Genomic DNA, 138,140 nt, shown 5'->3' with positions numbered 1-138,140 from the left:
GGGATACAGTTTCTTCTAACAGATCAAAATATACCCTGAATCTAGTGTATGCCATTGTTCTAGTCTCCAGCCTGATCACATTCTTTCCTCTTTTTTCAACCAACCCCTTATCTTATCGATTTCTTTTTTAGACTCTTTTTTAAGTTTCATCTTTACAGTCATATTCTATCCCTTCATCGTGTTTACCCTTATTTTTGTATATAAGTTTTTATTTCTTTAAAATTTTGGGAGACAGTTTCTTCTAACAGACCAAAACACATCCAAAATCAAGTGTGTGGTCCTGTTCTATTCACCAGTTGAGAAAAATATATATATAGATACATACATACATACATATCTATCTATCTATCTATCTATCTATCTATATATCAAATCTGAAGAGACCCAAAAGTGGCGGGGGGGGGGGGGAGAGGAGAGAAAAAGCATATATATTTTCTTTCTTTCTTTCTTTCTTTCTTTCTTTCTTTCTTCTCTCCTCAATTACAGGTTTCTTCAGATTTGGTTAGTGTATATTTTTCTGGGGTCGTTGCTACCCTTTTAGTATTTTGTTCTCTCATTCATCTCTTCTTATCTGGATAAAATGACAAGGTGGAAAAACTCACCTGAAAAAAACAAAACAGACAAACAAAAAGAACAAAACGCAGTACCGAAGGTGAGGGACCTAATCAATACGGACATTAGTAAGATACCAGAACTACAGTTCAGAATGATGATTATCAGGGTGCTACTGGGACTCAAAAAAAGCATGGGAGATGCTAGAGAATCCCTTTCTGGATAAATAAAATCCCTTTCTGGAAAAATAAGAGAACTAAAATCTAACCAAGTAGAAATCAAAAAAGCTATTAATGAGGTGCAATTAAAAAATGGAGGCTCTTACTGCTAGGACAAATGAGGCAGAAGAGACAATTAGTGATATAGAAGACCAACTGATGGAGAATAAAGCTGAGAAAATCGAGAAAAAGAGAGACAAACAACCACTGGACCACAAGGGGAGAATTTGAGAGATAAGTGATACCACAAGGTGAAACAATATGAGAATAATTTGGATCCCAGAAGAAGAAGAAAGAGAAAGGGGGCAGAAAGTGTATCTTTCTGGGAATTTCCCTAATTTGGTGAAGGGAACAAGCATCAAAATCCAGGAGGTGGGGCACCTGGGTAGCTCAGTCAGTTAAGCGGCTGCCTTTGGCTCAGATTGTGATCCCAGGGTCCTGTGATTGAGCCCCATATCAGGCTCCCTGCTTGGCAGAGAGCCTGCTTCTCCGTCTCCCTCTGCCTGCTGCTCTGCCTACTTGTGCTCTCTCTCTCCATCAAATAAATAAATAAAATCTTTTTTTTAAATCCAGAAGGCATAAAGAACACCCCTCAAAATAAAATTTTAAAAAATAGGCCAATATCCCATCATCTAATAGTGAAACTTATGAGTCTCAGTGACAAAGAGAAAATCCTGAAAGCAACTCGGGACAAGAAGTCTGTAACATACTATGGTAGAAATACTAGATTGGCAACAGACCTAACCACAGAGACCTCGCAGGCCAGAAAGGACTGGCATGATATATTCAGAGCACGAAAATAGAAAAACATGCAGCCAAGAATACTATATCCAGCTAGGCTGTCACCAAAAATAGAAAGAGAGATAAAAAGCTTCCAGGACAAATAAAAACTGAAAGAATCTGCAAACACCAAACCAGCCCTACAGGAAATATTGAAAAGTGTCCTCAGAGCAAAGAGAGAGCCTAAAAGTAATAGACCAGAAAGGAACAGAGAAATAAATAAGAACAGTCACCTTACAGACAATACAATGGCACTAAATTCATATCTCTCAATAGTTACCCTGAATGTAAATGGGCTAAATGCCCCAATCAAAAGACACAGGGCATGAGAGTGGATGAAAAAAACAAGACCCGTTGATATACTGTCTGCAAGAAACATATTTAAGACCCAAAGACACCTCCAGATTTAAAATGAGGGGATGGAAAACAATTTACCATGCTAATGGACATCACAAGAAAGCTGAGGTAGCAATCCTTACATCAGATAAATTAGATTTTAAGCCAAAGACTATAATACCATACTTGAAGGGTCTCTCCAACAAGAAGATCTAACAATTTTACAAACTGAGGGTTTGGGGGAGGGGAGTTAGGTGAGCCTGGTGGTGGGTATGAAGGAAGGCACATATTTCATGGAGCAATGGGTGTGGTGCATAAACAATGAATCTTGGAACACTGAAAAAATTAAATTAAATTAAAAAGAAAAAAAAAGAAATATCTATGCCCCTAACATGGGAGCAGCCAACTATATAAACCAATTAATAACAAAATCAAAGAAACACATCAAAACAATAATAGAGTAATAGTAGGGGACTTTAACAACCCCCTCACTGAAATGGACAGATCACCCAAGCAAAAGATCAACAAGGAAATAAAGACTTCAAATGACACACTGGACCATATGGACATCACAGAAATATTCAGAACATTCCATCTCAAAACAACAGAATAGACTTTCTTCTCTAGTGCTCTGGAACATTCTCCAGAATAGATCACATCCTGGGTCACAAATCAGGTCTCAACTGGTACCAAATGATTGGACTCATTCCCTACATATTTTCAGACCACACTGCTTTGAAACTAGAACTCAAATACAAGAGGAAAGCTGGAAAGAACTCAAATACATGGAGGCTAAAAAGCATCCTACTATGGGGAGGGCACGTTTTGCATGGAGCACTGGGTGTTGTGCAAAAAGAATGAATACTGTTATGCTGAAAAAATAAATAAAATGGGGAAAAAAAAAGCATCCTACTAAAGAATGAATGGGTCAACCAGGAAATTAAAGAAGAATTTTTAAAATTTATGGAAACAAATAAAAATGAGAACATAACTGTTCAAAATCCTTGGGATACAGCAAAAGCAGTCCTGCAAGGAATGTATATAGCAATAGAAGCCTTTCTCAAGAAACAAGGTCTCAAATACACAACCTAAGCCTACACCTAAAGGAGCTGGAGAAAGAACAGCAAAGAAAGCCTAAACCCAGCAGGAGAAGAGAAATAATAAAGCAGAGCAGAAATCAATGAAATAAAAACCAAGAGAAGAGTAGAACAAATCAATGAAACTAGGAGCTGGTTCTTTGAAAGAATTAATAAGAGTGATAAACCCCTGGTCAGACTTACCAAAAAGAAAAGAGAAAGGACCCAAATTAATAAAATCATGAATGAAAGAGGAGAGGCCACAACCAACACCAAAGAAATACAAACAAGTATAAGAACATACTATGAGCAACTCTACACCAGCAAATTTAACAGTCTGGAAGAAATGGATACATTCCTAGAGACATATAAACTACCACAACTGAACCAGGAAGAAATAGAAAACTTGAACAGACCCATGACCAGTAAGAAGAGTGAAGCAGTCATCAAAAATCTCTCAGCAAACAAGAATCCAGGACCAGACAGTTTCCCAGGGGAATTCTAGCAAACATTTAAAGAAGAATTGATACCTGTTCTCCTGAAACTGTTCCAAAATATAGAAATGAAGGGAAAACTTCCAAACTCATTTTGTGAGGCCAGCATTACCTTGGTCCCAAAACTGGACAAAGACCCCATCAAAAAGGAGAATTACAGACCAATATCCTTGATGAGCACAGATGCGAAAATTCTCACCAAAATACTAGCCAATGGATCCAACAGTACATTAAAAGGATATTCACCACGACCAAGTGGGATTTATTCCAGGGCTGCAAGGTTGGTTCAACATCTACAAATCAATCAATGTGATACAATACATTAATAACAGAAAGAACAAGATCCATATGATACTCTCAATAGATGCTGAAAAAGCATTTGACAAAGTACAGCATCCTTTCCTGATCAAAACTCCTCACAGTGTAGGGATATAGGGTACATACCTCAATATCATCAAAGCCATCTATGAAAAACCCACAGCGAATACCATTCTCAATGGGGAAAAACTGGAAGCTTTTCCCCTAAGGTCAGGAACATGGCAGGACTGTCCACTATCATTATCACTGCTATTCAGTACAAGAAGTCCTAGCCATTGCAATCAGACAACAAAAAGAAATAAAATGCATCTGAATCAGCAAAGAAGTCAAATTCTCACTCTTTAGAGATGATATGACACTTTATATGGAAAAGCCAAAAGACTCCACCCCAAAACTGCTAGAACTCATACAAGAATTCAGTAAAGTGTCAGGATAGAAAATCAATGCACAAAAATCAGTTGCATTTCTATACACCAACAGCAAGACAGAAGAAAGAGAAATTAAGAAGTCAATCCCATTTACAATTGCACCCAAAACCATAAGATACCTAGGAATAAACCTAACCAAAGAGGTAAAGAATCTGTACTCAGAAAACTATAAAGTACTCATGAAAGAAATTGAGGAAGGCACAAGGAAATGGAAAAACATTTCATGCTCATGAATTGGAATAACAAATATTGTGAAAATGTCTATGCTACCCAAAGCAATCTACACATCTAATGCAATCCCTATCAAAATACCATCGATTTCTCTCAAAGAAATGGAACTAATAATCCTAAAATTTATGTGGAACCAGAAAAGACCCCGAAAAGCAGAGGAATGTTGAAAAAGAAAACCAAAGTTGGAAGCAGCACAATTCCAGACTTAAGCTCTATTACAAAGCTGTGACCATCAAGACAGCATGGTACTGGCACAAAAACAGACACGTAGATCAATGGAACAGAAGAGAGAGCCCAGGAATGGACTCTCAACTCTATGGTCAACTAATATTTGACAAAGCAGGAAAGAATGTCCAGTGGAAAAAAGACAGTCTCTTCAACAAATGGTGTTGGGAAAATTGGACCGCCACATGCAGAAAAATGAAACTGGACCACTTCCTTACACCACACACGAAAATAGACTCAAAATGGATGAAGGACCTCAATGTGAGACAGGAATCCATCAACATCCTTGAGGAGAACACAGGCAGCAACCTCTTCGACCTCAGCCGCAGCAACTTCTTCCTAGGAACATCGCCAAAGTCAAGGGATGCAAGGGCAAAAATGAACTATTGGGACTTCATCGAGATCAAAAGCTTTTGCACAGCAAAGGAAACAGTTAACAAAACCAAAAGACAACTGACAGAATGGGAGAAGATATTTGCAAACGACATATCAGATAAAGGGCTAGTGTCCAAAATCTATAAGGAACTTAGCAAACTCAACACCCAAAGAACAAATAATCCAATCAAGAAATGGGCAGAGGACATGAACAGACATTTCTGCAAAGAAGACATCCAGATGGCCAACAGACACATGAAAAAGTGCTCCACATCACTCGGCATCAGGGAAATACAAATCAAAACCACAATGAGATACCACCTCACACCGGTCAGAATGGCTAAAATTAACAAGTCTGGAAATGACAGACATTGATAAGGATGCAGAGAAAGGGGAACCCTCCTACACTGTTGGTGGGAATGCAAACTGTTGCAGCCACTCTGGAAAACAGCATGGAGGTTCCTCAAAAGGTTGAAAATAGAGCTACCCTATGACCCAGCAATTGCACTACTGGGCATTTACCCTAAAGATACAAATTTAGTGATCCGAAGGGGCACGTGCACCCGAATGCTTATAGCAGCAATGTCCACAATAGCCAAACTCTGGAAAGAGCCTAGATGTCCATCAACAGATGAATGGATAAAGAAGATGTGGTGTATATATATATATATATATATATTATATATAATATATATACACATAATATATATATAATGGAATACAATGCAGTCATCAGAAAATGAAATCTCGCCATTTGCAATGAGGTGGATGGAACTAGAGGGTATTATGCTGAGCGAAGTAAGTCAATCAGAGAAAGACAATTATCATATTATCTCTCTGATATGAGGAATTTGAGAGGCAGGATGGGGATCATGGAGATAGGGGGGAAAAATTGAAACAAGATGGGATCAGGAGGGAGACAAACCATAAAAGACTCTTAATCTCAGGAAACAAACTGAGCGTTGCTGGGGCGGAGTGGAGGGATGGGGTGGCTGGGTTATGAACATCGGGGAGGGCATGTGCAATGGGGAGTGCTGTGAAATGTGTAAGCCTGATGATTCGTAGACCTGTACCTTGAAACAAATAATACATTATATGTTAACTTAAAAAATTAAAATATATAAATAATTTCTTTAAAAGGAGAACAAAGTTAGGGTCCACATTTCCTGATTTCAAAACCTGCCAGAAAGCCACGGTGGTGAAGACCGTGTGGTACTGGCTTAAGGACACACACAGACCAGTGGAATAAAATGGAGAGCCTCACGCACATGGCCAGGTTTTGAGGAGGGAGTCAAGATCCCTGGGAAGAGAAGCGTCTCTGCAGCGAGTGGTGCTGGGCTGAGTGCACAGCCACACACGAGGGGACGAGTCAGAGCCATACCTGATACCATATACAGCAGGTAATTCAAAATGGATCAACAAGCCCAAATTTAAGAGTCAAACTGTAACACTCATGGAAAGGGACATGGGTTAAATCTTCATGAACTTGGGTCGGCAGTGGTATCTTAGATTTGATGGACAAGACAGGAACAAAAGAAAAAAATAGATAAATTGGACATCATCAAAATTTTAAGAGTTTGTGCCTCAAAGGACATGGTCAAGACAGTGAAGATGGAGCCTAAGGTGGGAGAAAATATCTACAGATCCCAGGACTGATAAGGCGCTAGTGTCCAAAATATATAAAGAACTCTTGCAACTGAAAAATACAAAGATGGGGCGCCTGGGTGGCTCAGTGGGTTAAAGCCTCTGCCTTCAGCTCAGGTCATGATCCCAGGGGTCCTGGGGTCGAGCCCCACATTGGACTCTCTGCTCAGTGGGGAGCCTGCTTCCCCCCTCCCCCGCCTGCCTCTCTGCCTACCTGTGATCTCTGTCTGTCAAATAGTTGAATAAAACCTTAAAAAACAAAGCAAAACAAAGCAACACAACTAAAAAGTGGGCGAAGGATCTTAATAGATATTTCCCTGAAGAAGACACACAGATGGCCAACAAGCACACGAAAATATTCTCAACACCATTAGCATCAGGCAAGTACAAATCCACACCAGAGAGAGTACCACTTCATGCCCACCAGCACGGCTCAATAGAAAATGTGAGACACTAGCAAGCGTTGGAGAGGACGCAGGAAACATGGAGCCCTTGTAACTGCTGCTGGGAGCGTGAGTTGGTGCAACCACTGTGGAAAGAAGCCCGGCAGCTCCTCCAAGTTAAATGCAGAGTCACACCGTATGACCCAGAACTGCAGCCAAGAGAAATGAAAACAAATGTCCACAGGAAGCCTGCACTCAAAAGCTCATGGCAGCATCTTCACAACAGTCAAATGTCCATCAGGTGACGGATGGAGAAAAGGTGTAGCTGACCCTAAAATGGAATATTAACAAAGACTATCTGATAAAAAGGACTGAAGTGTGGCATAGGCTACAGCAAGGATAAAACTCCACATGTTATGCTAAGTGGAAGAAGCCAGTCGCAGAAGACTGCCTATTGTAGCATTTTATTCTTACATAATTTCCAAAATAGGCAAGTACATAGAGACAGAAGGCAAATGAGTAGTTGTGTAAACCTGGCGCCGGGGAGGATGAATTGGGTGTTTTCTCAGGAGGTGATGAACATTCTGTATGCTTCATGGTGGTGTAGTTGTGAAAACACCGACCACCACCCAGTTGTGCACCTTCAGTGGGTCAGTTCTATACTATGTCAGTTTAATCCCAACCCACCGTTACAAGAGAAGTCATTAGAGAGGTTGAAGGTCAGTGGAGAGGGTCCAGCGCCCCTGGATGGAGGGTCCTGGTGAGGTCAGGGCACAGAAGAGTGTAAGCTAGAAAGGGGGTAGAGTGGTTGGGGGAGGGGTGCACTAGCTGAGCACAATACGGGGTTGGGCTCATTAAGAGCAAAGTCAAGGAGACCACCAACCGAGGGGAGAGGAGGTCAAGAAACTGAGAAGACCCAGAAACTATTGGAGAGCATGGTCTTGAGCCAGTAGCAAAATCACTGAGTGGTGGGGGCCTGGCATCCTATTAGCATGACCAACCAACCACAGCAAAGCTGCAGGGTTCTGGAGGGCATGAGGAGCACCCTAGGTCCAGAGCCAGTTCCCAAAGCTGGCACTGGGGATTGTCATTTTCCCTATTCAGTTCCTCTATAACCTTTTATGTTTTTTTGTCCAAAGATAAGTTCAATTCCAAAAGTGAGATATTGAAATCTCCTTCCATAATTTCATTTTTATTCATCTCCCCTGTACACTTGTAATCATTTTTGCTTAACAATGTAGCCGCTCTGCTGTTTGGGACACACAGTTCCATGGTTGTTTCAGCTTTTCTGTAGAGCTCACCTTCTAGCCTCAGCCTCTTTACCCTGTTTGGTGCTTTTAACCTTCAGTGTCACCGTATACACTTGCTGCCATGGGCTTGTCCATTCTTCTCCTCTGTATCACTCACCTGATTTTCAGCGTTTCTCCATCGCTCTGTTACATGTTTCTTGGAAACTTCATGTCACCGAGTTTTGTCTTTTTCCACAAGTCCTTCTCTCCATCAGAAGAAGGCAGCCCCCTCCTGAGGAGGCTGTCCTGATGCACGGTTTCTGGACAGAGCATCCCTCAAGGATTTCTGCAGATGGGTGGGTTCCTGGGTGACAGAACTGCTGTATCCTCATTCTTTCTGTGTGGGAGTTTTCCACAATATTCCTCAGGGCTGTTTCTCCCAGCAATCCTCCCTGAGACTCGATGAGTCTTTTCAGCTGCTGACTCAGCTTCTAACTAGCTCTGGGGATTGTCTTTTATTGGGCACTTCATTCCTGCCTCTGCCCTGGCTGTCTGCCTGCCCCCTGACAACATTCCTATGTTCTTGCATGCCATGTCCTGGGTGGGTTCTCACCCCTTCCTCTTGTAGCTTTGCTTTGTGCTCCTGTTCCATGATGTGACATTTTCCTTTCACTTGTCTTTCAGAGCAATAATCTCAGCCCATGACTGTCCTTCAAGTCATCTACAGCAGTTTTTTTGCTAAATTGTACTTCTTTTAGGCAGTTTTAAGTTCACAACAAAACTGAGATGCAGAGGTCTCCCACAGACCCCTTGCCTCCCCGCATGCACAGTCTCAGCCACCGTCAATGTCTCCACCAGACACAGCTTTGTTGAAGCTGATGAATCTGCACTGACATCACTGGGTGCAAAGTCCTTCATCTACACCCTCACTCATGATGAGTGAGTCCTTCATCTACAGTTCACTTATGATGTCATATGTTCTATGGGTTTTAACACACATATAATGGCATGTATCTACCACCACAGTGTCATGCGGAGGGGGGTCCCTGCCATAAAGCCCTCCCCACCCCATCTGTTCATCCCTACCCCCACTCCAAACCATGAAACCTCCGATCCCTGTACCATCTCCCTAGTTCTGCCTTTTCCAGAATGTCATAGAGCTGGGATCACACAGTCTGTGGTTGTCTCCTTTCACTTAGTAAGAGAGATTTAAGCTGTCTCCATGACTTTTCATGGCTTGATAGCTCATTTTTCAGCTCTAAAGAATATTCTAGTGTCTGGATGGACCACAGTTTATTTATCCATCACCTGCTGAAGGGCATCTTGGTTGCTTCCAAGTTTTGCCAATTATAAGTGAAGCTTCTATAAACATCTTCATGAGTGCATGAGCTTTTAGCAATAAAAGCTTTTAGCTCCTTTGAGTTAATGTTAAGGAGCACAATTGCTAGATCGCATGGGAAGTGTTTAGTTTTGCAAGAAACTACCAAACTGTCCTCCAGAGGGGCTGCACCATTCTGAATGTCCACAGTGGTTAGAGAGCGCTGCTGCTGCTCCTTGTCCTTGCCAACACTTGGTGTTGCTTGTTTAGTTTTTTCAAATCATGATTTTTTTAGTTTAGTGACATGACATGATTGCTTATGTAGAAAATCTCACATAATCAGCAAAAAATATAGAACTACTAAGTGATGGTAGCAAAGTTGCAGGACACAAGGTTAATATAAAACATCAATTGCTTTTTCATATCCCAGCAAGGAGCAATTAGAGTTTGACATTAAAAACTCAATATCATTTACATTAGCACCAAAAAATGAATTATTTAGGTAAAAACCTAATAACATATATAAGATATATCCAAGGAATCTAAAGAACTCTAATGAAAGAGATCATCCCAACTTGATCTGCAGATTCAGTGTGATCCCAATAAAGATCCCAGCTTGTTGTCGACAAACTGGTGCTGGAGACTCCAGCAAAAAACAAAAGGCCCAGAACAGCCAACACTAATAGAGGAAAACAGAGCCCGAAGACTAACACTCCTCAACTCGAGACCCACCACAGGCCACAGTAATCAGGAGGACGTGGCAGTTTTGACAAAGCAGACAGATACGTGGAGCCATCAACACAGAACCCAGAAACAGACGCACACAAAGGCAGTCAGTTGATGTGACAAGGGAGAAAAGGAAATTCAGGGGAGAAAGGACAATCTTTCCAGAAAATGGTGCTGGACCTCTTGGACATCTACATGCAAGAAAAGAAAAAAAAGGGGCTCCTGGGTAGCTTAGTTGGCTAAGCATCTGCCTTTGACCCAGGTCACATCCCAGGATCGGCTCCCAGCTCAGTGGGGGGCCTGCTTCTCCCTGTGTCCCTCCCCCTGCTTTTACTGTCTCTCAAGTTAGTAAATAAAATCTTTAAAAAAGAAAAGAAAAAAGAAAGAATCTATATCCAGACCTTACACCCTTCACAAAAATAAACTCAAAATGGACCACAGACCTCAGCATAAGACACAAAACTATTAAAGTCCTAGAAGATAACAGAAAAGAAAATCTAGGTGCTCTTGGGTTTGGTGACAACTTAGACACAACGCCAGAAGGACATCCTTCAAAAAAAATTTGTTAAGTTGTACTTCACGAACATTAAAGACATCTGCTCTATGAAAGAACCTGAGAAATTGAAAACACAAGACACAGCCTGGCAGGGGGGAACACAAAACACATGTCAGGTACAGGACTTGCATCCAAAATACACAAAGAAATTTTGAAACTCAGCAATAAGAAAACAAACAACTCAATTTAAAACTGGGCAAAAGAGCTGAACATACACTTCACCAAAGAAGACACAGAGACAGCACATAATCATAGGAAAAGATGCTCTATATTCTGGGTCATTCAGGAAATGCAAATTAAAACAACATCGAGATATCGTCACACACCCCTGGTGGCATGCAATAATGACGCACCCACTTTGGGCAATTTCTTACCTTATGATTCGGCAGTCACATTCCTTGGTGAATTCCTTGGAGGTGAGAATTTACATCCATACAAAAACCTGCACGTAGATATTTCTAGCAGCTTTATTTATAATTGTCAAAACTTGGAAACAGCCAAGATGGCCTTCAGTAGGTGAATGGATAAATAAACTGTGGAAAGTCCAGACAACGAAATATTATTCAGTAGTAAAAAGAAATGAACTATCAAGCCATGAAAAGTCATGGAGTCACCTTAAATGCATCTTACTAAGTGGGGAAAAAAGTCTGAAATGGCCACATACTACCTGATCCAAACGCTATGACGTTCTGGAAAAGGCAAAACAAAGGAACTGATAACAAGACCGGTGGTTGCCAAGGGTTGGTGGAGGGAGGGAAAGAGATGAACAGGCAGAGCAGAGGATTTTAAGGCGGTGAAACCATTACTCTGTATGGTACCATCATGATGAATACATGTCATTATGATTTTTCAGATCCATGGAATATGCAACAAGAGTGACCGTAAACTATGGACTTCAATTAACACTAGTGAATCCATATTGGTTCATCAGTTGCAACGAATGCACCACATGAGATGTAAGAAATATGGAAAATTCCGGGGGTGGTGGGTAAAGCGGGTATATGGGAATCCTCTGTACTTTTCACTCATTTTTTCCTGTAAACCTGAAACTGCTAAAACTAAATTGTCTATTTTTTTAAATCTTCATGTGCATACACTTGACTGGTCTGAACTAGTCTTCCTCTCTTGTTCACCTGCCGTTCATCCCACCAGAAACTCCATTTTATTGAGATCTAGTGCCCAGGCTTCTTGTCCCTCCAACTTGCTCACCCCCTTGTGTGATGCATGCGTCCTGCTGCCCTGTGGGGCCCACTTCACCTGCTAGAGCATCTGTAATGGCTGCATTCCCACAAGATGTGGAAGGTGATTGCCCAGTGAGGCAATGGGTGGGATCCATTCTGTTCCCCAATGCTCCCATGTCCTTCAGAAGTAACTCATTTCCTCTTTTTCTTAACTGTGCAGGAACAGAGGCAGAGAACCCTCAGGAGACGGACAGACACTGACTTGCACTGTGCTCCATGGCTTAATGTGGTCAGTCCTTGCCTAGACCAGTGTCTCTGACTGTTCCCAACTTCTCATCAGGCTCAGAGGTTCAAGGAAAGCTGAGCCTCCTCTACCACCTCGCCTATGACCTCCCTGTCTGCTGCCCTTGAAAGACACATGGCTGAGAATCAAAGTTGGCAACAGGGAAAAGATGCTACATAGTCAAGCTGCCATCACCCAAGAATGCCCTCTAAATTTTACTTCTGGATGTAGATGCAAAAGTTATCAACAGAATACAACAATGTATCAAAACAAAAATACACTATGACCAAGCTGGGTTGCATCCCCAAGCATACAAGGATAGTTCAATACCAGGAACTCCAGTCAAAGCAGCAGATAGACAAAGAGCCACCTTCCCATTGTCTACGAAGACCTGACATGAGAGCACAGGCCAGGCACGGGTACTGCACACTGATTCATTAAATTCACTATTTAATCAAGTAAAAGGCTAACTTCATGAGGAATAAGGTGCATCACTTCAGAAATTATCACATAACTTGCTGATTTGGAGGATCCCTTGTTAGTATCAGAATCAGAGGTAAAGACTATAAAGAAAAGTAAAAGAAAGCGTGGGAAATTTTTATACCAAGGGGAGCAGTCCAGCCATGGGTGGATGGTTGGAGACCAGAGGAAGAAGGCAGTCAGCAGGAGTCTGATGTCCAAAGGCATGGCCAAAAGAGATTAAGAGCAGGGACATCTGATATGCAGACTTAAGTTTTCCTTCTCAGTAGAGTAATCCTCTTATGCTCACCTCAAGCTTTATAATCATCTCTTCAACAAAGAAACCTTGCATTGGCAATGGCTTGCTGTTTAGAAAGAAATCACTCCTTCTCCTTTGGGGCAACGCTGAGAAGGGCAGCAGACTCAGAAGCGGGACAAAGTAGCTCAAGATGGACGGATGGTCTGAACGGGAACAGGACAAACAGTAACCAGAGATATTTCTATGGTTTTCAGAAATAATCAAGTAGAAGAAGGATTCCTTTCCAAATACCAGGATGGGGGCTAGATTATTCTTATTTTGGTAATAAAGGAAAGGGCGTTCCTAGAAGGGACAAGGCATGAATAAACTGATGGAATGTAAACATATTCGTATACTTATGTATACTTATGTATACTAATGTATACATACAATACAATATACAATTATGTATACTAATGTAAACTTATTCGTACTTACAGAAATCAACCAAAATGTCATCTCTAGATGGCAGGATTATGAGAATTATTTTCTTCTTTAGATTTTTATTGTTTCCAGTAAAGAGCATAGATTATTTTTATAATCTGAACATACAAGAGGACTGTTGGAAGAGGTCAGCACAGCACAGGTAACGGCACCTGGGCAGAAGGAGCCATAGGTCACTTGAGGCCAACAGAGAGGGCAGGTGACCAGTGCCTGGGCTCCGGGGGAAACAAAGACATCCTGGAGCTGAGGTTCTAATTATAGGGCTCAAAACAAAAGTGGAAGAAGACAAATTTAGAAAACAGAAAGTGGATGCTCACCTGAGCCAGCAGGAAGGCACTGGTGAAGAGGGAAAATAGGGCTTGAAAACAGTATAAACAGTCACAAGGAAGTGACCTCGTGGCCTGTGAAGTCACTAGACAGGTATATAAAGGGCCCCGGCTCAGAAGGCTCCACACCTGAGCACCTGTCCTCTGCACCTGCTCCTCTGACCTGCTCCAACCTCAACCCACCAGAACCATGAGCTGCTGTGGCTGTTCCGGGGGCTGTGGCTCCGGCTGTGGGGGCTGTGGCTCCGGCTGTGGGGGCTGTGGCTCCAGCTGTGGGGGCTGCGGATCTGGCTGCTGTGTGCCCGTCTGCTGCTGCAAGCCCGTGTGCTGCTGTGTGCCAGCCTGTTCCTGCTGTAGCTGTGGCTCCTGTGGGGGGTCCAAGGGGGGCTGTGGCTCCTGTGGGGGCTCCAAGGGGGGCTGTGGCTCCTGTGGGGGCTCCAAGGGGGGCTGTGGCTCCTGTGGGGGCTCCAAGGGGGGCTGTGGCTCCTGTGGCTGCTCTCAGTCCAGCTGCTGCAAACCCTGCTGCCCCCAGTCTTGCTGCTGCAAACCCTGCTGCTCCCAGTCCTGCTGCTGTGTCCCCTGCTGCTCGCAGTCCAGCTGCTGCAAACCCTGCTGCTGCTCTTCAGGCTGTGGGTCATCCTGCTGCCAGTCCTGCTGCTGTGTCCCGGTTTGCTGCTCCCAGTCCTGCTGCTGCAAACCCTGCTGCTCCCAGTCCAGCTGCTGCAAACCCTGCTGCTCCCAGTCCAGCTGCTGCAAACCCTGCTGCTCCCAGTCCTGCTGCTGTGTCCCCATTTGCTGTCAGTGCAAGATCTAAAGCTCTGAACCCAAACCTTGGGTTTCTTTCTCAATTTTTGGTGAAACCTATATTCTTGTGGTTTCCCTAAATCAGCTCCTTTCACATGTCCTCTCCTGATGTATCCAAACCTTCTCCTACTTTTCATTCATACCCCACATACCTCCTTTCTTGGCTCATCTCTACCTCTGAGATCTGTCTTTAACCTCATTCCTCAGAAATATTTTCTGTAGATGCCTCAGCTTAGAAGCAGGTGCTGGCTGATGCTACAATCAGCCCTTCCGACTTGGGTGGGAGCTGGCTGAGGTGCAAGGTCCGGTCCAGGTTTCGGAGTGAAAATTGAGGCGGCTTTAATCTGACTTCTTAGCCGTCAGGATGCTGGATCCTACTGGGCCACTTTCTGCTCGCCCGTAACTCTCCTCTCCCTACAGGAATTTCCTTCCGTCCTGTTGCCTCTAACTCCACCTGTTTAAAACAGTAACAATTGTATTTCCCTTTAATAAAATTTGTCTGGTCTCTCTAAGCCAACCGTATACTTGGTGAGATTTTTTTTCTTTTCAACCTTTTCCCTATATGATGACAAATTAGCAACGTCCTTGTAAATGGGCTTTTGGACCCACCAACTCTGTTGGCACATTCACAAAGAACCGTCCGTGAACTCCTAGGGTCCCAATGGACACCAAACATCTTCACCCTCTCCGCTCCCAGGATAAGAGGGCTCAGCCCCAGCAAAGTGGGCGATGGAGTCGGCCATGGGAGGTGGAGATGGGCAGCCATCTGAGCAGGGACTACGCATGTGCATCCATGTGAGTAAGAGATGGATGACCTTCCCTCTCCCCTCACCGCCCAGGTCCTATATAGAACGCTGGTCCTTGGGAAGACCCCAGAACAGGCCACGTTCAGGGAGAGGAAACCTAAGCATCAGGATGTACCTTCCATGTGAGTTACAGTCCACCTTTGATTCAGATACAAAACTGGGATTTTAGACTTCAAACTGGAGTTAGCAGAAAGCTACGGCCCTGCTCACAGTGCCGTGAGACAGCAGTCTCCCCCAAGAGAGGCAAGATCAGCTTGGCATACTTGGGGGAACGCAAGGTTGTTTCACACTGACATGTGTGTTGAGACTATCCTCAGAACAGGGAACACAGGCACGGTTTTAGAAACTATACCATTTCTAGGGAGGAGGGGACAAAAGTTACACGACGATGTTCCTCAGCCAAATAAACACTGCATGAAAACACAGATGCCAGAGACACTGTGAGCAGTGAATCCCAATACAATGTACAGGAAAACCTAAATGGCTGCAGGTGATGGGGTGAAGAAATCCAGCATGCCCCTGAAGAAAGGATCCTTGAGATAAAAGAGATAAGATGTAAGAGGGAAAAAGACAAATTAATCCAGAAATAAAATATCATACTTTTTCCAAGCATATTTGGGAGGCAAGGAGAGGACAGAAAGCTGTGCCAGACATCTCATCTCACCAGGGAATGGGGTTATTGTTTGTTTTGTGATGTCAAAAGAAAATATGGCTTAAGGAATTTGGGTCAAAATCTCAGTAGGGGAATTTTAGAAAGGTGGACGCCCCGGGGGCTCATCTGTATATTCCTACATCCCCACATAAAGAGAGAACAGGCAACTAGACAGGAAAACCAAAACTCTGTGGCTGAAATTCATAACAAGATCAGGTGAACTCCAAGGTACAAATTCTCAAGAGCCACAAGTTCTCTGTGGTATCAGCATCTCTGCAGGAGAAGGCAAAAGGAAGCAAAGGGACATGTGACTGAGCTAAAGGCAGGACAGCTTCAGAAGAACCACAGGTATATGTCAGAAAGCATGGTGTGTGCCTTGAGTTTAGCATCTGAACTTGGAGGGCTTTCCCCACTGTGGAGGGGAGTGGCTTTAGGGGCCTTTGGTGAGTCCTTAGGGCAAGAGATGGGCAACAGAAAGAAACACTACCTGACAGACCAACAAGTAGCCTGCCATTTCAAAACAAGCTAATAAACAACCAGAGGAACATAAATAAGACAAAGGAACAACGTAAGACAGAACACAAAGTTTGGATGAGGGGGAACCCCTCATGGGAAAATGAGAGATAGAAGGAAAATCACTCCAGAAATCAAGACTAAAATGAAGGAAACACAGCAAACGAGAAAAACTATTATAAGGTCAAAATGAATGAGATAAAAAGGATTTGAGAGAAAGTGATGAATATTGAACACAGGCAAAGAAGATCCCAAGTGTTAAGTGTTAAGTCCTTGGGGAGAAGGCTGGACTAGATTTGTTTTTTTTTGTTTTTTTTTTTAATTAATTTATTTATTTTTATTTGCTTATTTACAGCATAACAGTGTTCATTGTTTTGGCATCACACCCAGTGCTCCATGCAGTACGTGCCCTCCCTATTACCCACCACCTGGTTCCTCAACCTCCCACCCCACCCCCTCCTGCCGCCCCTTCATAACCCTCTGGTTGTTTTTCAGAGTCCATAGTCTCTCATGGTTCATCTCCCCTTCCAGTTTCCCTCAACTCCCTCTCCTCTCCATCTCCCCATGTCCTCCATGTTATTTGTTATGCTCCACAAATAAGTGAGACCATATGATACTTGACTCTCTCTGCTTGACTTATTTCGCTCAGCATAATCTCTTCCAGTCCCGTCCATGTTGCTACAAAAGTTGGGTATTCGTCCTTTCTGATGGAGGCATAATACTCCATTGTGTATATGGACCACATCTTCCTTATCCATTCATCCGTTGAAGGGCATCTTGGTTCTTTCCACAGTTTGGCGACCGTAGCCATTGCTGCAATAAACATTGGGGTACAGATGGCCCTTCTTTTCACTACTAGATTTGTTTTTAATCTAATTTCATACCAATTCAAAAGCCACATTTAATCAAAGTATAGAGAAAGGTTAAAAATAAAAGAATGGGGAAAGATATGCATGCAAACAAAGCTCTGTCAATAGCAGGCCAAACAGAAACAAAAGCCCCAAAGATTTACTGGAGAAAATGAGTATCACTTCCATAAACTAAGAGTTCTCACCACTTAAAATTTGTGTGTACAGAATGTAACAGCCTAAAAAAAAGAAAGCAAAGCAGAATGGGACAAACTACGGCATGAAGTGGACCAAACCATAATGAGAGTGGAAGACTATAAAGTTCCTTCTCCATATTTTATACACAAGTGTCAAGAAACATGGGGCAGATGTAGGGGATCTGAGCCCCCAAGTTAACAAACTGACCCAATAGGACTCATGGCAAGTGTTGTGCCACCAACTATGCAATTCCACTCTTCTCAGTGCACGTAGAGCAGTCACAAAAATTAACGAAGCCTTGCCATGAAGCTCCAGCATGCACAGGGAATTTTATAAGTCACAGTCACCAGCTAATGGGTCCTCTCTCTTTATTACTTACATTTTCTCCTCCGTCCCCAGCCCAACCCCACCACCCTCCACACCCACAGACACCTGTCCCCACATCCTTCTCTATCACCTTCTAGAAATGTGTTTCCACACGTGGGCAAAAAAGTCATGACAAGTATGTAGTATTTTCCCAGAATGTGTGTTTATTTTTATTCATGGGGGTTTTAAAGCTTGCTCTATTTCTCAGTACTTTTTTAAGCAAATCTGAGATTGATTTGTTTTGCTACATAAAAATACAGTAAATTATTTCTGGCCACTAAAGGGTATTCCACTGTATACACACACCATGTTGTGGGAGTTCAGTGCCCTTTTGGGAGCTTTTTGCTGAGACAATACACTGGGATTAATATCCTTTCTCCTTAGCATCTGTATGAGTGTTTCTCTGGGTAGCATCTGCATGTGAAAGGTACGCAAATACTCCACTCACTAAATCCCACCAGGCTGTATGAGCATTCTTCTGGGGTACATATAGGGGGACAATCTACTTGTCATAAGGAAGAGATAATACCCCATATCAAAAATGCTGACAGAGTTTTCCCTCTCTTTAACAATACAGTGGTGTTTTGTTTTAATTTGGTTTCCTCTGGGGGCACCTGGGTGGCTCCATCAGTTAAGTGTCTGTTTTCAGCTCAGGTCATGAGCCCATAGTCCTAGGATGGAGTTTGTGCTGGTCTCCCTGCTCAACAGGGCATCTGCTTCTCCCTCTCCCTCTGCCATTCCCCCCACTTCTGCTCTCTGGCTCTCTCTCTCTCTCTGTGTCAAATAAATAAGTAAAACCCAAAACAACACCACCACCACCAACAACAACAATAACAACAACTTGCTTTCCTCTGATGACAATCAGGGTGACCATCTCTTTGTGTTCTCACTGGCCACGTGTGAACACTCACTTCCCAGTCTCTGTCCATTCCCTGGTGGTTTGCAGTTCCTAGTACAGTCTAGACATTAACCTCTTAGTGGTTATAAACAGCAAGTGTCTTCCTCTGAAAGTCCAACCATCTTTTTATGTTGTTCCACAGTGACCACCACTGAACACAAATGTACGTAATTCTGATGCACCTAAATCCATAATTTTCCTAACTATTATTTATGCTCTGGGATCATATTTAAGAATTCCTTTCCTACCCTGAGCATAATAACCATAACCTCCAACAGATACTATCTCCTACACTTTGTCTTTTCCCCTTTGCTTTTACATGTACTTTAAGACCTTAAATCCATCTGTATTTTGGGGGGTGTGGCATTACCATCTAATTTTAATTTTCTTTTTTTTACGATTTTACTTATTTATTTGACAGACAGAGATCACAAGTAGGCAGAGAGGCAGGCAGAGAGAGAGAGTGGAGGAAACAGGCTTCCCGCTGAGCAGGGAGCCTGACACGGGGCTTGATCCCAGGACTCTGGGATCATGGCCTGAGCTGAAGGCAAAGGCTTAACCCACTGAGCCACCCAGGCACCCCTAATTTTAACTTTCTGTATAGAGTGAGCCACCTTCCCCATTCAATTTTCCCATTCAAAAGTAAAGTTCCCAAATACATGGGCCTTTTATGGGTTCCTGTTCTGTACCTTCATCTATTTATCTGTTCCTGTGCTAGCAGCAAACTTTTAATAGATAAGAATTTATTCTATGTTTATTTTATATTTAAATGATATCTGGCAGATATTTTGCTTATTATTCACAATTGTCCCAGTTATTCATGGACTTTGCACATAAATTTTAGATCTGTGGGAGAAATTCCAAAATTAAATCCTGTGGGATTCCAACTAAAATTGTGTGGAACACATGGACTAACACGGGGGAAACTAATGTTGTATAATGCTGTCTGTCCATCCATGAACATGGTATACTTCTCCATTTATCCAATCCTTTTTTGGCTCAGAAGGAAGAAAGAAGGAAAGAAAGAAAGAAGAAAGAGAGAAAGAAAGAGACGGAAAGAGGGGTGGGAAGGAAGGAAGAAAGAAAAAGATTTTTACATTTTCCCCATAGAAGTCTCAAGCATTCTTTATCAATTAGTTCTTAGATATGTAACATTTTGTTCACATTTTAAGTAACTTATTTCCCACTAGAGTTTCTCATTATTTGTGGTGAATAAGAATACGAGATTAATTCACAATAACACACTGTTTCCTCTGGCACGCACTGAAGTGGACAATGGCGAGTGTGGGTGGGGAACTAGGACTCCCACCCATGCTCAGGGTGAGGAGCAGCCCAGCCCAAGGCCCTCCACTCCGGAGTGCAGGAGGAGTTTTAGGCAAGAAAGTTGCATATGCTATCAAATTGCAAAAGAAAGGAAACAAAATGTCCAACAATGGGTAAAGGGATGAATCAATGGTTGTAGCTTCAGGAAGAAAATGGGTTAACTAGAGCCATACAAACCACCTACAGAAATCTCTTTAATACAACCATTGCATTTTGCAAAAGCAGTTTTCGGGAGAAAAAGTAGTGCATTACCAGTTACTATGCTAAGTTTAAAGCATGCAAAATAATGTTTAAAGAACACACATAATATGTTTATTAAGAATGTAAAGACCACATGGGACTAATACATTCAAATTCAGGAATTTGTCTAGGGTGGGAGGGAAACAATATGGGAAGATGCATGGAGAGGGATTCACCTGTTTTCCTAATATTTTCATAACTTGGGCATTTTTACATGTTTTTTGATGTATTATTGTGTATACCCTTTGTACAGCTAAAATAAACCATTGTTAATCAAGTGAGACTCTGTAGTTAAAGGGAATGCGCTGAACCCTTGCAAGGGATGGGGAACTCCCTCAAGTCTAGACATGGATTCTGTGAGGGGCTAGGTCCCGATGAGAAGCCAATAGCAGCTAATGGCACATAGACTTTACACGAGCGGCTGATGTCTAGAGGAAAACAGGAAGATCCTAAACATAGCACAAACAAGAACCAGGAAGTAACCATGTGGCCAGCATCACACCTCACACCGGGGCACCTCACACCGGGGCAGGTATATAAAGGTCTCCTGGCCCAGGAGGCCCCACACCTGAGCACCTGTCCTCTGCACCTGCTCCTCTGACCTGCTCCACCCTCAACCCACCAGAATCATGAGCTGCTGTGGCTGTTCCGGGGGCTGCGGTTCCGGCTGTGGGGGCTGTGGCTCCAGCTGTGGGGGCTGTGGCTCTGGCTGCTGTGTGCCCGTCTGCTGCTGCAAGCCCGCGTGCTGCTGTGTGCCAGCCTGTTCCTGCTCCAGCTGTGGCTCCTGTGGGGGCTCCAAGGGGGGCTGTGGCTCCTGTGGGGGCTCCAAGGGGGGCTGTGGTTCCAGCTGTGGGGGTTGTGGCTCCGGCTGTGGGGGCTGTGGCTCTGGCTGCTGTGTGCCCGTCTGCTGCTGCAAGCCCGCGTGCTGCTGTGTGCCAGCCTGTTCCTGCTCCAGCTGTGGCTCGTGTGGGGGCTCCAAGGGGGGTTGTGGCTCCTGTGGCTGCTCCCAGTCCAGCTGCTGCAAACCCTGCTGCTGCTCTTCAGGCTGTGGGTCATCCTGCTGCTCTGTCCCCTGCTGCTCTGTCCCCTGCTGCTCCCAGTCCAGCTGCTGCAAACCCTGCTGCTCCCAGTCCAGCTGCTGCAAACCCTGCTGCTCCCAGTCCAGCTGCTGTAAGCCCTGCTGCTGCTCTTCAGGCTGTGGGTCATCCTGCTGCTCCCAGTCCAGCTGCTGTGTCCCTGTTTGCTGCCAGTGCAAGATCTGATTTTCCATTTTCACAGGGACTCTTACCAAAGCCAGGGCCATCCCTGATCAGAGTCATGGATTCCAGCACAGCCATATCTGCCTTTTCCCTGAACCCCTGATTCAGACTCTCCTCCATCCCAGCACCCTGTCATCCACCCTCCTCCCTTGCCCACTGTGAGCATTTCTCTTTGATTTCCTCCAAGGAAATATAGTGGACACTTGTATCCAAGAATGACTTCCAAGACTCCCCCTTTCCCAGCACCTGGAGCTCTTCCCCAGGCACCTGCAGACATGGCCCACCCCAAGCCCTGCCTGCCCGGCACCTTCTGCAGCAAGAACATCCAAGTGGGGGCAGCACGAGGGTTCCTCAGCTCTGCTCAGTCTGCAGGCACCAATTTCTCAGCTATCTGTCTTTGAAGCATCTAATAAAGCCATGTCCCCAAACCCCATCGCTGTGTCGATGTGTGTATGTTTCCATCTCTCTGGTGGGAGGGGGACGTGAACTAGAATAACATGTGTGCCCATGCTCGGTTCCTGGACCTGCTCACAGGCCCCCTGTCCTAGGCTCCCAGAGGGCCCTTGGCAAATGCTGATCTGCTCCCCGTCTGCAAACACTTGGGGTGTTTCCTACAGCCGACTAGCTGAGGAGCCTTGAGTCAATCATTCTTCTTCCCAGAACCTATGTCCACACCTGTAAAATAGGTTACTGACTAGCGCCTTCCTCATAGTTAAGGCGTGGTAAAGCAGCCATCTGAGACGGACTCATCCTGATGGACAGCCGGCCTCCTCCAGACTCCATGCTGAGGACATAGGCATGGCCCTGTTGTCTTTCCTAAAGCAATCTTGCCAGAATGAAATAGCCTCCAACTGTCTCCTGTGTGGATCTGGCACTGTGCTATGCACCACATGCTCACAGCAGCCCCGTCCTACAGACGTCAAATGAAGCACAAAGAGGCTACGTGCAATAAGGAGCCCAACGCCATCTTTGACGTTGGACCACTGACAGTTTTCAGGGGCTCCCCACAGCCAGGCAGCCCATGAGAAAGCCCATTGCCACTGGCAGGAATGTTCAAACCATTCAAACTCTAGCCTGTACAGGAACCCTAAGCCTAGACCCACCCCTAACCATGAGAAAAACAAAAGCACATTCCTCTCTTCACTCGAGTCATTCCAAACTAGCGTGGGTGTCTGCCCTGCTCACCCAGAGTCTCCATAAGTAATAAACCCTTTCCTACCCTCTTGGCATATGCGTAGTGTCATCGGTCTCACATCTGCACCACTTTGGGGCAGAGAATGGATCCTTCTCCCCATGGTGCAACCACAAGATAGTAACACCTTGTCCATAGTCCAAATGTATAGAGGTACAGAGCCAGGACTGAAAAGCATGCAGTCCGTTTCCAAGCCCATCCTCCTAACCCCTCAACTATGAAGGTTTATGATGATGCATAAAAGGTTTCCACTTCCAAAAGGAATGTAGTATTTATGGAAGGTTGACAATCCCATTGTAGCAACTAGGAAAGGCCAAACTAGTTTCAAAACCCATAGAGTAAAAGACACTAGCAAATTGTATGTTGTGTGTATTTTATCACAATTTGTAAAAAGTGGAATACATATATAATATCAGGGCACTGTAGAATCAGGGAGGACCAGGAAAAAAAAATAAGTCTCACAAGGGAAAGCTCTCTGAGATGAACTGAGGATCAACCACCATGTGTTCTTCCATTGGGGAATTAGCCACTTCCGGGCATGGGCTGATCATCAGATGTGATCCAGAAGGAGGGGCTCTACAGGGAGAAAGAAACCCCACAGAACTTGCCATCGCCACCAGGGCTGGTGTAGAAAATTGGAACAATTGCTAACTTCCAGGGCTATGAGAGCCACAAAACTTGACCTGAGGCTTCTACAGGTGAAGTGAAATGTCCTGTAACCTCATTGTACTTAGCACACAATGTCCTTCTAGAGAAAAACATTTCTGCCTCAGACACAAGACACATGTCCTGTAAGACATTTTCCAAATATTGAAGCTGACTAAGCAGAAAATTAAAGAACTAAGTTGAAAATATTTGAGGAAAAGAAAAGAGGTCACCACAGCCTTGCAGCCCTGAGGAGATAGAGAGGACCCAGGCTCTTAACCAGACACCAGAAGAGCCACACCTAGAAGGCTCACAAGCACAGTGAGCCCAAACCCAGCCCAGTCTCTACTGGATTGGAGTGTTCAGCTTCTTGCCTTACCAGGATAAGAGAGGAAAGGCCAAGTGCCTCATTAGAAGGTATCAACTAGATCCTCCCCAGCTCTTTTATACAAATATCTGCCACACACTCAAAAAGTCCTGGATAGAGGAAGTGGCAGGGAAATGTGACCGATAATGGAGAGGAAAATGAACAACAGATGCGGGCCCACAGATAAACCATGTATTGGAGTAAGCAAACATAAATTTAAAATAGCTATGATAAATATGTCAAACGAAATAAAGGAAAAGGTAAGCAAAATAGATGAAAAGATGATCTCTTCCAGCAAAGAATTAGAATACATTTTAAAATGTTAAATGGAAGAACATCCTCATACTGAAAAAATGCAGTATCTGAACTACCTAAAACTAATGACTCATTGGATGGGTTGGACAACAGAAAACATGTTTAGAGAACACAAAGATATACCAGTGGGAAATATCCTAATTGAAGCACAGAAAGAATAAACACAGAAAATAAAAAGAGTACAAATCATGAGACATAGGAAACAGCTTAAAACCTTCTTTGGACTCCCAGAAAGAGAGCAAGAAATAATAGAGTGAAGGCCGTACAAAGAGAACTTGATCCAATATTTTTCCAGAATTGTTGAAAACCATGAATCTACAGATCTATGAAGTTCGGCAAACTCACGGCAGAATGAATAAATAGAAAACCACACAGAGGCACACCATGGGAAATCTCCCAAGCACCAAAGATCAAGAGAAAACTGTTAGAGCAACAGGAGAAAAAGAACAGGTTATCTTTGGAGGAACAACCGTAAGTGTGATGGCTGATTTTTAAATAGAAGTGATAGAAGCCAGAAGACATGGAATGGCAGAAAGAAAAAAACACCCGCCAACCTAGAATTTTACGTCTAATGAAAATAATCTTCAAAATGCAATTGAAATAGAGTTGTTTTCAGATGAGAGACATTAACACCAAAAGATCTATACCACAAGAAATAAGAGAAATTTCTTCAGGCTGGAGGAAAAGAACCCCATAGTGAAGCATGGGACTTCAGGAATGAGCAGAGAGCATTGGAAACTGCAAATATGTGGGTAAGTACAAAAGAAAATTAACTGCTTAAAACACTATATTAATGTCCTGTAAGATATTTAACATTTTTGGAAGTAAAATATAGGGGATAAATGGAATTAAACAGATACACAGTTCTTGCCTTGTTCAGAAATCATAAGACTACGAATTGGTAGTTTATTATAATAAGTCAAGGGCACGGAGCCACCTGGGTGGCTCAGTGGGTTAAAGCTTCTGCCTTCGGCTCAGGGCATGATCCCAGGGTCCTGGGATCGAGCCCCGCATCGGGCTCTCTGCTCAGCATGAAGCCTGCTTCTCCCACCCCTCCGCCTGCCTCTCTGCCTACTTGTGACCTCCGTCTGTCAAATAAATAAATAAAATCTTTAAAAAAAAATAAGTCAAGGACACAAGATGTCATCTCTAGGATAACCACTAAAGACTAGTACAGGAATATAGAACTCAAAGGACGGCTAATAGAGAAAATGAATTAAAAAATAGTTGAGTCCAAAAGAAAGCAAGAAAGAAGGAAGAAAGGAACAAAGAAGAAGTGGAAGAGATGGAAACTTAACCAGCTGCTAACAAACACGAGCAGAGTCCATGGTCAGAGGCTGAGGGACACCCAAGCGGGGCCATGAGTGTCGCTGGCGCTCCTACAGCACGGGGTCCGGGAGAGGGCCCAGTCTCCACGGAGAGAGCATAGCGCACCCTTTCCTGTCAGCCACAACCATCCCTGAGGGCAATGACTCCCCACGAAGTCCTGAGACACAGACCTACAGAGAGCAGGAGAGGAGAGGAGCCAGCCAGCCCTCCGGGTCACAGGCCAGGGAACAGAGATGGTCTGGATGCCCAGGGGCTGGCAAAGGTCATGCTCTCCCAGGTGTTGCCACAAGCAGGCATCACCCACAATCCACTCTGCAGACTTGCGATTTGCATTTCTGTTTAATGATCACAGTAGGGCCAACCCAGAGAGATAGCCCCAAGACTGATAAAATCCCACAGATGCCACGGGGGGGGGGGGGGGGGGGGGAGCCGTCCCAAGCCTGAGGGCTGAGGCCGCTCCCGACGGGCCATGTCAGCCACAGATGGGCATCCTGAGGGCGAGCTGAACCATTAAGGAGCATTCCACCTTGTCAGCCCCAGAGGACCTGAGCTCCTGGGAGGCTGTGAAGATTTAGAGCCTAAAATGTCCTGGATAAAGATAGGTGTCCCCTGCCCCAAACCAGGCAGTCTCCTTAGTGTTATGCAAACTGTGGACAGGAGTATGAATGCTCCCCCAAGGGACCTAGCCACGGCCGTACCACACGATAGAGGCGGTGATTCAAAGAGCAGGTCCCCAGAGAGCAAATGCATGAGGCACCCAGAACTGTGGGCCACATGCGGAGCCATGGGAGGCCCCAAGGGGGCATCAGGCACCTTTCAAACCAAAAGGGCTGCCTCAAAGCAAGATCCTCACGGAGGTCAGGTGCCCTCTGCCCGAGGAACCGGGAACCAGTGTTTGCCTGAGAACAGATCCCTTTGTGGGCACCCCTACTCCCAGACTCATAGCCCTGTGTCCTCGTTCGACGGCCTGCAGGGGAAGAGGAGGGGCATGGGGCTGAGGTCTCTCTGCCACAGGGAGGATGAAGGCCTCGTGGCCCGGCAAGTGTACGGTGGGCCAGACGCTGCAGATCTTCGTGTCTGTGTCAAATATGATGGCCAGCTGAGTCACCCAGTGGTGGTGGAAGGACACTCCCGGAGGATAGCTTTGCGGCCAGGCACGGAGAACAGCTCATTCAGATTGGAAAACTACAGAATATTCTCCTTAAAGTTGGTTAACAGAATGGTTACAGGACTCAGCTTGTTAACACCCCCCCCATGTCCACTGGCCCCTCGCCAGCCCTGGTCCCTGGCCTCGCTTCCAGACAGGGCCAGCCCAAGTTCTGACCGTCAGCAACAGGAACCCCAGGAGACTCTACACGCTGCTCCAAGTTTCCTGGACCCACAAAGCCCTGGGCCCTCCAGTGGCCTCCTAAACGAGCTGATTTAACACACAGTGCAAGTTCAGGGAAGTCAGTTCCCCATGAAGTGAGCTCTGATCCATGAGAACAGAAAAGAGGAGGATAAAGTGTTCTCCCTTCTTCCTCCATGAAGGCTGTCCTGAGATGCGGTGTCTCCACGAGGCCTCCCTGGAGATGGCCTGCGTAGACAAGCAACCCGCCGTAGACAAACGCTCACCGCACTCTGGCCTCCTGCGACAGCACACCGGCACTAAGCTTTGCCTCTGGCTGCTTTGCAGGCAACTCCGGCTGAGACTCTCACCGTCACCAGGCACATTGGACATTATGACGGAGGGACACTAGCCAATGCAACATGACAAGGAAAAGAAATGGGTGACGTCAGCCTCGGAAAGAAACAAGTGTGGTGACCCACAGATGTGTGACGGTCTCCTTGGAAAGTCCACGTGAGTTGACAGGGAACCTGGTGGAACTAAGGGAGGGAATTCAGAAAGGCTGAACCAGAGCAGGCCCTCAAGCGAGTGACAAGGCATCAGAAACTGGGATTTTTACCGAGAGCCCTTACCGACAGCAACAGAAATCGCAAGGCAAGTAGGGGTACATCTCACAGGCATGGGAAAGACCCCGGAGGAAATTATGAAGCAAGGTAGAAGGACATTTAAAAGCCAAACCTGTGCGCGGATGAGAGCAGCCATAGTGTTCTCCGAGTTAAGCTCAAGGCAGCTGCGGTCACGACACCAAAGGTTGACGAGGTCATAAAAACGGAGCTTTCCCAGCCCGCTGGTGGGCCATTCTTGTATTCCCGCTTTGAGAGCGATTCAGCAACGTCCGGAAAGCTAAAGGCAGGCGTAGCCCGTAACCCAATGACCACACTTCCGGGCACACACCTCAGAGAGATCCGGCCCAAGAGCCGTGGGACAGAATCTCTCAGAGACGGATCTACGAACGGCAGTTTCTTGGGAGTCAAAGCTGCACCCTCCGGGTGACCCAGCGGCCACACGCCTGCGTACTTACTCTGGAGAGTAAGTTTCTAACAGCTTATTCATAACCTCCAAACACTGAAAACAACCCCAATGCCCTTCAGCAAGTCCTGGGTATGCTCTGTTTCTAAATTCACCACCATTTACTTCCCCGCAGTAAAAAGGACCAAGCTACGGACACACCCAACAACCTGGATGAGACTGAAGCCTCGGGGTCCCCGAAGTCTAGATGCAGCGTGGCTCCATCCCTCTGACGCGTCTCAGAAGGACGGGACTATATCGATGGGGACAGACCAGGGGATGCCGAGGGGCAGGACGGGGAGGAGGGTGTCCCCATAAAGGAACAGCATGAGGGATAGTCTTCGGGTGACAGAGAGGTCCTGTACCCTGATCATGAGAATGGGCTTGAATCTACGTAGGTGTCAAAACCCAAAAGAGTCAAGTCGGCTGAGATGGTGAGAAACTGGAACCCTTGGGCCTTGTTGGTGGAAATTTAAAACAGAGCAGCTGCTGTGGGAGACGGTTGGATGGTTTCTGAGATGTTGTACGTGTACGTCACAGGATCTGGTCATTGGACATCTGGGTATATCCCCCCAAAGACTGGAAAGCAGAGCCTCATACAGATATTGGTACACTGGGGCGCCTGGGGGGCTCAATTGTTAAGCCTCTGCCTTCGGCTCAGGTCACGATCTCAGGGTTCTAGGACCGAGCCCCGCATCAGGCTCCCTGCTCAGCCAAGAGTCTGCTTCTCCCTCTGCCTCTGCCCCTCTGCCCCGCCCCCGCTCCTGCTCTCCCTCTCTCTCAAGTAAATAAACAAAATCTCTAAAAAAAAAAATACCAGTACACAGATTTTCACGGCGGCAGTATTCACAGTAGATAAAGGCGGACACAACCCAAGAAGCGTCCGTGGGCAGAGGAATGGATACGCAAAATCTGGGGTGCTATTCCGCTTTAAAGAGGAAGGAGATTTCTTTTTTTCCTGACACCTGCTACAGCACGGACAAACCTGGAGGACATGACGCTCAGTGAACGAAACCAGACACGAAGGACAAACCCTGCAGGCGTCCACGCGCAAATCCTGGAGGAGTCGAATTCATAGACATAGAAAGTAGAATGCGGGGGCAGGGGCTAGGGCAGGGACAACGGGGTTTAGCATTTAACGGGGACAGAGCTTCAGTTCAGCAAGAGGAAGAAGTTCTGGAAAGGGCCACTGGGGATGGTTCCACAACGTGTAAGTGAGCTCGCCACCGAACCGCACACTTAAAAATGGCCAAAATGCAAGTTTCCTGTTACGCATATCTTATCACAATAAAAAAGTCAGTGAGTCAAGGTTACTACACGATCATTTAGAGGCAAAAAAGGAAAAACCAGAAGCTGAATGTGCGTACAAATGCTCTGAACGTGTTAAAACGCGGAGCCTGGCTTGGCAGGCTTGGGTGGGGGCTGGGCGTCTGGGCTCCTAAGGCAGTCGCCGGTGCTGCGGACACAAGCTGCTGGGGAGGACCGTGACTTACACAGCGCTGGGGGCCACTGACCAGAATGTCCGCTGCAACACTGCTGTGTGTAGAAAAACTTGCGGGCAAGCTACGTGTCCATCGGTAGAGGAATGGCTAAGTGAGGGTCTGTGCACTCAGCGCACACCGGGCCGGCCGCTCGCACGGATGGGGTGGCCTCGCCCGCACCGACCAGGATAAACAGGCTGGAACGTGGGCGGAATTGAAGGACTGATGTTGTGCCCTGATACTTATCCATAAATATTGAAAAGCACACAAGACCCGATCGCGTGCTGTGTGCAAGACCGTTCCCTGACAAAGACAGGCCAGAACACAGCCAGCACTCTGAACGCGGGCTGCCTCTGGACCAGGGCCAGGAGAGCCCTGGGGAGCGCCCAGGATGCGGACTGCTGTTTTTCTAACCTGAATCAAAACCAGAAAGCTGCGGACATGGTCGGGTGTAGGAGATAGATGTTTGTTACAGCATTCTCCGTGTTTCTCAGGGTGTTTAGGGTTTTTGTAGATCATGATTAAAACCCAGGAAAGAAAATCATCTTTAAGGTGTTATGAGAAACATAGAAGGGCGTTGCTCGTTGCGCTGGTCATTTAATGGCCACAGTATGGAGATAATCTGCCATCTGACTCCAGAAAATTCCTTCAACTATCAATGGACGTGCCTAAAATGCAACAGCACACGGACACTGTCACCTGGTGGTGGGAAAGCAGGTCCCTGGATCAACCGGAAAAGCATATTCTGCGGCTGCAGGAGCGGGCGGCCCTGTCTGCGGAGTTCGAAGTTCGGGGACAGGCAGCGCCGACTGCTCGGTCAGAAGGTGAGGGGACAGCTGGCTGGGAGGGGGTTAGGGAACTTCCCGGGTTGACCGGAATGTTGTAGCCCTCATGAGGGGGGTGGTAACACGGGTGCACACAGTTGTCCAAGCCCACCTCCTTGGACAAGGGCGATGGGCATTTTACTGCTAACAATGACGACTTTAAAAAAAAAAAAAAGTCGGGTCGTGGGAAAAGCAAGGCCATGGATACGCTTAGTGGGAGTCTTCGGTGGAAACGCTGAGTTGCAAATCAGCATGAAAAAGCGGACCCCACTCGTCTTTTTGCGCGGAGAGAATGTGGTAAGGAAAGCCCGCCCTGCGCACCCTCCCCGAGGCTAGTCCGGCGCGGCCGGGCGGCAGAGGGCGCGCACGGACCGTCCGGCTGCGCCCGCACCTGCCGGACTCCCGCAGCCGCCTCTGGGGCAGACGCGACCCGCCCATCTCCGAGTCCTGCTCCACAGCTGGGGGCGCGGACCCCCGGAGCCGCGATCACCCAGCGAGCAGCCGTACTTGGACCTGGCCCCGCATGACACGGGGGCCACTGGCTTGAGGGGTTCCCTTCCATGCACCACCGGGGGCTCCGACAGCAGCCCTCCCCAAGCCGCCCCCGCCCCTCCACGTTGCGCCCCTTGGAGCAGGAGTCTCGGCGCCCTGGAGGCGAGCTAGGGGATGGAATTTAGCCCCGGGGTTGGGAAGAACCTGGGACCGAGCTAGTGGCCTTGGAAAATCACAGTACCTCCCTAACCCTGGCCTCACCGCTGCAAAACTCCAGGTTTTCAGTGCTGGTTTGCAGGAGAAGTGACAGGATCATAAAATAATTATGGCCCAAACATGGTTCCCGGGCCAGGCAGAGCCCCAGAGAGCTGCAGGCCACCCCCACCCATTCACCTACTGTGGCTTCCGGAAGGAAAAGAGGACACCATCGCCTGCCCCTCCATTTACTGCCATCTGCTCAGGCTCAGAGAGGAGCTGCCCAGGGCCCCGCCAGCGTTCTTTGTGGCGACGGGCACTCCCAGGCCACCTGTGGGTCCTGGCCATCTCTGAGCTGGGCAGAACAGGAACCCACTTGGACACCGTCCACCTTCCCCCTTTCCTGGGCTCATCCTGGGCCTGGCCAGGGAGCAAGAGCAGCTCCTTCATCTAAAGACAGACAAGGTCCCAACTCCTGTCAGTCCCAGGCCCTCTGGCTCTGTCTCAGCTCCCCGAAGGCCGTGTGCGTTCCCTGCAGCCACCTGGTCCCATCTGAGGCGCAGCCTGAATCCTCCTGCCCCTTCCGAGGGCGCACAACTTTTCAGAGTTGGAGTGGGCCAAAGGCAGCGAGGCCCCACTGCACCCCTCCCCCACCCAGCACCAACCTGGACACGCATCTCTCCAGCTCAGGGTCTGCCCGGGCCAGGATCTCTCCCCCGCAAGGCCCTCTTCCTCCAGGTTCCAGCTAGGGACAGAGACAGCGGAAGGACCTGAACCCAGCCCCAGCCCCAACCTCCAAAGAGCCCCTGGGTTCCCAGTGCTTCCTTCCAGGACAGGCCTGTTTGTCCGTGGTGTTGGCTCTGTGCCAGGAACACCCCCCCACACGCACCCCATATACAAAGATCCTGACATTCTTCCTGCCAGCAAGGAAGGAGGCCCCAGGCACTTCCTACACACCTGCTCTGCGAAGCTTGGAGGCCACAGGTGACAGTGCCTGCTCTCCAGAACTGAGGACCACAAAGGGGCCCCCAGAGCCCCGGCCAGTGCCCACCTGCAGCCCAGTGCCCTCCCGCAGGCCCACACAGAGCTCTGGGGTTTTCTGCGACTCCTCATTCAACCAGGGATAGCTAAGAGTTGCCTCCCAGCTCCCTCCTTCCAAGGGAAGGGACTGCACTCCCTGGGGGCCCGAAGCCCTTCTCAGCCAAGGAGGCCCTGGGAGACCTGTCAAGGGGGTCTCTGCCCTGGGGGCTCCAGGCTGGAGGAGAGATCGCCCTCGCTCACCATCAGGGAGCCTTGGAGGAGGGGGGTGAGAAACATCAGAGTGGTCTCGTCACACCTCCCCCCCCCCCGCCCCGTAATTACCTTCAAAGGCTCCCATCAGCTCATGGGCCGGGGTCTTTGTTCTCTCTCTCAGAGCTAACCCCCAGCGCCCGGCACAGGGCTGGCCCAGAAGGTGCTCGGAGTAAGTACCTGGTGGATCAGTAGTGCGGGAGGGCATCTCCTTTCCTGGCTCTGCTGGCTCCTGCTCCCGGGCCTCCTCCAAGTCTTTCCTGCCTGGGGGTGGGAGGAAGGGGGGGGTCCCTTCTGCACCTCGGGTGCCTCCACAGCCTCCTCTCACTGCCCGCATGTCACCTTCTGGGGTGGCCTCCAGACCGCCCACCCCCTTGCGTCTGGCCCCTGTTTGTTTCCGGCCCAGCCCTGCTCAAGGTCTAATTACCTATGTTGTGCCCGCTCCGGACTCCCAGCGCGCGGTCCCCAGCGCACCGAGGTCGCCTGGGGGCAGCCCCTCACTGGGGCTGGGGAGAGCACACACGGTCAGAGTGGACCCCATGAGCGCTGGCTAGGGGCGGCTTTTCCCTGCAAGCGCCAGGGGCTGGAGGGGCTCCGGTGGGGCTCGGGGACAGCGCCGCACTGGGGACTCCGTCACCGGAGGACAGATGTGTGACCGGACGCAAACCACCTCGCCTCTGGGCTTCCAGTTTCCTGCCTAGCGACGCGGAAACCCAGCTTCCCACCCCCGGGGTCGTGGAAAGGGTCGGCGTGGGTGCTGCAGGGGAAGTGCCGGCCGGGCCTGGCGCCCCGCGGGCCCCCGAGGCTGGCGGGCGCTCCCCGGCCTGCAGGCCCCGCGCGAACAAAGGTGGGGGCGCGGGAGGCGGCGCCAGCTCGGACCCGGCCGCCGCGGAGGGAAAGCCCTCGCGCCGGGACCCGTGCCGCCCGCCCCTCCTCGGGCGTCAGCGCAGCGAGGCCCGGCGTCCCCGGGCGGCGGGGCCGGGCGCGGGCCCGGGAAGGCTTCCCGGAGGCGGGGGCCCCCGGCGGCACGGGACGGACGCCGTGCGGTCCCTTTAAGAGCCGGTGCAGGGCGAGGGGCGGAGGGCAGAGGGCGGAGGGCGGCGGCCCGCCCGGCCCCCCGCGCCCCCGCCCCCCCGCGGCCGCCGCCTCTGATCTGCACCCGCGGCCCCGCTCCGGCTGACGTCACCTGCCCTCGAGCCGCGCGCGCTGATTGGCTGCAGGTGACGTCAGGGCCTTTTTCGCTCGGCATGACCTCATCCCCGCCGGCCGCCCCGCCCTCCGCCCCGGGCCTGTCACTCGCGGCCGAGCGCGGCGGCCGAGCCGGCTCCGCGCCCCCCGCCCGGACGCCGGAGCCCGAGCCGCGCCGGAGCCGCACCGGCCGCGCCCGCCGAGCCCGGGGTGGGATGCGCGCCGCGAGTGCGCGTGCCCGCCCGCAGTGCGCGCGCCCCGGCCCGAGCGAGCGCTCCCCGCGGCGGCGGCGGCGACGGCGGCGACGGCGACGCGGCCCGCGCGCTCCCCCGGCCCCTGCCCCGGCTGCGCGGGCCCCCGCCGGGCCCATGGGCGGCGCGGCCGAGCGGGCGCGCTGAGCGGGCGCGGGTCCCCGTGCGCCCCGGACGCGAGCGACGGCGAGGTGAGCGGGGCGCCGAGCGGGGACGCGCGGGGCGCGGGCGGGGGCTCGGCCCGGGGGGCGCTGCGTCGGGAGCGCTGGGGCGGCTGCACCCGGCGGGCGCCCGGGAGGAGGAGGCGGGCGCCCGGGAGGAGGAGGCGGGCGCCCGGGAGGAGGAGGCGGGCGCCCGGGAGGAGGAGGCGGGCGCCCGGGAGGAGGAGGCGGCCGCGAGGTGAGCGACCCGGCTGCGGGGGGCGCCGCGGACCGGCCGGGGAAGCCCTTCGCGCGCCTCCCGCAGAGCCCGGTGGACCCCGGCCCGGGCCGCGCGCCCCGCACCGCGCCTCGTCGCCTTTCTCCTCGAAATTCCTTATTTCGCGGGGGAGGGGCATGCAGTGAAGACCCACGGCCTCGGCCCTTTGCGATCCAGCGTGGATCTCCATGGAGCCCTGCGAGAGCCCCAGACCCAAGGATGCCCCCACCCCGCCATGTTGGCCCCAGACTGGAGAAGGTGGTCCCTGCCCCCGGGTTGGGGATGCAGGCCTTGAGCAAAGGAGCGGAGGGTTTTAGCCTGCGGGCGGCTCAGGAAAGGGCCCGTTCCGCGTTCGGTGGGGAGGGACTGCAGATCCATGTCCCCTGTGTGGCCGGGCCTCAGGGTGCTCCGCGGGCCTCTGCAGAATAAAGACCATACGGCCGCCCGCTGCAGAGGCAGCGGCGGGGGCTGGGGGAGGGGCTGGCACTGCCAGGCTGAGCGCAAGCGGGCTCCCTCAGCCTGTCCGCCCACCTTGGCGGGGAGGGGTACCTTACAGTCCGGCCTGGATGGGGCTGCCGTGGGCCCAGCCCCCCTCAGGTCACCCTTCCTGACTTCCTGCTGCAGAAATGTACCGGCTTCTGCAGGGTGGGGGTTGGGGGCCTGGGTGCTGCGGGGATTGCGGGGTGCCGGGGGAGCCCGTGCTGTGGAGGAGGGAGGTGGTAGGGTCTAGTGTTGTTGTGCAGCGTGGAGCGGATGTGGGGGTGTGCAGGCTGGGGGGGGCAGTGATGTCCTGCTGAGCCCCCTGCCCCTGGGGGTCTGAGTGGGGTCCCAGGGTCCGTGCACTCCGCACTGCCTCCCTCAGACCTTGCTCCAAGGGCAGCTCGGGAATGAGCCTAGCATCCCGCGCCCCCACCCCGCTCAGGGAGGACAGATGTCCCAGGAATTCACCGCTCAGATGTTTAATGAGCCCTTGCCTGGTAGAGCAGCTCGTGTGGCCCGGAGCTGGGGGTTCATCCTGAAGTCTGACTGAATCCCGCGGCAGTAGGCCAAGGGCTCTAGGACAGTTGCTGGGCAGTGCTAGTCCCCTGCTGCCCTCGGTCCTCCCTCCGGAAGGCTCCTGTGCCCCAGAGGCTGCCTCCAGGAACGCTGGCCTCCATGCACACGGGGGCAGAAAGATGCCGGAAGTCACCCACCGCTCCAGAACCCTACCCGGCATCCTCTCCTCTCCAGCTGAGGCTGACCTTGGGGCCCGGATGTTTCAAGTGGACAGAGGGCCCACAGGGGTGTGGAAGCCAGAGGGCATCCTGGCTGCATCTCCAGAGGGTGCAGCTTAGAGGGAGGGGAGAGGAAGGAGGCAAAGCCACAGACAGAGGGACATGGGTCAGACTCTGACCACCCGGCCTGCATGGGCTGTGTCCACCTCTGCCTGGCCCGCTCCAGGCTGTGACTGCTCGATGTCCCAGGATGGCCCAGGTCATAGGCGGACCACGACCAGAAGTCCTGCAGATTGCTAGGGCTAGAAACACCCAGTCAGGAGCAGGGGAGACCTAGAAGTGTAGGGTCCTGAGCGTGCCCTCTGAAGGGATCACATGTGGACACCTCCTCCCGCAGGCTCTGCCCAGACCCCGTGAACCGAGGGGGCAGAGCGCCCACCCTACTGTCTCCCAGGCCCGTGGCCTCCCCAGACCAAGTTGGCTCTGCTTGGCCTTGCCACATCACAAAGGGGATGGAGTAAAGGTCAGCTTGGACCCACTTCCATTCAGCCCGGAGAGATGAGGGGGCCAGAAGGGAGAGCATTTGGGGGTCCCTGATGAGAGCTGATGAGGGGAAATGAGCTGACTTGGCGTGAGCCACCGATCAGTCTCTCTCCTGGCCTCTCATGCAGCAGTTTCTGCACCCAGCAGTGCCCCGGGTCACAGCGAGTGGACACCTCAGCATTCCGGGAGCCCCCACAGCCAGGTCCTCCCAGGAGCCTGCCTGTGTATCCACCATTCGGGCTGGAGCCACGTCTGTGAGGGAGAGCCACTGTCCCCCATGGCCGGCAGTCCTGACGGTCGTGTCCAGAGGTAGTGAGTTCCCCGCCACGGTGCGGAGCAAGAGGCATTGGTGAAGGCGCCGTCAGCAGGGACTTTTCTGGCCACGCACGTCCCTTGTTCAGGGACAAGAACATGCCCCGTGGAGGCCCGGGGAGCCCTCGGTGTGATGAGATCTTGGAGCTGCCCCTGGGGTTCGGGTGTCCCGGGGCTTGGGGGAGTTCAGCATGCGGAGGGTGGGAGTGACTGCGCCCAGTGACCTCGCGTGAGCACACACGTCTGCGTGCGGGTGGTCGCACGAGGGGCCGGCGTGGAGAATGGGGAAGAGGTGAGCCAGCAGCGCGTGGACAGTGTGCGGAGGGTCACAGCCTGGCTTCTGTGCCGTGAATGTGGCCTTCCCGGACAAGGGGTGGCTGCCTGCTGCCTTCCGGGCAGGGCCCAGGCAGGTGCGGAGGGGCCTCTGGCCTTGCAACCAGGAACTGCCCAGTCTCCTCAGCGACGAGCCCTGTGATGGGGGGTCCCTGGGCTTGGGCCTCCATCCCACCTCCGTCCCACCGGCGCCCAGGCTCTGGAATCGCAGGACGTAGGTGCTGTGTCCCCTCAGTTCCCAAGAATGGGGTCTGGGCTGAGCCTGGAGTGGGTCCTTGAAATCAGAGAGGCCCAAGACCCTGCAGGGTCAGTGTCCTCTGCCCCCACGCTTCGGCCTGAGACTGTGCTAAGCTCCCCCCAGCCCCGCTGGAGCTCTGGGCCCCGGATCCGGGCACAGCAAGTGAGGGTCCGCCCCCAGGAGCTTTGGATCCACTCCCAGGAGGCCAGGTCCGTGACGGCCCCTGCAGGAGGTGCACTGGGGCCAGACCTTGGCCACTTGGAGAAGGCGTCCCCAAAGGCGGGAGGCCGGGAGCCTGTGTTCCTGGGTGCTCTCGGCAGGTCAGGAGGGCAGAGTGGGGCGGGGGGGTGCCGGAGGAGTGTCACGCCTGGGCTTTGGGTCTCCTGGTGACGCCAGGCCCCAGCTACTGGGCACCTGCAGGCAGCCAGGAGTGGGCCGCGGTCTGCATCGCCCGCCGCCCCGAGCTGGTGCCGCAGGAGCAGCGGTTGCCGGGCGCCTCTGCGGTCGCCATGGCAACGACGGAGGCGCTAACTTGCTAATGAGTCCCCCTCGGCTGCAAATAACAATACTACAGCGGTTAATGGGGCCCCGCTGGAGAGCTCCTTGGGGGAGGTGGGGCTGAGACCAGGTAAGGGGCGGGCGGAGCCTGTCGGCCCACCCCGCAGCCCGCTCCCTGCCCCCTACCACCGCCCCACCCCTCCCCCCACCGTCCTGCAACCCCACAGCCCTGCTGGGCTCTTCCCCACACTCCTCCTGAGCCGGCCTCTCTCCTGTCCTGCAGAGGGAGCGGGCGCCCCTCCGCACCCCAGCCCCTGCCCCAGCCAGTTAGGGATCCGAGGGCAGTGTTTGTGCCCCGTGACTGCAGGGAGGGCAAAGGACCTCCCTCCAGCCCCTTCCCTTGTCCCTGCCCCGCAGCGCTGTTCGGCCTCTCACTTTAGGTGGGAGCCAGTCTGCGCTCACCTGGCTGATGGGAAACCTGCGTGCCCTCTGCCCCCACGCATCTGCCTCAGGGACCGGGCCTCCGCACTGGGCTCCTGGTCAGGCATCCGGGGCAGAGGCTCATGCAGGGGGCCTGGAAGGTGCGGCTGGTCTTGAGGAGCTGCAGACAGCAACTCAGTAGCTTCTCAAAACACCTCGTACAGGAATAGAATCGGGGACCCTCGCCACACAGGCCGCGACCCCCCACAGCAGGCAGGGCCCCCTCAGCAGGGGAGGTCCCGCAGGCAGGTGCAGACTCCACAGACAGGAACCCCCAGCCGGTGAAGAGCCCCTCGGCGTGTGGGGTACCCCTTTTGCTTGTTCGCCTTGCTTGGTTTGGCCCTTGGGAGGGACAGCGGCCCCAGCTGCGCCCCGGGCCTCACCCCCACTGTAGAGGAGCCCGGGCACCTGCCCAAAGAACCGGGCGTCTGTGAACGGGATCCTGGAGCCCTGCCTTCTGGCCAGGGCCATCCCGGACACTTCCCTTTGGGCCAGCTCCGGTGGCCCAGCCTAAGGCTGTTCATGGCCAGCAGGCACAGTCTATACCTGCCTGACACCTAGTTCTCTGTGAAGTCCGCCGTCCCCACCCAGGGGGCTCACCTGAAGAGGGACAAGTGTCTTTGGGGGCCTCACCCGCCGCAGCTGGAGGCTGGGGGCTTACTGAGAGGGCCGTCCTCTGACATCTGCCCCCCAGCCTCTGCAGTGCCAGAGCTGGGCAGGGGTGCGGCGGAGGGAAGACCCCGCATGAACGGCAGTGGTAGAGGCTGTGGGTCCTGACCAGTCCCGGTGGGGTGAGCTGAGGCTAACCCCTCCCCTTCCCCAAGTCTCCACCTGCCCATCTTTACAGTCAAGTCAGCACCCTCGCGCTGTGCGTCCTGGTGGGCTGGGGGGCGAGCTGGGCCTGGGAAGGCCGGTCCTGGCAGGCAGCAGGGCAGTGGGGCGTGGGGTGGGGGTGGGAGGTGTGCGCAGAGGCCAGAGTACCAAACCCACAAGAGGGGTCTCAGCCCCAGGATCGGGGGTCCCTCCTTCCTCCACACAGCCCAGCCCGAGAGCCATTGCAGGCCATGCCAAGAGTCCCCGCACCCCAAGGGTCCTACATCTGGGTCACCTACTCTGCCTTTCATCCATACCACCCCATCCTGGGACCTACCAGCCCCTAGAAGGGTCCCCCTAAACCTCAGGCCTTCAGTGTGCCTGACACAGCCGGCCATGCTGCCCGCTCCATTCTGTGGGCGTGTGACACGCTCCTGCAGGGAGACACACTGGCCCCAGACCCTTTTTGCGGCAGGCGCTAGGGCTCAGGCTGAGGGACTTGGACAGCGGCAGGCCTGGAGGAGCCCCGCTGCCCAAGACCTCCCAGGCCTGTCCGGGCACCCGCCCCAGGAGCCCAGCAGCGTGTGCGGAAGCAGCCTGGACCCCCCTTCCTTGGGGTCCAGGTGGTCGGCTCAGGGAGTGAGGCGCTGCACGCAGCTGGAGGGGGCCGGTGTGCTGGGACAGGGAGCGGGTTTTGGAACCTGCCCGGCCCAGACCTCTGGAGAAGACAAGTGGGCGGGGGTGGGGGGTGTGGGCATCCCAGCAGTGGGATGACAGAAGACTTGAGGGCAGAATGAACGGTTCCGCATCAAGTGAGTGTCCGTGAACCCAAGGGCCCGGGGAGGGGTCCTCAGGCCGCTCCTCCCTGTCCAGACCGGTGCTTCCCTCTGGGGTCCCCATCTGCCTTGCTGCGCCCCACTGGGAAGCTGTCGCCGTGGCCGGCACAGTGCAGTGTGGGATGGGACCCTTGGGGCCCGATCTCCGGTCCCATGGCCCACCTCCCGCGTCTGGGGCCTCGCCTTTCATGGGGCCAGAGGGGCTGCTGACTCACCCCAGGCGAGGAAGGGCCCCCGGGTGCCTGCCGGCTCGGCTGTTCCGGTGCCCTTGGGTGCCAGCACAGGCCCTCCTGAGGTCAGCCCTGCCTGGGGTGCTGGCCGGGTGCCCACCGTGGGGGCCCGCAGCCCCGCTCACCATCTGCCTCTCCCTGCAGGTCTGGCACCATGCCAGGGCCCTCTGCACTCTAGGCCACAACCCCGGCCTGCGGAGCAGCCCCTGGGCACTTCAGGGCTCACCCCTTCCCCACCGCCCCCTGCCCCACCATGGCAGGGGACCGACTCCCTCGGAAGGTGATGGACGCCAAGAAGCTGGCCAGCCTCCTGCGGGGCGGACCTGGGGGACCGCTGGTCATCGACAGCCGCTCGTTCGTGGAGTACAACAGCTGTCACGTGCTCAGCTCGGTGAACATCTGCTGCTCCAAGCTGGTGAAGCGGCGGCTGCAGCAGGGCAAGGTGACCATCGCCGAGCTCATCCAGCCGGCCGCGCGCGGCCAGGTACCAGCCCTCGCGCCCCACGCCCTGCCCCACCCCACGCCGCCCCCACCCAGGCTCCCATCACCTCCAGGGTGGGGCGGAGCTCCTCAGCTGGGCACACAGGGGCCCTCCGCTGGCCGCACCCCCGCCCTCAAACCCACGTTGGGCTCCCAGGGTCAGAATGCCGGGCTTGGGCCTGGCAGGCAGCCCCCCCCAACTTCCTCTTGAGGCACAAATGCCCCTCCCCGGGGAGCCCATCTCCCCAGAGACGAGTCCCTACCACCAGAGCCTGCTGACCCTATCTAGGTCCTCACTCAGCCCCGGAGCAGAGGTCTCCCCATGTAAGACTGGACGGTGTCCCTGGGGCCCAGGCCAGGGCTCAGAGGGGCAGTGGACCCAGATGGCAGCTGGTCAGGCGCAGCGCTGAGAACCCAGAGGAAGATGGGGGGGGGGCAAGAGGCTTATGCTGAGCAGTTGTGTGCCCAGCCCCCCAGTTCTTTCCCCTGGAGATCTGAGTGACCCAAAATGCTCTCTCCGTGCCCCTCCCCCATGAATGTCCCAGGTCACGTGCAGGGGACAGTCGTGTCTCCATTAGCCAGGAGCATTGGGTCCAGCACCGGGAAGGACCGCTGGCCCCCGACCTGGGAAGGCGGGGGCACCTCCAGTGGGGGAGCGACGTGGCTAGCAGCCGGGAGCTGGGGAAGGGTCTCGGTCACAGGCCCTGCGCCAGCAGAGCTGGATGTGAGGGGACCCAGGTGGCACAGCCGCTTACGGGGAGTTCCCCCCACCCCCCCCACCCCACCCCCGCCAAGGCCAGAGCGAGCTCCCTGCAGCCTCAATGAGGGGAATCCGGTGACTACTCCCCCCACCCAGTGAGGACTCCCAGGCAGAGCGCAATCCCATTGGCTGCTGGTGACATCATCGACCCAGGGTTGGCGGCTCAGCTGGCTTAGGGGCTGAGTGTGCTTGGGGGGCAGGGCAGTAGCCTCTCGGAGTAAAGGCGACTCAGTAGCTGGTCCCCAGGCTGGGCATTCAGGATGGGAAGAGGGCAGGGGAGCCCCAACGCCTAGCTGCCTCCTGGGTGAAGGGGGGCTCTTACAGCAGCCCCCACGTTTCCCATCGCCGGCTGGGGAATTGCCCACATCCAAAGGCACGCCACCCTCGGAAGCGCTGAAATGGCCCCAGTGACCCTGGGGATGGTTTTCACTTGGCCTCAGCCACCCGAACGGCGTGTGTACCTTCCTGTCACCGTGGCCACCCACGTGTGCCGAGGACCCGGTTACACTCACTGCATCTTATCCTAGGCGGCTGGCCCACTCCGTCCTTAGCGGAGGTGCCTGTGTGAGAGGGCGGGCAGGGGGAGGAGCGTGCCCCTGTTCCTGCTGGCTCTGAGGGCCTGCCTGTGTGGCTGTGGGCACTCGCACCTGTCCAGGTGTGAGCTGTGAGATGGGTGGGTGGCTGAGAGCCCGCCCTCCCCTCCAGGCGGCAAGGAGGCAGAAGCCCCTCCCTGCCACAGCCTGACCGGTAGCAGCAGGTGGCAGCGGGGGGTGGGGGCATCAGGCAGGTGCCCAGCAGTGCCCTGACCTCTGCCCTTCCGGCCTCCAGGTGGAGGCCACGGAGCCCCAGGACGTGGTCGTCTATGACCAGAGCACGCGGGACGCCAGCGTGCTGGCCGCGGACAGCTTCCTCTCCATCCTGCTCAGCAAGCTGGATGGCTGCTTCGACAGCGTGGCCATCCTCACGGGTGAGCTCCAGATAGCCCCCAGCCGGGGGGCTCTGGGCGCCTTCTCCTCACGGCCTCTCCTCACTGGGAGCTTAGCTTTGGCGGGGGGCATCGGGGAGTCAGTCTCTGCATCCACCTCTGCTCTCTTCTCCGAGCCCAGAAACCAGCAGGTACTGGGGGCCGTGTCGGCGGGGGGTGGAGGGCTGTCTCAGTAACTAGAGTTCTCCCAGGCTCCATGGCCACCCCCCCGCCCCCGGACCCACACACTTTAGCTTCCCCTCCAGCATGAGCCTACCCGGCCACTAGCAGGTGAAGAGGTAGGCGGGAGGAAACCCGAGATGCCATCGAGAGGAGGGAAGGGATCTAGGCCGAGATGAGTCTCTGCCCCTCCAGCTGTCCCAGAGGGGGGCATAGGCCCCGTCCTCTGCAAACCCCAGTCTGACCAGAACTGGTCCCAGACAGGGAGTGCCTCTGAAGGCTGCAGCCAGCCCAGGATGCCTGGCCCCTGCTGGGGACCAGTAGAGGTCCCTGTGGGTCTTCCTGGTCCCCAGAAGCAGCCCAGGCACCCCAGAGGCTGGGAAGGCCCCCGTGTACACACACACACACACACACACACACACACACACACAGGCCCCACCCTGGTTCTTGATGATTCCTTCCTCCTGTTGGCAGGGCCCAGGGCACTTCTGTAGAACCCACCTCCCAGACACGACCCAGTTTCCAGGCATGGGCTGAGCTGGCCTGTCTTGGGTGGTGCACCCTCCCTGCCGGGGTCTGGGGCCTTCGGGGGCGCTCCTGCCCCTGGCCTCTGCAGCCAGGGGCCGTGACCGGTGGGTGGAGGATGGAGAGGGCTGAAGAGGGGGTCAGCAACCTCCCTGCCGCCGGACACCTCTGTACAGTCACCACGTCTGCCCTGAGCAGCCCCTTATGTGTGGGCATGTTGTGGGGTGGTCCGTGGGCATAGGGCTGGCCCTTTGGCAGGGTGCCCGGCGGGAGCATGGACCTTCACCACAGCCCATGGGAGGCTTACGGGTGGGCCCGTGTCGTGCGCAGGTGTCTGGGTCTATGCAGTCAGAGGGCGTCTGCAGCTATGCGTGGCTCTGGGAGGCTGGTGATCTGTGCCTGCTTGTGCGATGGGACATGTGCGATGGGACATGGGGTTTGTGTGCGTGCGTGGGAACTCTCGGACCAGAGGCCACAGAATTGCAGACTCTCTGATTCTACCACTGAACCCTGGGCTCCATGTGAGGGCTGAGCAGGTAGGGAGAAGAGGGAGGGAAGACAGAGGCTCTGGGCTTTCTCACCGGGTGTCCTGAGCAGAACAGGAGCCCAGCCGGGACCCCCAGTTTGTGTGTGTGTGTGTGTGTGTGCGCCAGTGCCCTCTGGTCAGGAGTGGGAGCCACCAGGCCTCTGAGAGTCTGAGAAACAGGACCCAGAGTAGCGCCCTCCCTGACCCCCAGGCTGCCCAGGAAAACCCGGAACCTCTAGTGCTGTCTCCTCTGGAGGCTGTGGCTCGTCACCCGGCGGCCATAGGGCAGGTCTCCCATGTGCCAGGAGGGCTCACCTGACACTTGGTTCGCTCAACTCTCCGGGCTGCCGCCTGCCCTTTGTTCCCTGCCGGCCCCTCCCTGCGAGGGTAGAGTGTTTGACCCCATTTCCCTGAGGGCCAAGCCAGACAGAATTCCCGACCCACCGCGGCATGAGAAGGGCTCACGGCGGCACCGAGTCAGGACGCGGACTCGGGGACAGCCTGGGAGCCTGGCCCGCAGCTCCCACCCCCGAGGCCAGCGCAGGGCCGCCGCCGGTGAGAACGGGAAGACAAGGCTGAGTGGGACCCGGGGATGCTGCCCCGCCAGAAAGGGCGAGTGACGGTCCCGGGTCCGTAGCGCAGGGGGACGGGGCTCCGCGGAGGCCAGACGGGGCGCACCCCACCCGCGGTGGGCCGGGCCGGGGCGCGCCGGGAGGACGTCGCGGCCGGGGGCAGAGGGAGGCCCCTCGGGGACCGGGGAGGCTGGCGGCCGCGGAGGAGGGAGGTGGGGCAGGGCGCGGGGTCCGGAACCGGCCGGGACCGCCGCCCCCTCCCCCCGCCCGGCCGCGCGGCGGTGACGTCCGGCGGGGCGGGGGCGGAAGGCGAGCCTGGCCCTTTAAGCGGCGGGCGGCGGGGTGCGCGCTGCGGCGGAATGCGGGCTGCTGCGGCCGCGGCGCCGGCTCGGTGCGCCCCCGCGGCCCGACCCCGCGCGCGCCGCCCTCGGACCCTGGCCGGAGACCGCGGCGGGAGCGGCCCCTGCGCGGAGGGTGCGCGGAGGGTGCGCGGGGCGGGCAGATGCGGGCCCTCCCGGGGCGCGGGGACCGCGGCGGCGGGGCGGGGGCTGCGGGGCGCGCCGCCGGCGTGTGGGCAGGAGAGCGCCTGGAGGGAGCGCGGCCGGGGGCAGGGCCGGCCCGGGGCCGAGCAGTCGGCGCGGTCCGTGCGTCCTGGGCGCGAGCTCCCGTGCGGGTCCGGGGCTCCATTGTGCGGCGGCGCGAGCTGGGAAGCTGCGAGGCAGAGGGGGTGGGTGTCCCTCCTGAAGCAAGGTGCCCTTGGGGATGCCTGGGGGATGGGGGCGACTCCCCCCGGGCGAGGAGTGCCAGCACCGGAGGGTCCCGGCCTGCTGCCACCGATACAGGGTGGACCTCTGCAGCGACCCGGAGCCCGGCGGGGGTGTCCTGACATCCCTGGAGGGGCGGGCCACAGGCTCTGCTGCCCTTGGCCCGGGTGGGGGCTTGTTGGGGTCACCACAAGCTGCTTGGCTCTCCCGGAAGGGGAGGCAGACCTGTGGGGCTTTACCTGAGGGGTTGCAGTCAAAACTGGCGGGTGTGCACCTGTCTAGAGATGCCCCTTTGTAGGGGAAGTTGCTGGTGACATAAGCCCAGCCCTCGGCTTGGGCGATGCCCCCCAGAGAGCGCAGGAGGCATATGGTAGAGACCCTGCAGACCTCCCATCTTCTAGGGTGGGGGGCGTTGTCCTCCAGCAGGAACACCCAGGGGAGCCCAGCCCCCGCACCAGGGCAGCTTTCAGCTGTGTGCCGCGTGCCAGCGGTGCTCACGGTCAGCCACTTCTCCCTGTCCAGCCAGCAGGTTGCCAAGGTAGGGAGAGCTTCTCCTCCAAGGCAGCTGCCTCCACAACCTCAGCCTGCAGGCCCCCCCTCACCCTGCCCCCCACCAAAGGCAAGCCGTCATTGGGGACACAAGGAACGCTCGTGGCATGCACTCTGGTTGGGGGTTTGCACAAACGGGCCGTGGAGCTGGGCCAGGGGTGAAGGCTGAGGGCCTGCATCTCTGTCCTGGGAAATCAGCCAGGTGTCAGGCACCTGCTGTGTCTGCGGACCGGGAGAGAGCACTGGGGCTCACGTGGCCTGGGCCCCCGCCTCACTCCCCTGCCTCGTCCCAGTGCACTAGGGTGGGCATCTGTCCACTTGAACTCTGTAGTGGATCAGTCCACGGAGGGCAGGGAATGTCCACAGGCCTCGTGTCCCCCAAAGTGTGGTTTGCCCCCGAGTGGCCGCCAGGGAGTGTCATCTCACCGGACAGGAGCTGGCGGCCACCCAGCTGCCTGGGTGCGGGCCGCTTAGTTCTCCGCGTGTCTTCACGGCAACCACCTCTGTCGAGACTCACAACTGTGCTATGTGGCAGGCTGGCTGTGGAAACTGGCCAGAGGTGTAGTGAGTCCCGCCCACGGTCACTCACGGAGTCAGATACACTAGGGATTCCCACTGGAGTCTCTGAGGCTGGCAGATGGGCTCCTTCCTCTGACCTGTGGCCCAGGACGTGGAGGTGCAGGGAAGGCAGTGGGCACCTACCAGCCGCGTGTAGCCTGCGTGCCCACTGCTGGGCCTGCTTGCTCCCCGTCCTCTGGTGCCGTGCTCTGGGCAGAAGGGAGCCCCACCCGAGCCCAGGTGCCCTGCAGGCTGTGCAACTTCCAGGAGGTGACGTCATGCCCAGGGGCAGGAGGGCCCCCTCCAAAGCCCTTGCCTCCTGGTCCCGGCACCTAGGCTTGGCCAGGGGCTCCCAGCCAACTAGCGTCAGGGAGGGATTGCGTCAGCCCCAGGGGAGAGGCAGGAAGGCCCAGGCTGGCCCCTGGCCACCACAGGCACAGAGAGCCACGCCCTCCACCGGGCTTCCAAGGCGTCGGCGCCGCCCCCTCCCCAGTCCTGCATGTGCTGGGCCAGCCCGCAGCCTCGAGCCGCGTTTATGGGCATCACAGCGGCGTCCTGGTGGGCGCAGCTCCTAATTAGTCCTGGGAGGAATGCGGGCGGCGTACGGATGGGCTGTATATGCGCCCAGCACGCGCCCCGACTCTGTGAGCGCAGCCCTCCGGCACCCAGCGCTGACTCCAGGTGCTCCGGCCAGAGTCTCACCACCTGGCACCGCGTGGGGCAGGGGGTCCAGGCTGCGGCCAAGACGGAGGGATGGTCGGGTGCCCAGGGCTCCCTCTCATGCCCCAGCCAGCCGGCCGCCTGACTCACATCTCCCCTCCTCCTGCAGGGGGCTTCGCCACCTTCTCCTCCTGCTTCCCTGGCCTCTGTGAGGGCAAACCAGCCGCCCTGCTGCCCATGAGCCTCTCCCAGCCCTGCCTGCCTGTGCCCAGCGTGGGCCTCACCCGCATCCTACCCCACCTCTACCTGGGCTCGCAGAAAGATGTCCTGAACAAGGTGCGCACACAGCCGGGCTCTGGCTGTCTGGAAGGGGGGAGAGGCCAGAGCTCAGATGCGGTTCCAGGGCGCTGTTTGGGGAGGGGGGCGAGAAGGGAGCTGAAAGCCAGCGAGGGGTGGATGAGCTTGGGGTGGGGGAAGCCTGGGATGGGACGCAAGGGGCCTGGGGCCGGACCAGAGCCTTGCGGGTGGATAAGCAGCTCCCGGCCCCTTAGGCGGTGGAGCCCACATGCCAAACAGCTGATGTCACTGGCCCCCCGGCAGCCCTGAAAGAATCCCGTGTTGTAAAGCTGCGATGAGGGAAGAGGGAAAGGCACCGCCCAGGCAGCCGTAACATTCCTGGGAGCCTACCTCAGGCGGCGGGTGGCGCTTGCGGGGACCAGCCTCCCGGCTCCCCAACCCCCCCCACCGCCGGAGGCTCAAACTCCAGGTGGAAGGGGGGAGGGGCTCCCACCTCCAGGCCACCCCCCCCTCCAGCCCGTCCTCCCGCCCCTCCAGGACCTGATGACCCAGAACGGAATAAGCTACGTCCTCAATGCCAGCAACTCCTGCCCCAAGCCGGACTTCATCTGCGAGAGCCGGTTCATGCGCGTCCCGGTCAACGACAGCTACTGCGAGAAGCTGCTGCCCTGGCTGGACAAGTCCATCGAGTTCATCGGTGAGTGGGCGAGGGAGGGGCGGTGGGGGGTGGTTGGGGATGTGGGGGCTCCGGGGAAGGGGGCAGCACCAGGTGTCTCCCGGAGGGGTGGGGGCAGGAGGCAGGGGAGAGGCTCAGTGACTGTGGGGGGCCTGGGCCAGAGATGTGGGGCTGGGGTTGTGGGCGGTGGGGCCGGTAAGGTCCCCTGCTGGGGTTAGAGAAGGGCCCTGAACCCTGACCCGCCACCTGCCCCCCCACCGGCCCTGCCGCCAGATAAAGCTAAGCTGTCCAGCTGCCAGGTCATCGTGCACTGTCTGGCCGGCATCTCCCGTTCCGCCACCATCGCCATCGCTTACATCATGAAGACCATGGGCATGTCCTCGGACGATGCCTACAGGTAGCCTCTCCTTTCTTCCTGGGCCCAGAAGTTTAAGGCTGGAGATGGCCCTTCCCATGCCCCTCTCCACCCACTAGCAGCCGCATGAGGCGGGAGCCCGGCCCCAGCCCCCCATGGGTCTGCACATCAGCTGCGTGCCCAAGCGTGGGCCGGGGGAGATGGGCAGGGAGCCTCGCTTCAAAGCAGCCCCCTTCTCCCCAGGTTCGTGAAGAACCGGGGCTCCAGCGCTCCTGGGTGGATCTGCACATCCGCTGTGTGCCCAAGTGTGGGCAGGGGGTGTGGGGAGGGGGGGCGGGGGAGCAGGAGAGGCAGAAGGAGGGGAGGAGAGGAAGTAGGAGGAGGGGCTGGGGGCAGGGAGAGCAGGGGGAGAGCTGGAGGAGGGGGGGAGCAGGGGTGGGGGAGGGACAGGGGACGGGGCCCCAGGGAGAGCAGGGGGAGCAGAAGGGGTGGGGGCGGGGGGAGGGACGGGGAGGGGACATGGGGGGCAGGGGAGGGGCAGGGAGCCGCGTCTCAAAGCAGCCCCCTCCGCCCAGGTTCGTGAAGGACCGGCGCCCCTCCATCTCGCCCAACTTCAACTTCCTGGGCCAGCTGCTGGAGTACGAGCGCAGCCTGAAGCTGCTGGCCGCCCTGCAGGGAGACGGGGCGCCCCACCCCGGGACGCCCGCGCCCCTCCCGGGCCCCGCGGCCCCCCTGCGGCCGCTGCCACCACCTACCTCAGAGAGCGCCGCCGCCGGGAGCGCCGCGGCCGGTGCGGCCAGGGAGGGCGCGCCGGGCGCCGGTGGGGAGCTGCCCGCGCCCGCCGCCGCCGCCCCGGCCACCAGCGCGCTGCAGCAGGGCCTGCGCGGCCTGCACCTCTCCTCCGACCGCCTGCAGGACACCAACCGCCTGAAGCGCTCCTTCTCGCTGGACATCAAGTCGGCCTACGCCCCCAGCCGGCGGCCCGACGACCCCGGGCCCCCCAACCCTGGGGAGGCCCCCAAGGTGTGCAAGCTGGACAGCCCATCGGGGGGCGCGGTGGGCCTGCCCTCCCCGGGCCCCGACAGCCCAGACGCGGCGTCCGAGTCGCGCCCGCGCCTCCGCCGGCGGCCCCGGCCTCCCGCCGGCTCCCCGGCCCGCTCCCCGGCGCACGGCCTGGGCCTGAACTTCGGCGACGCCTCGCGGCAGACTCCGCGGCTCGGCCTCTCGGCGCTGTCGGCCCCGGGGCTGCCGGGCCCCGGCCAGCCGGTGAGCCCCGGGAGCTGGGCGCCGCCGCTCGACTCCCCCGGCACGCCGTCGCCCGACGGGCCCTGGTGCTTCAGCCCCGAGGGCGCGCAGGGCGCGGGCGGCCCGCGGTTCGGTCCCTTCGGCCTGGCGGGCGCGCAGGGCTCAGGGGGCGGCGACCTGCGGCGGCGGGAGGCGGCCAGGGCCGAGGCCCGGGACGCGCGGACCGGCTGGCCGGAGGAGCCGGCCCCGGAGACGCAGTTCAAGCGCCGAAGCTGTCAGATGGAGTTCGAGGAGGGCATGGTGGAGGGGCGCGCGCGCGGCGAGGAGCTGGCCGCCCTGGGCAAGCAGGCCAGCTTCTCGGGCAGCGTGGAGGTCATCGAGGTGTCCTGACGGTGGCTGGGGACCCAGCGCCCGGCGCTCCGCTGCCCTCGGCTCCCTGGCCCGGGCCGCCGGCAGCCGGGCCCACTATAAATATATATTATATATAATGCAAAGAAAGGTAAATGGTTTTACTGCGATTTTTATCGAGAAGTAAATATTTCAATTTTTTATTTATTTAAGCTGTTCATTCTGGCAACGATTTGGCAACAGTGCGGGCGGCCCTCGGCCCTCTATTTTTACTGTCTGGTATTTAAACTGAAACACACGTTTCTAAGCAATATGAGGCCACCTTCAGTCCCAAGCTGGGGTGCCAGGCCTGGGGTCCCCTCCCCGCCCCCCTCCCCCAGGAAACACTGCTGACCTTGCAAAGAGGCTGCCGAGCTTTCGTGCACTTTTTACATAAGAAAAAGGGGAAAAAGGAGAAAAAAAAACTTTACCACAAACTGAGCCGCAAAACCTCCCTGTCTCTCCCTGCCCCCCCCACTCCTCCTCCTCTGCTCCTTTCTCGGGCTCTGCACCAAAGTCTAGGGGGGGAAGTGTCCCAGGAGCTGGGGTGTGGCCGAGGCGGCTCTGCCCCCTGGAGGCCCCCCACCACCTGCCCGCCCCACTACCCACCCTGCCCCTCGCCTGGCCGGGGGTGGCTGGCATGCGGCCTAGAGAGGTGAGGGTGTTCGGAGGGGCTGGGGCTAGAACAGGTTAGGGGCTCGGTGGGTGTCAGATTGCGTGGGTGCCGGGCAGGGATGGGATGGAATGGCCCCCACTCCTGCCTGAGCCCACGTCCTTCCACGGGTGCGGCAAGACTGTCCCGCGCAGGCTGCTCTCCTGTCCTCCACTTGGTGGGGCTGCAAGACACCACCCGCCAGGTGGGGGACAACAGGAGAAGCTCGGCCCCCGGGGCGTCAGGCCGGGAGAGCTGGGCTAGCCAGCGCTGGCTCCCCTGGTCACAGGGCGGATGGGTTTAGAGTTCTGGGCTCTTCCCCACCCAGGCCCCAGGCCCCAAGCCAGACCCAAATTCGGGTATGTTCCCGCAGGTGGGGGGCGTCCGTGAGGAGCTGGCTGCCTTGCGGGGGGGGGGGGGTGGTCAATCACCTGGCAGGCCCTTACGCTTCCCGGGGTGGGGTCCTTAGCTCTGGGAGAGCTGTCTCCAGGCAGATCAAGACCCCTGATGTGGCCCGATGGCAGGTGTCCCCCATGCCTGCCCCCGGCCCCATAGAGTCCTTGGAGAAGACCCTCCCACACTCCCCTTTCCTGGGGAGCTCTCGCCTCTGCAGCCTCCCTGGTATCTTCACGGTGAAGGCCAGATGGCTTTTTGACCCCGGGGGGGCCCTCCTGGTCCTTTACCTCCTGGTTGTAAAGGCAGGGAAAATGCCCCCGCTGCCCCCTACCCCACACCCTCTTGGGTCTTTGGGACCCGTGGCTTTTGGAGCAGGAGTAGATATGCTAGGACATCCTTCAGATGTCCTAAAGTCCCGGGTCGGGGGGGGGGGGCGGTCGCCTTGGGAAGAGGCCAGGGGCTTGGCAGGAGGGCAGCTGGGTGGGACCGAGTCCTGGGGGCAGCTGCCCGTGCAGTTGTTTCTTCTGTTTGTTCTGTTGACCTGCGGCCCTGTGCCCATCACCCTCCTTTAAGCAAAAGTCCTCTTCCTGTTCCCCTTGTCCCCACCCCGTTCCCCACGAAAATAAGCTATCATCGTTGTGTTTGCAATCTATGGATTAGAGGTTTAAGTATTTATTATTGGTTAATTATTATTATTATGATTGATTATGTAAACTTGCCTTCTGTCTGTCTATCGCGTTGGGTTTCTGAGGTGACCCTGGGTGTGGAGGATGCACTGGTCCCCACCTCCGCGCCCCACCCCTGTGCTGTCCAGGAGACAGTGGTCTGGGGCCACTGGTTGGGCCCCAAACTCTGGAGGCAGGTCCCACAGCCCCTGTCCTTTCCTCTCTCTGCCCTCTGCCCTTTCTCTCGGGCCGCCAGCATCTCTTGTGACTTCGGTCGTGGAGTGTGGGGGGCTCTTGCTCTTGAGACACTGGTCACCCCAAAGTGAGCAGCTGCAATGTGGGGGGAGGTCCTGTCCTGGCCACCCCCTCTCCTGTCCTGGGGGGGGGACAGGGCCCTGGCACGAGCCACTCCCCAGTCACTTCCACACACTGCCTGAGGCAGGGCGGGGCCGGGCCCCAGCCCTACCACCCTCTCGCCCTGCCCCTGGCCCTGGCATTGGGGGTCACCCCAGAATGGACCCCGCCCCCTCCTACCACTTGCTGGAAGGTCCAGCGGAGGGGAGGTGGCAGGGTCCCCCCACCCCGGCACAGCTCCCGGTCTCTCCGGACTGGGCGGCCGCTCCGGCCCCAGAACCCCTCCCCAGTGCGGCCACACTCTGCTCCCTGTCCTGTCCCCTTCTTTTGTATTTGGAAACAACGTGTTGTAATAAATCCTGACATGGACGTTTTCTCCGTGCCTCTGGCTGCCTCTTTCTTCAGGCTGGTGGGTGGGTGGGGTGGAGAGCGTGGGGCAGCGGCCCTGCAGGCTTCCTGAGGCCAGGAGGCTGGGCCGGCGGGCCCACACGACCGAGCCAACTTCCGCAGGACTCAGGGCCCGGGACCGAGGGCAGGTGAGGCAGGGTGGGGGAGGCCTGCGTGGGGAAGGGGCCCCGGCCGCATCCTCCAACGTGGAACACCCTTGTTCGTTGTCACATGCTGGTGAAAATTTACGAAGTTACAACTCTGTCCAATAAAAACGCGCCTTTGCCCCAGCCACCTCCCCAGCGTAAGCACGGACAGGCGCATCCCCGCACACCTCCACGTGCGCCGAACACGCCGGCCGACTTCTGCTCTCGTGTTTGCGACCGGCTTTCTCATTTCTTCCAGCCATCTGCTGCAAGAACACGGGGGCTACACGTGGCTACAAGGATCTAGGCTCAGAAGGGCATCTGGTGAAATACCGGGGGCTCGGCCACTGTTGTCCCCGCCCCTGGGTTCCTCGCCCTGGAGTCACCCTGCCCTGCCCGCCGACCTTCCCGTGGGGGCCGCGCACCGGCACCGGCACCGGCACGGACTCCTGCCAGAGCGGGCAGCCTGCAGGGCGCAGCACCCTGAGGGCGGGGCCGGGTTTAGTGTCCCCCCCACTGGTGTGGTGACAGCCACAGCTCGGAGCAGTCAGCGCTGCTCTCCTGGGACAGACTTTCAGACCGGACTCCTCCGGGTCACTCCGACGCTGGCTGTTACTATAGCGATGGCTCCTGCCCGCTGAGCTCATGGCGTACCAGGCCCGACCCCGGCACCCGGGCATTCCCCGGGACGGCTCTCTCCGGCTCCAGGGGGGCTGCCGGATGCGGCTCAGCCCCATGGCCCTCTAGCCAATGCCTCGGACCCTCCTTGGGGCCCTGGCCTGCTTCTTCCTGGGGACACTTCCCTAGGTCCACGTGGCAGGTGGGCCAAACGGGGGACAGGGCCAGACCTCTGCATGCGCGTGTGCGGGAGCTCGCATGCACGGGAGTGCCCACACACGCGTGCAGGCTGTGCACGTTCCAGGAGCCTGAGAGAGGAGCGGAAGCAGGAGACAGGCTCAGCGGGCCCCTCTCCGGGGCTGCGGCAGGAGGCAGGGTCCTCGAATCCAGCATCCCTGGGAGCCCTCAAGAGGCCGAACACTAGAAGCACTGGGCTGTCGCTAAAGCGGGTCTAATTTTAGCTCAAGAACATCTATTTATAGCTCTGGCAGCCCGGTGGAGTCCCTAAAGCCGGTGGGGAGGGGGGGGTGGGGGGGCGGAAGAAAGCCGATGGCTGTCTCCAGCCCCGCCGTGGTGCCTCCTGGTCCCCCAGGCCCGGGAGCCCCTGCCCCTGTAGGAGGCAGGCTGGTGGTCACTCTCCCAGGACGACCGCAGGGGGCAGAAGGCCAAAGGACCCTGGGAGAGGTGGAAGGATGCACGTGAGGTGGGGGGAAGCCTTTTCCCAAGTTGCCCAGGCTCCGGAAGGTCACCTGGCCCAAGGGCGGAAGGAAGAAGGTGGTGAGGCCAGGCCCGCACACCCTCCGGCTGACCTCCACCTGCTCTCGACCACGTAGCCAGGCACCGTCCCAGGGGCTCTTCCATGAGCACTGGGCATCCTGCCTGCTTCTGCCTCTCGCTCTCCGGAACCCCTTGGTCAAGAGCTTTAGGCTCTCCGTGGGTCTCGAATGGGCGAGTATGTGGTCAGTAAAGGGTTGTTCTGGTCGGTCTGTCTGTGGGTAGTGATGTTGGGGATGCCTGGGCCGTCCCCTGCGCCCGCACTACGGGTGGAGGCCACCGGGCGCCTTTCCCCACGGGGCAGTGTCGTGGCTGGATGGGCCCCGGTGGTCCTTCTCACGATGACAGGACACAGGACACTCCTAAGCAAGAGCCGTCAGGGGGCTCTGCGGACGCTTCCTGACTCACAGGCCCTGGAGGGCGTACGCACATCGGGGGCCACAGGTCAAGGTCGCAGGGAGAGAGGAGAGGGAGGCAGCACGGACCTCGGTCTCTAACTCTTTGGGTTTGGGGGTGGGGGCTGAGGTTTCCAGAGTGGTTGCCAGGACCTTCTGGGGCGGAAGTGCTCGGTGGGGCAGCGGGGCTCTCTCCGTCTAGCTGGGTAGCAGGCAGTGTGTTTGGAGACGGCTGTCTTTGAAGGGCTGCCTCAGCAATCAGAAGCTTAATGCCAGGCATTTCCATTAGCAATCAGAAACGCTAATCTGCCAAGCACTTAGGCTTCAGGGCTGGCGGGGGTGGGGGGAGGGGGGCTGGGTTTCGTGGTTGAGCCCATGGGTGATTAGGGAGCGGATAGGCGGATCGCGGTGCATGGATGGGGGACGAGATGGCTGGCTGGGTGGACAGATTGTTGAGAGCGTAGACGTGTGGATAGACGAGTAACTGGGAGGCCGCTGGGCGGATGGGTTAGTGGTCGGTGGGTAGGTGGGTGGGCAGAGGGACGCTCCTGGATGGGTAAATGGGGAGAAGGCACGGAGGGAGGGGAGGAAGGTGGGTAAGTACTCGCATGGTCTGTAGTGCGCTTCTGCTCCTCGACCTGACATGACAGGCTTGGCTTACCTCCGTCCCAGCACCGGACCGTGTGGGGCACCCAGTCCTGCTGAGAGAAAGTGGTCAGCACGTGTTCACTCCATAAACCGCAGGCTCAGAGCTGGCGCCACTGCAGAGACCCAGTTAACCCTCTCCGAGGCCCAGGGAGACAACGGGCCCAGGATGGAGTCACCTGGGCTAAGCCCCCGCCCCCCCACCCCAGCAAAGCAAGACTTCACACCTCCCCTAACCACAGATTCAGCCACTCCCAGGAGTGGACTCCGTTCGGAATTTCCTGGTCAGCACCCGTGAGGTCACCTGCAGGATAAGATCCCAGCTTTCCCCAAGGGAAGGTGACCTTCCTGAAACAGTCCTGTCTTCCGGCTTGCTTGTCCTCTCCACCGCTCTGCCTGTAAACCCTTCCACTCTGCACGACTCCCCGGAGCCCCCTCCTACCTGCTAGGTGAGGTGCTGCCCAACTGATGAGTCTTGGAGTAAAGCCAATGGGTCTTCAAATGGATTCAGGTTTTGTTGTTTTTTTTTTTTTAAACAAGGGGAACTGACTTTGCAAGCTCCCTCAAAGCGGGGCAGAGTTGGGGCAGGCTCAGTTTCTGATCTCTGGGCTCTGCCCACCCTAGCTGAGCAGTCCCTGGAGGCGTCCTGGAAAGGACCAGCCTCAGGGGCCCCCCAGGCCCCTTCCAGCTCAGACGGAGACTCGAGGCTCAGACATGAGGGGGCATAGAGCCGGGGAAGCGCGAAGCCTCTGGCTCCCGGGAAGGCTCGGGCTGGCTTCTGAAGGCCAGGTTGGATCTGGGGGTCTGGGACGTGGGTAGCAAGGGGACACAGCAGCCCGAGTACAGAGAAATGTGGAGGTGGGCCGCACACGATGGGGTTCAGGCGGAAGCTGACCACCTCTGGCCAAGGTGAGGTCCAGTGGGAGGGGGGTGCCTGGCTCTGGATGACAGGGGGCTGAAAGGGGCCCTCTGTCCTGCTGAAAACCAGTCCTTCCTGCAAAGTCATGGAGCCTCCAAGTGTCTGACTGGCAGTTGAGTGTCCCGTTCTACAAAAAGGGGCGGAGCGGCTGGTGGGTGCAGCACAAACAGGAGCACGGCCGGCAGCGCCTCCCAGGGCGGCGGGTGGGAGCCAAGGTCCCCCTCCCCGGGGACAGGGCTCCTCCAGCTAACCCCCCAGAGTGATCCCATCCTTTTGTTGGGGGGCTGTGGTCTAGGCTAGCGAGGCAGTCCCAGGATCTATTCCCGGCCCTGGGGCTGGGGGTCTCCAGACACAAGGTCATCTCTGAAGGAGAGACCAGGCCCTGGCGATCGTGCTGGCAGCTTCGGGGAGGTGGGGGAAGGACAGAGGACACCAACCCAAGGACAGAACCAGAGCTGGGCTTGGTCAGGGAGAGGGCACCAGGCTGAGATGGGGTCGCTGTGCCCAGAGCCCTAAGAAGGTCTTGGTGGGCTGGGGGAAAGACAAACCTGCTCCCTCACCCAAACACACCCGGGCCACAGGGCAAACTGAGCTCAGGGGTGGGGCTTCGCTGGGAAGCCGCTCCGGCACCTCAAAGCAGATCTTCCAACGACCCCCGCCCTGTTCCCGGGGAATGCCAGGATGGGGGCCGGGAATGGGGTGATCTCAGGAAGGAAAGGGGTGGACGGAGAGGGGCTCCCTGAAGCCGGATAGGACCAGAGCAGATTGGGTTCCACAAGGGACCTTCATTCCAGAGGCAAGAGGTGGAGACCACGGTGGGCAGCCCTGGGCAGCCCTGTGGAAGCCTTCTCCCTGGCTCTCTGCAAATACCAAAGATGAGACCAGAGTGGCAAAGGCCCTTCTTCAGGGCAAGCCAGCGGGTTGTTCTGGGAACAGAAAGGAAAGATGCTTCCCCTCCCTGACCCCGGTCTTGAATTAGGGGGCTACCTCCCCTAACCCAGCTCCCGGGCTCCCTGGGCTCCTCTCCGGCTTCTGAGCCCCAGCCAGTGAGCGATCTGCCTGACCCAGTATGCGTGCATATGCGCGTGTGTGCGTGCGTGTGTGCATGCACACACACACACACACCTGGCACCAGGGACCCAAGAGGCCAGCTAGATGCCGGCTCAGAGCGGTGGTGGCACCCTTGGCATGGGGCCGGTCTAAGCCAGACTCAGCCTGACGCAATTGGCGGACGTTGCTATAAATAGCCAAGGAGAGCTTGAAATAGAAGTGGGTGAAGAGGAGGGGAAGAGGGCTGGACTCCTGGAGCCCGTGGAGAGGAGGGGAGGCCAGAGCACGGAAAACAAAGCCCTTGCGGGAGTGCCCAACCCCAACGAAGCCTGTCCAATATAGTGTTTGCTCACAGAAGCAGCTGCGGGAAGGGTGTAGTCAAGAACCCCGCTGGCCCAGTGCAGGGGCAGTGACTGAGGGCTGGAGGGCTGGCCCTTGACTAAGAGGGGTGGTGACACGTGCCCCCCCACAGTGCCCCCCCCCCCAGTCTCAGGTAGTGGGATGGCCCCTCCTTGGATGCCCAGCAGGGATGGGATTCTTGGTCCTCCAGCAGACCCCACACACCTCCCAGGGACTGAAACTAGCGGCCCAGGCTGCGCAGGAAGGGGTCTCGCTAGGCAGCCCAGCAGCTGCAAGGTGCGGCCGGAGCATCCGCTCCGCTCACTGGCACCATCCCACGGGTGCAAGGACACGCTGCAGCTGATGGGCAGGCCCTGGGGCGCGGGGAGGGATATCCCTTCTCTCCTCCACCTGTTTATCTGGGAGTTGGGAGACTTAGTTCGAGGGCCCCACAGTGCGGCCCAGAGGTGGAAGGAGAAACCCAGGGCCTCCTCCCTGCACCCCCACGGTCCCCAGGATTTCTGCCCGGGTTCCTACCCGGGGACACTCCCCCCAGGGGCGCGCCCCTCTCTGTTGTTGCTCCCTGTTGGGGGGTCAGGCCTTGGGGGCAGAGTGGGCAGGCGTTAGGGCAGGGTGAGGGAGGGGACGTTGGGCTCTCGCCTCCCCCTGCAGGTGGCAGGCCCCGCCCTCCCCGAAGCCCGGGACCGGCTGGACAGGGAGGCAGCCGCTCGGCAGAGGCAGGGGAACCGGCGCGGCGCGCGGGGGCGGGCGGGGCCGCGGGCCGGGCGGTGACGTCAGCCCAGGTGCGCGCGCCCCGAGCCCCGCCCCCCGCCGCGCTCTGACCCCCGCGCGTCCTCCCCGCAGGCCGGATCGCGCCCCCGCGCCCGCAGCGCCGGGCCAGCCCGGGCTCCGAGGGTCGGGACGTTGGGTGCGCGGGGTGCGCCGCTCGCCAGGAGCCCGCCCGGCCCGCCGCGGCGCCCCTCACCCTCCCAGCGCCGCGCCCGCGCGCTCCCCGGGCTCCCTCGGGCGCCCTCGCGGGCCGGCCCGGAGCGGAGGGCGCGCGGCGAGCACCTGCCCCGCCTGGAGCCCGAGGCCATCGCGCCCCCCCCCAGGCCCCGGCCTGGCCCCAGGCGGCCGGACGTCTGCTGGGCAGGGCGGGCCGAGCGTCCCCCCGACCCCCGAACTGCCGTCCAGACCAGCCCGGGGCGCGGTGAGCGTCCTCCGCCGCGCGCGCGGGGCTGGCCCGGCCGACCCGCCGCGCCCCGAGCCTGGAGCGCAGACGCGGCCCGGCAGCGCCCCCTGCTGCCCGCGCCCGCGATCGTGGGGGGGCCGGGTCGCGGGCCGAGCCCCCAGCCCCGCACGGCCCGCCTGCCGCGGGTTCAGGTCTCCCGCGGTCTTGGGCGCCCGCGGCCCCCGCCTGCCCCTCCTCGGCCCACCCGCGGCCTCAGTTGCCCGAGACGTGCTGTGGTCTTCACGCCCCGCCGGCGGGTGAGCCCCTCCCGGGCTTCAGGGGGCCCCTGCGCCCTCGGCCGGCTGTGCGCGCCCTCGGGTTTCCTCCCCGACCTTCAGGCCGGAAACGCCGAGCTGCTGTCGCCGTCCGCAGTCGGGCTCCGGCACCGCGGGCTGCGCTCTCTGCCGCACACCTTCGCCCCCGCCCCGCAGCGCTTCTCCGAGCTCCCTCCTGCCCCCCACCTGCACCTGTCACCGCATGGCTCTGTCTGCCCCTACCCTCACGCACCCGTCCTCCCAGGACTTGTCTCCAAAGCACCTTCTCTCCTCCTGCAAGTGCCCCTCCCCTGGTCTGCCGGCGCGCCCCATTCCCTCACTGGCCTCCCCAGCGCTAGGTGCAGGGCTCGCCTGAGTCCCCTCATCGCTGAGGCGACGTGCACGCTTGTCCCCCTCTGTTGGGGGTCTGCCTCTGTCCCCTGCTGTGGGGCAGGGCCTAAAACGGGGAGTCCCCTTCTCTGCCTCCATCCCCACAGGGATTCTCCGGCATGTGGCTGGGTCCAGATGTCGCCTCTTTAATTCCAGGTGAGCTCACATGCTGAGGTTCTAGGGCTCAGACTCACACATAGCGTTTGTGGGACGGACACCCTTCAGCTTGTGACAAGGGTCAGTGGAGGAAGGGAGGAAGGGACCCATGCACACTTCACGACTGTCAGGGAGGCCCCTCAGCCCTCTGTCACGGGCCTGCTCAGCCGCCTGCCTTGGGCACAGGCTTTGTGGCTCTGGGTCTGCAGAGCCCCTCCAGGGCTGACTGGGGACTTTGCAGATCAGAGGTCGGTCAGGGAAAGCCGTTAGGGGCCATCTGGCCCAGGGCTTCTCACCTGGTCCCCTTTCCAGATCACCTGGGAGCATCTTTATGAGGGGATCCTGAGCCCCCCACCCCCAGGCCTACAAAGTCCAACTCTAAGGAGGGACACGGCCCAGGAATCCCTCCAGAGAGTCTGCCGTGCCAGCGGATGGGGAGATCTGGAATGTGGGACCCCAATCTCGTGGCTCCCACCCATGGGATGGAGGGGACAAGGGCCCGAGTTGGCTTGGGGTATCTGACTCCCTCCAGGGCCTGCTCCTTCCATGACCACTTGCCCAGGGCCCTGCTTCAGACAACCCTTGGACTGGAGCTGGGAGGGCTGTATGGAATGGGGGATGGGGGGAGTGTTGGCGACGCAGTGGCCGCTATCCCTGAGCCCAGACACCTTCAGGCTCTGCTGGCTGGTTGGAACCCAAAGTCACCCAGGAAGGGAGGTTTTGGGGAGGGGTCCCATGAGAACCCCTGGAAGGGGTAGGCAGAAGGGTGTGAGACTTCTGTGGTCCCTAACACCGTGCCTACCCTCTGCTGCCCCCTCGGACATTTCTGAGGACTCTACCCAGGGGAGAGGGGCCAAGGGTGCCTTTCAAGGCCCCACTGAGGTGTCTGCACAGGAGGCTGTCTCCCCCCATGGCCAAACCGGGGCTGGACTTGGGGATGGAGCCCGGCCCTGCTGTTCCAAACCCTCCAGGCCCCCCACACCCCCAGGTCACCCTCAGCCCATCTCTACACCACCCTTCCCGGGGCCCAAGGCTCCCACCAAGGTAGCCCCTGCCACACATCATCTGGCCAGTCTGGCTCCCAGCTCTGGGCTCAGCATCAGCTCCCCCAGGCCTCCTGAAGAGCACAGCAGGCCTGCCAGCTCTGCACCAGCCCCCGGGCATGCGCCCCCCTCCCAGGGCCTCGGCATGGGTCTGTGGGAGGCGGCAGGGAGAGAACATCACTGCCTTACTTTCCTGCTCCCGCCTTTTGTGATTTTTTTTCAACTTACGAACACGTATTACGGCCCATCCTGGTGCCGAGCATCTGCACAAGATAGACCCTTCACCCCAAAGTGCCCGCAGCCCCCAGCACAAAGGAAGATGAGCGGCCGGGGCCGTTTGGCATGCCGCCACGGTGACAGCAGCGGTTCCTGTGACCGGGCAAGGAATGCCACTAGGTGAAGGAAGTAGTGCCTGGAGGAAGGGGCATTTAACAGAGGCTTTGAGGGATGAGCAGGAGCTCTCTGGAAGGAAGGGCATTGCAGGAGGGAGGAACAGCACGTGCAAATTCCTGTGATGTGAGGGAGCCGACCAGTTCAGGCAACACAAGCCATTTATTGAGCAGACGTCTGCCCTGGGCCGGGTGCGCTCCAGGGCGCACAGTGGGGCTGGTGTGGGGAGAAGGCTGGCTGCGGCCGGGTCAGCCGCTGAGGCTTGGGCTCCATCCCAAAGGTGAAGAGCAGCCTGGGCCAGCACCTCAGAAAGGGCTGCGAGGGGCTGGCGGCACCGAGCCGGGGAGGAGTGGGGGTTCCCCCGAAGGGCGGAGGCAGCGGGACGGGCGGTGAGCCCGGACAGAGGGCCAATTCCTAACGCAGGAGGAAAGTGACTTCCCTTCCCCGAGTTGTGGCCGGCAGGTGACCCCGTGCGGTTGGGTCCTTAAGACACAAGCTAAGTAAGTGGTCTCCACCTGCTGCCTTCCAGGTACTCTCTCCGCCTGCGGTGGGGGCGGGGGCTGGGGGGGGTCTCATCGGCATCAAGAAGGACCGTTCTGAGGGTCCTCGGGAGAGGCAAGACAGACACAGTGGAGAAGGCCGCTGGCACTTCCTACTAGGCCTGGGGACAGTGGGAAATCCCACCGCTCTTGCTTTTTCCTCTTGCCAGGGCTCCCCTGGGCCCTGTCCTAGAACCCCACTGCCTCCCAAGCCATCTCTGGCTGTTGGGGGAGGATCCTGCTGGGGTCAGGGCACCCCCATCCCCTGGACAACGCCGCCCCTTGCTGGGAAGTGGAGAACATGGGGCTTCCTCCCAGCAGTATCCGGCATCCGGGCCCTGGACAGAGGTCAGAACACTCCGGGGTGGGTGAGACCCCCGGGGAGGCAAAATTCCCCCAGGAAACGAGGTGGGGCAGGCCCCCTGGGAGGCAGGATTCCCCTGGAGGACAGAGTGGGACCCCCCAGGAGGTGGGGTGGGGGCAGGAGGGATCCCTGGGGGAGGAGAGGTGGGGTGGGACTCCCCCCCAACCCCGGGAAGGCAAGGCCAGCCAGGACCCCCCCCCACCACGGAAGCAGGACAGAGGTGGGATTCCAGGGAGGTGGGAGGCTGGCCCGCTGGTGTCGTCTGCAGGCCAGCGCCTTCCCACCTTCCCCCTTTCCATCTCTGAACTCGGGAGTGCGGGTCCCAGGGCCAGGGCTGAGGCTGGGGTGAGGCAAGACAGGCACCCGGGCAGCCCCACGACCCGAGACGAGGACCTCCTTGTCTTTGTACCTGCCTGAGACTCCTCTGTGGATGCCCCGGGTTCCAGCCCCACGCAGGGGGTCAGGGTGTCCTTTAACTCCCAGTGGTCATTGACGCGGGGTCGCCAATGCTGGCAGAAGGCAGAAGACCAGCGCGCGGCAAGCTGGACACCTTCCCAACGCTCGTATGTTCATCTTTGGAAATGTTTGGAGACCTGGCGGCACCGGGCCTGGGGTCCCCAACAGCACTAACCGGAGGGAGCATCTTGGTCTCGGGGGCCCTTTGCTAACAGGACACGTGGAAACTTAGATGCAGACACTTACGTTCATGAAGTCACTTCTTGCCGACCTGGACTGGAGGGCGAGCAGTTAAAATGGAACCGTCCCTTCTTGTGGGAGAGAAGCCAGCCGGACAGTCAGGGCGTGGAGCTTGGACAGGCTCCCCATGGTGCGATCTCTTCTGCTGCGGAGGCTTGGGAAGAGGGAGCTCCTCTCCCGCAGCAAAGGCCGAGAGAGAACGGAGGCGATGCCCAGTGCCATTGGAGATCCCACCTGGAGTTTCAAGAGAGGGCAAAGCCAAGAGGCTGGGAACCGCGTAGGACAGCTCCAAGTTCTGCCTCAGCCATTCATTCCTAAGGAAGAAGCTTGAAGACCACCCAGAACCCGGTGTGTTGTTCGTGACAGGTCCCACGTAGATCCATGACACTTGGCAGACCTGTGGATCTCTGGGGACTTACTAAGTCCCGTCTGAACCCCAGGGAAAGCGTGTCGTATGTGCTGTGGGTCGTGGAACTAAGGAACCACCCCTGTTATGGGTCGAATCGTGTGCCCCAAAAAGACACGTGGAAGTCCTAATCCCTGGTACCTGTGAATGTGACCTTCTCTGGAAATGAGGTCTCTGCAGAGGTCATCGAGGTGAGCTGAGGTCATCAGGACGGGCCCCCATCCAGCGACTGGCGTCCGAATAGAACGAGGGCAGTTTGGAGGCGGACCCAGACCCCCGTGGGAGAAGGCGGTGTGAAGAGGGGGCAGAGACCGGAGCGCGTGAGGCCCCTACAAGCCAGTGAGTAAGGTCCTCCCCGAGACCTGCCGACACCCCGCCTGGGACTTGGGGCCTCCGGGACCTGCAGGGATACACGGCTGTTGTTTTAAGCCACGTGCTTTGTGCTCAGATCCCGCGCTGGTGTTCAGAAGGGTTAAGTCTGCACACACACGGGTCCCCGGAGCCCCAGTTTACGTCCGGGAGACGGGGCAGGGCAGACGCTGGCTCAGCCTCTGAACGGAGGCACAAGGATGAGCCTGGGGACACGGAGGGAACAGCAGGCGTCGTGAGCGGAGGAGGTCCTCCTCTTACGCAGGTGGCAGCTGCCCCCGGCTTCAGCAAGGAGGAGTTCTGCAGCACGGTCCCCAGTCCTCGGGGGGTCCTGGCTGGCCCGAGCTCTGACCTTGGCTGTTTTCAGTCATCTGCGAGCTCTGGGGAGGGAGGCTTGGAGGAGGAGGAGGAGGAGGAGGAGGGAGCACCTGGAACATCAGGTGTGCGGTGGGAAGGTGAGAAACCCAGGAGCAGGAGCAGCTGGCCTCCGCGGCCCCTGGGGTGCAAGGTGGACGGACCCTCCGTTCCCCTAAGACGGGGAGCTGAGGGCCCCCACCTGGAGGAGCCTGGTGCCCGGAGCTGGTCGGTGCCTGGAAGTGACCCCAGGGGATATGGGTTAGGGGTGGCCCTCCGGAAGTCTTGGCCCTGAGCCCCAGTTGCCCCATGGGCACGGGTCCCCCCCCGGCACCCCCAAAGTGCACTGCTGCCCTCACTGGGGGAAGGAGCTGGAGCCTGGGGCCTCTGGAGGCAGTCGCGGTGACGCTGCCCCCAAGGGGACCCCTGGGCCAGCTATTCCCCTGAGGGGTCAACTTCTGCTGTTTCACAGGCCCTGGGACGGAGAGCGCCCCTGGGAAGCAGGACTTAGCGTGAAGCTGGTGGGCTTGAGAGCGGGTGATTCTGGAATCCCACCCCCAACCCCCAGCTTGCGGAAGGACTTCGGGCAGTCCCCGCCTCTCTGAGAGCCTCAAATCACTGCCCAAGTGGGGTGCCACGTAGTTAGCGCGGACACGGCAGCAGGGCCACTGCGGGGCTACGGGGAAGGACATCCCGGGTCTGCCGGGGGACTGTACAGATCTGCGGGGGGACGCCACGGGGTCTGGGTGTTTGCTGATGCCTCAGGAGAGACAAGGGGGCCATCAACCACCAAAGCTCTCAGGGGATTGGTGTCCCTCACTGCCCTTCCCAGAGCAGACCCCCACGCTTCTCAGACAATCAGCTGCTCACCCTCAGCTGGCCGTCCCTGCTGCCCCGGTGCGGCCGGCCCACAGCCTCAGCCTTACTCGGGATCGTACCAAGGGGCCAGCACAGGAGGCGAGAGGGAGCCATTGTTCTCCAGCTCCAACGTGTAGGACAGCGTGTGTCACAAGGCCTCCTGGCAGGGCAGCCAGCCCAGGGAGCGGATGCTCTGGCCGGACCCACACTGTGGGGGGCGGGCCCCGCTGGAGGGCGGGGAGCCAGTGGGGAGCGGCGGGGAGACAGGGTCAGTCCAGACAGAGCTGGCAGTGAGGGAGGGCGGAGGACCCAGCGGGGCGGTCAGGCCTGGCACAGACACTCAGCTTTCCCCTGCGTCCCGGCCACGCAGTCACCCTTGTGCCCAAGTGTCATCCTCCCCCCCACAACAGAGGACAGTTTCCTTGGGGGATTCCTGCAGGTCCCCCGGAAAGCAAGCCCCATTTCCCAGGGTGGGGACTCCCGGCTGGTGAGCCCCTCGGAGTCTGGGCAGGAGGCAGGTGCCCGGTGGAGGAGGTGGGTGAGGAGGAGGCCACCGTTGGTGACAAAGTACCACAAACCTGGTGACGGGAAACGACAGAAATGTGTTGTCTCACAGTTCCGGAAATCAGAACCCCGAATCTTGGCAGGACCCGTTCCTCCTGAGGCTGTGGGTGAGGAAGGGCCCAGGCCTCCCCCTGGCCCCGAGGTGGCTGTCTTCTCCCCGTGTCTCCTCTCCCTGCCTTGCCGCCGGGCTCTCGATTCCCCCCCTGTCGTAAGGATGCCAGTCGTCCTGGGTGAGGTGCCCACCCTAATCTCGGGGTCCTCAACCTGCCTGATTTAATCTGCAGTTCCCCTCCTCACAGGTCAGGTCCCCTTCTGAGGTCGTGGGGAGAGGAGGCAGCCAGCAGTCCCTGTCCCTGTCATCCGTGTTCCTGTGTCTGACGTGTTTCGTGTCTTTCTTCCTGTTTCTCCCTCGCTGGTCTGTGAGCGATGTAAGGTTACAGCAGCCTGTAAGCTCCGTGGGGTAGAGTCTTGTCTCCCTCTCCTCACCGTACGCTCTGCACCGGACGGGTGTCTGGCTCGTAGTCGGCGCTGGGTCCTTCCTGCCGAGTGAGCGAGCGATGGTACAGCAAGAAGGAAGGGTTGACCGCGCCCCTTTCCACCTCCCCGCCCCCTCCGAGCAGCATCTCATCTCCGGAGAAGTCACCGAGGGGAGCACCACCGCCCCAGACCTGAGCGCACCAAGGACGGGGCTCCTGTCACTCCGGGACCAGCCTGTGCCGGGGATGGAGGCACGTCGCTGGCGGACCATCTGTGACCTCGAGCTTAAAGACAGGACGACTCCGCGAGCCACTGTTCCTCCGGGCGTGATGCCCTTCCCGGAGCGAATCACGCACCGACTGCTCAGCCTTAGGTACTGCAGACCCGGCCCCGCCCCGTGCCAGAAACCCCGACACTGGGAGCAGCACGCGGTCCGGTCCTTTGGCGAGGCCGGGGCACGCCTGCCCCCATGTGCCACGGGTCAGGTCACCGCTGATGGTTTCCACCACGCTTCAGTCCACACAGGCTTCGATCGTCCGGCACGCCTCGGGGTTTCGCTCCACCCCATCGTGTGGAAGACGTCCTGCCCGTGGGCCATGGAGCCCCGGACTTACCGATGCTCTAGACATTAATAATACACACCTGCTTGCCGGAGGGATGTCTCCCCTGCCAGTTCGGGGACTTGGACCCACCCAAGAGAAGCTTCCAGAGTTCAGTGGTCTGGGGATGTCACGACATTCCCCGCAAAGTGCAGGACAAGTCTTCGACCGTCACCACCTTCACAGCGGGAAGAAGACGTACGTTTTCGTGAGCGTAGCGATGGGGCCATTGCCTTTCGTTTCAGGTAACAGAAACGGGGAAGAACCGTGACTTAATCGAGATTTCTTCCTTTTTCTTTTTCAAAGATTTTATTTATTTATTCGACAGAGACAGAGACAGAGAGAGGGAACACAAGCAGCAGAGCGGCGGACGGAGGGGGAAGCAGGCTCCCCGCCGAGCAGGAGCCCGACGTGGGGCTGGATCCTGGGACCCTGAGACCGTGACCTGAGCCGAAGGCAGACGCTCAACAGATTGAGCCCCCCAGGAATCCTGAGATTTTCTTTCAATTAAAAGTCCAGAGGCAAGAAGTTCAGGACGGCCGAGGGGCTTCCAGAGCAGTGGCAGGAACGTGAGTCCCGGCTTTCGGCTGGGCAGCAGGCCTCACAGCCCAACGTGGCTGCGAGATCTTCGGCCATTGCCAGCTTGTTCTCAGCAGGAACCAGGAGACTGGACGGGGGCTGGAGGTGGAGGGGAAGGACTTCCCGGAAGCCACCATACAACTTCTACTCTGCCTGCCCGCCCCCGGAGGAAGAGGAAGTGCAGAGGGTGAGGAAGAGAGAAGAAAACGGCGACGGCGGAGGGGAAGGGTCTGGACGCCAGGCGGTTCCTTCCTGTCTCTGACGGACGCTCCCTGTGTGCTCTTCTCATCCGACGAGCCCAGAGCAGACGGGCTCTTCCGGGGAGCCCGCGGACGGCGGCGAGCTGTCACGCAGGGACAGATGGGAGGGCCCCGGGGCTTGGGAGGAAAGCCGTATCCTCTGTGAACATCAGTCACGATTCTCTGAGATGCACCTTTCGGCTGCCACCGGGCGCCAGGGCAGAGATGTCACAGGCCATAGGACCCCAACCGCCCACTAGGGATGGGGCGACACGGAGCCATCAGATGGGGTGTGCCTAGCCATTCACCGTTGTCAGGGGAAAGGGCACCGACCTTGAGCCCAGGTCAGCGGCCGTGAGCAGGGAGGTCACCCTCCCTGTCCCCTCACCCTCAGCTCACACCTGTGACCTCACCAAGGTCCTCATGACCACACGTTCCGCAATATTGTTCTTCCCACCTCCACAGACACTGAGTCATAGGGTCACTAAACGACGTGTCCCAAGTCACCCCGCCAGTGGCCAGAAGAGCCGAGATCCAAGCCGCACACCCTGGAGAGGACGTGGGTCGCTGGTCCGCCATGGGGGCAGGAGGGAGGCCCCGAGCCGGTCGCACTTCCTAGCATCGCAAGGCCCACCGGCAGTCTCAGCACACGGATGTGGGTGGGACCCGACCCGCCCCCGCCCCCGCCAGAGCTCTGTCCTCCAGGGTCCCTGTCCCAGGTGGAGGAGGGGCTGGGCAAGCGAGGGCACTGGCCGCCTGGGGACACAGGCCCAGCCACACATGCGCTGCAGCTCCCGGAGTGGCCACAGGTGCCCGAGTTCTCCTCTTCGGCTGGTCCTGGGCCTGGGCCGGGGTGCAGGTGGCTGCCGGTGGTGAAGGTCATGGCCCCCCAGCTTCACGACCCCGCGGGCACTAAAGGGGGACGAGGGAGGTCGGAGGCGCGAGCCCAGCTGCGAGGACACAGGGCAGGGGTCTGAGCGCGTGGGACTCCCCCACTTTCCGAGGCGTCGGGGGACAGTGGTGCTGGGGTCATGGCAAGCAGGGTGCCCCCCTGCCATCTGCAGCCCCCGAGCCCCTTCCTGGGGGGGCGCCCAGCCTCTCCAGGGCCCGCGCCGGGCTGGGGGTCCCGGCACCTGGCAGCGGATCCCACGCAGCCCCCGCGGCCCGCGGCCCAGAGGACCCCCGAGGACACGGCCCGCGCTGGGCCAGCAGCTCCCTCTTCGCCGCCGGACCGCCACCCCGGGGCTCGCTCCCCGCCGCGGGCACGACGCCCCCCCCCCACGCCCAGGCTCCCAGGGCAGCGGCCCGGCAGGTGCGCCAGCTGCTCTCTGCTGCGGGGCGGCGGGGCCGGGGGCGGGGCAGGGGGGTGCCTAGAGGCCTGGGGGGCTGCTGCCCTCGAGAGCCCTCCCCGCCTTAGCCTCCCGCCCCACCCCTGCCCCAGGTCTGCAGAGAAGGCGAGGCGGGGGCGGGAAGGGGGGGGCCGCGGACACAGGGGCGCGAGGGGGCAGGCCAGGAAACCAGCCCAGGGCCAGGGGCCAGCCGGGCGTGAGGGGACATCCGGGGTGTGAGGGGACATCTGGGCACGAGGGGACGTTTGGGGCACGAGGGGACATTTGGGGCACGAGGGGACATCCGGACATGAGGGGACATCCGGGGCGTGAGGGGACATCCCGAGTGTGGGGCGTCGGCCGGGGTGTGAGAGAACGTCCGGGCGCGGGCCGGGGGCAGGGGCGCGGGTGGCGGTGGAAGCGGGAATGGAGGAGGGGAGGAGGCTCCAGCTCAAGATCCAGGCAGGGCGGGGAGGGGGGAGAAGGGGAAGGGGAAGGGGGAGGGGGCGCAGGGGCCGCCGGGACTACGTTTCCCGGCAGGCGGCGCGCGGCGCGTCACTTCCGGCGGCGCTCGCGGCGCGCGTGTGGGAGTGTGCGAGCGAGTGTTTACTTCCGGCCGCCGCCGCCGCCGCGGGCTGAGGGCCGAGCGTGTCGGGCGGCGGGCCCCGGGCAGCCATGGACTGGCTCATGGGGTGAGTGGGGCGGCCGGGCGGGTGGGCGGCCGGGCGGGCGGGCCGGGGCCGCGGTGGGGGCCGCGGGGCGCGCTGCGGGCGGCGCCGGTCGAGGGCGTGGGGCCGGGGCGGAGCGGGCTGGACGGGCGAGGGGCGTCTCCTCGGGGACGGGGTCGCGGACGGGAGCCGCTCGGAGCGGGGCGGACGCCGGCCTGGGCAGGACGGGGCCGGGGCCGGGGCCGCCGCTGTGGCCGGGCGCCGCGGGGAGCTGGCTCCGGAAGGAGGAACTTTCGCGCCGGTCGGCACCGTCCTGAGCCGCGAGCCGAGGAGCCGGCGGCCCCGGTTCGCCCGCCCGGCCGCGGGGCTCGGGGCGCGGCTGCGGGGCAGGCGGGGCGCGGCAGGCGGGGCGCGGCGGGCCGGAGCGCGGGCGGCCGGCGCGGCGGGGTCCCCCGGAGCGCGGTGCGGCTCGTGGGACCGGCAGCCACGGCGGGACGCTCGCCGCCCTCGGGAAGTTGCTCCGGGACCCGCTGTCAGAACTTTGCGGCGTCTGCGCCGCGGCGAGGGCGGGCGCGGCGGCGGGTCCTCCTCCGTCCCCGCTCGGCGCCCGCGTTCCTCCCCCACCGCCGGGGCAGGGCGGGGCGGGGCGGGGCGGCCGTCGGGGGCCGGGGCCGCGAGTGCGGGGCTGCTGCGGTTGGCCTGGGACGTGCTCGTCGGACGCCCCGGTCCCCGCGGGGCGGCGCCAGGTCGGGTGGACGTCTGGTTTCCGGGTGCGGGGCGGGGGCCTCGGCGTGACCGCGGAGGCGGGTCGGACCCATCCCGGCCTGCGCGTCGGCTGGAGGCCAGCGGAAGGGAAGCCTGGGGCGCGGAGCCCGCGGGGGTGGGTGCGTCGAGAGCCCACAGAGACGTGCCCAGCGTGGCCGGGGCCGCCGGGGGCCGCCGCTCTGCCGGCTTCGGGAGAGGCGCGCTGCTGTCCCAGCCCCGCCGCGGGTAGCCCCGGGCCCTGCGGTGACCGCCGCACCTCTCCAGACCCGCGCGGTCAGAGCGGTCCGGGGTGGACGGTGTGGGAGGGCTCGGAAGGGGAAACCGAGGTGGTGGAGGAAAGCACTTCGCACGCTGCCCGGCTCTGGTGAGTCCTGGCCTGGGTTAGCAGGGAGCTGGGCTTCCTGGAGGCCTTTGTAACCGCAGGCACGGAGCGTCGAGGCCCAGCGCCAAGTCCCGGCGGGCGCTGCCTTTCCCCGGAGGGGCTGCGTCGGAGGGGTGTGTTGCGGGGGTGGACTCGGGTGGGTGGGTTGAACTCGCCGCGCTTTGCGTCCCAAGCCGGCGGGCGTGGGGAGACGCTGGTGGTTATCCCCACCGCGAGCTTCTCGAGGTCCCTGCCCAAGGAGCAGGTGTTCGGCGCTGGAAACTGACCAGCACTCGGTCTTCTAAACTGGCTGGGTTCTGGGCTTTGTGGGCTCCGTGTCATCACTGTGAGTGTCCGAAGTTCCCCCCACGGTTGGGCTTCCAGGCACTGGCTCCCGAGGCCCTCGTCAAGACTTGGAAAGCAGGCGGTCATGTGGGTGAGGTCAGCGGAGGACTCCCCTCGCGTCCGGAGCTGAGGAGGCGGTCCAGGTGCTGGAGGAAGACCGCTGGGAAGGGACACGGGCCTGGGGCTGCTGCTCATGGGCGCTGCAGGGGGGAGCGTCTCCTGCTGCCGTTGGGCTCTGGAATCATTCCAGAGGACACCGGAGGTCCCGGAGGAGGGGTCAGGATGGAGTGCGGTTCTCTGTGTTTCCACTGTCGTGGGCGGCACAGGGCACATTGTGGACTATGAATTCTTTCCCAGTTCCTTACTTGTGAGTCCCCCACCCTCTTTAAACAAAAGTGACAGGATTTCCCTGGTCAAGTAGTGATGGTCCTCCAGAGCCTGTTTTCAGGGTGTTAGCACAGGACGGGGGCTGGGAGCCCTGAGCCCTCTGTCTCGCCTGCCCTCACGGGTGCCAGGGAGGCCCAGCTTTGTCCGGCAGGTGCGGGAGCTCACCCCCCCCCCCCAGGCACCTTTTGTGTGACCAGCGGGGGCTTCAGTCGGCCATCAACCCTTTAACTGGTTTTCAGCCGGAAGAATGAGGAAGTGTGTTCTTTCTATTTCTTGATTATTTCTGTTAATTCACAGCTCGTTATCAGCCAGGTAGTGTGGAATACGGTTCTCGTCTTATGCTTTAAACCGTTTTGTTCTTTTTTCTTTTTTTTTTTTGGCGGGAGAGTTTCCCTGCGTTGGTTCCTCAGGTGACGGCCGGACTCCGCGGTCGTAGCGGACACCGCTCCGCCCTCTCTGCCGACCACTGCGGCAGCAGAGCCGCGAACAGACGCTCTTCCCCGTCACGGAGAGCGCTTTGCTGAGTAACACGGGGCGGCCTTGTCTGAGGAAAGGGAGTCCTGCAGGAAAGCTGCCCGGGGAGGCCGAGAGGAGCGCGGCGTGTTGCGACTTGCTGTTGGAGTTTGCCGGGACCGACTTGGAGGAAGCGTCATGACGCGTGGCTTGCACGTGCTTCCTGACGTCCCTCTGCTCGGCTTGGACCTGGCCTGCAGTAATTTTTCTTTCTTTTTACAAAGAGTAGTTTCTCACTTGAAAAGGGGTCACCCCTTGTGGTGTGGCCGTGTCTTTGGTCCTTGGCTGTCTCCCTTCTGGACAGCTGAGGACAGGATGCTGCCCTAGCCGCGGGAAGGAAGTGAGCCCCAGAAGGGACGCTGCGTGAGCCGCACCAGATTCCACATGGCCGGAGGCCGTGCGCGCCGCAGGGTACAGGGTGTGGTGGCGTGCGGGGACTTGCGTCCGGTTCTTACCAGCAGGGACAGGCGTTCGTGAGTGGACGGTAGCAGTGCAGCTTAACTTTGACCCAGCAGAAAGCACAGTCCAGAAGCTTCTAAGCATCTGGGAATGTAGAAGAGGAAATGCACGTCCTCCCACTGCAGAGTCAGGGGGAGCAGAGCGGCCCGCCTGCGGGTCCCGGGCGGGACCGGCGGGGTGCAGTTTGCTGGGACATGCCCACCCTGGGCCCGCAGTCGGGGCGGGGGCAGGCACACAGGGCCCCCTTCTTGGGGCTGCTGCTGCCTTGCTGCCCTGGAGCCGTGAGGAGGTGGGTGCGCTGCGTGGCCGAGAGCCCCCGGCTCTGCTGGGCCTGCCTCGGGCTCGGCCGTTGACCGCGGAGCACGAGGCAGGTTGTCTTGGTGCACAGGCAGGCATGTTGGGACGGCCGCAGGGCTTTCTGACCGGCCTGGCTTTGCCGTCAGGAGTCTCGTGCTGGGCGGAAGGAGGTAGACCCCGCGTGCGCTTGTGTGGCGCGCCGCGGGGTGCCGGCCTTTTCTTTGCACTTTGCCTTCGGGCGATGTTGCCCGGGACTGACTGACCCCACCGTAAGGACATCCCGACTGAACCTGCTTGAGTCTCTGGACTTTTCTTCAGCTGTCTCGTCGAGGGATAATTTCCATACCATAAAGGTTACTGTTTTCAGTCTAACAATCAGGTGACTTTTAGTGAACCCTTAGGGTTGGGGAGCTGTGAGCACAGTGTACTTCAGACGCTGCCATCGGCCCAAAGGAGCCTTGCGTCCGTCAGCAGTCACTCCCTGTCCCACCTCTGGGTAGTCACTGATGGACCTTCTCTCTCTCTCTCTCTCTCTCTCTGTGTTTCTCGATTTGCCAATTCTGGGCATTTCCCACAGATGGGGTCACATGCGTCTTCTGTAGCCGCTTCACTTAGTGACCGTTTTAACAGTTGGTTCGTGTTGCGCACGTATCCGCCGTCAGTCCTTTTCATTGCCACGTGACGGTCCGGGGTCTGGAGCTCTGCACGCTGCTCTGTCGATAGCGCCATTGTTCCCACTTTCTGCCCATCGTGAGTGTCCCACAGTGAGCTGGACCACTTCTCCGGCTGGGGAGACCTCGGGTCCTGACTGCAAACCCCCTCTGTGGTGGGCCCACCCCGCACCTCCAAGATCAAGGACGCATAGCGTCTGCTTTCCGAGCTGGCACGGGAGGGCCACGGACACGGGGACGGAGTGTGGAGGAGTGAATGAGGTGGAGCTGGAGGGGGGGGAGGCCGGGCTGGCAGGGTGGCTCCGAGCGGGGGTGCTCAGTTGGCTCCTGTGGGAAGATGTGTAGGAATTTTCCAGGTAGGAAGTAGGAAAGGTTCTGGCCCAACTGCGCAAAGGCGTGGAGGCCGAGTGGCAAAAGCGTCCTCCAGCTGTCGACCCCCTTGGAAGCTGTGATGGTGGAACACGTCCGGGGCCGCAGCTGTGCCGGTGGCCCCACTCAGGCAGGCCTTAGGACCTGGGCCTGATTTGCATCCAGATTCCGTTTGAAGAGAGCGGCGGTCACATGAACCCCTTCGTGGGCCGAGCTCTGTGCCCCAGGAGCCCCTCGCCTCTCATTTGTCCCTGTGCTTGGAGTGTCCCCTGGGAGCCTTGTGCAGAGTGTCCTCAAAGTCGTGCCTCCGGATGGGAAGTCACTGGAGGTGCTGCAGAAATGCTTGCCGGGAAGCAGGGCTTGGGCGGGAAGTGTTGCCGGCCTTGGGCAGGGCAGCCTGTCTTCATCGCAAGTGCGTCTGAGATGTCTGCAGCCTGGGAGGGCCTGGGGCCACCCTCATCGGAGTCCTGCCTCTGGCCTTCGTTCTGCTGTTCTTACCACCTCGTGCCACCGCCCAGAGCCCTGGAAAAGCCACACGGCCCTGGGACGCTGGCGGCCAGACCCGGTCAGCAGCTAGCCACGGCTCGGGAGGGGTTCCCCGGGTACTGCGGGGGCATCGTCAGCTCTAAGGTCTCCCGTAGGAGGGAGCCGTGGCCTCCGCTGTGGCCGTGTGTGTTGGGAAGGCGGGCGTCGGAGGTCTCGGTGGGGATGCCTGTGCTGGTGTTCCCGCCGTCCCGGCACTTCCTGCATCGCCCTTGCGGTGGTCCTGGAAACTCAGACACGGCCAGACCCCACACTCTTGGTTTTGTGGTGAACGTGCTGGTGTGGCAAGAGAGGTGCTCGGTGAGGCGCTCTCTGCGCTTCTTTTGGGCACCTGGACCCCGGGAGCTAGTCAGGGAGCTGCTCTTGGTCCCCGCTGGTGACTCGTGTGTGCCTTTGCCCCTGCTGGTGTCGGCCGGTCCGGAGAGGAGGAGGTGCGCGCGTTCCTGTCTGACGAGGGAGCGCCTCCCGCTCTTTGTCTCCCCGTGTTTGTTTTCCTTTCGGTGCAGGATCCCTCCTGGCTGGGGCACACCCGTCCGGTCCGCGCTGAGTGCTGCTCCCCAGAAGCCGGCCAGGAGCAGCGTGGAAGGAGGAGCGGTCCGGGCAAGGCGTGAACCTGGAAGCTTGGAGGAGGAGGTGGAGGGGGGTGGGGTGTCCAGGCCCCGCGGGAGCTGGGGGCTGCTCTGTGGAACCATGTGGCTGTGGCCACATTCACCTTGTCACCTTCTGGCTCCTTTGTCTTTGAAGGGACTTCCTGTGCTGGCTTGAAAGAGCTGATAACGCACAGTTGCTGGGGCGGGACACTCATTCTTTCCTTCCTGTGGCGTCCCGGCGTGTCCCGGGGGTAGTGCTGCGTGTAGTCGCCACCTTCCAGCCACCAGCATCGCACCTTTCTGTTGGTCTGGAACGTCGCCGGTATGTCGAGGCGTGGTGGCAATTTTCAGTGTTAATTGAGCATTTCCGTGCAGGGTGACGGCACAGAGCCCCCACGGGCATGCAGCTTCTGCCCCAGAGGGCAGGCTGACATCGGAGAGCAGGGGTGTACCGTCCTTCCCTTCTCCTCTCCGGCCTTTCCGCCAGGCGGCCCTGGGCTCGCTGTCGGGGCGGGATCTGCCCTGCCCACACCCGGTGGAGCGCTCAGCCCCTGGGTCATTGGCCGTGTCCTCCAAGGGCAGCCGCTGGAGCCCCCGCATAGCTTGCCAGTTTAACGTGCGAGAATTGTGTGGGGGGCTCCGGCAGGCGGTAGGGGTGTGCCCCACATCCAGTCCTGGGGTCCTCCGTACTTGGCCCCACTGTGCCAGATAAACGTGGCTCTCTTCTGGGGCCCGTCTGAGCAGTTCCTCAGCTGGGGCTTTGAATCGTGTCTGTTGCTGTGAAATGAACCCCAGAACTTTGTGGCTCCAAACGAGGACTGCCGCCTCTCCCAACTTTGCGGGTTGATGGCTGGGGCCTCAGTTTCCCCATATAGCCCCTTGGCGTGTGGACTCTGGGGCAGAGTTCTCAACCTTTTTGATCTCAACCCCCCCACGTTTTTAAAAATCATTGAGCTTGTATGGGTTATAGCTATCAGTGTTTACTGATAGAAGTGGAAGTCAAGAGATTTGAGAAATATTCTTTAATTCATTTAAAAAGAACAATAAACCCAGCGTGTGTTAGCATGAATTTGTTTTTAATTTTTATTTATTTATTTGACAGAGAGCACAAGCAGGCAGAGTAAGGGGTGTGGGAGGGGGAGAAGCAGGCTCCCCGCCGAGCAGGAGCCCGATGCGGGGCTCCATCCCAGGACCCTGGGATCTGACCTGAGCTGAAGGCAGTCGCCTAACCCACTGAGCCACTCTGATGTCCCTAAACACTTTTTTTTTTTATAAATAACCATATTTTGCAGCATAAAACACTTGGTAAGAATCGCCTGACTTTTCTGTAAGTCTCATGAGCTTGACCCTTGTGTCTGCTTCTGGGTTCGTTTTGTTATGATCTTACCACGTCTCACCGCTTCTAGAAAGCTCTGCCGTGCGCGGGTGCGAGAACGGGAGAGGTGAGGGCTGTCTTCACGTGGGTAGAAGAGCCACACGTCCGGCGCCGTGGCGAGGGCTCTTTGCGTGGCCTCGCTCCAGAGCGGAGCCGCGGCGGAAGCTGTGGGAAGACGAGGGTCATCTGCTGTGCTGCGTCGGTCAGACCAGTCACGGAGCCACCCTGATACGGTGGGAGGGGACAGACTCTCCCCCTTGGAGGAGGGGTCTCCCGTGTGGGGAAGGGGCGGTGGCCGGCAGCCCCATCTGCGGAGCGCGGCGTGGCCAGGAACGCTGGCTCCGTTCTCACCGGGCGTCCGGTCTGAAACGGCGCCGAGCCTCTCGGGCGGCGGGGACGACTGTCCGGAGAGCAGGCCGGCTTTTCCGTACAGAGGGGTTTAGGGCCCTATGGCTCGGGGACCCCGTGCCTCAGGGTCGGATCCTGACTCTGCAGCTCCGTTAGCGCTCCCTGAGCCCCAGTTGGCTCGTCTGCCGCGCGGCCCCTGGGGGCCCCTTCCTAGCCGTGGTTGGGGGACTCCGTGAGGTGCCTACGTACCGCGCGGGGGCGGCTCGGGCTGGCTGTGGCGGGTTGCGCCTGCCCCAGCCGCCAGGGCACCAGCCTGGCCTCTAATCCCTTCGTGCGGGCCCGGGGTGGCCATGGGGTGGGGGTCCTCGCTCCCCTGCTCCCCCACCCGGGGCTTGTGTGCGCAGCACCCGCGGCGGCTCAGCGCCCGTGGCCACCTCTGCACAGGGCCTGGTGTGTGCAAGGTGCGGCCCTGTCACCATCCCACTGCCGTCCCTCTCAGCACGTCCTCACTGAGAACTCACGGCACCGCAGCCCTTAGAGTGCGGCTGTCGCCCAGCACGTCCCTTGGTCACCGTCACGTCTGCTTGCTCGCGGACAGCTGCTGTCGTGTGCAGATAGCCCTGGTGTCCTGGTCCCTAAGGAGAGTCCCGTCTGACGGCCACACCGTCCTGTGGGCACAGCTGCTCCCGGAGCGCAAGGTTGGCTCCTGGAGCATAGCCCAGGGCTTTTGTGGCGGCTCTGACTTTCAGGGTGCCTGTGGGCAGAGGGCGGGGGTCTTGGGGCTTGGCTGTCTCTGGAGGCTGCCTGACGCCATCCCCAAGCGGACAGCACCTTCCATCCGTGGCCGGCCGGCTCCCCGAGCTGGGAGAATGTCTTCGTTCCAGGCTTGCCTTCCCCTGCCGGATGCCGGCACCTCAGCCGGGACAACCCCACTGCGGACGGAGAGGCGCTGGGGAAGCCCGCTTGCTCTCCCACCTGCACCTGGTGCTGTAGGGCTTGCTGGGCCGTCCCTTGGCTTCCCTGCCCCAGGCCTGTTCTGACGCCGTGGGGGGACTCAGGGCGAGGAAGGCGCGGCGGCCTTTGCGTTGGAGGCGTGGGGGCGTCGCTGCTGGTTCCCGGGGGTCTGCGCCTTCCCAGCAGCCAGTGTGTTCCTGGTACCGGAGGCGGGAGGCGGAGAGGGTGCCGGCTGGGAGGTGCGGTCGACCCTGGCCTGGCCTCACCGAGACTGGCCCTTGCTCAGCGCCCCTTACTTTCTCCCAGAGTGTGTGAGAGGCGTGTCCTTGCTCCGGCCCGCTGCACCGTGTTCACCGCGCCCAGGCCTCCCGCACAGCCGGCGTGCCCTTCCCATGGCAGAGCTTCTGGTTTTCTGCTCCTATTGCCGCCCTGCTAGGGGCAGCCACGCGCAGACCCTCTTTCTTACCACGCTGCCCCTCATGACCCAGGCGCCTGGCCTGTGCCAGCTCCCACTCCCCACCCCACCTCCTCCTGGGCCGTCCCGGCGCCAAGATCCCAGTGCCGATACCCCACCGCCCTCCGCCCTCCTCCCGCTGTCCTTCCCTTCCAACCTTTCTTCTCCTGTCTCTGGGCCTGCAGGGGCAGAGCCAGGGCGCGAGGCAGGGAAGTCAGGAGCAGAGGCTGTGCCCAGTGCCCCGCGGGTGGCCCCGAAAAGGAGCCGCCCGCTTAGCAGGAGCCGCATGCCCCCGTGGAGGTGTCGATCCTGAGCGAGCAGGGCCCCGTGCCCGTCCTCCGTCGGCTCAGCCCTCTGCGGGGGGGAGCCATTGCCCGGCGCCTGTGTCCGGGTGCACAGCATCACCTTTCCCCGGCCCGTTTCTCTCAGCAGCTTGTGGAGGCGGCGGCGAGGGTCCGGACAGCTTGCGGGTCAACTTGCCTCTGAACCTGGGCGGCCGTTTCCCTTGGGCACCTCGCCGCCCGCGGAGTGAAGAAGTGGGCCCAGCCCTGCGAGAGCGTACAGCACGGGCGTAGCCACGCGTCCCGGGCAGCCTGGGGCTTCCACGGCACCTGTTCCGGAGAGGGCTGCCCCCTCTGTCTCGTCGCCCCCCCCACCCCCGGGCAGGCCTGGAGCGGGCCGTGGGGACCGGGCCTCAACTTGGTGCTGTAGTTGCCGTCAAGCAGGTGATTTGGTGAGAACCGGGGCCAGGCCAGCGACACTCCACGGGGTGGAGACTGTGCTCCCTTGTGGATCCCGCGTGGGTGGCCCGTCAGCACAGGACACGGAGCCAACAGCAGGTTCCAGTCTTGTAGGCCCCCAGGTCCCGCGCTCAGGGCCTGTTGGCTCGGTCCAGCCTCCCTGGTGGGCTCTGGCTTCTGCACACAGCCGCAGCCCCTCTGGCCCATCCCGTAGGTTCCCTGGAGGGAGCGCTGGGCGGCCCCAGCGGCTCGTTAAGCAGGCGCTTCCGGAACAAATGTGCTGCCAGGCTGTGGCTGTTTCCGTTTCAGGGCTGTGCCCTACCTGCTGGGCTGTCTCCCCCTTGTTGCCGACTGGGGGCACGGAGGAGGGATGCTGGCTGGGAGCTGCTTCCTGTGGTGCGGGTGGCTGCCCATGGCCACGTGTCCTTGAGGGCACACGGCCCGGTGTCCCTCTGGAGGCGGAGCTGGACTCTGGAACGTGAGTAGCACCTGCCTGCCAGAGCATTGGCCGCTTCGGCCCAGGATGCCTTTGGGAAGGGGTCGCTCCCAGCCCATTCAGCCATTCAGCACAGAAATGCCTGGGCCTCCCCGCCTGCAGCCAGGCCTGCCCAGGCCTGCGAGTAAGAGGAAGGGAAGCAGCTCCACAGGGGACATACTGCCCTTGGGCGGGGAGGGGAGCCGGTGAAGGGCTTAGGGAGTGCTTGTGCGATGCGCACAGGGCAGTGCGTGGCGGTGTGCCGTGGTCCCTGGATCGCGCCCCGCCGAAGCCAGCCTTACACGGACGGCCGAGTAACCGGGACTTCAGTACAGACTACAAAACCCCACTTGGCAGCGGGCGTCGGAGCGCACAGCCTTCCCCCCAATAGTTGCGCAGTGGGTTAGAAGCCCCCGCCAGCAGCCCCTGGGGCAGGCCTCCCCTTCCGGGCAGTTCACCCCTTCAGCCATCCTGTCTCTGCTTAACCCTGGCTCACCGATGCAGACCACCTTGGTTGGTCACGACGACTGTCTCCCATTCAAAGAACTGGGGGCCAGAGCGTTCCCAGCAGGGGCGGTGGGGGGGTGCCCTGGAGGTGAGGTTTCCCGAGTGGCCCCCCGGGTCCAGCAGTGGGTCCAGCAGCGTGGGCGCTGCAGGCCAGTGGGAGACCGCTGGGTGCTCCTGTCACCGTGGCTTGATCTGGCTGGTGCCTTCCTAACTGCTGCTGGGGGCTGGACGTGAAGGTGTGGGCCACAGGGGTGGTCCTGGTGCTGACCCTTCCTAAGGCCTTCCTGCTGGCCTTCCTAAGCCCCTTATCCTCCTGGGCCTCGTTCGTTGCCGAGGCAGTGGGACTGAGCTGTTTTCCTTCCCTTACTACGCGGCGGCCGTGGTTCTAGATGGTTGGGGTCGCCCACATGGAGGTGCCTGGCACCGGGGTGGCCGGGGAGGGTGAGGGAGGGCGGGTCATTGGTTGATTAGGAGGAGAGGGTGGGGAGCTCTGCAGGGGGAGCTCCTGGGGCCTCTTCCGTCCCTTCTGGCTGCTCGGAAGGGTGGGCGTGTGCTGGGGGTCTCTGGGGCTTGCAGTGTGTCTTCTCAGACACACCCCGTGTGGTGGCTCCCCAGGCTGTACCTCTGAAGGGTGGGGACGGACTCGCACCTGCTCCTGGTTCCCCAGGGCCTGGCGCATTGGCACACCCGGGACCCGGTCCCTGCATGAAGTGACGGACGCTCCCGCTGCCCTCAGCAGCTTTCCACGGAGCAGGCTGCCAGCTGGCGGGTCTCAGCCCGCACTGATCTCACCTGCTGTGGAGGTTCTGGTTGGAGACATTGCAGGGTTGGGTGGAGGCCAGGGAGTAGTGCCAGGATGACCCCGCGGTGGGAACGACCCAGCCCCGGGAGTCAGCCTTGTGCCAGGGAGCCGGCCTGGGCCAGGCCGAGACCACACGGCTGTAGGCCATGACTGCTGTCCGCAGGCGCTGCTGATTGCCGGTCCCGTGTGTGTGGCTCAGCAGGCAGAGACCTGCAGAACCAGGCGGAGGGGGCCTGTCCCGGCAGCGTGGGTGCATTTCCGCCGCTCACTGTGCCGGGGAGACGTGGGATGGGTAGGAGGCTTCCTTGTGCTGTGCGGGCCGTCTCGGTGGGCCTTCCCCGGGGCCGCCAGAGTGGACGCCCGTGCACTTGTCATTGCAGGGACTGCACCTTTTGGAGTCCGTACTGTTCCCTCTACGCTGAGTGCTCTTCGAGGCCCACAGGGGGGGGGGGGCAGCTGCAGGGGGCGCTGAACCACCCAAGTGCACGAGAGGGTGGCGGGCCACTTGGATCCAGGGAGTCCAAGGAATCCCGGAACCTGAATCACGCCCGAGTACAGCTGTGCTCACACTTGTGTCCTCCGGCGCCGCCTTTGAGCACTGGCGGGCCTGCCTTCGTGGCCCTGCTGGCGTGGCGCGAGGGAGCACTCAAGGGTCCCTGTGCCCGTGGAACTTGGCTTCCCAGGTGTGTCGTAGAAACTGGAGCACACAGGACGTGCAGACACCGAAAAGTGAGTGATCCCAGCACCCAGAGACCGTGACTCAACGCTGAGAGCTGGTGTCACGCAGGGAGCACTTTCCCCAGCAGTCAGCGTCTGCGGCCGCCCGTGGCTGTGTGTGACCCCCTCGCCCTCCGTGGCGGGGTGTTCGGGGTCTCCTCCCGGCGGACGGCGGTTCTGAACATCCTTACACGTCATTCACTGCCCAGCATTGGTGTTTCCTCAGGAGGAGTTCTGGGAGGGGACTGGTGGGCTCCCGGAGAGGGCCTGGGGGGCTCTTCCTGGAGACGTCCCAGCCCTCACGGTCCTCAGGCGCTGGCGTGCGCTCGCCCCCGCTTTGTGACCAGCTGCCGGCGCTACTCTCCTGTGACAAAGATCTTTGCCACTTCGGTTAGCAAGGAGGGCTGTTTGGTCAGTGCACGTTCCCTTGCAGAGGGCTGGGGCTGGCGTTCTCAGCGTGGTGCGCTGTGTCCTTGGTGAACCACCCGTCTGCTCGTGGTGCGCCGAGCAGCCCAGCTTTCTTATGACCGGCTGAGTCCCGTGTACTCCAGGGGTAGTGATCCCAAGTACTGAGCTTTCGAGTTTGTTCTTAAAGGAACAAGAGTGGGGAGACACTCGAACTGGCCCAGGTGGGGCTACCCCCATGCCCCTGCTTCTTGCTGTGTTTCCCGGGGGCGTGCGTTCGGGAGCTGGGCTGGGCGGAGTGCGCGTGCGGCCCTGCGTAGCCGGCCAGAGAGCCCCAGGTAGTCCCGGCTGTGCTGGGAGACCAGAGCAGCGCTGGCCGGGGACCAGCGATGCCGCAGGGTGTGGGCGTGTTTGGGCCGAGCGGGCGAGCCCCAGGCCCTCGGCTTGGCAGCTCCGGGACGTGGCCTGGGGCTGGCTGTGGGCGCAGAGCAGAGCTTGGGCCTGCGCCCTGCCCTTTTCCTCCCGGCTGGCGTGGGGGGTGATCTTCCCGGTCAGGAGCGCCTTGCTTGCCCAGGGCCTGCTTGGGCTGTGTTTGGTCGCTGAGGCCGCAGAGAGTACCGAGAAGGCAGCGCGGCACGGGGGCGACGTGGGGACCCCAGAGCAAGGTTTCTCAAAGTGCCCCTCAAGGACTTCTCATGCTCTGAGGTGCTGGGTGAGTTGGGGGTCCGCTCGGAAGCTCGGTGGACAGCAGTTCTGGCTCGGAGCAGTCCCCAGGAGGATCACGGTGAATGGCTCACACAGTGGCCGAGACCCCCCTGGCACCGTGTCCTCTCGGCTGTTGGGGTGAGTGAACAAAGAAGGGCTGGGAAGGAATCTAGGCCACCGATGCCGCCCTCCCCCCACCGGCCCTGCCCTCCGGCTGATGATGGGCGGCAGAGAGGAGTCCTCCCCGGGGGCTGGTGCCGTTTACTTCTTGCTCTGGGCGAGCTGGGGGGGCCCAGGGCAGAGAGCGTGCGGGGCCTGAGGTGGCCCGAGCTTTCCTGAGCGTGCGTGACACGGGCTGTGCCGCCGAGCACTGTGGTTCCAGCAGAGGATCGGGGCCGGTACCTGCTTGCCCGGACCACGGCCCTCCCATCCGGAAGAGCGGGTTTGTGCCGCACCGGCTTTCCCGCCCCCAGCATAAAGTCCGTCACGAGTTGCTGCCCTTCAGCGCGGGCTTCATCTTCTGCCGCAGACCCCTGGAGCCTCTGTCGTCCTTGGTGTGGTCAGGGAGAAGGCCGCCCCGGGAAGCCCTGCGCCTGCCGGTGGGCAGCTGGCCAGGTGAGTGTCGGCAGCCCGCGTGTGTCCTGTGGGCACCGCTCTCGGGAGGGGGTGCGGGCGAGGAGGCGAGGGCGCTGGTTCGGTGTGCTGTCTGCAGGCCGCGTGGTCTCGGGCATCACGACTGCCCCCTGTGCCTCAGCCCTCCGGGTCCCAGCCCCTTCATTGCGGGATGGTCGTGGCTGGGACAGTTTGTCGCGGTTGCCTGATGTGTGGCGGGCACGGGACTTGTTGTAATCCAGTTTTCTGGTTTCAGAGAGACCGACGTGCTTTGCCAAGGGCACACGGTCTTGTCTCATGGGTCACTCTGTCTGCACACGGGTTGTCCCTGCTGCCACTCTGCCTCCCAGGAGCGGCCCCCTGGCCTGAGCTCTGTGTTGGTGGTGGGCAGAGGGCGCTCATTTCTGTCCTGTGCTTTGGTCTCGGGGTTGCTGATGGCTGTCAGGGTGGAGACCCATGTCCCTTGTCCGCCTGCTAGGGTTTTGAAACGCTTTGTGATTGAAGTCCTGGTTTTCAAGTACATTCTATTGTTCCTGCTGGGAAGGCCTCCTACCTTTTTGGCTGAAGAAGTGCTGGGCTCAGCGGAGTTGTGTCGAGAGTTCCTGGCATTTATAATTCACGCGAAAATAAACGTGTTGTCTTGTTGTGACCTCACTGGCTTTGGTGTGCTTCCTCCAAGGCCGACGGAGAGCAGCTGCCGCTCAGTGATGCAGACGGTCAGCCCCGAGCTGTTCCCCTCTGTCTTCAGGGGCTCTGTGAGGAGCAGGGCAGTGGCCTGTGGGCTCCACTGCTTGCTGGGCGCAGGGGTGGGGGCCTGGGAACAGGCCTTGCGCTCTGTATGGGTTTCCCTCCCCCCTGGCCTCCTCACGGAACTCACAGTTTTAAGGAGTAGTGTTTGTGGTTTTCCGGCCCCTGAGGTCTGAGCTGTCACCAGGATGGTGGCGGGGGGCCTTGGTTTCCCCAAAGGGTGTCCTCTCTCCTGAGGCTCTGCGGGAGGGCACGGCCCACTGCCCTGCTCCTCGCGCCTGAGGGGGCCTTCGTGGGTGGGGCTCACATCGCTCTCAGGGGGCGCCAGGGCCCGCCCAGCCCTGACTCAGACTTCCGCCCTGGGCCACTGGGGCCTGAGATGGACGAGGGGGTGCAGGGGGGCCTCCAGCCGGCACCGGGGCCCAGACCGCCTCCTGCCCAACAGGTCCGCCCCCTGCTCTGCACCAGCGCCCTGGGCAGTTCAGGGAGTTCTCAGATGGAGACCTGGGCAGCTGCTGTGCCTTCCCGGGACGGAGCACCTCAGCTGTGTGCGCGCGGTCCTTGTACCTGGCATCGGGCCGGGCCCTGGGGGCTCTGTTGTTGGGGCAGCACACAGGCCGAGGGGCCTCAGGGGTCCTGCTGTCCGTGTCTGCCTCCCGTTGGACGGAGCTGCCTGTTCCCGTCAGCGCAGCAGGGACGCGTGGGTCAGGGCCGACCAGGGGCTTGGGCTGGCGGCAGGCTCAGTGTGGTCAGATGCGCTGTCGCGGCCGTCCCGTGGACTGGGGGCTGCCCTTCCTGCTGCCAGCAGCGTGCCTGTGGGCCTGTGGTGCAGCCACACCCGTGTGTGAGGACCGCGGTGCCTTGCCAGCTGGGCGAGGTTCCCGCGTCTGGCTCCCCGTGGACCTGTTCGTACCACACCCGCTGGGGATCGCGCGGTAGGAGCAGGTGCTGCTGTGTGGGACTCGGCCCGGGGTCTCCTCAGCGGCCGGCCCCGTGCACTCGGGCCAGGTGCTTCTCTCGGCCTCCAGCAGTTGGTCGCTGCGGTGCCGTAGGTGACAAAGGGGCCGGGCTCGGGCTGGCTTGTCCCCGGTCTCGGTGCGCCTGGTAACACGGCAGCTGGGAGCATCGTCGTCACGGGGCCACTCTGCCCCCCAGAGCCAGGTGTCCCCGCCAGGAGCCGTCCGTAGGAGCACTGCTGTTTTCCATGTCGTTTCTTTCCCAGAAGCCTGAGTTCTTTGATTTCTAATACAAATAATCAGGTGTCCCCTGAAATGACATTTGCAGGGGTCTAGGGCGAACCCTGCGCTCTTTGGCCTGGGTGCCTGGACCAAGAGCCCGTGCCCGTGCAGGCCGCTTCCTGGCTGCTCACACACCTCACGGCTCCGGCTGCGGGCCTGGCCAGGGGCCGGTCTAGACTTCATAACCTGGCTGGGCCGTGACTTCGCTGCACTCCCTCCAGGCAGGCCCTGGGGCTCTGGGCTCTCCCAGATGTGGGCTTGGGGACCTCCTGTTCTTATCTTTGACGCTGGTCTTCCGCAGGCCAGCAGAGAGCTGATCATATCATACTCCTGCTTAAAAGGCCCTTTGTCCAAATTCTCCATCTCCCTCCAGCACCACCCCCATTCCCACCCCGGGGTGACCTGCAGCCCGGTCAGCCCTCTGGGTGCCCTTTCCAGGTGAGGTCCCTGACCTGCGCTCACGCGGTGTTCGTGGCCTGCAGGGCCTCCCATCTGCACGTCCTCCCAAGAAGGCCTCCAGGTGGCCAGCAGGCGCCTGCAAAGATGCTTCTCGTCACTCATCATCAGGGAAACGGACGTCCCGGCCACACCATGCTGTACCTCACACCCGTCGGAATGGCGGCCGTGAAAAAGCCAGGCGACAGCCAGCGTTGGTGAGGGTGGGGAACAGTGCCCCTGCCCGTGGAGATGTCAGTTGGTGCAGCCCCTGGGGAAGGCGGTGTGGAGTTTCCTCAAGAAGTTAAAACCAGAGTTACCATATGATCGAGCGTTTTCTCTTCTGGGTCTTTATCCAAACAATCGATCTTGAAGACACGTCTGTGTTCCCGTCATCGTTCCCCGTGTTATTCTCAACAGGCAAGGTCTGGAAGCAGCCTGTGTGGGTCGACAGGAAAATGTGGTGTCTCTTCACAACGGAATGCCATTCAGCCTTTACAGAGACGGAAATCCGTCATTTGCGACTATGTGCGTGACCCTGGGGGGCGTTGTGCTAAGTGAAATAGGCCAGACGGAGACAGACAGACAGCGCATGGCATCGCTTACGTGTGGAATCTAAAAAAAGAAAAAGTCAAGCTCAGGAACAGAGTGATAGAGAAATGCCAGGGGCTGGGGAAAATAAGGAGAGTTTGGTAAAAGGACACAAAATTTTAGGAGAAAAACACTGCTCGTCCTGGCTTCGCCTCCCCTCCTGTTCCTACCTTCCGGGTCCCCGGACAGCCCCTGGGGAGGATGTGGCACTGCCCTGCTAGCCGGGGCCTTAGGAAGGTGTTGGGAGGCTGAGTCCCCCCCGCCTGCACTAATGCGTTGGGGGGGCGGGTTCTTGTCACGGCGGCCCAGCTTAGCCGCACCCCAGCCACACACGAGCCGGCCGAGATCCGCGGGAGCCACGATTCCCACATTCAAGCCCGTCGAGTGGGAGCCCAGCAGCGCAGGCTGTGCGTCCTCTTGAAGTGCTCAGAGGAGAGCACGGACTGATGGAAACCTCAGCGGGTTTCCGCGCACTGCGGCCGTCCCCAGCGTGTTCTTGGTCCGAGTGGAACCCAACCAGAAATCAGCAACAAGGAGGCCGCCTCCCCATGTTTAGACATGAGGGGGCTACACGCTTCGAAGGAATGGGGGGCACAAAGAATGATTCGTAATGGAACGTGGGAAATACTTTTAGCTGAAAGATAACCAAAATACTACCTGTTGAGACTTGTGGGCTGCATGTAGACCAGAGAGCAGGACAGAGCCTTGGATGCACAGATCAGAAAGGAAGGTGTCACCTGCGGGGCGGTCTTAGCCAGAGGACGTGGAGGGACGGGAGGGCGCGAGCATGGGAGCAGCCACTGCCCGCCGGCAACGGGATCTTCCGCGGAGTCGTCAGGGCCAGAGTGAGCCCGTGTCAGAGTGCTAGAGCCGCGCTCATCGGGCTCATCGAGCGCTTCGGACGCGAGGAAGTGTACGACACCGCGACTTCGAAAAAAATAGCGTGAGATGTTTTTATGTCCTCTGTCACGTTTTCAAAGGGTGATAATGTGGGCCGAGCAGAATTATTAAAATTAATTTCGCCCCTTTTTACTCTTTACTGCGGCTGCTAGAAAATGTGAGATGATGGACGTGGCTGGCATTTGGGGCTTGTGGTGTAAGTCTCTTGGACAGCACTGTTCTGGAAAACAGCGCAGAGGACACTGTTCTTGGCCTTTGGGTTAAGAACGGTTTTCCTAAATAGCGCCAGGAAGTGCTGATCATAAAGGAAAAGAGAATTTGGTTGCATTAAGACGGAGAAGCTCTGTTCATCAAAAGATAGGCCCGGAAGAGCAAAGAGGCCAGCGCCCTGGGGAAATATGAGGCATGTGGCATGGGGCAGGGACTAAAGGGGGTGCAGCCAGACCTTGGAAGAGCAGGAAACAGGCGGGAGCCTCTGGGGGGGCGCCCCCAGGTTCTGCACTGCACGTGCCAGACCTCGTAGGTCTGTAATGGTCACCCGAGTGGGTCACCTGAGTGGGGGGCCCACGGATCGGCCTTCCTTTCAGCCCATTCCCCGAGCGTGTGTGGCGGAAGCCAGACCTTCCCCTTTGCTGGCCGCCTGCAGCGCTGCTTGTCTGCCTTTTGTTTGAAATGTGTGTTGTTATTCTTTAATTTTTAATTTTGGGGGGGAGGGGCAGAAGGAGAGAATCCCAGGCAGGCTCCACGCCCAGCACGGGGTCTGACGTGGGCCTCATCCCACGACCCTGAGATTGTGAGCTGAGCCGAAATCAGGAGTAGGACACTTAACCAGCTACGCCACCCGGGCGCCTCTTCTTGTGAGTCCTACGTCTTGACCCCCCCACTCTGGAAGCTGTGCAGGCAACGTTCCTTTCTCTTAGAGGTTACTTACGGCGGCGCAGACCCTGAACTCAGTGTCCGATGCTAATGAGTCCCTTTGTCCCCCCCCACACCCCCCACCGTGGCTTCCGGACCTCGGACCGCTGTGCAGTCTCGGGACTTGCGTGCGCTGGCGGCCGTGCCCGCTCGCGCGGTGCGTTGTGCCCGTGCACGCGTTAGCTCTGGTCCGCACGCTCGGTTTATCTAGGTGTGTGTATTTTCTTGCTACCAGATTTCTGTGGGTTTCTGTGCATCTGGTCTTCTCCCTCCTGAAGGACATCCTTTCCATTTTCTTCCTTCGGTGTTGGGCTGCGGGTGAGGGGCTTCCCATCCCCGTCGGCCTGAAACGGCCTCCGTCTGCCTTCGTTGTCGACATACGTTTTCACTGCACGGCGCGGTTTCGCGTGGCTTTCTTCCAGCCCGTTTCCGACATCCGTCCACTGGCTTCTGGTTCTGGCGTGGCTTCGGGACCCCGGCTGTCCGGGAGACTCTCGCTCCTCCGGAAGCCGTCCGCTCCCACCCCTGCTGCTGCCGTTTCCCTTCTGTCTGCCGTAATTTCAGGGTCCGGAGTGGCAGAGGTTGTCTCAGTGCTCCCTGTGTGCTCGCCCAGACTCCCGAGCGTTGCACAGGTTTGCTTGCCGGTTCCCTCCCGGCACCCCGCGTCTCCGCCCCCGACACAAGCGCGTGCACGTATGTGTATATACAGGTATTTTCTTTCCTTAACAGTTTGAGAGTGACTTGCCCCTTTAACCCAAGATGAGACAGAATGTATTTTCTCATGAAGGCGCTTGGCTGCGCTGCACCAAGACTCCGTCCCTCTGCCCACTCAGTGGAGCTGAGAGACAGGACCTAAGTCACTGCTAAGAGTCCAAGGGAAGGGAGAAGGCAGAGGTGAGGGCGATGTGGTATCGGGGTAAGAAACGGCCCAGGGGGGCTGAGCCTGGGGGGCTCCGTCGGTTAAGCATCTGCCTTGGCCCAGCTCATGATCCCAGGGTCCAGGGATCGAGCCCCGCATCAGGGTCCCCGCTCAGCGGGACGCCTGCTTCTCCTCTCCCTCCGCTGCACCTCCTGCCTCTGCTCTCACTCGTGCTCTCCAAGCCCCTGAGGCCCGGAGCAGAGCCTGGCTGGGGCGGGGGCGGGGCCGGAGAGCCGGTCTCTGGGGGTCGCCCGGCCGGCCTGCCCTCTGAAAGCCCCACTGGCGTGCGTGTCCACCCTCCAGCTCCGAGGCCACAGAGACCAGACCCTTCCTGGGAGGCAAGGAAAAGAGAACGGATGGGACTCGGAGAAGTTCGGTGGCTGGTTCTGGGCTCACAGGCAGCGTCACCTACAAAGCAGGGTATTCCCAAATACACACATGCGCTGCGTGACTGTCACAGCCCGGGTCTCCTCTCGGAGAGGTGTAAAGCTGCCTTTATTCATTAGGACCAGTAAGGCCCCTGCTTTTCGAGCCTGCGCCGCCCGCAAGGCTGTTTCCAGCTGCCGAGAAGGCGCGCGGGGTCTCCGCTGCCCGCCTGCCGCCCCGCAGCGGTGAGGTTGGAGGCGCCCAAGTGTGCCGCATGCGGGACTGTGGAAGGCGTCCGTTGGGACTTTCTAGAAATTGTCTTTGCTCCAGTGAGCTTCCTTCCCGCCGTGACCTTAGGTGAACCTGGGCTCTGATGTCCCTCCCGTGTGAAGCCCTGTGGTGTTCCCCCAACAGATTCCGAAACTTGGCGGCACCCGGCGGCCCCCCCGTTTCCCCCACAAGGTGGCCAGGCTGCCCAGGACAGAGAGGTCCCAGCCTCAGTCTCTTTCTCGGGTTCCACGGGGTGCTGGGCTCTGTCCAGGCTCTGTTCCCTCTGCGGGCTCCACTTGCTGGCCGTCCCCTTGGACGCAGGGCAGTGAGTGCTGCGGTGCCGTGTCCCGGGGTCCCTAGGGCTGGCCAGGGCAGGTGCCCGGCGGCGCGCGTCCCGTGGGTGTCCCGCGCAGGGCTGCCTCAGCCTCCTCTGCTGCCCGCACCCAGCCTCTCGCCAGGGAGCCCAAGGAGCGCAGCCTGCCTGACCACATCTGTCTTGGAGCGCCCAAGGGCATGGGCTCGGGGTGGGGCATCCATGAGAAGAGCCCTGAGGCTGTTTGCTTTCTCCGCCTGCACCCCGTGTGGAGGGGACTCACCCGTCCCCTGCGGAGGTGTCTGAGAGCCTGGGCTCTGGGGCCTCAAAGCAGCCACTCAGTGACAGCTGTGGTTTGCTGCCTCCAGCCTGCCCACCCACCCCAGGTGGCTGCGGACACCGCCCCGAGGTCATGATGCTGGGGAGACGGAAACAGACCCTGAACCCCGCCAGAGCGGGTGGACGGATGCATGGATGATGCCCTGTCTGGCCGCAGAGTCCAGGAGGGTGCTGCGCCCAGCGGAGCGATGTCCTTCTAGGCCGTCCCCTCATGGGGTCTGGTCTCTGTTCATAAGAGTGGCTGCGGGCAGGGAGGGAGTGTGATTCACAGCACCTCCGGCATCACGAGTCTGCGCGCCGGCCGGAGGACCTCCCTCTGCGGAGCTCGGCCTTCGCACAGTCTCCACGCACCCCTGAGGTTGGAGTTGGGCACAGACTGTTGTTTACTTGGTGTCTTGTTTCTCCTTACTGGGTGAGAGGGAGAGAGCAGGTGGCGTAGACACGTTGCCAAAAGTCACATGCCGGTGTCCGGGCGGCCTGGGGTGCAGCGCTCTGAACACAGACCGCCCGTCGGTGGCGTGGTTACCCCAGGAGCTCTCAAACCAGCCTAGGAAGTTCCGGGTGAACGCTGATTTCTCTGTCAGTTTACCCGCCCTCCGGATTCGGGGTTGATTCTCTCGCACCTGCTCGGAGTGGCCTGGAGGGTCTACAGTTCCGCGTGCTTCAGGACGAGTTTCTGGCTGGAGGCAGTCTAGGTGGTGGGGTCCGGGCGCTCCCGCTGTTCGTGCACCTCGGGAGGGAGCGGTGAGGGCCGGCTCTGCCGTGTATCCTCCGCCGGGCGTGGAGTCTCTCTGGTCCTCACGCGTCAGCACGGATCCCTCGCGGCTTCTTGGAGTTTCCGGATGAGTACAGTAGTTCCGAAATTGCGGGTTACGTTTCGTCTCGGGGGCGGGCTCTTGTGGTGCAGAGGGTCCCTTCCGTCTGGTCGTTCCTTCCGCCCCTCGGTGACCAGGTCGTTCCCCCACCGCCCTTCCCTGTTGACCTCTTTCCACGAAGTAAAGCTTTTTAAACTTTGTTCTCGTGGTGTGGGGGCGGCACCTAAATGTCGTTTTTTTTAATTTTGTGCGCTAGAGGTCCCCTCCTCTGCTGTCTGGACTGGCCTCCTCGCTGCCTCCGTCTGAGCCGGGGCTTCTGTTCTCTATCCGGGCTCCGACTGGGAAAGGAGCTGTGGTTAGCGTTTGTGAGACGGCTCTGCTCGGTCCGACCTTGCTGCATGGGGGTTTGTCTGTGCCCCAGGGCCTGGGGGCTGCCGTCTGCCTCCCAGGTTCTGCTCCTTTCCCGGTTTGACTCGCCTTGCGTTCCGGGGGCACCTGCTGTCGGCAGTGGCTGACTCCCTGGCACTCGGAAGCCTTGGTCTCCCCCTTCTCCCCCCGTGGCGCGGTGCTGCTCCGTTCTGTGACTGTAGTCCAGACGCCGGCCCCGAGACGGTCCCCGGCAGCGGCCTGCTCGCAGCAGGCCAGCAGTGCCCACTGTAGCTCCTCAGCAAGGTCGAGTGGACGGCTCTGCCCTCCACTCCAATCCAGGGCACTGTGGGGCCTCAGCACCGCCCCCCGGGGCCCGGGCTGGCTTCTGGGCCCGGGAGTGAGGCGTGGACTCTGAGTGGCTCTCTGCTGGGTGTGGCGGCGTAACCGTGGTCAGAACATCCTTGGCCGGTTATTTATTAAACTCGACAGTGAGAGGTGAAGTACAGACTGTTGAGTGTCTGCCCACGGTGATAGTCCCCGTAGGTTTCTGCGTAAGTGCCCTGAGCACAGCGGACAAGGCAGCGTCTTCCTCTGGCCTGTGGGGCATTGCAGGACAGGGGAGGAGTCCTGGTGGCTGTGGAGCCCTGGGTGACTGTCCCCTTGCTGCACTGCTCTTGGGTTTTGGCTCGCCCCTCCTGTCTCAGCTTCCTCCTTTCTGTGCGTGTGAACAGTGGTCTAGCCTCCCTCTCTTGCCCTGCTCGGGGTGTCCGTAGCGGCACCGCTCCCTCACCTGATGAAGCGGCCCTGGCTTTGCAGCACCAGGATTTCTGATCGTCTGTGTCGGGGAAAGACCCCAGCAGGATCACGTGGGTTAGCGGCCAGATTTGGTTATCGGAAGGGACTTGATCCAAGGAGGCCAGGAGCCGGGTGCTGGGCTTAGGGCGGAAAGAGCAGCTGTCCCAGGTGCCCACGTCCAGGTGCCAAAGCTCAGAGTGGCAGATCCCAGACTCGTACTGAGCTGCGGCCACCCGAATGAAAGGCAGAGTGTTGTGCTTCCTGATAACCGCTTGGCGGGGACGAGGACACGGGAGGAAGGGGCCTGGGCCTTGAGTAGCATTCCTTCCCCGAGCGTGGTTCCGGACGCAGCTTCTCTCTCAACTGCCGGAGCCTGTTCGGTCGGCAGGGCTCCAGGGCTGGGGATGCAGTCGGCATGATACCGGGGGCCGCCACAGAAGCAGGCAGGAAACCCGGGCACCGGGACTGCGGAGCAGGCTGGGAGTTCGGGCATGTTGGGCGTTGCATTCTGTAAGACACATTCTGGAAGAACCTTGTAAGTGAAGTTTCCAGTAACTGTCTGAGAATCTGAGAAGCGGCTCTGAAAGTAGCAGCGCTTCGCTGAAGTTTAGGGCCAGCTGGTGAAGACCCTGGTTCAGAGGACACACTTGACTGCATTGCGTTCAGAGAGCCTTTTCCGTCGGTTCTGTTTGTACGTGTGACTTTGTGTTCAGTGGCGCGGCGGTGCCTTCCCCTCGGGACTGTGGCAGAGACGCACGTGCTGGCGGCTGCTTCCCCTGGACCAGCCTCCCAGCGGAGGGTGTCTTGCGGCTCCCAGGATCGGTGGACCAGGCAGATCAGTCCTGGCAGGCGGGCTTGCCGAGGCCCGGTGTCCCACGCAGACCGTCCCACGTGAGAGGCCAGACACAGTGACCTTTTGTTCCAGATCAAACTTCGAAACTTCGAGATCGTGGCATTCACTTCATACACTGGCTTAGAGTACGCTGTCGTGCACATCAGCGTGGGTCTGCACGTGTGCGTGTGGCCTCTGTGCGAGACAGACCAGTCTGGTGCACGTGCCAGTGACCATTTCTGTTCTGCGTTCCTTTTAGTTTTTCTTAAAGATTCACCCGCCAGGGCAATTTCACGAGCCACGGTAGTGGGTTCAGCTCGTAGTGTGAGAAACAGTCCCGGAGTCCATTTTCAATAAGAGAGTGGAAGAAAAATCACACACGTAAGGACATCCGTTTAAAATGTGAGAAAATGCAGGCGCACTAACTCAGAATTGTTTCCTAACAAAAGGGCACGTTGTACTTTAAACGAAGGAGAAGGAGAATGACAGGGACAGCCCTGTGAGCGGACTGCGCCGAGCGCTCGCTGGAGTTCATGCGCCGACCACGTGTCGCGCCACGGAGAGTGTGCACCGCGTGCACGTGCGTGGCATTGGGCTGTGCCCCTGCCGTGCATGGTGCGCTCCTCCTCTTGGGAGGGCTGCCGAGTCAGAGATCTGTGCCACGGGGCTGGTTGGGCGGGCCGGGACTGTGGGGGAGGGGGTCCCGAAGCCGGTGCTGTAGGGCAGGGTATGCACCAAGCACAGCCTCACTCCTGGGGGGGGGTCCCTGGCTCTTGAAGTACCGGGACCTGGGCTTTTCACCTCAGTCCCTGGTTGCTGCTGGACTGCAGAGGGCAGGGTGTGGGTTCCCGTGTGCCCTGCTCTCTGTACCCCTTCCCGGGCAGCTCCCTCCACCCCCGTCCCCAGCTCACCCTGGAGCCTCGGGCCCAGCAGCTTCTGCCTTGCATTTCCTCTGCTTGCGGGGACTGAGTGACGAGGCCGTGGTTAGGAATCAGAGTCAGGACTTCTTTGAGAAGATGAGGCCCTCACGTTGTTTGTGCGCGTGCGTCTCTCCATGAACATCAGCTTTCACTGAAGGAGCGAAGGCTTTTCCCAAGCGGGACAGTCTTGCCTGGCACCCTCCTCGGGCCAGGCCTTCCCCCTGAATGTATGCGGTGCCTGCCCGGAAGCGGGGGTGGGGGGCCCTCGATGCCTCAGGCAGGGAAGTCCCCACAGGCCGCAGCAGGTGGCCCCGGTGCCAAGCCACGTCTTGTTCTGCGGCGGGGGCAGCTCTTCGTCCTTTCGGGCGTGCTGAGGATGCAGAGGCCTTGCTGGGAAGGCCTCTGGGGAGCGGGGCACAGCCTCAGGCCTCTGCTCAGGGCCAGTGTGAAGAAGGGAGACGAGAGCAGCAGGACAGGACGCACTGGCTGGGAACGATCCCCACCGCCGCCTTGGGCAGGACCTTCCCAGGGAAGGGTCGCTGTCGGGGGACAGAGGAGCCAGAGCTCCCCCCTGCTTCTGCTGGGCATTCAGTGGCAAGGTGTTCGGGGCTGTTGCTCGAAGTGTCGCTGGGGCTCTTCAGAGTACTTCGGTGGACGTCTGTAGGCGCCTTCTCGTCCCGCCACTGTGAGCCTTGGCCTCTTGGGCTGTGCCTGTGCCCTGGCTGGACCAGGCTCGCTCCCTCCCACGTGTCCCAAGTTTCTGTCCGATGCCTGCGGCCCCTGTGTTGCCACCCCTGTCCCCATCCGGGTGGCCAGTCTTTGGCTCAGACTCCACGTGTCTGAAAGCGAGCTCGTTTCCCTGTCCCAGGCGCCCGGTGGGCCTTCTTGCTGCGGGCCTGGCCCAGGCCTCTGTGGCGAGTCTTGCCGGCCGAGCCATCCTCGGCACTCCCCAAGGCAGGGAGTGGACCGCGAGAGGGGCCAAGGCTCCATCCCAGCCCTGGCTGGTACCGGTCGAGAGCCCGCTGTGGGTGGGGGTGACGGCGTCCCTCCGTCTCGAGGCAGAGGTGCAGGCAGCGGAGGGGCTGTGCTTACCGTGCTGGACGGGGCCTCCCCGTGGCGGGGGTCCCGCTGAGGCCCGGGCTGCCAGAGGGTCCTTTGGGCGGGGGTGGTCCTGAGGAAGTGTGTTACACCAGTGAGGTTTCGGCACTGGGGGGGGGGGGTTCTGGAGGACACAGGCGGTGTGAGTCCAGAGCGACAGGTTTCAGGGTGGCCTCTCAGAGGCGAGGCACGTTTTAAGCACATCAGAAAGCCTTCGGAGGGGCTTAGTGTGGCCCCGTTGTGTCTTCCCACGACCCCTCCAGGTGTCGCAGGGAGAGGATTGTGTTGCTGGGACCTCACGGAGGAGGCCAGTTCGGGTTCCTCTCAGGGTCCCAGCAGGTGGCAGGACCCGCCGGGGGGACTGAGGGGGGGACGGAGATGACAGTGTGGCAGGCGCCCTTGTTCCTGCCCTCAGCGCGTGCCTTCAGGGGTTCTCGTAGTGACCCCGTTTTACAGGGGACAGGAGCAGGCACGGAGGGGTAGGAAGCTGCCTGAGGGACCGGGAAGCCTGGGTGCTGGAGTCCAGCCTGGCACGGCCGTGCCTCAGCCTGTGCCAAGGTCCCCCGGTCGGGTTGGGGAACTAAGTGAGGGAAGTGACCGTGGTGTCAGGTTGGGGCGGGGGGAGATGGGGCCCAGGCTCCGCAGGGACAAGGGTGTGGCCTTGTTGCGGAGACGCAGGCAGGCCTGTCCTCGTCGTTCTTCAGGGCGTGGTGAGGTGGAAAGGCCCTGGTGTGTCCGTGTGCTGGGGCAGAGGAGCGAGGTGGGCCTGGGAAACCTGGCAGGGGAGAGGAAGGGGGACGGAGGGAGGAGAGCAGGTGCGGGGCTGGGCTCCGAGGAGCCAGGCGCTCGGCCGGGAGGAGCTGCGGGGAGCCCTTGGTGCGTGGGAGCCGGACTCACTGGGCCGGACTGAAGGGTACGGGGCTGAGCGTGACCTTCGCAAGAGCCGTGTTGGTGTGTGTCGGGGGGCAGGGATGGGCGAGTGAGTGTGTGAACCTCGGGGAAGGTCAGCAGGTGGAGCCGAGGAGTGAAGACGGGGCTTTCCAGAACGTGGCTGTGCCGGGCAGGAGGCGGTGGGGCTTGTCGGGTCGGCTTCCCTGCCGGGCACTTGTCCGTCTTCTTTGTCTTCCTTGCATGTCTTGGCGTTTTTTTCTCGTGTCGTGGAGCAGCGCAGGAGAGAACAGGCCGTGAGAGGCGAGGCGCCGTCCGGGTGCGCTGCGAGAGCTCGGCTTCGCGGGACCTGTTCTTAGAGAAGGAGACTCCGGGTCACGTCACACGCGCATCGCCTTCCAGCGGCGCGGAGGACGACCACGTCCCCTCCCTCCTCCTCCTCGCGCCCGCTTCCCTGCGTCCGGACACGTGCAGTGTTCTCTCCTGGTCTTGTGCGTTTGAAACAAAAATGGGGCGACTGTGTTCTGGACACGGTTTCTGGTGCCACGAGCCTCCTCCGCGTGTGAGTGTGACGTGACGAGCTCAGGTCGGGTTGCTGCTGCTGCGGGTCGTGGTTAGGGGTCGTCGTGAGCCGTGTCGCGGGCCGCCTCGGCCTGTTATCTTTGCTGCTGGTTTTTTATCAGGGGAGTCGCTGCTGTCCGCTCCCGTGGTGACACGTTCTCTCCCATGCTGTTAGCCCGTCCTGCGTGGCGGCCGAGGCCCGCTCCGGCTGGGGTTGGCCCGTCTGCTGGAGCGTAATTCCACCGCCGTCCTGTGTCTCTGTTAGTGGGGCCGAGCCTCGTTTCAGGTCTCCCTCTGACAGAAGTCTTTGTCATTTTCCGCTGAGCTGCTCCTTCCGGTCTCCGAGTGCTGTGTTGATCCGTGTGGTCACTGCCAAGAAAGAGGTTTTTCTTATTTATTCCTTTAGTCTCGGTCACCGCACAGAGGACTCCCCTCCGGGCGGCTGAAGGGAGCGTGCAGAGGCGGCGAGACCGTGGGAGCAGCTTGTGCTCGGTGCCGTCTGTTGGCCTTGCCCGGGCCACCGCGCGGCAGGAGGACTCCAGTTTCCTCTTCCCTGTCACTCAGTTCTGATAGTTTTAGAGACCGTCCCTCACATGGCGTGATCAGAGCCTCCCCCCAGCCCCCCCGCCAGCAGTCAGCCTTCTTGGGCCCGGGGACATCCGGGAGCTGTGGCCACCCCCACAGGAGTGCCGCGTGCGCTCCCTTGGGACACACTGCAAGAGGCCCAGAGAGGGGAATCGCTGCTGGGGACCCATGTGCCCACTCGCCAAGGCCTCTGGCAGGCTGACCCCTGCCCCCCCCACCTGCCCTCCAGACCTACGGACACAGGCTTGAGCTGCACACCTGCCGTGTTTCTGAGCTGAGGGGGCATGTGCGGTGGAGAAGGCGGGTCCAGACCCTGCGGCCCCCAGTGGGACTTGGCGGGGACTTACTGGGAGCTGGAGCAGGACGAGGGATTTGAAGGAGCCGCTGAGAGCGGAAGGAGCCGGTGTCCACCAGAGGGCGCAGGTGACCGCGCAGGTGGGTCCGTGGCCAGAGGGTCCCCAGGAAGACGAGTGGGGTCACAGTGCTGGCGAGAGCCGCTGTGTGCGTGTGTTACTGGGCTGTGCCCTGCTGCCCCACATGCCTGCTGTGGGCTGCCGGGAGCCGGAGGGTCCTGCCCCCTGAGCCTGGCACCGACCAGACGCCTGGTGGGGAGGGCAGTGCGAGCAGCCAGCCTGCCTCCGGAGGCCTCAGGGCGTGCTGCGGCCAGCAGGACTCCGTGCACGGCTGGCGTACGGCTGTCCCACGGGACGGCCTCGGACTCCCAGCGTCCAGCGTCGAGGGCACCCGTGGTTCGGCCTCGGGCTCTGTTAGTTGAAAGAGATCCTTTGTTGTTCTCACTGGTGCACTTTTGACCCCGTTGATTTTAGCCCCTCCTCCCCCAAGTTTGTCCTGGAGACTCTAGGCAGCCGGTGCCCACCTCCTGCCTCGTAGCGCCCGTCAGGCCGGTGGTCTTCAGGGGAACATGTCATTTTGTGCCTGCGTTGGGCTCCCTGTTGGGCTCTGAGCTCTGCACAGCGGGTGCGTGGTTGGGACTAGCCGTGCGCGGCCCCGATGGAGCCGGGACTTGAGTCCCTTTCGTAGGCCGTGCCACACGGTTGACCTTGAGTTACGCATTTGCTTTTCGGGTTCCTCCTGAAGATGGTAGCCCTGTTCAGAGCTCACTGTCCACTTGGGCCCACTCTCCCCTGAGGGCCTGGGGCCAAGGACCAGGTCACTGCCAAGACCAGGAGCTCTGCCTGCAGCTGCAGTGGGGAGGAGGGGCGGGTCCCCTCTGCGTCACCCAAGCATTCTCCCGGTGGTGTCGGAGCTCCATGCAGGTACAGGATGTGAGCAGCGGCGGGGCAGCCAGCCCCCTTCTCTGTGCAGGCGTGTGTGCCCCTTCCCCTGCCTGTACCCCCTCGGGGAGACCGAGTTAGCAACCTCAGCCAGGCTCCGGGTTGAGTCCCCACAGGTTTGACGGACTTGGGCTTTGCCCTTGGCCTCAGGTCGCACTTGCGTGGAGAAGTAGTGTCTGGGACTCTTGGGCTGGGACTGGGGCGTATAGCCCATAGCCTTGGGCAGGGAACAACTCACGGACCCTCAAGGTAGGGTCGAGCTCATGGCTTTCTGACTGTCTGGGGACACGAGACGGGAGGGAGGGGTTATCCTGAGGGCTGGCTGGGAAGTCGGGCCAGGGCTGGGCTGCCTGGGAGAAGCCGTCAGGGCGCATTGCTTCTGAGGCCGGTGGCCCGACCGCGGAGTACAGTTGCATCCAGGTAGGGCAGGGGCTGCCTCTGTGAATCTCCCCGAGCCAGGCGGGAAGTCCTGCTAACAGATGAGCGGGACTGACATGCCACCGGGCTCCTGTGTGTGCTAGAGACCCCGGGCCCCGCACGGACTCAGGGACGGTCATGGGGCCGGTAGCGGCCAGGCTGCCTCCAGGCCGGGCTCAGCCTCACCGGTGCCATCCCACACGCAGAGAGAAGTGGGTGTGTCTTCAGGGAGGGGAAGGCATAGTGGATTCTCAAGGGAAGGAGCCGGGAGCCACTTGCCTGCGTCCGGGGTTGCACTTGACCCTGATGTGCAGATACAATGCGCTGGACTTCTGCCTGGACCCTGTTCCCTCGCCAGCCTCACTGAAGGGAGAGCCAAGGAAACTGGAAAGGCAGAAGCCCTCAGAAACAAAGATGGGGGGGTGGCAGTAGATGGTTCTGGAACCATCTGGGTTTGGAAGCTGGGACGACGGCGGGCAGGTTGGGTGCAGACTCAGCAGAGCGGAGAGCTGGCCGCCGGGGAGCCAGCCGTCCTGAGGAAGCTCGGAATGGTTCCTGATTGGTGGAGTCTAGGCACCTCCCAAGAGGTAGTTGGAGGTCTGGAGGGGTGTTTCAGAAGTAGCTGGACACCTGCACCCCTGCTCAGGGCACGAGTCACAGGACCTGTCCTGGGGCACCACTAGGCACGGAAAGCCTTGAGGACATCCTACAGCCATGTTGTCAAGATCCCCTCCCCACTCTTGGTCTGTCTCCAGGACCCTGCCCTCCAGGCAGAAGAAGGGGGAGTCTGAGCAGCCACAGACAAAACACCTGCAGACCCTGACGTGGGGGCGTCCCCTCGTGCTCCCAGCAGGGAGTCAGGTGGCCCCGGTGAAGCTCTTGGGACCATCCTTGTGCTCTTCCGTGCCTCCTTTGAAATGGGAGCGGACAGCTGGGGGTCCGGAGACATGCTGAGGAGGGCGTGAACAAGAGAGGGAAGGAAGGAGAAGGCTCATGCTCCGAGCGGGCACACAAGGCAGGCATCACTGTCTCGGGCTAAAGACCGCATGCCCCAAAAAGAGTAGACGGCGCAGAAAAGGGACACCCAAAGAACTGAAAAGAATGTTTGGAAATTAGAAATGCAGGAGCCAACAAAGAGGCCGTGGGATAAGAGGTAAGATTGGGCGCATTTCCCAGCAAGTAGAGCAGAAAGCCAGGGCTGAACCCCAGGAGTGCAGAGGTAAGGATGTCTGCGCCCGCGCAGGGGGCATGTGGCCACAGAGGCCTTCCAGAAGGAGCGGAAGCAGGAGGGTGTCTCCAAAGCAGCGCAGCCTGTTTCCAGAGCTGCAGGCGGTGAGTCGACATCGAACAGGCTGGCCCGGTGCCCCACACAGGGAGTGTCCCCCATTCCCACAACATTTCAGAACACCGGGATAAAGAAAGGATTCAGAGAACTTGGCAGAGAGAATGAGACAGAACAAAACACCAGGAATCCAAACACAAATTCCAAGCCAGAAATGAGAAGATAGTCTTCAAGAAACCACCAGAAAGGATGTCCAGCGTGGGCTTCGCATCAGACGAACCATCCGTCATCTGCGGGGTTCGGGTAAGAGTCTTCTCAAACCTTCTCACGCAGGTTCTGAAGCAAAGGACTACTTCCAGGCGCCCCCCTTTTAGGAAGTTTCTGAGAAGACCTGGTACTGGGGGAGAGGAGGAGCAGACCCTGTGGACAGCCGGGGAGCAGGCGTGGTCCGGGGCGGGACACCTGCCCGCTGCTGAAGGACAGGGCCATGACTTCACCGCCAGGGTGGCCAGCGGGAAACCACGGGGAACGTAGGGCAGTTTGGGCTCCTTTAGGGGGTCCTGATGCAGTCCCGCGTCTCGGTGGGCCGCATCCTCCTATCCCTCGCTTCCCTCGTTAGTAATTCTTGGCCCCAGGTTTTCGGAAAGTGGTACTAAACCTAGATCCGGGAGAGCGGTGTGGCGCTCCTGTCGCTCCCTCCATCCTGTCCCTCTTCTACGCTGCGCGCCGTGTAGCTTCCCAAGACGTGCTTTCGGGGAGAGGCAGGAACAGCAGAGGGAGGCTCACCCATAGCCCCAGAGGTCCCTGCAGGGTGCTTATAACGGACGCCTCCGGCGCTGGGGGCTGCCGTGTGCTCCGCCCTCGGGTCAGCGGGTCGGGTCGGCCCCCGGAGGCCCTGCTACGCGTGCACGAGTCCTGTGGTGTGGTGGTGGCGCCGCGGGGCCGCAGCAGCCGTACCCGCCCACTCCTCAGCCCCGGGGCAGTGGGATGAGAGCTGGCAAAGGCGGGGCTTCGTGCCAGCATTTCTGTCCCTTTGGCTACCACCTCCTCACGCCCTCCACAGCCGCCCTATTGTGTAGCGCCCACAGAGCCTGTCCTGGGTGCTGCCCGCCGTGTCTCCTTGGGCCTCAAGGTCCCCTGCGGTGCGTGTGGCAGTGACTGCGTGGTGAGGGATGGCTTAGGGTTAGGGGTTCCTCTCGAGTTCCGCGCAGGCTAAGGTGTGGCAGGCTCGACAGGTGGCGCGTTGTCCGGCTGGCGGCCCCGGGGGTCACCTTCCCACTGTGGCCAGAGCTCCTTTGAGTGCTGTCAAGGTCCTCCTGTGGCCGTCACTTCTGCCCCTTGGGGTTAGTTAGGAAGGGCATTGTCCTGTGTGGATTTCACGTTATGGGACACTGCCCGATGTTCAGCTGCGTCTCATTTTTTAAATTCTTTGTTAGGACGTACGTAGTGACTTTTTTCATCGTTAAAGCAAGATAACTGAATGTTTGGAGACATGGGAAAAATCACTTTTTTGTTGATAGTTTCATGTATGACTTTCTTCAAAATTACAGTAGCTTTTTTCTCCTTCTGATTATATGGGAAATTCTAATAATTCATAAATTTATAAAGAAGGGAAATCCACATCACACTTTGCCCCGAAGGAGCTGTTCCGGGTGGCCCCTCTGACCCCTCCCAGTTGCCCTGTGTCGGGGCCCCTCTGCCAATGCGCGCGCCCCACACAGGTGCGCCATGGCCCCCGTGCGTTACCAGCCGGGCCCCCGCGGGCGCAGGTGGAGGCGGTTTCCAGCGTCTTAGTTCAAGCGGTGCTTCTCTCTGTTTCTTTATGTGTAAGCCGTTCTGAGTTTTTGTGCATCGGTGATGAGTTCCTAGAAGTAGACTTTCCAGGCCCAGGGTCTTTGCGCTGTGCGTTCTGGAACATCTTGTCAGGCAGCCTCTGGGCGGGGGTGCAGGTGAGCCACCCCAGCACTGGCTGTCCCTGTCCTTGATCAGAAGCAGAAGGAAATCATCTTGTCTTCTGGGGGTTTGCTTCCGAGTTAGAGAAATTGATCTTATCTTCTTATGATTATCGACCATTGATAGTTTTTTTTTCCGCTTGTGGATGGCTTTTTCCTTGCCCTGCTCGGGGGAGGGTGGCCATGCTTTTCTTGATGATTGCGGTTCTGATTTGCATATCAGGAATCGGGTCGTGCCGGAGCAGGCGTTAGCACCGCTCCTGGTGATGAACCAAGTGCTGTCCGCCGCGGTGGGTGCGGAAGATGACAGGCCCATTTCCCGCTGTCGTCGGGCTCACGTGGACGTAGCGAGGACTGCGGGGTGCGGTGTGAGTTTTGGAGGGTTGAGGGTCTCAGGTGACCTTTGGGCTAGGAGCAAGGACTCTTTCCCGAGGCTTTTGTTGCTGAGGACAGAGCGAGACAAGGTTTATGAGGTGGCCATCTGTGTGTCCCCGGGGCCAGGCGGGCCTGCTGGGCACTGGGCAGGGACACGCTTCCTGTGGGGCCTCGAAGACCGTTGAGAGTCCATGAGCCTTCCCAGCACTTGGGGTCCTGGAGGGCTTCAAGTGAAGAAGGGAGACACACAGGCAAGCCCTCTGAGGACTGGGGCGGGGCCAGCGGGGGGGGCTGTGGGGGGCTGCAAGGCCGGGGAGGCACCAGGGCAGGAGGCCAGGCTGCTGGCCGGACTCTGCGTCCCCAAGCCGGCTCGCTGTGCTGAGTCTCCTCCACGGCTTCTCTGAGCCTCCCCCTGAGGACTCTGAAGCCTGCGCCTCGGCACGTCTGACTCTGGCTTTCCTCTCGCTTCCTGGAGCTCCCGCACCTGACGCCGTCCTCCTCAATCTCAGAGAAGAAAGCAGCGCTTGCAATTAGAGGGTAATGTGCTGTGGGGGCGCAGGAGGAGGGGGAGGGGACCCCGGTCCCTTTGCCCAGCGCAACCTCAGTCTTCCTTTCTGCAGCATCAGGGCTGGGCCCGGGTCAGGCCCCATGTCCACAGCAGGACGTGGCTGGTACTCGGCCACAAGGTGCCTGCTGGCTGTGCCCTCGTGGGGGCAGTTCTGGGGCTTTCTGACCTCACGCTCCTGTTAACAGGGTAAGCCAGGTGCCGCTGGCTTTGCCCCGTGAAGCTGTCGGCCGGCTTGGTACCTCCGGGCGCCCTGCATCCTCCCCAGACCGGTGGCATGCGGTGCTCTCGGGCTGCGGTGTGCAGGGCTGTGAGGGGCAGGCTGACCCTCGGCTCACTAACTGGGGCGACCACGGGCCTGGGATGCCGTCGGGGAGAGCTTGTCCCCACCCCCTTGGGCTCCTTGTCCCGTGCCTGTCTCAGGGTGCGTCCATCTCCGGAAGCTTCTCCCCATCCTTCCGTGATGTGCAGGGGCCCTCCTCTTTCTCTCTGGCATGCTTCTAAGGAGAGGCTGTTGCTTCTGTTTCAGGGTTTGGGGGTGGGGCCAGCTTGGCGGCACTTGTGCTGCAGTCCCGGGGGGGGGGGCGCCGGAGTGAGGGCGGAGGGAGGGCACGCACGGAGTGAGGGCCCTGGCGGGGGCGGGGCACAGGCGGCATCTCACTGGGCTCTGCTCCCCTCCCTCGCGGCTTCTGCGCCTCCTTCCTGGGCTGAGCCTGGGCTAAATCTCGCAGCCCAGGCTTTCATACCAGCAGGGAGGGCGCGGCGATGTGGGACCCACAGCGCCCTGTTCTTAGGCAGCCTGGGCTGCGTGCCTGCTGGGCTTGGGGAGGCTCGGGGTGAAGAGAGGCGGCCACCTGCGTTGCGCCGCTGGTCTTCCTCATCCCAGGCTCTGTCCCGGGGGAGCCGTGCTGCCGCGCCCGCCCCTTTTTTGTGAACAGCGCTCTGGCCCTCACCTGGGCCCCGAGGTGGGCAGGGGAGGGCTGGGGCGCACGGGCTTCGCTGCACTAAACAGAGGGGTGCTGTCGAGTCAGGGGTCCCAGCAGCCTGCCGCGAGCAGGCCACCTTGCTTACGCCCCGGCCAGCGGGTGCTTGTCTTGGCAGATGCCAGTGTCGGGGTCAGGAGGGAAGACTTGCTAGAGGCGGCTGCCACGCGGTCCGGTCGCCCCTGCCTTCTGTGGTCAGCGGTGGCCAGGGGCCAGGTGGGATGACTCGGCAGGCTTCAACAGCCACTTTCATTGTTTGGAGTTTGGCTTGACTTGAACTTGGAACAGAGCGATTTTGGGGGTGTGGTGGAGCGGCTCTCTGCTTTCTGGACGTGTGCTAATACCCTGGCGCCCAGCCCCGTGTGGGCCACAGCCTACCTCCTCTGCCCGTCCAGGCGTCTCTTGCGGCCTGACCTCAGACCTGCTTCCCGGTGACCTGGTGGTCTGTGGCTGCCCTGGTGCTGGGCTCCATCAGGGCCCTTGACCTCCAGCCTGACCGCTGCGTGTTTTCCTCATGTGCCACCCGGAGGTCCTTCCCTGGCCACCTCAGCCTGGTCTACAGGGTGTTGGGCGAGCGCGGGAGGAATGCAGGCTGAGCCCCGCTTGGCCACGGGCGCAGGCCTGGCCCTAGCTCTCACCCACCCCCGTGTCTTCGTTTCTGCCTTGTCGTAGCGGCTTTGGCCCCCACTCAGACGCCAGTACCAGGGTGGTCCTCAGGAGGGGGCAAGGCTATCGCTGCTCCTGTGCTCCGTGGCCAGAGTGCGAAGGGGACGGGTATCGTGTGTTGGGCGTTGCCCCCTTTGGTGTGCAGCCGTGGTGGGTTTGGGGCTTTCCCCCGTCTCGGGTTCCTCCCTCTGCTGCTGGGGCTGGACGGAAGCAAGGCTGCCGTGGCAAGACCGTCCAGGGCCTGCTGTCTGCTCGGGACAGCTGAGCTCTGGGCCAGCAGGGAAATAAGCTTCCCTTTCCAGACGTGCCCATCCGCTCTTGGCGGGGTCGGGGGGGGGGGTGCGTTCAAAGCAAAGGCTCTGGGCAGACCCCGTGTCAGGTCTCTGCCCCGGGACGTCCGGACAGCCGGACGGCGAGTGCAGTGTGCTGGGACGGGGGCTTGCAGCAGGCGTCGCTCCCAGCCACGCTCCCAGCCACGCTCCCAGCCACAGCGCCACCCCCCTTGTGGCAGAGGCAGTGGGAATGGGGGGGGGCCGAGTCTCAGGACTCCAGTGACTTGTTCTTTTCTGTCCTTCGCCTCTTGTGTGCACAGGGCCACTGGCCCAGGAAGAGTTCGGACCGCGGGGCCTGGTGCACGCTGAGCCACGTCACAGGCCCTGGCCACTTGTGTGCAGGGCCACCTGCCTAAGTGGACCTGGCCCGCTGTGGGCGGGATGGCACCTCCGTCCTCCGTGTCCCGGACAGTGTGGGGTGGGGACCCCTGGCCGCAGGGCACTGTGTCAGCCCCTGCTCCCGTAGCTCTGGCCACAGAAAACCTGCCCCGCGCCAGTCACCACCTCCCAACCCAAAGCCCTTCCTCTCCGGCGTCAGTCCTGCACTCCCGCTGCTGACGGGGTCCCCGAGTGCTCTCTGCTTGTGCCAGCCCGGTTTTAGTTGTGCGGCGACTCTCGCTCTGGGACCGCACGACACCCGCTGTCCGCAAGAACAGAAGGAGGATTCTTCAGGACCCTCCCTAGCTGCTTCCACGAGTGCGGGCGGCAGCCTCCCTGCCACGGACGGTTCGCGTACGTTCCAGGGGAGGAGCCTGACGCAGTGGGTGGGCCCTGCCTGGCTGTGTGTGCCCACGGGGGCTGCTGGGCCCCTGGGTGCGGCCCCGGGGAGGGATCTCGCGGGGGTCCGGCTGGCTGGCGGCATCTCTGCAGGCCTCACTGGCAGCTGGGCGAGGGCGACCTTCCCCTCCACGGGCACGCTCTGGTGCTTGTGCGGGGTCGCACAGAACGGGGCTGAGAAGATGGAGCCGCCGCCCCGTGTGCAGACAGGGTGTCGCAGACCCTCCGTGTGAACAGTTGGTCACAGCAGAGCGCGTGGGCGAGTGTGGTTGTGCGTGTGCCTGCCTGTGGCTTTCCGATGAGCAGACACATGGCCGCCACAACGTCCTGGGCCCGGAAAGGGGCCGCACGCAGAGGCCCTCGCAGCCCCTCCCGTCTGCCCCTCCTGACTCTAGGCTGTGCTCCGGCTGTCCGTGACCCCACAGTGCCACCCCCCCTTCGGGGCGTGGCTTCCTGCAGTCTCCCCTGTGTCTGTGGGGCTCAGGGTTGGTGTCCCAGGCGGGAGTTCCTGCTTCCTTGGTGGCACGGGATGCTCTCTGCGCGTCTGCGATTGGTGTGATGGGTCCGTGTTTACACTGAAGACTCGCCGGTCTGCAGTGGGCGCGTTGGTGGGTTCTGGCAGACGCGTGCAGCTGTCAGACCCCCGAGTGACGGTCCAGAACATCGATGTCCCCGAGTTCCCACACCCTTGGCCCCCACTGCCCTTCTCCCCAGCACGGTGGTTTTGTGCTTGCTGGGATTCATGTCCCCGGGAGCACAGACTGTCACGTGGGCGCTGCCCTGTCACAGCACGGGTGCTCTGGGCTCCGTCCAGGTTGTGTGTTCTGTACTCGGTTCCTTGTCCTGGCTGAGCTGGCGCCCCTTCCGCAGACGAGACGGTCTGCTTAGCCACCTGCCGCTGGGCGCTCGGGTTGCTTCCGCACTTCCGCCGTGAGCCGTCCCGGACCTGTCTTCGTCTGTCCTGCAGAGGCAGTAGACCTTCTGGGGCGCACGGGAGGTGCATGCGTGAGCTGGGAGGACCGTGTTGGTCCGGAAGTGCCCGCCCCGTCCGCTCTGCTGGCAGCGCTCAGCCTCCTTTGGGGACGTCACCTCAGTGGTCACTGTCTTCCGTGGACTGCCCTTTCCGTGGACTGGCCTTTCTCCGTGGGACCCTGAAGTCTTGCTCCTGCTGTTTTCCAGACTTTCCAGGCTGGCGAACGCGCCTTGCTGTATGTCCCGTGAGCTCCTGGGGGGCCGGGGTCAGGCAGGCAGTGATCCAGGGTGGGTGCGAGCGCCCGTCTGCCTCTGTGTCCTTCTCGAGCTGGCAGCTGTGCATGTGGTGAAGCTGGGGGGCGGGGAGAGTTCTGACACCAGCCGTTTCCTGCATGTGCTTTTGGGCTTTATGGATCCGTTCCCTGAAACTGTTCTTTGCACCCTTTTTGGACGTGGATCCGTCCCCAGTGGAAACCCTTGAGCCAACCAGGAGCCTGGTTGCCGGGCCCTGAGCTTTGCGCAGACGTCAGAGTCTCCAGTGTCTGGTGTGCTGCTTGCCCGCTGGACAGAAACGCCAGGCGCGGCGACCGAGGGTGAGGTTAGCACGCAGTGACCCTCCCCGCAGCCCGCAGGCCGTGAGGAGCACGTCTGGGGCCACAGCTGTGTCCGCCGTCGGACTGTCTGCAGGGTGTGCAAAGAGCTCCCTGGGAGGATGACAAGATGAGTCACAGCCACTGAAACAGTTCACAGGAGAAGTGAGGAAGGGCCTCACCGCGCTCTGGGTGCTGGGACACGGCCTCTCACAAATCCCGACACCCTGCTTTCCCGACGTGGGTCCTGGTGTGGCCGTGGGGCCCGTGACCAGTATGCCAGGTGCCAGGCTGTGTGCGAGAGCAGTGGGGGCTGAGTGTGCCGGTGGGGCGGCGTCTCTCAGGGCTGACGAGTGGGAACCCAAAAGGTCAGGAGAAAGTCGAGGGAGGGCAGGTGGGCGCCAGCCCTGAGGTGGCCGTGAGCTCCTGCTCTCACAGTGGTCGGGGCTGGCGGGGCCCAGCAGTGCAGGGTCACGCGCTGTGGGGGTGAGGGCATGAGCCTTAGCAAGAAAGGAGCACGGTTGCCGGGTGGTCCCATGCGCGCACACGCGCGCACACACGTGTGCTCATCTCCACGTGCACACGCAGCTTACGCAGGCGCACACTCACGACTCGTGCACACCGGCTGCACACACTCATGTCCACACACACGCACACGCACGGTCGCAGGTGCACACACCTGTGCACGCAGACGCAAACGTATACACACACTCGGCTTTGCAACGTGTGGCCCCTGGAGGAGGCCGTGTGTGGGCCGGACGGTCCAGACGCTCGGCTCAGGCAGGGAAAAGCAGTGGGCATGGGTGGACTGGCGGCTGGACAGCTTTCTCGGTCCGCTCGCCTGGGGGTCTGCGGAAACATTTTTGTGTTGGTGCACCTGGCGTCTGCCCTGTGTGTCTTTGAGGGGTTTGTGTGGATCTTTGTCGCCGGTTTTCTGGACGTGAGAGGGGTATGAGAGTGTCCGCTCTGGTCACCTGGCTGGGTGAGGGGCCTGCTGAGATCGCGCACGTGGGGCACCGTCCGGAGAGTGCTGGCGTGGGGGCGTTCCGCTGCTTTGCCGGGGCTCCGTCTGGGAGCCAGCATTAGGCCCACTGATCTGGATTTAAAACAACCATCATCCTGTCTCTGGCCTTCCGGGCCTCTGGGGAGGTTCGGCGGCTCCAGCTGGCCTGCTCGTGCCGGAAAGGTTCTCTCAGCTGCGGTGCCGGCGCGCCCGAACTGAAGAGCGCGTCTGCCTTGTTTACTGAGAAGGCAGCAGGGTCCCAGGTCTGCAGCAGCCGGAGACGATGTCCGAGGAGCTGCTCTCGGGCCGGCTCTTCTCAGAACCCTGCTCCCTCCTGCCGGCCCGGTCTGTGCTCTGGGGGACGCTGGGGAGGAGCCCCCGCTGCTGACCTGCTCGCGGGCACCCCTCTGTGCGGTGGTGTCTGCCTCCGGCTGCCGACGGTGGGATCCGCCTGTTTCGAAGGCCTCTGCGGTCCTTAGAACCGAGGTCCAAGGCAGGACGTTTGTTTTCTGAAGTTCTCAGCTCTGCTCTCTGCCTGGGAGGTGCCAGCTTCCCTATAGGCTCTCCGAGGACCAGGAGGGAGAGCCGCCTGTCCCAAGGGTCTGCTCGGCCGGCGCTTCCTCCTTGTGGAGCCCAGGTGGGCGGCAGCCCGTTCTGGATTTCTTCCTGAGAGTGCTCCCTCCAGGCACGAGGCGTGTGAGGAATGGCTGCGATGCGCTGGCCAGGTCCTCGCCAGCCAGGCTCTCGGGTGCGGCACTCACTCGGGAGCAGAGCGCAGCGGGACAGCAGGGAGGCAGCTCTGGTGGCTCGGGGCCCCTGGCCGGGGTGGCCTGAGCTGTCTGAGCGTAAGGAGGTACGTGGGGCACGGGCTCTGCACTAGGGGGTCAGGCCACCCGTGGAGGGGCTCGGCCGCCTTTGGAACCACGCACTGCTGGGCGTGTCGAGGCGCTGCTGGCCAAGCACGTCCTCGTGCTCTGGGGACATCGCTCAGCTGGTCAGTGCCTGGATGGGGCTGGGGTGGGGGCTGCCGCCCCCCATCTTCAGGGTGGGACGGGGCTCTTGTCGGGGCCGTTGGGCCAAGCCAAGGGTTCGGTGCCTCCGCACGGTGACAGATGTCACCTGAGGTGACAGTGCAAGCATCGGTGGTCACCCAGGGCATCTGGGCAGCCCCATTAGCTGAGCCCTGCACGTGCCTCCGCTCCTGTCCGGAACAGCCCCGTCCCCTGCCTCTCATCCTGTCGCCATGACCCGGCTGCCTGCCAGCCCGCACGAGTCAGTCCTCTGCTCACGGCTCTCCACCCCTTTAGGGGTTCCCGCATGCCTCAGGCACAGTCTAGACTTCAGCCTCGCTGCCCCCGTCCCTTGCGTTCTCTCCACATGGCTCTCCTGGGGGTACGATCTCTCCTCTGCACACGCCTTTCCAGGGTCTGCACGGGCTGTTCCCGGCACAGATCCTTCTTTTCCTGGCCCTCCGACTCCTCCTCCGTCAGCCCCCACCCATCCCGACCCTCCCCCCGGCATGCTGGCCTCGAGACCCGTGTGTCCAGAGCCCCACCAGGCGCTCGTGCCGCTTGGCTGAGTGAGTGCGGGGCCCGGACGCAGGGAGCCTGTGCGCGTGGCCCTGCCCCCCCAACACACGTACCACCTGGAAGCCGTGCACGCTCCTCGGACAGGCTCCCGGCGCAGGTGGGCCCGCTTCCCGGGGAGCAGTACTCTGGCCTGAGGCAGCGTGGCGGGTGTGCGGGAGCGGGACCCCGGCAAGCCCGGGCCTCCATGCGGTCACGCTGCTCGGCTTCCGCTGCCTGTGGTAGGTGTTGGCTCACGGAGAGAGCGTCAGGAGTGTTCACACCTCAAGGTCAGATGTCCCCAGGAGCGTGCAGGTCATGTTGGGGGAGGGGCAGGAGCCGTCTGCCCCTCACTGGCAAGCAGCACACGGGCCTTCCTGGCCACGTCACTGTGCAGTCTCAGGGGTGTGCGGACGGACCCCTAGGAGGCCGCCGCTTGCTCCTGGACCCCCCGGGGCTGAATGTCAGGCCCTCCTCCCTGTGGCGGTCACCCAGGGCTCCCGGCTGTGGCAGTCCAGCGAGGGACAGCTTTCACGGTGGCCTGCGGGGCCTCGGCCTGCTGGCGAGCAGAACGCACATGCGTGTGTCTGTGTGCAGTGGGGGATTGGGGTTTCGGGGGCAGGCAGCAGAGCCCGGACGGGGTGCGGGTCTTCTCCAGGATGACCGCGTCACAAAGACCTATTTCTGTCCTCGCTTCCTTATTTAACGACGGGCTGATTGTCCCGCCTCTCTCAACACACACCCTGTTTGTGCCCCCGCTGTGCCAGACGCACTCCGCAGGCTCGGACAGAGTGCCGAGGAAGCGGCGTGCGTCCCAGCTTCCCGAGCTGGCATCTCCTGGGAGCAGGGAGAGCCAGCCACGCCCTGCGGCGCAGCCCAGCCCAGCCTGGCACAGATTGGCGCTCCGTGCACAATGCCCACCCAGCCCCCTCCCGCCCCCTGGCGTCCCCCGCATCTGCAGACCATCCTGTTCTGTCGTGGCCACCCCGTGTGCCCCGCCACGGAGGAGCCGCGAGCGTGCCCGGGCACCGGCTGGGGTCCGGCTGCCGCGCCGGGGGACATCTGCATGCTGCAGGCTCGGCGTGGCGGTGCACTTGGGGCACCTGGGCCCTGTTGCCCCGGGTCCTGGTGAGACGCTGCAGGCGGAGGCGACTGGCAGGAGCCGGGAGAGGAGCGGGCTCCGGGCTGACACCTGCTGGACAGGATAGCGCGCAGCTGTGAGGGTAGGATGCAGGGCTGGGCGGGACTGGGTCCGCGTCACGGTGCCTGAGCCAGAGCAGGAACCGCAGGCACTGACACCCCCCGGCCCTGGGCCCGCTGCTGCTTTCGGCTGGAGTCCGCTTGCTTTAGCTGTCCCCTGAGGACCCTGGCCCCGGGCAGGCGCCACAGCCCACGGCTGCCCTGCCGCCATCAGTCCTCCCCTGGGGCAGCATGGTGTTTCAGGGGATGTGGCCCCCTTCCAGGCATGTCCATGGGTTTAGTGTTGTCATCCAGCCCTTGTGTGGGCGAGTGAGCACCGGGCAGCATCGTGGGACAGAGGGAACAGACTGGAGGGCGCAGGGGGAGGAGGGAGGCCGGTCGGCCGCTGCGGTCCTGCAGTGAGAGAGCAAGGGCAGCTTCAGCCAGGGCGGCCCTGCCGCGCGCTCTGTAGATAGCATCGAGGACCTTCTGGGGGGCGGATGTGGGTGGGAGCGGGGAGAGAGAGCGGAGCGCGTGTCTCCGGAGGACCAGGCTGGGTTTGAGGGGCCCGTTCGGACGGGTGGAGCAAGGAGGTGTGACGGGAGTCGCCAGCGTCTGCCGCGCGTGACGCACACTGGCTGCGCACGGGAAGGGGCCGGTCCTGTACGTGTACACGTGTGTGCCCCACAGCCACGGAGCCCTCTCCTCAGTCCAGGAAGTGATTGTCCCCATCACTCCTTCCAGGTGACCCCGGCCGCTCCTCTCGATACGCATTAGTGACATTTTCCAGGCACTCATGCCAGCGGAATCCCCTCAGCGCGGTTGCGGCGTGCTCGTGTGTGTCGGAGGTCGTTCCCGCGTGTCCTCGGGTGGGACTCCGCGCCCCGGGCAGGCCTCCGCTGGCCTGTCTGTCCCCCGGCCAGGAGCCATGAGGGCCACTTCCGCACGTTGGCTGCTGCGGTCAAAGCCGCGGAGCGTACGTGTGCAGGGGTGCACAGACGCGCGCCTTCTCCTCAGCGCAGCGCCTGGGCTGGACGACGTGTGTGTCTAAGTGTGCCGGTCGTGTCGTGCGGCGACGTGCCCGCCGGTACCGGTGCCGGCCGCGAGCGAGAGCCAGGAGTCCGCCCCTCGTCGGCCCGGGCACGCGGCCTCTGCGGTTGCCCTTCTAAGGGAACGAGGCCGTGGTTCGTGGGGTCTCACGCCGCCTTTCCTCGGGGCTTAGCAGTCACCAGCGCCTTTTTTGCGCGGACTGCTCTGCGGTGGGGAGGGTCTGCTCGGGCCGTTTCCTGTTTCCTCCGGGATTTGGTCTCGTGCAGTCACGGGGGCACCACACCTTCTAGATGCAAGTCCCGGGTCAGACGCGCTTTAGGAGGGTGTCCCACGAGCAGCAGCCGGCCGGGTGGCGTGGGCTCACGGGGGTGGGGGCTGCTGCTCGCTTCAGAGTCCCCCTGGTTCCATTTGGGGATGCCCTGCGTGCCGCGTCTTCGGGTTCCTTCATCCTGGCTCCCGCCGCCTTCGGCGGGCAGTTACCCCAGCCCGAGCGCTTTTCGTCGCAAGCGCTATAGATTGTGCGTCCGGAAAGTCAACGTGCGTCTGAAAGCAAGTCTTCCCTGTGCCTCCCTCACGTGCTCAGTGTCCCCTGCGGGGTCTGGAGCAGGTGGGGGACAGGACCTTCTCCTGTCGTCTTCCATTCTGTCGTCTGCCCGCGTCGCTTAACTCTCAGCACCGGCTCGTGTTCTCCCCCTGGGAAGGCGCGGCGTTCCGGCTGGACGCCACGGCGCGGGAGCTCGGCCGTTTCTGGTGCTGCGCGGTTTGGGACGCTCATGGCTGTTCTCGGCGTGTTTCTCGGACTCGCTGTGCAAGTGGCTGTTCCCCTTCGGCTCTCGTCCGTGTTGTTGGTTTCCCGGGGCCACGGCGCTGTTCCGCGTGGAGCTGGTCCTTCTCATGCGATGCAGACCTTCTCGAGTGTTACACGTGACACCTTGGTCCTTGGTTTTCCACTCCGGCTGGCGGCAGAGGGAGTCCTGCCCGCGCCACAGGCGCCTCGAGGACTGTCCCTCTGCCCCTTCCAGGTGGTCGTCCCACACGCATATCCCGGCCAGTGCGTGGCCAAGGACCCCCTGGGGCCCGCAGCACACCCGTGCAGCTCTCTTCTTAGGGTGCCCTGCGCCTCCGCCGCTGGCTGCTCTGGCCTCCCCGGCTTCCTGGCGGACACTGGTCAGTTCAGGGTCCCGCTGGGCTTCTCCCTGTGGTACAGACTTACCTTGTGTGCTCCCGGCCCAGGCTCACTGTGCTTTGCTGTCTGGCGTCTCGGGTCCTAAAAGCTGCCCCACGTGTTATTTAACGTCGTGTTTCCAGCCGGAGGTAAAATCCGGTCCCTGTTGCTCCACCTTGACCAGGGTGAGAGCCCTGGTTGGAAGTTCTGTTTTGAACTTCTTCTGTGCACACTTCTCTGACACTTAGCAAAGCCAGGCGAGGTTGGAAATTGCTCTGATGTCCCCCGGCTCTCTTTCTGCGGTGCGCGAACGCGGTGGCCTGTTTGTTGGCAGAGAAGAGCAGCCCAACATCGGGCAAGCCCTGTTTCTGCTCGCTCCTTTGGTGTGGCGTGTGTAGGGGTGGGGTGCGCACTGCCTGCTCCCAGAGCCCCACAGAGCTTCCATCCACCGCCCCCCCCGGCCGCTGACGCGGTGCCAGGCCTGGTGGGATGGTGGGGCTCACACCCTGCCACGGCGCGGGGCCACCAGTGGGGCACGCGCGAAGAGAAGAGCTGCGACACACCCGGGTGAGAGGGACGGCTCCCGAGGGCGCTTGTCTCCCTCGTGCCTCCTCTGGAGGAGTGGAAGTCCCCGTCCAGGCCAGACAGAAGCGGGACTTGGTGTGAGGAGACAGGACACGGTCTCAGCAGCAGAGCACTCCCTGCCGCCTGGTAGTTCCAGAGAAGTCCCAACACACGTACGAGTTCGTCGACTTCTCTCTAGAAGTACAGGTGGGCCCCGCCAAGCACCTCCTTCCGTTCGTTGTGAAAGCCCGTGGTGCTGCTGGCCAAGTGCAGACCGTGCCTGGAGGAGCCCGGGGCACCCTCACCCAGGGGCGCGCCTGTGTGCCCCAGGTCCCCCTGGAAGGCCTGTGCACAGAGCCAGAAGCCCTTGCCGTCCTCGGAGACGCACGGAGGAGGACGTGGTTTCCGCACTGGGGACAAGAGTGCAGCTCCTGACCCGGCTGAGCACGGCCTCCGTCGGGCAGCCAGGGGTGTCCTGTGGGCCCGACTCCGCTGCGCACAGGTCACATGCGCACGGGCTCTGTGACGCCATGCGTGGCCTCGCACGTGTAGTCACGCGTTTTGCCGCGTTAGCCGCTCCGGGGCAGCCCCGTGCCACGAGGAAGGACGCTGCCAAGGACGCTGCAAGCCCCCGTGTCCGCAGGTGAGCCTGGGTCTGGGCCGCAGGCAGAATCCGCGTCCGGACGTGGACTGGGTCGCTAAGGGCGAGGTTTCAGTGGACCCAGGGGCCCTGGGCTCTCTTTGTGCGCTCACACCCAGTGCGACCCTAATCTGCCTGTTCTCTTCCCTTCCCCCACCATCTGAGCCACTCGGAAGCCGACTCCAGGTGCCCTGACAGGACAGGGCCGCTTCTGCCTGAACGGAGAGCGGCTGGCAGGTCAAAGCAGCTGTCCTTGCCACGACATCACACAGCCGGTCAGCGTCCGTGTTCTCTAGTGCCTTTCGACTCCTTTCGCTGTTTGGAGTCAAGGGGAGTCCGCGTGTTGCAGTTCGCTGACGGGCTTTGTAATTCTCTTCTGTAGGTTTGTATTTTGAAATGCTTATAAACTCACAAGAAAGTGCAAAAACAGCCCAGAGAAGCTGGTGCCCCATTCGGCCAGCCCTTGAGTGGGGACACTGTCGGCACCTGCCTTGTCAGAGGGTGGCGTTGGCACAGCACCGTTCACTAGGTTGCAGACTTGAGCCAGCAAGTCGCTCGGTCTGCAAGCCCTGCGCCTTCTCTTGTCCCGCTGTGGTCCCACTGAGGAGAGCCGGCAGCTTCCGTGCTGTTCCCTGCCATGCCGGCGGCACAGTGTAGCACGTTCCCCTGTGTGTCGAGACACGAGCTGGATGGAGTTCTAATCCAGGGAGCAAGAGTCCCCTCCGGGGGCGGCGTCCCTCCAGTGGGAGGCTTGTGCTCTCGGGCGGTCTGTGCCCTGCCTGGGGACGCTCGACCACTGCCCAGAATCACTCCTTTGTTAGGCGTTACAAAGGCCACGCGGCAGCTGCCTGTCCCCCATGGTCGACAGAGTAGTCGCAGAACGAAAACCTGCCCCTTTCCAACTAACCGGGCCCCTGGAGGAGCAGGACACGTGCTGCCTCTGTGCTTTCATTGGCCGGCCTTCAGAATACCGATGCGGGCTTGATTCTGCGGCCAGGGCTTTGTGGGAAGGACCATTGCATCCAGACTCGGACATCGGACACCGGACACCGCTGTTTCGAGCCATGGGGTTGTTGTCCTTCCCTATAGCCTTAAATGGCCCCGCCTTTGGCCGGGGAATGCCTTCAGGCTAGTTCTGCGTCGTGATGGTAACCTTCCCGGCCTCACGCGGCGTTGCCGTCCTTTCCCCAGAGAGCCCGCTGCACACCTGGAAGCCGAACTGCGAAACCCGCCGGGCTCCGGCTGGGCCGCGATGTGCGGAGGCCACAGGCTGCACGTCAGGCTCTCCACTTCTGCGCTGGCCGTTTTCCTTGGCTTTCTCAGTGGACAGAGGTAGAAAAGGTGTGAGTGGAGAGAACCCATGAGTTCTTCCGGTATTCCCCATCCCCGGTCAGGACCTCCCCGTCGTCTGCATCCGCACGCCACAGAGCTCCTTCTCAGCCATCCCCACCCCCGATGCCCGTTCCACGCCAACCATGCCCACAAGAGGAGCACAGGGAACGGGCGCCCCGCGTGTGGGAGGACGTGCAGGCTGGATCCCGCACCCCGCACGGTCGGCGGGAATGGAAGCCGGGCAGCCGCTGTGGAAAACGGCTGGCGGTTCCTCCAGAAATTGAGAGTGGAGTGACCGTGTGATCGGGCGATTCTTCTTCTAGTCATGTACCCAGAGAATCGAAAGCAGGGATGTGTGTGGACGCTCGCACACCCGTGTTCACAGCCGCTGACACACGGGAGCAGCCCCCGCGTCCGACGGACACTCAGATACACGTGGTCCATCCACACACCAGCCTGTCCCTCGGTCCCACGGAGGGACACGCTGACACCTGCCACAGCTGGATGGAGCTGGGGGACATGATGCGGAGTGAAACAGGCCAGACACAGAGGGACAAATACTGCAGGATCCCACCCAGATGGGGTCCCTGGAGTCTCCAGATTCACGGGGACAGAGAATGGATGGTGGGCCCCAGGACCGGGGGAGGGCTGGGGGTCGGTGTCTCAGGTGGACAGAGAGTGGATGGTGGGGGCTAGAGAAGGGCTGGGGGTCGGTATTTCATGAGGACAAAGTTTCTGTTTGGGAAGATGGAAAGTTCTGGAGACCCTTGGTAACGACGGCTTCACAACATGCTTAATGCATCTGATCTGTGCTCTTAGAGATGGTGAAGGTGGCACGTTTATGTGTATTTTTGCCATAATAAAAAAGATTGTTTAGAAAAGTTGATCTTTTAAATACAAAATGAAAGATGAAATGAAAGATGAAAAGACGTAAACGTGGACAGGAGACCATCGCGATCCTAGCGGGAACACCACAGCACCCTCCCTCTGTGACCTCTTCGTCGCGAGCAGCTTCTCGCTGGACGAGTCCCCAGAGGCCAGGGAAACAGAAGCAAAACGAGCTCGCGGGACGTCAGGATGAAAAGCTTCTGCGCAGCGGAGGAGAGAGGACAGGACCCCAGGCGGTCTCCGGAGCGGGAGCCGGTGTCTGCCGGTGACGCACCTGATCAAGGGCCGGTGTCTAAAACCTGTAAAGAACGCACCAGACTCAACCCTCAAGCAACAAACAATGCCCTTAAGCACTGGGCAGGAGACACGAACGGACACTTTTCCAAGAAGACACCCAGACGGCCCGGAGTCGGAGAAGGTGCTCGGCCTCACTCAGCATCGGAAACGCATCGAAACCACGACGAGACGCCACGTGACGCCTGTCAGAGCGGCCGGAGCGAGTCGGGAACCGCCAGGGACCAAGGAGAGGACCGCCGGGCAGCCAGCTGTCATGCAGACTCCCAGGCTGGCCCCGGGGACAGTGTCCTGCCGGGACGGAAGGAGCCTTTTTTGTCCTGCCTCCCTGGTGACTGGAGCTCTGTTGCTGGTGTCCTCAGCGGTGCCGGGCAGAGGCTGCCTTTTGCTGTCACACGTTGATCTGTCCTTTCCGTGGCTTTGGGGGCCCCTGCAGAATTGGGTTGAAGTTGGACAGATGAGAAGGTCAGCAGGGCCCTTTGTGGGATGTGGCCTTTTGGGGTGGGGGGAGGGCAGAGCCAAGCCTGGGCACACGGGCGCCGGGGCCCGGCAGACTCCGGCTGTGCTCTGTGCTGGGTGCGGCTTCTCAGAGGACCCCGTGGGGTCAGGCTGTCACCGTCTGTGGTCAGAACTGAAACCAGGCGGAGCAGAGCGCCATCCTCTTTCAGACGTTTGAGTCTCCAGTCCTCTGTGGTCTCCTGTGTCGAGAATAGCTGCGAAGAAGGCCTTGGGCACTGGGCTTCTGGCAGCCCCACAGGAAGGCGCTCTGGGCATTCGGTGGGGACCTGCCCTCCAGGAGTAGCCTCTGCTCAGCGCCCACTCACTGCCTGCTCCGGACGCCCTGGGAGCCAGCCAGCCTTGTCTTTCCAGGGCCGCGTGAGTGTCGGTGTGCGGCGGGCCCGTGGCCGTGCTCCGTAGGCATGCAGCCAGCCTGTCTGCAGCCCGACGTCCCGGCCCCGCCGGTTTCTTGTCTCAGCTCGGCTGGGGTCCGGCAAGGGGTGTGTGTCGGCTGCACGAGCTCCTGGGGCAGAACTGCTGCCTGCCCAGTCAGAAGGGCCACGTGGTGCCACCCTGGGCCTCGCTGATGGGTCCTTCCCGAGCCATCTCCTCGGCAGTGGCCTTCATCCCACACAGTGCCCGCAAGGCGCCACTTTGAAAAGGCCATTGAGACACTCCCTCATTTAAGCGGACTTGGCCAGCCCTCGCCTGTAGAAGGAGCAGCTGTTTGCCCCCCCCCCCGCCCCGTGTCCTCATTGGCTGGGCTCCTGGAGGGAAGGAGGGGGGAGGAGAGGAGGAGGGACGGCTGTCCGCTGCCCTGGCTCCCACTTTGCCTGCCGGTCCCTGCACTGCCCCGGCATGCTTGGAGAGCCCAGCGGTGTCCCCGCAGACCGAGCCCTGCTCAGCCAGCCCCCCAAAGCTGGACTCAGCTGCAAAATGGTGCTTCAGGCTGTTGGCAAAGTGCTCAGGTGAACGGGGCGGGGGCAGTCGGGCGTCCCTAGTCCCGGCCCGGGCTCGGCCTGGGGAGCAGTGGCTGTAATTGCTGGCGCCGTGTAGCCGCGGGGCGGGGTGGGGGAGCCCTGGGATTTGGGCAGGAACTTTGTTTGGAGCCAGGTTTTCCCTAATGCCTGCATGCCCTCTCGCTCGTGGCCGGAGCGTGTGCTCCTGGAGGGGGTGCGGCCCTGGAGGGTCTGGGGGAGAATGAGGGGCCCTCCGGTGACCTGTCTCCCTCCTGTGGTTAACCGTGTTTGTGACCACGGCAGTCCTGCCTTGCCCTCTCCCAAGCCTGCCGGGCCAGCATGGTGTCTGTCCGGTTGTCCCCAAGTGGGATGACCGGAAGCTCTCCCTGAGTAGCCTTGTCCAGAGACCTGACAGTGGGACACATTAGCTCTGCTCTAGGGGCTGTTCTGACAGCGTTTTAAATTGCCTTTCTGACCTGGGGGGCCCGGAGACACTCACTTCAGTGCCGTTCTGTGTCTGGGTAGAAGCTGCTTTGGGCACCGGCGGAGCGAGCGTGGCCTGCTGGCGGGAGGGTGTGGGGGTGGTGGGCAGCAGTGGGCCGGCCTGACCCTCGAAGAGGGGCAGTCCTGTGCTGTGCTGGGAGGCTGGAGGGGCCGCCGACACCCGCGCTTGCTGGAGTCCGGAGCACAGCCAGAGCCCGTGCCGGAATGGGTCACGGTGTAGACTCAGACCCAGCTTCCTGCAGTTTGAACCTCTCGCGTTGGCCTGAGAACAGCGGGTCATCATTTTTAAAATGGAAAGTGAATGTCTCTTGCTTTTCGAGTTCTGTCTTTAACTGTAACCAAGCTAAGCAGAGCTCTTGGTGACTGTCTGAGTGGGGAAGCCAAGCCCAGCTGGTGGTCAGCATGGAGTGACCGAGGCATTCTAGAGCCCGTGTGTGTCTGTGCCCCGACTGACTGTGGGCACCTCTGGTTTTCACTCTTCTCTTCCACGGGATCCGTCCCCACAGCCAGTCACCTGCGTGCCACATGGGAGGACTCACAGTGACTTCCGAGTAGAAACCAGAGATCCCACCTGTTAGCTGGCCAGAGCTATCCTTCCATAATGGTAGCGTGCAAGCTTTGGAACCGCGGGTCTGGTGTGGGCGCGTGTGCACGCTGGGAGAGAGCAGATGCTGAAGCGGGCTCTGCAGAGGACAGAGGCAAGACTGACCCGGCCGAGCGTCGGCGTGCCGCTGCGGGAGACGAAAGGCCCAGGCCACTCTCACTGGGGTGCCGAGAGGACTTCTCAGGGCGGGTGACGCTTCAGCCCGGCGCCAGAGGAAGAGATGCCCTTCGCCAATGGAGAAGTGAAAGAAAAGGAGCTCTGAGCCCAGTGGCCACACTGCGGCTCTAGCCGGATGTCAGACGGGGTGCGGCAGCACCTGACGCGTGTGCACATTGTGTCCACGGTGTCCACGTGCCTTTCTCAGTCTGCCGTCTCCCGTCTCGATGGGGCTCGTTGTGTAGGGACACAACGGCTTATGAACACTTGCGTTGTTTGCGGGTGCTGACCGCCAGGCAGTTAACCCAAGACAAGAAATGACCTGCGTGTCCCTCTGCACAGCACCCGGCTGGCCGTGGCCTGTGGGGATTTGATTGGGGTCCCGTGGGGGGCGTCTTCCCAGCTTTTGGTTTCAGAGGCCGTGTGACAGGAGGGAGCATCGTGACACCAGGGCACTCGGAGTGGCGAGAGCGCGACGCAGCGGCCACCTCCACACGTCCGAAGTGGCTTTCAGGCCCCGCCCCAGGCCCACTGCGTCGGAAACCTGCAGATCGGGAGCGGTGCCCAGCCCTGGTGTTTTTCACTCAGCCCGGGGCTGAGGGTGATGTCTGGTCCTGGCGGGGGCCCCGGGTGTGCCCTGACTGGGTGACAGGGCTGTCGGACATCCCTGCCGAGCCCGGACTTCGGGCCCGGCTGCCCCGTGGGGAGCAGATGGGCCTGTGCACAGGTCCAGGGGGAGCTCCTGCCCCACCCAGCCCACCACCCCAGACGGCTGCGCCGGCCAGGCCCGGGCCCAGGCACTCCCTCCTGTGTTAGTCTGATGTGGGGAGCGGCGGGCTGCGGCCAGGAGGGTGGGCGCCCTGCTTGTACTCTCAGTCCTCAGACGCCCGCTCTGTGGGCCCCTCCTTTCCCAGGCTACCGCCGGCTCGGGCTCTGTTGCCATGGAGCACTTTCTGTGGGGCTTGTGCGCGCTGTGGGCCACCGTTCCTGTGTCCGTGGGTCCCTCGTAGTCCTGCTCCCCCACCCCGGATGGTTGATCTCTGTCCCTTGGGGCCGCCTCCAAACGGGGCTGCAGGGATGCGCGCCTCACTGCCTGCCTCCTCCCGCGCACCGTCTCCGTGCTTCCCTTGACCTTCCACATCTGCCCTGCCTCCTTCACAGCCAGAACCCCGGCTGTCCTGGGACGCCAGCGCCTGGGGAGCACCGCAGGGGCCAAAGTGAGAGACAGAGGCTGAGCAGGACTCCGAGGAAAGGCGGTGATGGAGGTTTCTCTTCTCCTGATTCAGTGTGGCCCACCCCCCACTGGGCGCAATTGGCCCTGCTCTGTGCCTGGGGACCACCAGCCCCTTGCCCCAGCACGGCCGAGACCTCGAGGAGGCGTCCCATGTTCCAGACCTGGCAGTTACCGATTGCTCCTGGAGGGTGTGTCCGGGGCACCCCACATCTGCCTGTGGGGGCGGCTCTCGGTGGGGAGCGTCAGCACGGGGCCCTCGAGTGTTCCCCGGTGCTCCTGGGCAGGTGCGTCTCTCATGCTGTGTCTGTGTCCCTAGGGGAGACCCCTGCTGTGGCTGTCGGGCAGCGTCACTCCTGCGCCCTCGTGTCCCCTTCCTCAGCACGGGTGGGTTCTGTGGCGGTGCCGGCTCACACGGAGCAGCCTGAGGGGCCTTCCCGGTGGGACCGGTGGTGTGCGTCGGGCCAGGCACGGGGGGGGGGTATGGGGACTGCTGCGGAGGTGGCGAAGGCGTCAGGAGCAGGGGAGGGTGAGGGGTGCAGACACGGTCGGAGGAGGTTCTCCGCGGAGCCCGGGCCCCTCCCAGGTGGCTGGGCCGGCCTCAGACCGGGAGCAACGCACAGGGTTCTGTTGGCAGGTCTCTGTGTGTGCCCACGGCCGTATTCCCCGCGCCCCCCGTCCCCCAGGGTGCCAGCAGGCCCTGTGGCAGGCCACAGCCTTGTGTCCACCATCCGGTCCCTGCGCTGCTACCCTGGGGGTCCCAGTGAGCACTGTGGGGGGAGAGTGAGAGAGGAGGAGCCCCGCCATGCGGCCCCGAGACAGCCGTCTGGGCCCTGGCTGGACAGAGCCTGCTCCAGAGCTCAGTGCCACTGGGGTGGGGGCACGGGATCGTGTGTTCTCCCTCCGTGTGGCCGTAGGGACAGGCGTCCCATGGCCCGTTGCTGCCGGTGGCCGACGGACGGGGCCGGGCCAGGGCCGCTTCTGGCACTCAGAGGGGCCAGACGGTTTGCCGTGGACAGAACTTGGGGCGGGACGGGCCCGTGTGGCAGGGTTGGCAGGAGCGCTCCCACACGGGGCCCTGGCCTGTACCTTTGCGTCAGTGCCCATCGTCACCGCCTGCCTGTGGGACTGGAGGAAGGAAGACCCCGTGTCCAGGCTGCGCGGAAATGTGCACGGGCTGGCCCGGCAGAGGGCTCGCTCCAGGTTGCACGGAGGTCCAGGGCTCCCAGGCCCTCCCTGGGTGATGGGGACAGGGGAGCTTGGGGAAGCAGCTTGGAGAAGCCCAGCTTGGCGGGCCTGGTGTGCACCTGCCTTCCTGCCCCGGTTGTTGCAGAACAGGTGTGGACAGCAGCCCGGGAGAAGGGTGGGGAGGCTGAGGCCTTCTGACCGCAGACGTCGCAGCCCACGTCCTTCCAGGGCTCCTAGTGTCCCCTGGAAATGGACTTGCCGGCACAAGGGCACCACACCCTTCCGAGGGCAGCGCCCCCAAGTGGACCTCTGTGTGGCCTCAGCGGCCTCCTGCCCTGTGCCGGTTCCTGCTGCCGCTCCAGCACCAGCTGCCCATAGGCTGGTTCTGCTGCGTGGTCCTCTCGTCACTGGGTGACCCGGCTCCTGGACAGCGGGACGAAGAGGAGGGCAGGCAGCCATCTCCAGCCCGGGCCCCCACGTGCCGCATCCCCACACGTGTGATTGTAGAGTCCTCTAGACCCGAAGTTGAGGCCCAGCATGTGCGGCGAGCTCGGGGCTGGTCCTAGCCAGGTGCGAGTCGAGGCGAGGCACAGGCAGGGTGTGCCTAGAGCCCAGGTGGGGAGGCGGGGGTCAGATTGGGCCTGGATGCAGCGGGGGGCGAGCAGGGCAGAGCCGGCGCAGGCTGAAGGTGCATCCCGTGGGCTGGTCCCTCGTGCCTGGGGCCGTGGGCACAGATCGTCTTTCCAGGCCACTTCAGGCTTTCTGACAGGGTGGCATGTGACTCAGTAGCAGAGACCAGGGTCAGGAGAAGGGCAGGGGCAGGCAGCGAAGTGGCCGTCCCAGCCTCCTGGTGGAGTATCTGCGGGCAGGGCAGAGCCCCCAGGCTCCTTGAGCCCTCCCAGGGCCCAGTCTTCCTCTGCATTCTCTGGGGAAGGGGGGAGCCTTGCTGTCTTGGTCCGAGGGAGCACAGGGCCCTGAGAAGCATGTGTCCACACTTGTCCGCAGTGAACGGCCTCCCGCCCCAGCCAGAGGGACCCCTGATGTACTCACTGCAGGGGTGTGTGTAACAGAGAGAGGGAGAGACATTCATGCCCTTGCTCCGGCCGCCCAGGTGGCATGCGGTCCCTCCCTGTCCCCAGGACACTGTGGCCCTGCATGGCATTGGCCACTCCCGGTGGTGCACCAGGAGGCTGAGAACACGTCGCCTTTTAAGGAGAAGATTTGCTGAGAAGCTGATGGAAAACATTTCCCTGGCATTCGGGGAGTGTTTTCCCTTCCTGTTTCTCTTAAATAAACCACTAGGAACTTTTCCAAACAGACGAAAAGGACAGGGTCAGGGAGCCGCAGAGACCTTTAGCCCCACTGGAGCGAGGGCGGGGGAGGGGCGCACAAGGAGCTGGGTGCCCTGAGTCCTTAGGACGGCCGTGTCCGGCTCGGCCACCAGTGGGCTGCGCCCCAGCTGAGCCCCGCGGAGCATGCACATTTGGGCAGCCGGGTGGGAGACGGAGGCCGCGGTGAGCCAGTTTGCTTCTCCTTGCGCGGGCGCTGCAGACCTCGAGGGTGTGAGCGTGTGGGGCCTGGCCAAGTGTGGCAGCCCCGAGGCCAGGTCCTCAGCCTGCCTGCCCCCAACCCCCCCCAGCCCAGCCAGCACCCCGACCACAGCCCGCCCAGGTGTGTGGGCGGCCTCCGGTGCTGTGGGCTCCCGGCCGTCCCGACAGTAGTGTGCTCGGCTTGGCTGGGCGTGGGCGTGCTCACTCCTGCCCCTCAGCGCCGCGGAGCACCACGGGGCTCTGAAGGACGTGTCTGCTGGAGCTCCGAGGCCTCCAGCTGTCTCATCCTGTCCCCGGGGAAGATGGACACGCTTCCCACGAGCTTCTGCTCCTGGGGCGGGATGACACCTCCTTGAGAATTTATAGCCAAAGGCGGCCTTTTCTGGTCAGTAGGACGTCCGGACAGTAGTGACTTGCGGTTCGTTTCTGCGAGTCACGCCGGGTCCCCTTGTACTGTTGAAAACGGAGTCATCCCACGGAGAACCAAGAGACTCGTGCTGCTAGGCGTTTTCCTTCAGTTTCTCCAACTTCCTCCAGGAGCCGAACTGTAAACCTTCGGCGGTAGGGAGGTCCCTGCAAGTGCGGGAGGATTGCAGCTCGAGCTGCTCCCCAGATGGCAGGAGGCCCCCCTGCTCCTCCACGCTGGGAAGGGCCATGTCCGCACACGGCCCTCCGCGGGATCCGGTGTTCCAGGCCCATCTGCCCAGGGTGGGCTCCATTGTGACGTTCAGTGACTTATGACCAAGCCTGGGCCGTGTTCCCAGCGTGGGCTCTGGGCCACTGTCGTGGCCCCTTTTCCCTCTTAGGACACGTTCTACCTTGTTTGGGTACCTAGGCTGTATACACCATGGCCCTGGCTCCGGCCTCTGGCAGCTGGCACGAGGCTGGTCTGGGGCCCGAGGCTCCCTGCCGGGGAGGCCCTTCAGCCCCAAGAACTCTGGTTTATGGGGCCTACGTACTGATGCTTGCAGGATTTGAAGGAAAACAGACATTTCAAAAATATGTATTTACTCCTGTAAAAATAGCTGTAACAAGCCCATTCTGTTTCTGTATGGCAGTGTACTTTCATGGAAAATAACTATTTTTGTAAGCAGAAAAAACTTTTGGTGCAAAGAGGTCATTTGAGATCTCTGTCATGCCTGGTTCATGCCCATTCCCTGCCCCTGCCCTGATCCTGCACTGTGTGCTTGGGACGGAGCCCAGGTGAGCAGGACGGGGCTATGCAGGGGAGCCCCAGGCGCATCGGCACACAGCGAGGGCTCTGTGAGGCCGGGCGGGGGGATCGGCTGCACAGAAGAATGGGGGGGCCTGGGCCAGGGGAGCTCGTCCCTGTGTCCCACCTGGCAGCCCTGCGGGCCAAGGTGTCTGCAGTGACGTGTGGGGGGCTGGAGGCCAAGGTGTCTGCAGTGACGTGTGGCGGCTGGAGGCCAAGGTGTCTGCAGTGACGTGTGGGGGGCTGCCGGCCCACCCCTTCAGTGGGCCCCGAGCCACCTGCCTGTCATGGCTTCCACGTGTGGCCCTATGGCATCAGGCCTCTGGCACGTGTGTCTGCATCCCACTTTCCCCTCGTGGTGGCGGGGGCTCGGCCGGTCAGGCCATGGGCCCCTGCCAGTGGCAGGGGAGGGCAGAGCAGCTTCCTTCCATCCCTGGTGCCCACTGGGAGCAGAGTCTCCTGGGCTGTCTCAGAAGGAGCCCCTGGTTGTCCCACTGGCGGGGACAGCCCAGCTCACGTCCTGAGACCCAGCTCGTGGCCTCCACGCCTGCCTTTGTCGCACAGTGACGCCCACTGCCTTGTCTCTGGCAGGAAGTCTAAAGCAAAGCCCAACGGAAAGAAGCCCGCTGCGGAGGAGAAGAAGATGTACCTGGAGCCGGAGTACGCCAAGTCCAGGATCACCGACGTCGGCTTCAGGGAGCTGGTGGTGCTGCCCCGCGAGATCGACCTCAACGAGTGGCTGGCCAGCAACAGTGCGTGCGCCGCGGGGCCGGGGAGGGCGCCGCAGCGGCCCAGGGCCGTCACCCGACCGAGGACTCCCTGGAGCCGGTGGCCGGCCCTGCAGCGCGCTTAGGGTCTCCCCAGCGCCGGGAGCCGTTGCAGGTCCCGGCCAGGCCAGGGACGGGCCACCGGTACCAGGGAGTGTCTGGAGCGGGGGTGTGGCTGCGGGGCTGGCCGAGTTCGTGGGAAGGCTGCGGCCTGTGGGAGCGGAGGGTGGACCTCAACTCCAGCCACTGGGCAGGCCTGGGGCTCGGGGCTCACGGCACAGCTGCCTGCCGCAGCCCTCACGGATGGGACTCCATCCGGATGCCCGCTGGCTCTCCGCCCGGCTTGGTGCCGTGTAGACACATGCCCGGCGTGCACGACAGCGGCCGATGGCCGGCGTCCAGGGCCACTGCTCTGCACCGGGACATGCGTCTCTGCTCTGCGGTGCGTGCTGGCTTCGCATGGGCCTGCAGGGCACTGGGACGCAGAACGGTGCTGCAGCGGTGGTTTCTCACGCCCGGGCCTTCTCTTCCCTTGCAGCCACCACGTTTTTCCACCACGTCAACCTGCAGTACAGCACCATCTCGGAGTTCTGCACAGGAGAGGCGTGCCAGACGATGGCCGTGTGCAACACGTGAGTCGCTCACGGCTCCCCCGCAGGGTCTCCTCAGCAGGGTCCTGGCTGCAGCGGCCCCTCCTGTCCCTGTGGGGACAGAGCCCAGCCGGGGGGGCACTCGGTGGTATAGGGTCTGCTGGGGTGTGGGGTGCCAGCCGGCCAGAGGCCGGTGGCTGAGCTCCTTGGGGCCGGGGTATTTCCACAGTACATGCCTCGGTGGGTTTCCTAAGACCGCGGCACGTCAGGAAGCTACAGGCACTTTCCCGCTTCAGCTAGCCGCCCGGCTGCAGGGTGGCTTTTCCTGGGAGCTCCTGCTCTGTGTCGAAGGAGTGAAGAGTGGGACAGCGAGGGACCAGGTGGAGAGGCCACTCATTGCTTTCTCCGTTGGCTGGTTGTGTGGGGCTCGGGTGCCTTCTCAGTGGGTTTTCCATGGGCTCCAGTGCGTTCGTTTTCTTCTGGAAGCTTGTGCCCACTTGTGTCCTCTGTAGCCAGGAACCCCAGGGGCTTCGAGGTGCCCTGGTGGATTGGCGGCACCTGCCACTCCGGCGCGGGTGGGAGAGTCACTGCACGGCACGGGTTGGCCACCGGCCTCTGATAGCAGAAGGCGTGGACGGCGGCTGCAGACAGAAGGCAGGTGCTGGGGCTCAGCCTGGGGCCGTCGGGACTGAGGCGACGGCGTGGGAGCCCCTGTCTCACGCCTCCTTTTATTGTCAGGGCTGACGCTAGCACGCAGCAGCCGCCAGCCCCCGCCGCAAACACAGACGCCACCGGCCCGGCTCCCAGGCACAGACCCAGCTCTGGCGCAGGCCAGCGGAGGTCTCAGCCCCACTGAGCCCCAGCGGGTCACAGCTCAGGGCCAGGTCCCGTGGGAGCAAATGCAGACAGTGGTTGGCTCTCCGCTCTGTCACCCGGAAAGGGCCACTGATGGGAGCCCAGACATTACGTGTGTCCCCACTGGCCGCAGCCAGGGCTGCCCCCGGGAGGGTGGGGCAGGTGAGCTCCGGGAGGGATGTGCCCTCAGCAGAGCAGAGCGCCCTGCTGCAGACGCTGGAGGCCAGCGAGGCCAGTGTCCTCGAGCTGCCCTGTGTGTGGCACACTCAGAAGGACGCTTGCTGGCTGTGTCTGACCCAGCGGAGTCCGAGGTGGCCTGTAGGGCAGGCAGTGGGGAAGCTGGTCTCCTCCACTCCCAGGTGTCCTTCAGTGTCTCCGGGCTTGAGAAGAGACTCCTTGAAAGTGCGTGGGGCGTGGTGTGAGATGGGGTCTCGGGAGCTTGAGCCCACTCCTCGTTCTTCTTGGCCGCAACTGCCGTCGCAGGGTCCTCGAGGCTTACGGGGCCTGGCACGCTCTTCCTAGCAGCTGTTTGAGGTCAAATTAGGTGACGAGAAAAAGGCAGGTTTGCCAGAGGTCCCCGAGCTGCCCCAGGACCAACAGGTGAGCCTGGGGCCTGGAGCGGGGCTGAGACCTGTGTCCACCCTGCTGGGCCTGGACTTGGAAACCAGAGCATGGTGTTGGAGGCCCAGAAGGTGTCGAGAAAGGGCCACATGGAGAATGTGTTTGAAGAAATAACGTTGGAAGCTGTCCAAGCTTGGCAGACACCAACACGCAGCTCAAGAAGCTGAATGAACTCCAAGTAGGACAGACTGTTGAGTCCATGCACAGGCAGGTCACAACAAAACTGGGCAAAGAGAAGGCCTTCCCGGAGCAGAGCCAGCCCTCGAGGACACGCGTGAGTGACTGCTGTGCTCGTCAGAACCCTTGGGCCCCAAGGAAGCTCTGCCACGTTTCTGACGTGTTGAAGTGAAGAGCAGTCAGCCCTAGTCCTCCTTCCAGCAGACCTGTCCTTCAGGGGCTTTGCTGAAATACGGACATTTCTCCGAGGGCGCAAGACTTCGAGCATCCACAGTGGCAGACCTCCTGCAAGGGGTCCCCAAGCGAGGGGACCGGGACCGTCCATGTAGGACGAGCAGCAGGGATGGAAGAAGGGACTGTCCCTTTCGAGTGCTTCGAGCCACACCCATCTGATGGGTCACCGCAGAGGGGATGGCGGCAGGCTGGGCTGCAGTGGCGGGAAAGCAGTGGCGCGCCACCCCGACTCCAGCGAGCGGCCTCTGGCGGGTGGTGTAGAAGGTGTTGTCGCAGTCGCAGTCGCTGAACTGAGAGGGAGGACGAAAACATAACCCAGAAGAAGGCCGGAAAGAGGAGTTACAAGGGACGAGAAGCAAAGGGGACAAACGGTAAACAAAAGATGGTAAAAAATTCAAGCACACCAGAAATTCCCGTAAGCGTCAGCGGTACAGGGGTGCTGAGTGCAAGGCAGAGACCGCCGAGTTGGCTGCCGGTCGCGGGGCCTGGGCTCCCAGGGCCCATGCTGGGAGCGGGATTCCGTGGACCACACCAAACCCTGCGGCCTGCAGTAAAGTTTCATCGATAAATCAGGTACAGAGGTTAACACTCGCAACCGGTGACGGAACGGGACCGTTACAGCAAGGGGCCATCGTCAGTCACGCGAGTGCGGTCTCTCTCAAGGTCTCCTGCTGCGCTGTACCCGCTTTCTCCTGCTGACTGCGTGCCACTGTGAAATGCGGGCAGGGGTGGTGCGGCCGCGTGGCATGCCCGCACATCACGCTCAGCCCCCGCCGCTGCGCCCGGAGGCGGGGCCAGTCTGCTTCTGGACGGTGCCTGTCGCCAGGAACTGGGACCCGAGAAAGTGAAACCGCAGACCGAGGGGCCCCACTCTGTAGGAGCGAACTTCTGCCCAGAGCCGCTACAGCGCTCACAAGTCAGCAAGGATGCAGGACGGAGTCGCACCCTCGGCCGGCTGGGCTGGGCGCGTTTCACCGTCGACCGCCAAGGCCATGTTCTTCTCAAGCGCACGTGGTGTGAGGAGTCAGCAAAGGAGGTCGCATCCCGGCTCACAGAACAGCCCTGTGCAAGCTTGAAAGGGTCGGGGTGCTGCTGCGTTCCTTACCTGACCGTTGTGAGGTCAGACTAGAATCAGTCACAGAAATGTAACAGGAAGATCTCCGAATACGTGGGAACGACGCACGGGTCGGAGAGGAGGTCTCGGAGGGAATCAGAAACATTTTCAACTGAGCACAAACGACGCAGCACACCCGACTTTGGGGGGCACGGCAGAGCTTTGAGGGGAATCTGTAGGGTTACGTGTTCGCTACAGGAGAAGAAGATCTCAAATCAGGAAACTCAGCTTCCATGGTAAGAAACTAGAAAAAGAACAATAAACCTAAACTGAGAGGAAGAAAGGAATAATGGAGTAGGAATCACTGAAATTGATTTCTGAAAACAGGGAAATCCGTGAAACCAGTGGCCGATTTCTTGAAAAGTTCAGGGAAGTTGATCGGTCTTTCGCAAGATGGATGGGGAGCGAGGGAGCAGGGTGTCGGGATGAGAATGAAGGGGCCGTCACTGTAGACTCAGCAGATAATAAGCAGATACTAAGGAAACGTACCAAAAATCCCTGCATACGTAAGTTGGGCAGTTTAAATGGACCGATTCCTTGGTAAGAAGAAAACAGCAAAATTCACTCAAGCGGGCAGTGCTGTCCAGCAGGAAACCAGGAGTAGAAGGCGTCCGCAGGGGAGAACCAGAAGTGCCCCGTTACTGTATACGGCACGGTTGTCTGTGTCGAGGACCCCACGCATGCGCACCTGGAGCCCCAAACTGAGAGAACTGCGCCATTTACAACAGCCCCACAGAGGACCAAACACTCAGGGATAAACCCGGGCCGGCACGCACATGCCGCACGCCGCCAAGGGCGAGGGGCTGGGGAGCCGCCGCGGGGAGGCCCGCACAGCCGGGGGTCGCGTGGCCCTTGTGGGCGCCGAGCGTGAGCTCCCTGGGATCCATCTGCTCATCTCCTGCCTCCTCGGTCCGCGTCCCGGCAGAGTGTTGGCAGGCGGGGACCGGTTGACTCGGACAGTGCGTGGACGGGCGCGGCCGCTGGTGTGGCTGCTGGTGTGGCCGCAGCAGTGCTGAGGAGAACCGTGAGGCTGCAGGCCTCCCGCCCCGCGGCTCCAGTCCCGGGCAAGCCGCGGCCATCGGGGGCGCGTGGGGAACGGGCGCCGTGCAGGCTCCGGAGACAGCCCCGCACGAAGGCGGCCGTCTGGTTTTGACGCAGATGCCAAAGAGACCCGGCGCGGGAAGGCTGGTCTGTCAGACTAACGCGGTGGAAGCCCGGGCCTCTGCTCGCCAGGGAAAGAAGTGAGTCTTGACCCAAACCGCACACTTTGCGCCAAAATTAGCTTCAAATGGATCCTAAATTGTGAAACCAGAACACTTTGGAGGACAAGGAGGAGAATCTTCACGACCCACGGCTGGGTGAGGCGCTCTCGGCCGTGACGCCAGGCCCGCCGTCGACGAGGAAGCAGGAGGCCGGGCGCGGTCCGCGGAACTTCGGCTCTGAGGACGACGCGTTCGGAGGAGGATGACAAACCGCGGGCCAGTCACACACCCAGGAGGGCACCGGCGCCCGGAGCGGATGAGGAGCCCGCGCAGCAGCCGTGGTCGCCGGCGGGCCCGGGCTGGACACACGGGTCAGCAGAGAGGACCAGGGAGGACGGCGTGCCCCGTGCTGGCGGAGCGATGCGCGAGCCTGGCCGACGGCGGCTGGCGGCCTCTGTGGGGCCCGGCAGTGCCGATCCGGAGTGTTCGCCTGAGACAGGCCAGAGCTTGTGCTCACACAGAGCCCTGCCCGGGAGCACTTAGAGTCGCCTGAGCCGGGGTTGCCCCGGACGGGCGGTGAGTCCGGCGTCTTCTACCAGGTGGACAGCTGGGCGCACCGGCCCCACCGCGCTGGAGGAGGAAGGGCCGCGGGGCGCACTGAGACGTGGCTGGAGCCAGAGCCCGGCTCAGGACGTCCCATGGCCTTCCCCAGGGGCCCTCCCTGCTGTGTTGGGGGGAGTACCTGGGCCTGGGTGGGTGAAGCGGGAGGACTGCCTGCCGGAGCCCCGTGCGCTGCGCCAGCGCAGAGAAACGACAACAAGAGGAACGTTGGCCGCAGAGTGTCTCGTCTTTCAGACAGATGGGGCAGTCCTCGTCGTCCCTCAGGAGCTCGTCTCCCTGGGCCGCGCGTGGTAGAGACACGTGTCCCGGTTTCTAGCCGCGGTTGTGTTGTCTGGCCCTCTGGCCCTGTGGTACCCGCCCTCGGTGCCGGGGATCGGTGGAGCAGGTGTCCGGCGCCCTCCGCAGACGTGGACCTCACGGCACATGTGGGCCTCGGCCCGGCCCCCGAACACCGGGCTCCGCTCTGGCACGGGGACCTCTCGGGCTGTCCAGAGAGACACAGAAAGGGGCTTTGTCTTCGTGTTCTCAGGTGATCTGACCCGGCCTGTGCTGGTGTCTGGGCGGGCAGGAGGACGGTCCAGCGGAGCCTCCTCGTGGTGGGGGGTTGGGGCGTGCTGGGGCCGGTGTCCCGACCGAGGGGGCGCGCGGCTGGATTTTGACGTGCTGGGGGCAGGCAGGGAGTCGGGCTTCTTAGGGCTTTGTCTTGACAGCTCCGTTCCCCGCTTGCATTCCCGGGCCTTGTGGGGCACCTGGCTCCGGGCTCTTGGCAGCCCGGCCTCCCTGCAGGTGCGCCGCACTGCCCAGAAGCAGCCCGAGAGCAGGTAGAGCAGGAAGGTCTGCCTTCTGCAAAGTCACACCCCAGACCTGCCGCTGCGAGTGGCCGTGGGCCGCTTATCCCCTTATCCACGAAGGGCCGGCCTCCTCCCGGAGCCTGTCCGTCAGTGTGGAGGCTCTGCTTTCCTGGTGCTGCCAGCCGGCCCCACACCCCGCCCCGAGCCAGGCAGAGCGCCTGCTCCTGCTAGACGGACGTGGGCTTGCCGGGGCAGAGGCGGCGGTGGTGGACTGTCCTGAGGGCCTTGGCCAGGGTCGGGCTGACCGTGGGAAATGGGAACCCGCTGTCCTGAGGACAGGCCTGACAGAGTGGTGGGCGTGGACCAGCCCTCGTCCCAGGCAGCGGTACTCGGCGCCCTCAAGGAATCAGGCCAGGGTACTCTGAGCCAGCGCGGGGTCCCTGAGCGGGGGGGGATGTGGGTCCAAGGTGACTCTGAGGCCAAGTAAAGCCAGGTGAGGGAGGGGGCTGTGGGGGCTGCCGGACAGAGCGAGACATCCGTGTGGAGCCGGGTGCCCTAAGACTGCCTGTCGGCTGGCTGGTGCAGGGACTGAGAGGCCGGGGTCTCGGCCTCAGTCACTCCCAGGCGCAGCCCACGCCCACGTGCACCACATGCCTGGGCCTCCCTCCCCACCCCGGCTCTGCGCCCTCCTGTGGCTCTGGGTCCAGCCCGTGGGGAGCCAGCCTGCAGGAGCAGAGGGCGGGACGGCAGGGGTGGCCAGGCGGGTGCCCACCAGACGCTCGGGTTTGCTCTGCTGCAGAGAGCAGCACTGGGCTAGGAGGGCCTTCGGCGCTCACACAGTGAGAGCTCCCGGGTGTCTCTGCCCACAAGTGCCCCAGATTTCCTCCCTGAAGACTGGCCGTTGGAGGCCATGGGGTTCCCAAGGGTTGAGGCCCAGCTGACAGCTCAGAGCGGTACCCCCAGAGGAGGAGGGACAGCAGGGAAGAGTGCGCCGTCCGTGCCTCTCCACAGCCTACAAACGCGCGTCCCTCTGAAAGAAGGAAGCGTGCAGCCACGCGGGAGGGAGAGGGGACACGCCTGCTGTTGGTGTCCGTACGGCAGCCTGTGTCCTGGACGCTGCTCTGAGTCGGCGCAGGAGCCCCTTGTGGGTTGCATCTGGGGGTCTCCGGTGGTGGGGAGCAGTGTGTCTGCCCCCGGGGGCTCGGGGGGGGGGGCCTGGGCACCTGCTACACTTCCACTGCCGGTGGCCGGGGGAGGGCGGGGCCTGGGTGTCTGCAGGGACAGCGTGACCGATCCCCTCTGTCCCACAGACAGTACTACTGGTACGATGAGCGGGGGAAGAAGGTCAAGTGCACGGCCCCCCAGTACGTCGACTTTGTCATGAGCTCCGTGCAGAAGCTGGTGACGGACGAGGATGTGTTCCCCACGAAGTACGGTACGTCTCTGCCCGGCTGCACTTCTCCGTGCTGGGCGGCTGTGGCTGCCGACGCGGCAGGGCCGGACCTACGGGACGGGGCCGACTGCGTGACCTTGGCTCCGAAGCCAGGCAGGTGGGCTCTGGCAGGGATTAGCCCAGGCTGGGTCCACACCCCACCCCCACCAGGCTCTGGGGCCTGTGGCCTCTGCCTCCAGTCCGCCCCCGTACAGCGGGGCCACGGCAGTCCACCTCACCGGGGGTCTGACAGGCAGCAAGCAGTAGCTGCCTCGCGTCCCGACCTGGGCAGGTCCCGCCGGGGCTCCAGGCCAGTACGGAGCCAACGGACGTTGCGTGGCCAGCAGGAGGCACCCGTGCATCTTGGTTCCATGCTGGTCTGTGGCCAGGCCATGGAGAGGCCCGAGAGCGTCTGTCAGGGAAGCATGTGTGACCCTGGGGCCGGGGCCAGGCTTCGGATGGCCCACGGCAGGGTCACGGGCCCCTTGACGCAGAGGCAGCCCGTCCAGATCAGCAGACACCCAGCTCTCGGGCCGGGCTGACGCGGCGGGTCTCTCTGCAGGCAGGGAGTTCCCCAGCTCGTTCGAGGCGCTGGTGAAGAAGATCTGCAAGTACCTGTTCCACGTGCTGGCGCACATCTACTGGTCCCACTTCAAGGAGACGCTGGCCCTCGAGCTGCACGGACACTTGAACACGCTCTACGCCCACTTCATCCTCTTTGCCAGGGAGTTCAACCTGCTCGACCCCAAAGACACCGCCGTCATGGACGACCTCACGGAGGTGCTGTGCAGCGGCGGGGGCCGCGGCGGGGGTGGGGGGGCCGGGGCCAGCGGCGGGGGCGCGGGGGCACAGAACCACGGGAAGGAGAGGTGAGCCCCCGGCCGGACAGGCGCGCACGTGTGCAGAGAGACGGTGGCGCGTGTGCCTGCGTGTATGCGCACGCACTGGGCACGCTCGGCGGGAGGCCTGAGAGGTCGTCGCTGCCCCCCCCCACCCGGCCTGGGCGCGCCGAGAGCGGGCTCCCCAGACACTGGCAGGCCGCACGTCGGACTGGCTCCCCGCCAGGGTTCTCCTGTGGGATGGACGAGTGCCGCTTGTCAAGAAGGACCTTTGGATTTCATTCATTCGCTCCACAAACATTTATGGGACTGCTGGTCTGAGTTTCCTTCTCCTGTGGGGCTTTCCTTTCCTTGGTCTTCCATGTGGCCCCCGCCCCGCCTCCCCGCGCGCCCCCCACCCCCGCCCCCCCGCGCGCCCCCCACCCCCGCCCCAGGGACTCTGCTGTTTTGAGAGAAATGCGCCAGTGAGAGCTGGGGCCCCTTCCCAGGAGGGACTTGGCCTCCGTTTGGTTTGTTTCCAGGGTGGGGCTGTTTCAGAGATTCCTCCCCGTCCTCCTCAGACCTCCCTCTCCTGGCCTTGCTTGGATCTTGGCTGTCGGCGGCTCTGAGCCGGGGGAGGGGGTGGCCAGGGGTGCCCCTAGGGGCCCTGACCCTGTGGCTGCGTTCCCCTCTCTCCTGTCGCGCTGCTCACGAGGGCCCCTGGACGAGCTGGGCCTAGGACCCAGGTGCCTGGGCAGGCGGCCTGTGTGGAGACGCAGCTGTTGGTGGGAGGCTGGGTAGCCCTGCTGGGCGCACCTGTCCGGTCGTAATAAAAAGAATTCTCTCAGGTTAGCGCCTGTGTGTATGCTCAGCGTCTCGGTGGCCCGTGCTGAGGGCGCCAGGGCTGGTGCGAGACTGAGGGTGGCCTGCCTCCTGGCCACCCCAGGCTGGGCTCTTCCTGCCAGGGTCAGCCGCAGGCTGCCCTGCTGTGTCCTCACTTGGCCCGTGGGGCTCGGGAAGCTGAGGGTAGGGGACACCTGTCCTGTTTCCCGTGTTCCAGGGAGCCTTGGCCACTCTGCTTGTGCTCTGCCCTCCCGTGCAGGTGGCAGGGACCCTGAAGTGTGTGCTGGAGCGGGCTGGGGGGTCTTGGCCAGCCTGGCCCGGGGGGCTCTGAGGGATGAGCAGAGGGGAAAGCTCGGGAGCGGGGTGAGTGCAGAGGCCGGGTGGGGCGGCACTAAACCGAAGCCTGGAGCTTGTCTCGGCTCCATGCCGGTGGAGGAGAGACAAGAGGAGGCTCCAGCAGGGGGTCCCGCCCTCCTACCCTGACATCTTGCCTGGGGACAGCCCGTGGCTGTCCTGCTCACCACCCCCCCAGCTCCCACGTAGCCTTAAATGGTGGGGGGCCCGGATCGGCGTCTCCTGACTCACTGTGGCTCCTAAACCCTCCCACCCTTCACCCCACTGGGCAGCTCCTGTTTCTATCCTCCTGCTGCTCATCGGGCCCTTAAGCTCGGCTACTGCCAAACGTGCTTGTGGCCTTCCTCCACTTCCCGGGCCACCACCAGCCCCAGCCGCAGCCGGAGACCAGAGCCCACCCCCCACCTATGCTTCCCACGATGGGGGTCTTCCCGGCCTGCGGTGGCCACTGGGCCCGCCTGCCTTCTCTGCACTCCTGGTGACGGTTCCTCCTCCTCCTGCCCTGAGAACCGCCCCCATCTGCAGTCCTGCAGCCAGCCACAAAGTGCAGGCGCCCTGGAGTGCCTTGTCTCCATGTCCTGGCCCCCACCTGTCCCCCAGGGGCCCGCACCATCTCCCCCAGCCTCCCTGCCCCAGAGTACCTCCCCCGCTGGCTGCACAGTGGTGTGCTGGGGGTGACTTTAAAATCCCCTGGTGCTTCAGCCGGTCTCCACCCCACTGACTCAGTCCCTGGACTGGAGGGCAGACATCAGAGTTGCTTCACTGTGACTTTAACGTGCACCGTTCTAGAAGGTTCCACCCACATCGTCTGAACTCACTCGTGCTCTGAGCCCCGTAAGAAGGCTCCCGGGCCCTACTGCACCCCTTGGGGCCTGCCGCCGTCTCACTGGAGCTCATGCCTCTGGGCTTATCTGATCAGGAGCTCCGGGTCGTGGGGAATCCTACACCCTCTGTCCCCCAGTCTCTGGACACGTCCGCAGCATCTACGCCGCGTCTGTGAGCAGGGGTGGGAGACGTCTCCACCGAGGCCAGCAAGCGTTAACTCCCGCACGCGTGGCCCCCCTGCCCCGCTGCTTCCCCAGACGCTGCAGCTGGCTGCGAGGCCGGCAGGGAGGTCATAGCCCCTCCCTGAGCAAGGCCTGGGCCCAACGCCACCTTCAGGTCACCCCGTCCCTGTCATGCTCTCTTCCCCTGTGCTGTCCGGGCCTCACTGCAACCACAGCCTGCTGGGCTGTGTGGGCCCCGGCCCCTCCCCGTGCCTCCCCCGCAGGTCTTTCTGCTTCTCTAGGCATGCACGCCCAAAGCAGAGGCCTCGGGAACATGACCGCAAGGCGGGGTGTCGGAGTCAAAGGTAGGGGTCCTCCTTGACCTGAGGCGCTGGGGAGCACCTCCCGGGGGAAGGCAGAAGGCCAGGGCCTGGCTCCACTGGGCTTTCTGGCCAGAGTCCCAGGCTAGGGGTGGGGAGCAGGCCGGGCAGCCCCTGTGTCCGGCGTGTCTCTAGGAGTGGGGTCTGGCCGCCGCGTGTAGGCCTGAGAGCGGTCGGGCTCTGTGGCTGGCCGGGGAGGCGGGGGGAATGCTGGTGCCGGAGGACGCGGGCATTTCTGGCTCGAGCTGCTTGCTGGGGTCTGGGTGCAGCGTGCATGCGTCTGCGTCTGCGGGAGGCTGCCCCGGATGCACGTGCTCGTGTTTCTCTGACCAGGAAGGAGCTGTGGGATCCCCAGGCACATGGGGGTCGTGGGTGCAGCGCCGGTCACCGGGCCTCAGAGAGTCTCCCGGGAAGGGCCAGGCAGCCAGGGTGAGCAGCAGCCTGCAGGCCGCCGAGGGGAGGGCGATGCCCTGTGCTCCCCGCCAGCCAGCTGCCTCTTTGCTGCAAGAGCCCGGGCATCCCGGCCGCTTGCGCCGTGGGGAGGCCTTCTGGGCGCACACAGTGCCGTGGCTGCGTGTGGCGCTCCTGGGTCCCACCGGCAGCTGGGCTCAGGGCTGAGACTCAGGACCCTCGGGCGTCTCCGCTCCGGCCAGATGACCCGCACCCCCCACACAAGTTGTCAGCTCCGTCCCGGCAGCCAAGACACAGCACAGGGGTCAGCAGAGGAGGCTGGCGGGAGAAAGACCCGGCTGCCACAGCCGGGAGAAGGGCCGTGAGCCGGGGTGCCGCGCCTCGAGAAGCTAGGAGGAGGGACTTTTCCCCACGCCTGAGCCTCAAGAGGAGCCAGCCCGGCTGACACGTGGGTCGGAGCCCAGTGGGACCACTTCCGGAGCTGGGGGCTAAGCCGCTGCCTTTGTGGCATGCTGCACCACGCGGTGACAGGAAACGAATGCAGACTGTGGTCCCGGGAGGGGGTGGGGGGTGGGGCGCCACCACAGCCAGCATCTGTGAACAGAGACGTGGCCTTGGGCGTGAGGCAGGGCGGAGGCTGGAGGAGTCGCGAGGGCCACGGTGGGGAGAGCACAGGTCTCCTGAAGCGGCTGACCAGTAGGAGGAAGTTCGGGGTGTTGGTGACACCGCGAGCAAAGACTCCTAGACACGGGGTGGCGCGGAGGGGACCTGGCAGAGGCCCCCTGAGGGACGCCCGAAACCGTCACCAGCACCTGTCTGCAGAAGCAGGAATGGGACGGGCCCTGTGGGCGAGGCCCAGGGGAGTGACGACCGTGTCCATGGGCGCAGAGGAAAGGGGTCCCTTGACGTGCAGCGTCACGTGGCGGAAAGCCCCGCTGAGCTCGGCCCCCGTTCTCGGAGGGCAGGACTCGGGAGCATCCGCCCGGGTGCCCAGGCGAGGAGCTCACCGAGCACAGTGCGGGAGGGGCAGCCTGGTTTCTTGCCGCTCCGAGCAGCGTGGGACCGGCAGCCCACCAGAAGACAGCTGGGGAACGAAAGGGACCTGACCCTGAGCGACATGGGAGCTTCGTGGCCAAGCCAAGTGCAGAAAACGCTAAAGTGGAGGTTCACTGTCAGAAAAAATGTGCTCTGGAGAAGAGGTGGAGGCCGACGCCGGTCAGGCAGCCGCACAAGCTTGGTGCGCTCAGTCGCGCAGACGCCCCGAGGGGACCGCGTGTGTGACTAGGAGACACCCCTGCATTTTTGCAAAAGCCGAAAAAAAGACGATTTTCCTGTAAGGATCTGGAGGCACGTCTGGTCTTACGGAGCAAATCCCCACGACACACACAGGAGACCCACACCGTCCTTGGGGGTCTCACGCCATCAGAGACCCTCCCTGCTGGGTCACCCCGGCCCCTTGGTGAACTTCCTTAGAAGAAAGCGTGGCCTGGAGGGGAGAGCCTGCAGCCGCACAGTTCTTCCCAGGCCTTGGCGGCCCTCGTGGCACTTGCCAGGCTGGACTGGGAGGTTGCCCGGGACCGGTGCTGCCCACCTCCTTCGCGTGTCTCCCTTTGGGGATGGGAGTGTCTGTAACCGTCGCATCCTGGAAGCCCGTGGCGCTTCTGCTGTCCAAGGAAAGGACTTTGCACTGGGAGGGATCAGACTCGAAGTCTCACCCATGCCCGACTGAGGTGACAGGTGACCTCTGGGGCTTGACCTGATGCTGCTGTGTGGGGGACCTGGCTCGGTGTCAGTGTGTGTTCCGCGCGGGCCAGAACAATGCCGCCCTCCAAGTGCCCGCACCCTAGTCCCCCGCATAGTGCCTGACACGCAGAGATCAGGTTGCTCATTGGCTTAACTCGAAGTGCCGAGGTGATCAGGGCTGGTGTCCTCACCAGATTCCTTAAAGCTGGAGGAGGGGCGGGAGGGGAGCCAGAGAACCAGAGACGACAGGACTTGGCCCGACGTCCTGGGCTGTGAGGTCGGAGGAAGGCCCCACGCCAAGGAACGTGGGTGCCTCCGGAGACTGGGAAGGGCCAGGACATGGGTCTCCCCCAGAAGGAACCAGCCCTGCCAACACGGTGACTTCAGCCCCATGGGACCCAGTCCTTGGCCCCCAGAACTTGAGAACAGTGTGTGTGTTACGTCTGCGCTGCTTCGTTAGAGCAGCAACCGGAAACTAACGCGTCTTGAGGACAAGCCACAGAGCTCTCGTGGGGCGATTCTGGGGGCACAGGTCATGACCTGTGACCAGCAGCACAGACTCTGAACCCGAGGCCAGCCGCTCCCAGGGCCGGAGCTGCTCCCTCCCTCGCGTGCCTCCATCCCAGCTGCTCTCTCCTCGCTGCCCTCCCCTCGGTGCTCCCTGCTCACCTCCGGCCTTGATGAATCGCAGGGGAAGAGGTTCCATGGGAAGAGGTTCCATGGGAAGAGGTTCCATGGGAAGAGGTTTGGGCCGGTGGTGGGGAGTGGGCTGGACTGGGCGAAGTGGGGGAGGAATGAATGGGGAGGAAAAGCCAGGGGACAGGGGCACTGGACTTGGTGATTCCACCCCTGGTGGCCTGGGGTGAGGGCAGAGGGGACTGGGCCCTGAGCCACAGGGAGAGGGGGAGGGTAGGATGGGGAGGCAGAACCACCACCCAGCGAGGGCCAGGCTGCTTCTGGCGCTGAGCTCCCTGGCGTGGGACGTGTGAGCGGCGGGTGCTGCGGCAGCCCTGCCCGAAGCCAGCCTCGCGACACCGGCGGTCGCTGCCCCTCGGCTCAGAGCTGGCGGGGCCCTCTGCCCCACTGCCGGCTGAGAACTCGGGCACGTGCCCCTC

General features: G+C 61.0%; 2 protein-coding genes across 7 annotated transcripts; both read left to right on the top strand.

Annotated features, from left to right (window-relative positions):
* Positions 1–33,787: 33,787 nt before the first annotated feature.
* Positions 33,788–51,604, top strand: DUSP8 (dual specificity phosphatase 8). 3 transcript variants are annotated; one of them, XM_046016126.1, is made up of 7 exons: positions 33,788–33,942; positions 39,810–40,107; positions 41,734–41,872; positions 46,373–46,539; positions 47,038–47,197; positions 47,450–47,573; positions 48,107–51,604. In XM_046016126.1, exons 2-7 carry the CDS (start codon positions 39,919–39,921, stop codon positions 49,164–49,166), a joined length of 1,839 nt encoding a protein of 612 aa, XP_045872082.1. In that variant the 5' UTR covers positions 33,788–33,942; positions 39,810–39,918; the 3' UTR covers positions 49,167–51,604. The 3 variants fall into 3 exon arrangements, with proteins under 3 accessions (XP_045872082.1, XP_045872079.1, XP_045872081.1); XM_046016123.1 differs by having other exon boundaries at positions 39,810–40,149; XM_046016125.1 differs by lacking the exon at positions 33,788–33,942 and adding an exon at positions 34,170–36,234 and having other exon boundaries at positions 39,810–40,149.
* Positions 51,605–67,938: 16,334 nt separating this feature from the next.
* MOB2 (MOB kinase activator 2) lies at positions 67,939–133,157 on the top strand. 4 transcript variants are annotated; one of them, XM_046015391.1, is made up of 5 exons: positions 67,939–68,031; positions 123,678–123,838; positions 124,392–124,485; positions 131,369–131,493; positions 132,053–133,157. In XM_046015391.1, the coding sequence occupies exons 1-5, from the start codon at positions 68,015–68,017 to the stop codon at positions 132,361–132,363; spliced, it is 708 nt and encodes a 235-aa protein (XP_045871347.1). In that variant the 5' UTR covers positions 67,939–68,014; the 3' UTR covers positions 132,364–133,157. The 4 variants fall into 4 exon arrangements, with proteins under 4 accessions (XP_045871347.1, XP_045871345.1, XP_045871346.1 ...); XM_046015389.1 differs by lacking the exon at positions 67,939–68,031 and adding an exon at positions 112,545–112,672; XM_046015390.1 differs by lacking the exon at positions 67,939–68,031 and adding an exon at positions 116,513–116,649.
* The last annotated feature ends 4,983 nt before the right edge of the window (positions 133,158–138,140 follow it).

This window comes from Meles meles, chromosome 8 (assembly GCF_922984935.1).
Source record: "Meles meles chromosome 8, mMelMel3.1 paternal haplotype, whole genome shotgun sequence".
NCBI lineage: Eukaryota > Metazoa > Chordata > Mammalia > Carnivora > Mustelidae > Meles > Meles meles.
This window is presented reverse-complemented; position numbering and strand designations above follow the sequence as displayed.

Excerpts from the sequence above, each read along its gene's own strand:
- DUSP8 (XM_046016123.1), top strand. The coding sequence starts at position 39,919 with ATGGCAGGGGACCGACTCCCTCGGAAGGTGATGGACGCCAAGAAGCTG. Across the intron at positions 41,873-46,372 it reads CAGCGTGGCCATCCTCACGG|GGGGCTTCGCCACCTTCTCC; the intron begins GTGAGCTCCAGA and ends CTCCTCCTGCAG. Across the intron at positions 46,540-47,037 it reads AGAAAGATGTCCTGAACAAG|GACCTGATGACCCAGAACGG; the intron begins GTGCGCACACAG and ends CCGCCCCTCCAG.
- MOB2 (XM_046015388.1), top strand. The coding sequence starts at position 119,289 with ATGTTCCAGACCTGGCAGTTACCGATTGCTCCTGGAGGGTGTGTCCGG. Across the intron at positions 119,423-123,677 it reads TCCCCGGTGCTCCTGGGCAG|GAAGTCTAAAGCAAAGCCCA; the intron begins GTGCGTCTCTCA and ends TGTCTCTGGCAG. Across the intron at positions 131,494-132,052 it reads TGTGTTCCCCACGAAGTACG|GCAGGGAGTTCCCCAGCTCG; the intron begins GTACGTCTCTGC and ends GTCTCTCTGCAG.